Source organism: Eubalaena glacialis, chromosome 4 (genome assembly GCF_028564815.1).
Source record: "Eubalaena glacialis isolate mEubGla1 chromosome 4, mEubGla1.1.hap2.+ XY, whole genome shotgun sequence".
NCBI lineage: Eukaryota > Metazoa > Chordata > Mammalia > Artiodactyla > Balaenidae > Eubalaena > Eubalaena glacialis.
The window spans coordinates 101,061,247-101,205,425 of record NC_083719.1 but is presented as its reverse complement, the minus strand read 5'-3'; the positions used below and the strand labels follow the sequence as shown (position 1 = coordinate 101,205,425).

Sequence of the window (144,179 nt, the reverse complement as noted above, 5' to 3'; positions counted from 1 at the left end):
AAAAATTTTCTACCCTCCCATTAAGGGACACTCTGGTCTGCCACTCTGACAGTCTGAACTCCATAACAGAGGTCTTCCCTCAGCAATGTGTGGTCAAGCCCTAGCAGTTGTGGGCTTCTCTTTTCTGGCGAATGAGCTCTTCATGGGTGAATACAGAACATTTTTCTGATGAGAGATAATTACACTCTCTCCCTTCCTGATTCTCCTATAATTTGGCCCATTCATCCAAATTATATACACCTGCTTCTTCTTTTTACTCCTTCTCTTAGTGCGTTTGGGGAATTGAGTAGTTTAAGTTCTGCCGCAAGTCTATAACATGATAGCTAGAGATGTCTCTGAACTTCATACAGAGGGATAGCACTGCTGACCTGCCATCATCCATGGGATTTGCACTTGAATTTTTATCTTCAACATTTAAGTAAGAGATCTGGCAATCCATAGGCAAGCTTCCACCTGACACCTGTTTGTGATCAAGGATGGTGTGTGGACATGGCAGAGCAAATCTAACTTGACTCAGTAAAAGCCAAACACATCACCTTGGGTTCAGAATCTCATGAGATCTGATTACCTGAGAGAACCAGCCAACCCTCACCTTAGTGTCAGTCAGGGTTCTTGAGTGGTAAACAACAGAAATTGACTCTGACCACACTAAGCCACAAAGGAATGCAGTGGAAAAATGGAAGGAAAAGCTGAAGAACCAAGGTACTGGCCTAAGACACCTTAAGGGGGATCTGTGTAGCAACAACTCACAGAAACTTTCTGTACTAGCGGGAAGAGCGGGCTCCAACATTTCTGACCTTTGTGTACTTCTGCTCAAGATTGGAATTCTAGGGAGATGGTTTGATTAGCCATGCTTGAGTCTAATGACCACCGCTTGAAGTGGGGGAAGTCTCATGAATGCTCAGTCAGTCCCACCATGCAACTGGGTAGGGGAAGTTTCCAAAAGGAAAATACAGTTGTTCTGACCAGAAAACAAGTGAAATGTGTGTTGGGCAGTCAAATCAGCAGAGGTCCACAACACAACCCAAATGTGGTGGTTAATCATCAAGAGACAGAGACCAACAGTGATAGGTGAATATTGAAGTGTATCTAGACAATGGCCCAATCAATGATGAGTCCAATTAAAAGGTTAATAAAACCTGGTTCCGAATGTAGTTTTAAATCAAGCAGTTAAATATTTTTCTTTGAAATGCTTCCAGCACTGCCCAAACCCTGAGTGGCATGTGAACAACTCGTCCATTAAGCATCCCTTTCCAGTCAGAATTACCTATCTCCTACCCACATCCTCCTACACATTCTCCTCTGGCCGCTCCCATTCCCTTCTCTTTACCAAAATCTGAAACCCAAGGCTGTTTCTTTTTTTTTTTTTTAACATCTTTATTGGAGTATAATTGCTTTACAATGGTGTGTTAGTTTCTGCTTTATAACAAAGTGAATCAGTTATACATATACATATGTTCCCATATCTCTTCCCTCTTGCATCTCCCTCCCTCCCACCCTCCCTATCCCATCCCTCTAGGTGGTCACAAAGCACAGAGCTGATCTCCCTGTGCTATGCGGTTTCTTCATCAACCTCTTTCTTTAGCTTGGAAGATCAATCAAACACCAAAGGATTCTTTACTGACTTTTCAACATTTAACAAATGGTTATTTAAGTTTTTGTTTTTAATCCAAAGTCAAACCTCCTTATTAAACATATAAAGAGAAAAAAATCAGATGAAATGCATATTTGAAACTGCCTTCTGAGTGCTAAGGCAGACTTGCTCTAGCCCCCTTTACTGAAACTTCCTGAGAGACACTGTGGAAATGAAAGATGGTTCTTCACTTCCACTTAAAGCACAATTCAGGCCGGCATTTTGAAAGAGACAGGTTTATTCATCACGTCAGCGTTAGCTGGCTTTGTTCCCTGTAAAATTTTACTTTTGGTTATTAAAATATTCACTGGAAGAAATAAATTTGTAACCCATTTCTCATATTACCTACACACAGAAAAACAAAATTTGATATCTTGGGGTTTATTTGCTGAAGGCGCTTCCCACAAAAGCGAGGCGTGTGCATTGGGAAATTTGTCTGGTTAACTCCTTATGTATAAGTTAGTCACAATCATTCCTCCGCCCACCCCTCCCCCCTCCCCCCATCCCCTACTCTCGCCCCCAGTACCCTCCCCACCTCCCGACTTCCCGCCTCTGCAGGGCTGGTGACCTAATAGCATTTTTCTTCGTGCATATTTTGGCGTCGCCCCATGGCCTGGCTGGCTTTGCCTGTCTGAGTCTTTTGAAATTCCTGCATGTTCGCCCCAGATTAAGCCGAGTGTGTCTCAGGATGTGTGTTCCGTTTTGTTCTTTCCCCTTAACGCTCCCTGTGCAACGTGTCTGGGGGGAGGAGGACAAGACGGGGAGGGGAGGGAGGGGCAGAGGCGAGGAGCTGTCCGCCTTGCACGTTTCCAATCACATTACGTGAACAAATAGCGGAGGGGCGGCCGGGCCAGAACGGCTTGTGTAACTTTGCAAATGTGCCAGAAAGTTTAAAATCTCTCCTCCTTCCTTCACTCCAGACACTGCCCGTTCGCCGGGGCCGCCACGCCGCTCCCCGTCGCCTTCCAGAAGGACTGAGAAAGAGGAGAGAGGCGAGTGCCACGTCCCAGCAGCCGCCTTTACTGGAGAGGGTCTGCAGCCCACCCTTGGCACTGCTTGGTGGGGACTGAGATACACGCGAGCCCAGTCCGCCTCCCTAGTTGAAGATTTCTCCCTCCCTCGCGTGATTTGAGCCCCGTCTTTTTTTTTTTTTTTCCTCCGAGCTACGTCCTCCCGGAGCGGGGACAATCCAGCAAAGGGAGCGATGCGCTACGCCTGGACCGCACTCCTGCTCGGGCCGCTGCAGCTCTGCGCACTCGTGCGCTGCGCCCCGCCGGCCGCCGGCCACCAGCAGCCCCCGCGCGAGCAGCCGCCGGCTCCGGGCGCCTGGCGCCAGAAGATCCAATGGGAGAACAACGGGCAGGTGTTCAGCTTGCTGAGCCTGGGCGCGCAGTACCAGCCACAGCGCCGACGGGACCCGGGCGCCACCGCCCCGGGCGCCGCCAACGCCACCGCTCCGCAGCTGCGCACGCCAATCTTGCTGCTCCGCAACAACCGCACCGTGGCGGCGCGGGCGCGGACGGCCGGCTCGTCCGGAGCCGCAGCTGGCCGCCCCAGGCCCGCCGCCCGCCACTGGTTCCAAGCTGGCTACTCGATGTCTGGGGCCCCGCGCACCGGTAACCAGACGGCGCCAGGAGAGCTCCCGGCGCTCAGTAACCTGCGGCCGCCCAACCGCGTGGACGTGGACGGCATGGTGGGCGACGACCCGTACAACCCCTACAAGTACACCGACGACAACCCCTATTACAACTACTACGACACGTACGAAAGGCCCAGGCCTGGGAGCAGGTACCGGCCCGGATATGGCACCGGCTACTTCCAGTATGGTAAGCACCCACAAGTCGCCGGAAACACCCGCGCACTCTTTCCTCAACTCTGTGGCTCCCCGACGTGGCTGCCTGGGCGCGGCAGGCCTCAGTCCATGCAGATCCCATCCCTCCCCCTGCTCCTGCAGAGGCAGCCCTGGAATCTGGTGCAAACCGCGCGCCTGGCCCCTCCTGCTTTCTTTCCACACTGCTTTGCAGCCCTGGGTGTCCCCATTCTTCTGCTAGCCGCAGCCCTACAACCGCAGTCCGGCTGGGTGAAGGGTGAGGAGTAAGGGACATGGAGGGACCCGGAGCCAGGGTGAGGGCCGCTGAGTTGTCTCACTGTTTTGCCTATCGCCTGGCTGACGTTTAGGTCTTCCGGACCTGGTGCCCGACCCCTACTACATCCAGGCGTCCACGTACGTGCAAAAGACGGCCATGTACAACCTGAGATGCGCTGCGGAGGAAAACTGCTTGGCCAGGTACCCGCTGTATCTCCTCGGCCCGGTACCCGCTGTATCTCCTCGGCCCAGCTCCTCCGTCTTGGTTCGGGGGTTGCTGCTCAAGTGCCTGGCTCTGACCACTCTTGTTCCGTGCAGACAAGAGCTGGGAAGTGGAACGTGTTCTCCTGGGCATGCTGACCTGGATGGAAAGTTAAAATTGTGAAGATTTCTGTGGGTTCTGACTTTCAAACTGTGGCACAAGTCAGGGAGATGAAACAAACCCTTATCCTGGAGAGTGTGTGTGTGTGTGTGTGTGTGTGTGTGTGTGTGTGTGTGTGTGTGTGTGTGTGGAGCGTGGGGGGGGGGAGGGAAATGTCTCCTATTCTTTTTCCAAGATCCTTAAACTCTGGAGCCAACTGTTTCCAATAAGGTTTTATTAAACTACTATAACGTGGAAAAAATACTGTAATGGAAGAGCTTGTCAATACCCCTTTAAAAGATTGGGAGCCACTTTGCCAGTACGGCGCCCCTTATTGGGCGTCATAGTTTTCTTCTTTTATTTGAAGCCACAATTAACTTAGTTATTTTGGTATTACTTCAGCCAGAATAAGAGCATGAGCAAGAGCTTTGTTTTTGCATTAGTCCTAAAATAAAATCTTAGCAATTTGGGGAATGGAATTCCCTGAGTTTGCTGCTGGGAAACCAGCAGAGGGAGCAAAAGATGATTTGATAAGATGCATAAAAATATTTTTTAATGTAAAATAAGGTCATCAATAGTATTTAAATATATATACTCACACAAAATAAATAAGAAAAAAATTATTTTGTAAATTTCTTCCACTTCCTTTATAACTGTCCAGCTAAAAGAAGAGAAGAAATCCAAGCTCATCATCTTCATTCTTGAGTCTTGCACCACACACCATTGCATTCCCTATGATATTACTACAGTAATGCCGTTGTTTTAAAGATAGTTACTAAATTATTTATCTAATCTGGGAATACTCTTTTATTAGAGTTACTTCCCCACTTTACATCTTATTTAACTGTTTAAGAAAAAAATGTATGCAAAATGCCCTGGTCTCTTGGAACTGATAGCCTAGTTGGGGGAAGGGGGTAGTGACCATTATAGAATGGAAAGGTTTTGCTTGTAATTTTGTCTTTAGTTAATATTCTGTGAAAATAATAATGTTTCTTTTTTCAAAATCACAGCTCAGCATACAGGGCAGATGTCAGAGATTATGATCACAGGGTGCTGCTAAGATTTCCCCAAAGAGTGAAAAACCAAGGGACATCAGATTTCTTACCAAGCCGACCGAGATATTCCTGGGAATGGCACAGTTGTCACCAGTAAGTGAATGGGCCTCTTGGGTACTTTTGAGTTGCTTTTTCATTTTATAGGTGATTCTTGATATGACAAATTCTTACACAAAGGGAGAAAATTGCTGTTATTTACATTTAGAATTTCTCTCTATGTAATTTGACATAATCAAGGAAATCTATCTTTAAGATAATACATCAACTACTATATCCTGTTATCTTTTAAACTGGAAACTCTAAGCCCAGCTTATTAAAACTGTTGATAGGATACAGCAATTAGCTTCACTAGAATTTTATCCCAGTACACTACAGGTAAGAGTTCTAAAAAAGCCTATTACAGTCAAGATCATCTACAGTTAGTTAGCATTTCATAGCGTTTAATAAAGATCACACATTATGAAAAGGATTCAGATACCGTTCTCAAAGAAAGATGGAGATGATTTACTCCATGAACTGAGAAGGGCCTACCTCAATCTTTTAAAAGGCCTGTATCAACCCCAAGGTAGTTGCTTGTTTTATCCTAAATTTAAATATTTTCACATAAGGTAATTCTATAGTTTGACTTGGTAACTTGCCTAGGTGTTTATTGCCAGGAAATCCTGTTTTGTGCCCTTAAACTTTCTATAGTTCAAGCCATTTCTTCTTGTTCTTTCTTATGTGAGAAGATGAACAGCTCCGCAACTTCACTTTAATGAAAGGAGGAGAATAGATGTGAGCACCTAATTTGCTGATAAAATAGAATTATTTCTAAATAAAAGTTTATACTAGTTAAATAATAATGGTGGATAAAACATGCCTTTATTTCTCCTTTGCATTTTAGTAAGGATTTTAAATGTGTGAGAACACAATTTTTTAAAATTTCACAGAAACCTCCCAAGAGACAAGTGCTCTTCTTTTTTGGAATGAAGCACTGGTGGTGGCAGCCAAAGGAGATATACTAGAGAACATATGGCAAGTTTCACTTAAACAAGATAATTTACTATCTATCTCTATTTAATATTCAAAGATAAAACAGGGTGAAATAGAAAAGCAAAATACTCAAAGTAGGTCTTTTTTTCCTAGTAGCAGAGTTAAAGCCTTACAATTCTGATAGATTTTTGTCCTGGAAAAAAAATCTAGCATGAGTCTACCTTTAAGAAGATCAACTTGATCTCAATTCTGATGTGAAAACAAGTGCGGGAAGCAGTGGGGATGTCATCTAGACTCCTCATTGCTTTCTCTGTATGTTACTGACCACTGTCTCTGTGTTGTGTGGGACATTAGACATTACCACAGCATGGATGAATTCAGCCACTATGACCTGCTTGATGCCAGCACCCAGAGGAGAGTGGCTGAAGGCCACAAAGCAAGTTTCTGTCTTGAGGACACGTCCTGTGACTACGGCTACCATAGGCGATTTGCATGTACTGCACACACACAGGTAGGATGGCAACCTGGAATCAAGAACCCACAGACTTCAGAGAGAAAACAGTCTTCTATTTTCTTTCCTGCAGCTTGTCTTTTTAAAAAAACTATTTTATTTAGGGGGTCATCTAGTCCATATGGTAAATTATTGGGAAAAGGAAAGTGATGGCTTGATGATCCAAATTACTTTTAAAGTATTTCATCATCACAGAAAGTCAGTGTGCCTACCTGTTATGTTCTACAGTGAAAAGCAGTAGTTTATTATCTGAAAAAATCCTAATGGTTTCCAGTTTCTGCACTCATTCTGTATTCTTTAACTTGATTGGTAAGCAATTGTAGAAAAGATATCTCTGTTTTGTCACCTGCAAAACTATTCCTCCCTCTACCTATTAAACTAAAAATAGAATGGTGATTGGGATTAGCAAAAGGCCAGAAAATAAGTTTCTTAAAAAGTACTTTAAAAAATGTCTCTTTTAATCATATGAAGAAGAGCATAAGGACACAGTTTCTTTCTCCATGCATATATATTTAAACCTACGGTATAATTGATGTCAGATGTCCTTTGGATGGATTTTTAAGAAGAGTGCTGTCCTAAGCAGTTTGTATGTCTTATAATGGGAAAATGTGTGTCATTTAAAAGCTGTGCCAGTATTTCCATAAGAAACCCTAATTTGTAAAAGGACATTATAATTTTACTCCAGAGGAAATCTTGGCAGGGAGTAGTGAATGTACATAACTCAGGGCACAAAAGGATCAGCAGCTGGCATCTTGGGAAGCAAATTCCAGGGCTGTGGCAGGAAGCTTTCTGGTGACCTAAATGTTATCCTTGCTTCTTTGTCTCAGCTTAGAACATCATAGCAATTGGAGGGGTAAGGGTTCAATTCCTCTCGCCCTGGGACAGCACTTACTCTTTAAGCAAAAGAGATGTAACCTACCCACACATTACACATATGTGTATATAGAGGCCCCCTTTTCCCTCAGTGATCTCCAAGTCCCCCAGCACCGGCCTGTGCAGCGGACCTGGAGTTTATTTTATTCTCTTCCTTTAGAAAAAGAGGCACTCTGGACAGCTCACTGCTGAAATATTTGAATCTAAGACTATAGGTGTTTATAGCATGTGAGTCCCCCAGTTCCGTGGGGGGTGACCCTACTTCTTTTTATGTGGTAGCTTTCTTTTTTTTTTTTTAACATCTTTATTGGAGTATAATTGCTTTTCAATGGTGTGTTAGTTTCTGTTTATAACGAAGTGAATCAGCTAGGTAGCTTTCTTGTTAATTATCCTCCTTTTGTGTCCTATTTAACCATTATTCACTAGGTCTTACACTACAAATGACTAATGTATTTGTGTTTTTCACTAGACTGGTGTTTCTCGAACATGGGCTTCATTTAAAGGGAAAAAAAAAATTCTCACAAAGTCCCAGTATTGACTTAGATTAGTTGTATTATAAAGTTTTTAAATGTATCCAAAAGTAATACTAGATGTGACTTCTTTATATTTATACTTTCATGTAAGTTCTTAGATAACAAATTTACATATTAAATATATACGAAACTGGAAAGTTACATTAACCTCATTAATTTATGTAACAAACAGTTATGTTTTGCTAAAACCAAATAGTTAATCTCTACAGCCTTGCCTAAGGTTCTACATTTTTTAAAAAGTTTTAAAAGTTTGAATACAGGAAATGCCTGTTTGCTTACTGCCCTGAAAAACTCCTTTTTTGTTTGCCAGTTCCAATAATCAAAGCTTATACTTAAATTCTGCCACTTGAGTAAGGTAGAGTGGCAATTTCAGCATTCTTTAAAGCTCTTTTGTTCACTTAAAGGTAAGATAAGCATTGTAGCATTATTTAAACGAGTCTTAAATGGGTATCTAATCCAGTGAATCCCTTACAGTGCCATGAAGGTGGTGGTAGTAGTAGTAGCAGTAGTAGTAGTAGTGGCAACAATGATAGCTAACACTTACTGAATATATATTATGTGCCAGAATCAGAATTATGTGCTGGAAATCAGAAACGGAAAATTCTTCATAATATATTTACTACTCAACATAAGGTTAACGAATGATCACAAGTTGGTATGGACCAAAGTGGGAAAATGGTTCTCACTGCTGTGGCACAGGTACTTTTTGAGTTTGGCCTATCTGTACTATTGTGTGCTGTATGACAGCACAATTCTCCCCCATTCTTCCCAAATCAAACCACAGGCAAACCAGCACTGGTAGAACACGCTTTAGATGATTCTGCCATCTCTCTGGTGACCAAGGTGATCTTAAGCACCAAACAATTTTGGGTGCTGAAATTAAATCGTGGTATTGAGTTTAAATGATTCTAGCCTATACTTTTTAATTCATTTTGACTACTATTAGGCTGCAAATACAACAGTTAAAACGTCTGATGAAGAACCAGTGGAATCAAGAATATACCTATGGACTCCAATTTGAGCAAATTTCACCAGGCTATAACTTTCTGGAGAGCAAGGACCATATCTTAGTGGTGTTTTTCTCTTCTCAGCCTGTAGAAGGCACTCATTTACTTATTGAAGTGAATATCTTTGCAAGTAGAGTTGATGTGGCAATCATCCCTTTAATACAACAAAATACTCAGCGATGATGTGAAAAAGAACATAGTGTGGTGGTTACAATCAGGGACCCTGGACCCCAAATGCTTAAACTCAAAACCAGCTCAGCCATTAACTAGCTGTATATTCTTGGGTGAGCTATTTGACCTTATAGTGCCTCAGTTTCTTTATTTGTAAAATGGGTTAATACTACCTCCTGCCTCGTGTAGTTGTGAGAATTAAATTTATATATTTAACATGTTTAATTGATCCTGGCATATAATACATACTTCATAAGTGTTAACTATTCAAAAATGCAATATAGACTCTGTCCTTGCGGAGCTTACAATCTCTAGTTAGATATATTCTTATATAGTATGATTATAATATAGAGGAGAGAAGGATAAATACCATAAAATCTATACACAGAGTATCTTGGGTATTCAGAGTATAGGAAGGTAATTTCCAAGAAGAGAAATTGGAGAGAGTTCCACTGATAACAAGATATTTGAGTCAAGTTGATTATTACATGGCCTTTATTCCTAAACTGATAATATTCAAGAATTTTAGTAGAGGCCTATTTTGTCACTTAAGATTGTATTTATCACTAGTGATTTATGACAATTTTAAGAAGCGAGATGTACTACTACTTATATTAGTCCTGTATTTTTTTTAGCTGGAGGTGCTATAAGGCTGAGTAATATATACTTCTCAAAGGAGATGCAATATAAGTATAGTTTTATGTCAAACTCTTGTAAGTACTAACTTAAAATTTAATTTGCAAATAATAAGCATATTCTTTAGCACATTCTAGCCATATACCATCTTTTTAATTTTTGCATTTTATTTGTTTCAGGGGCTGAGTCCTGGCTGCTATGATACCTATAATGCAGACATAGACTGCCAGTGGATTGATATTACAGATGTAAAACCCGGAAACTATATTCTAAAGGTAGAGACCTTTGAATATGTACCCATAATTTATTTCAGTTGCAACTCATGGGCCTCTTCTCTGGATTCCAATGTTAAATAATCATGGTCCTTCAAGCAATTATACATCTTCCAGAAGTACTTCTAAACCAACCTAGCTATATTTTAAAAATTCTTATTTGAAAGAACTTCAGGGAAAAATATACAGCCTCCTTCGATAACTTCTCCAGAGTTGAGCCACGTGCCTAACTTACACCCCCTCCCTGCTTGATTTAGTTGGAGCACATTGCCTCCGTTCTAGCCCTGTGAAAATAGGAAGAAATTAACCAGTAAACACTGTTGATCAAATCTGAAACACAGATGATGCTTGTGTTGCCTAGGTCAGTGTGAACCCCAGCTACCTGGTGCCTGAGTCAGACTATACCAACAATGTCGTCCGCTGTGAGATTCGCTACACAGGACATCATGCGTATGCCTCGGGCTGCACAATTTCACCGTGAGTCCTATTTGCCTAGCTAAGTAATTCTCCTGACAATGAGCTTTAGTTCACTGATAGGCATTATACACGTTTGTTTTCACTACTACTGCAGCTTCCTTGTAAAATAGACCAAAGGTAGAAAACGGTAGAGTCTGTACTATGACATAATTAGAGCTGATCTTTTTTTGATAATGCTAGAGAATGGAGGAGGGGATGTACTCAGGTTTTTATCACCCTGAAACTTAGCTTTTAAGACAAGACACAGAACACACTGTTTACCCTCAAAGCCTGTGGCAGCTGAGTCTGTAAAATATGCAATATGCTGGGTGGATAACCTTGTGGGAGCCCAGAGAGTTGGCTTTCCTGCCTCTTCCCCATAGTCCATGAAGAAGCCCTGAAGAAATTCCTAGAGTTCTTCAAAGTACACTTTGAAAGTGACTGTCTTAAAGTATGCAGCTGAAGAGGTCAGACCACCTGTTCTGTAGAAATCAAGATTTCACATATTTGAGTTCTACAAACACAAGTAATAGGGGAATACCCTGCAAAAGGAGGGCTGTATGGAGGTGCCTTCATAATTTTCCTAGTCCTGAAACCCTTCTTTGAATGAAAGCTTAGAAGGAATCCCAGCACATAAATATTGCAGGTGTGGTGCTTTGATGAGAGGAATTAAAGGGTAGTTTTGCGTTCTTGTCTCTCTGTCCCACCCTGACCCCTTAAGCACTGCCTGCTCTAGTGATGCTGGGTTATAGATTCTAACTACATATGCCACCTGTCAGTGATACCTTCCCAACAGAAGAACACCATTAGAGTGATACTGAACACATGTCAGCTTTGCTGTGATGTGAGAGGCACCAGTCAGTGCCCATGGATCATGCAGAAAGGTGTCTAACAGAGCTACACTAGAAACTTAAAATTTATAGAAATTTCTCCCTGCTACACAAACCAGGACAGTGGTTGCTGCAGATGAACCTGTAGTTTATGGGCTTTCCAAAGTACAGATAAACCTATCTGGTTGTGCATATTTTGCCCACTACTGGGGATCCTAGCCAGGAGGAAGGTGGAGCTTAAAGTGGATTGGGCTACATTCACCTTGGAGGGGAGCCTTTTCCTTATTTCCATAGAGGAGCAAAGCCTGTGCTTTTTAAGTGTCATCATAGCATTAGAGACAGATGTAGTCTATGACAGCAAAGGTGTAGCACTGAAAGAAGATTATCAAATATATTCTGAACATGCCTAAAATACAGAAAACCTGGCTGTTTGTGGCCCATATTGTGTGGAGCTGATCACCGTATAACTGAAAATCCCCAGAAGAGAAGTAACTTAAAGTAAAATAATTTAAAATAAGTGGATTAATTTCTCTTAATTTTTATAATTCCTTAATTTATTCACTCATTATGTATTCATTGGCACTTTCATTTTTGATACAATATGAAAATTCCATGGTGGGGGTAAAATAAAATGCAGTCAAAACAGGATGACCTCTGCTACAATAAGCTAAGTGACTCTCAGGTACAACTGCTGCCCTCCCATGAGGAAAAGGTCTGGTGAGGTGATTCTGTTGTTGTATAGAAGGTGTCTTGCTTGTCATCAGTAGAATCCATTGAATTGGATATTGCTAGATATTTAGAACAAATAAAAATTATTTTGTTCCAGCATAGTTTCTTTCTCTTTTTTTAGCCACTTGTCACTGACTATAAATTGCAAGAGTGGTTGATGTAAAATTTTAATGAGCAATATTGATCAGATGAAAATATGAAAAAATGAAAGGACCCATAGGTAGTGATTTATAATAAAATAACGAGCTCATACTTCTCTACGAGTGGAAAATCATGGGAGAAGTACAGAAACCTTGACTTGCGAAAGAAACCCTCACCTTTAGAATGAGGCTCACCTCTTATATTTTGACTTTCACTTTCGCCTCCCTTGGTAGGGATCAGAGTTCAGAGGAAGGCGAAATTTTCTCTGGCTGAGATTCAGGAGTGGCTTTAGGACAGCATTTGTATTGGGCCTTGAGGGCTGAGGAGGACTGCACTGGAGAGAGTTAAGGAAGGGCATGCTGGGAGGAGTCAACATCACCTGCAACTGCATGGCAAGAAGAAATTGCAGGGCATGTTTGGAAAAGCAAGTCTTCTAGTCTGGCTAAGGCATAAGTTTCATGGGCAAAAAGAATGGAAAATGTGGGACCAGATCAAAGCGAGCACTGAAGAGCAAGCTAAAAAGTTTGAACTTCATCCTGGTGGCCATGGGGAGTCTTTGAAGTTTCTTGAGCAAGGTGTGTATCTTGCCTAAAGCCATGTGGTCAGTCCGTGGCTCTGTAAGCAAGTGTGTGTGTGATTCCCTTGGTAACGTTATTGTACTTTTTTTTTTTAACTCTTAAAGACACATCATCTCTTAGTTCACTGATCGTTTTTCATGCTAATCAAATATTTGAGAGCATTCTATTGGTGTGTAAAAACCACCCAGTAAGAAAGTGTGTGCCTTTGATGTGTCCTATCTCCATTTTCCTCACTGTAAACCCAACGTATGAACCAGGTGACTCTGTGGCCCAGTTCAATTCTAAGATACCATGATTAAGTTCTTTTTTCATAGAAATGACTATTTGGAAACTGATGGTTTATGATTTGGACTAAGTGATTCTTATTTCATTTACGTGGGGATCTATGATCACAACATAAATACAATATTAGATTTATTGGCTTTGACCCAGTCTCGGCCTGTTAATGTAACATTCTACATCCAGAACCATGCTGGGAAAGGACTAATGCAGGACAGTGCAGAGGTCATGAACCTGCTTCTTAGTGGACATGCCACACTTGCTGCATGGAGTGAACTCACCTAGCCAGGGCTGCTGTTCCTATAAATCCTGCTTTAGCCTTGATTGTTCCAGAGGATGTTTCTTTTAACTCTAAACATCAAGTTTGTAGGTATCAGGCATACAATTTCTGCTACTGACATAGTCACTTTCCTCAAATCAGTATTAAAATAATGTATTAATGGATAATTTCAGAAGGTGACTATCGCTTTGGTGGAGGGAAATTGCTATCTATCCATCTATCTGTATACACACACACACATATTTTAAAAAGGTGACTTTAAACTTCTCTACTATACTCATTCAGAGTATTATCAGGTTAATAACTTGTCTTATTTTGTTTTCTTAATCTAGGTATTAGAAAGCAAGCCAAAACTTCCAATGGATAAATCAGTACCTGGTGTTCTGAAGTGGGAAAAAATAGATTAACTTCAGTAGGATTCATGTATTTTGAAAGAGAGAACAGAAAACAACAAAGGAATTTTTGTTTGGACTGTTTTGTAACAAAGCACATAACTGGATTTTGAACATTTAAATCGGCATTATTTGGGAAATTTTTAATATTATCATTCACATTACTTTGTGAATTAACGCAGTGTTTCAAGTCTGTAATTGCACACTTGGCTCTTTCAAAGAAATCCAAATTTCTTATGCTCCTTCTGAAATTATAGTGCAAAACAAACAAAAAAAATATTTCAGTGAATGAGTCAAAATTATTTTAAACTGAGAATTTTCTAAAGTTCTGAAACTTTAGTGAACCATAATAATAACTGGCTTTATATATGTCCTAGCATAGATTACTTTAGAAATGAGGCTCCTACTGTTTAAATAGATATGGACACATTTGGTGCTGAGGAAGGAACAAACACGTTACCATTGGTGTCAAGAAATATTACTATATAGCAGAGAAATGGCAATATATGTATTCAGATAGTTACACCCTATATAAAATTTATGTTTACATTTTAAAATTAGTAGATAAACTCCTTTCTTTCTGTCAAGTGTAAAATTTCATTCTGACTTAAGTCAGCTTTTGTTTTGGAATGAATTAAGTAATTGAGCTGCCCAACTCCTGTCTGACCTTTGTTGATGCTCCCCTCTATTCTTTAGTTTTCCTATGGGCGGAGACCTTTTAATTGGCATTCTTAAAATTACTGTTCTGGGGACTGCTATACATAGGACAGCTGTGTTAATGGGAAGTTATTCTGATGATAGATGTAATACATCCAGAGATAGTATGCACTTAAGTATATTAAACTATTAGCCAAAATATGTCCTTGCTTACATGAAAATCATTCAAACAAGTCCCCCAAACCACAACTGTCTCTAAAATACTTAGAAATATTAATGAAAAACACCTTAGGATTTTCAACTTTTCTACATTTTTAAAATGATCAGCTTTAAAAAGAATAAGACTGAAAAATTTTAAATTATCCAGAATAAATGACAATGTATATGGATACAAGAACAGTATCCTAGGTCATCCAGGAATCAGTCGTACATGTTTTTTTGTGTGTGTATGAAATATAATACAAATTAGCGAAGCGCATAGCATTATATACTTGAGATGTTGGTGAATAAGGAAAACAAACACAACTTTCTGCAAAACCAAGGACTGTGTTGCATGAGACAGCTGTGATTTTATTTTAAACTGTGAAACCATGTGCCGCAACAGAATTTGGAGAATTTCTATTTTTCCGAGATTCAAAAGGTACAGAAAGAAATCAAATTACACTTCTAAGTTAGTGGTGCTTAAGCAGAAGTTTTCCTCCCTTAACCAGTATTAAAATCTCAAGCAAGGTATTTCCAGTGCCAGGACACATTAGGTAGAATTTAAAAGTGAGTTGGCATCCCTGTATTATATGTCATAGAGTTGTAATGTCAACACCAGCTACAAATAACCGTTCTGCACTCAACTAGTGCCTAGCAAGGCAAGAGGGGCTAGAGATGGACAGTAATCAAGGGCAGATAGAGTGGGCCACATGATCCTCATCTGCCAGGGCACACACTTACCAAGAGACAATACAGCTTGATAGAGACCCAGAACTTCCACTGAGCTAGTATCTGAGCTATGGAATAGCTTCTTTGATGTACCTCTTTGCCTTAAATTGCTTTTAGTTTTAAGATTGTAGAATGATCCTTTTAAATTGTAATCTTTTCTAACAGAGATATTTTAATATACTTGCTTTTTTAAAAACAAAAACTACTGTCAGTATTAATACTGAGCCAGACTGGCATCTACAGATTTAAGACTTACCAGTTCATTAAGATCCTTACCCCTATACTAAAAACTAGCTAATATCATGGCCTTTGGATACATATGAGAAGATGTATTTACTATCATTCCATGGGCCTTCCATCTATCTGTACATCTATCATCATTTAAAGGCCTAATATACACTAGGCACTCACATGCTAGGCATTGGGATAGGAAAATGATTGTCCCTAACCTCAATAAGTATTTGAAATGTCATTATTACCCATGAGGTTCAGCTTATTTCATTTTTAACATCATAAGTACATGTCTAAAAAAATTTCTGTTTTAAGCACTGTTTTTCATGACCATATTTTATTTAAAAAAAAGTTAAAAATGAATAGATATATGCATGTATGTGTTACTAATAGTTAAAACTATGTTTCCAATCCCTGAAGTGTCTGCCTTTTAAATATAACACATACTATTTCATTGATTTTAGAAAAAAAAGTTTCGATTAAGAGGCTAAAGATTCTCGCTTATTCCTTATATAAATATTCCTCCCCACCCCTAAACACTCCCAAATAACTCACAAGTATTGATTTAACACTCAATATTTTTGAACCTCAAGGAATCTCTTCTCTGAATAACCACCAAGACTCACAGATAATGATTACCTGGTAAAATTTATCCATTAATAAAATAAAAAATATAATCCAGTCTTACCAAACTCTAAATAAAAAATCTTTTAAACAGGAAGTAGAAATGATACAAAGAATGTTGAGTACTGAAAAGAGACTGGTTTTTAAACTAATAAGAACTGTGAAAAAGTCAGCTAAATGGGAAGATAACTTAGTGAGTCTTCCACATGCCATATTAGTGGCCTCATAATTATTCAGACCACAGTCTGTATTAAAGATGTCTTGACCTTTGAGGCTAGGATTCAGTCTCGCAACAGTACCATAACATACAAACACATAACTTGCCTATTTCCAGGAAATCTTTATATTTTTACATAATGACTTTATTCGCAATTGCTATCATCTAATTATTCACTAGGCATTATTTTTAATAATGAACAGTTTTTTTTTTCTCCTTGACCTCATAGGAGATAATCACACTCATAAACGTTCCCAATACTTAGATTGTAGAGGAAATGCAGTTCACTAAAATTATCATGGTACTAAGAATTTATCTTTACCAAATTTGTTAAAATATTGAATTTCTGGTCAGAAGATATCTTGTTTTAAAAATAGCTTGTTTTGATAGTAACAGTATAACTGATAAGTAAAAATTACCCTTTTCTATATTTTTTATGTTTAGAATTCATATTCGCAATCAATATATTCAATCAATAGCCATATTTCATTCCCAGCTACCAAAAGTCCTGGGCCACTTTTGAACACTTAAAGCATTTCATTTATCCTTCTAGCCAAAATGGTGCTGAATTATTTCAACTTGAATGTAAAATGTGTTGTCTTAGCTCACAGGATATAAACATTTAATATATAACTGCTTGCTACGAACTGAGTAACATGTGATTTGGTATTGTAATGTTTTTAATGAAGTTTTAGTTTCTCCCAAATTTTTCAGGAATTCTAGTTGTAAAACATTTTTAACTTTTTTGAAGAGCTCTTATTTTAAATGCCCAGACACTGGCTTTATATTCTTCTTTACACTCTCACATTCTTTTATTATATGCCTACACTATGATTGCAAGATTATGTAAAAATGCCTTGAATAAATGATTTCAAGTGTCTAGAGTGGTCATTTATTGTTACATATAAATAAATGATATGAATTTCACTTTAGATTAAGATCTTAAAGCCATGTGTATGGTTGGTGGTTTTGCTTAATTGTCTTTTGTATTAACAAATTGTTTAACAAGCTCACATGACTTGAAACTTGTCTGTGATGGATAAAAATCTAGCTGACGTTTTAAAAAGACACTATCATACATGAACAGATTCTAACTTTTGTCATCATTACCAACCACTTCCAAGGATACAGGGCAAGCATTGTAAGAATAACCGCTCTCTATTTTGATTAGCATTTCTTAGAAATATACAAGAGCATATATATACCCAGGGGACACATCCAGCTCTAGATACAAATTATTTATATGAAGAAAAACATTGCTATCATAGTAATCCTTATTTAAACGTGTACCAGATTAGCCTGGAAGCTGGTAACCTGAGAGGACGAACAGGCCCCAAACTGTGGGCATGTGTTTTGGGAGGACAATTTGAAAAATTAACCCACGAACAATTCATCTTTAAGGAGCTCTTGCAGGTAAAGTAGACGTAGGCTTATGTCTGGCAATTTTCAGATTTGACATTAGCAGGACATTAGTGACACTGGAAACCACCAATTTCCTGCTTTCCTCGCCTGCTCAAGGCAAAATATATTAGTGTAAAAGATGTTTACCTTTCATCAGTGTTGAGTGTTTCAGACACTTCATTATTATTAGCTCATTAACCAAAGATAGGGGAAGGCAGGATTTTCCTTCTGTCAGAAACTTTGACTGCCTTAAGTTACTCATTTATTAATATTTCTAATCCTTGCCACAGATATTAGTAGGGAATTAACACACAGGTTGAATAAATCACTTAAAGCATGTATTAAGGAATTCTAGTTTCACAAATACTCTACTCAAAAAGAACCCCACAGTAAAATAACTATGGGAAATGTTATCTTTATGGTGGTGATTCACAATACATATTACCATGTTAAAGATTCTGAGAAGCCCTGCAAGAAAGAAACCAGTTTGTTAGCCAGTGTTTCTCAAATTTATTTTGCCACAAGTCTTTTTTTTTTAAATTTTAAATAGCACTTGTTATCCTGTTAAGCTTTTTTTTCTTCTTGGAAAACTCTGGAATATGACATATTAAGTAATTATCAATTCATAAAAATAAGATCATTTACAAATTACTTAAAGTATGATAGTGGTAGCATTTGTGCTGTAGGACACAGGAATACTTGAAACCCACCAATTTACTGCCTGCCTTGCTTCCAAAAAACTGCATGGTTAAATAGGGTCCTTTCAAAGGAAACGATTATTTCAGCTTCTAAATCATGTTCTCTTTCAGAAGGAAACAGAGATCTTTCTTATTTGTTAAGTAACTTGAAAGCTTTATATAACCTAATTAAAATCTCTCCTCTCCTACATGTTAGTTGTTTATAACATTCAGGATGAACCAGTCATTTTCTTCATGGTTCATTCATTTTGTATAATTGAAATTATTATGTTATACATAATAGCATAGCTTAAGTAAATTTCAATTAAATCTTAGTACTCACAGTGGGCAGGGAAAAACAAAACTGGTAATGAATGACTTGGAAGGATATATGCATGTATTTACAGTTTGCTCCCAATAATTTGCTGTTTAAACTGTTGATAAGAGGCACCAACTTTGGAGATAGAAAAAATAGCCACAAACCACAAGGTGAACCATCAATACAATGACCAAGAACATGTCTTTGCCAATGTTAGAAATACAATATTTCCAGTTCCTAATTCCTTTAAATACCAAGTCAAGCCAGAGTTCATGACACAACTGTATATAACAGGGACTAAGGACAACTGCAATGATAGAAACTTTTAAGAGATAACTCCTCTTAAAAATGAATCAATAATGCTGGATGTTTATTCATATATCTTTACTGAACTAATGCATACATTTGGAGCTTGAAAAATTTGGAGCCAATATTGCCAACCAGTCTTTTGCAAACTAGTGAATTATACCATTGTCATACAGCAAACCATTAGAATCAACCATTTTCAATTATTACAATGACAGTTTTTCAGTGAGATGGTTTTAGGAAAAGAACTTTTATAACAATCTATAGTTGGGTTGATGCTGGGGCTAAGATTCATAGATATATAAACAATCTGATAGTTGTGATCACTTCACTTTTGTTTTAGGGCTCTTTGGTTTCTGGTAACAGGAATACATTTTAAACTTGATTACTCCAAAGAGGAATTTTTAGGCTTATGTAACCAAACAGAGGAGGGGCAAGTTAGGGTTTGCCTCAGGAGCAGAGATGGAACCAGGAAATCAAATACTATCAAGACCACGTTCTTGCTACCTTTTCTCTGTTTGTGTGTCAACTTCATTCTCTTAGTTTAGTTTCTCAATAAGGATGCAAACCTTATTGCCTGCAGATCTGGGTACACACCAACATAGCTTGTTGATCAGAAAGAAAATGGCATTAGCCTGTTACTCAAGTGTGAAAATTCTAAGGGAAGGCATTTCATAGGCTCAGTCTGGGTCATGTGCCAATGTCAGTTCTAGTCATTGTGGATACTATGACAGGTCCAACTGAGTCAAGTTCTTTACCCTATTAAATCACCAAAGTCAAGGAGACAGAGTCAAGTAAGAGGATGGCTGCTCCCATCCAAAGCACGTGACTGCATTTTTGGCTTCATGTGTGGGTATAAGGGGAAGGTGGGGCATGGACAATGATAACTCCAGAGGAAGGGGGTGAGTTATGATGGGTATTGCCAATGAAAAGATTACTGGGAGCCAGCAAGTCACTCAATTTATGTCCAGAAAAAGACTAATAAAATCAGTATCTATAAAATTCAACTCATAACATTTCCTTCCAAAATACTCACCCACCTAATTTCTGTTAAGAGAACCCAATATTCTCTGTATCTAAGGGCTGACTATTCACCCAGAAAGAAGTAATGCCATCTTGCTCTCCCTTTCAAGATTATTCACCTCCCCTATTGGCAAGTCTGAACAGCATGTTCACTCTCACCCTGCCTTCCATTTCACGAAGTCTTTAGTAGGGCATTTCAGGAGGGAAGCTCATCTTTACAAGTGCGAGAAGATCCCAGTTCCTTTTTATTCAACCAGTCACCTTGAAGTTGCAAAAGAAAAAAGAAAAAAAAGAAAAAAAAAATCCATCCAAAGAGGAAAAGGAAAACAAATAAGAAAAAGAGCCATTGTTTTAAGATTTTGCTCCTCCAAATGCTACCCATTCTCACTGACCCGTCTACTATCCCTCTTCCCTGTTGTTTGTCTTTGACCATCAGTGAGAGACTCGGTCTGGAAGGGATATCTTAGAGAGGGAACATTTCCTTCTTTATTTCTGTTAGTTGCATTATGCTTCTAACACATTTACAGTCCCTGTAGAGTAGGTATAATTCAATGGCAGGGAAAGTGGGGAATGAAAACCTCTTCACTAATTTAGGCAACTAGCTCTCTGGAAAGTGACCTACAAAGCCAAGATATTCTCCAAGGCCTAGGCTGACCAGAGTTGCCTCTTCATCCGCAGGGAGTTATTCTGTTACTCTTTCAGAGTTTGAGAAGGTTTATCAGGAGCTAGGCACACATAACCTTATTTCCTGCCCCCTTCTCCCCAGTTTTCTAAAAGGAATACTTTTGAGTATTAGAGACATGGAAAAAAATGACATTCTCCTCTTCTCTCTCATCATGTACAGGATTTCACAATTTAGCAACAGGGGGTCCTCTCTTAATGATCAACAAGAGGCCAATAACAGTGCTTTAACCTCAAACATTGGTCTCATTTGAATGTACTTAGAAAAAAATCTAAGAGTTAGACTTTGCCCTATCAGAGTATTTTAGATCTTCACTCAAAATCAATACTTCCATCCTGGTTCCACTGAAATCCTTTAAGTTGGTTGTCATCAATAAATAATTTTCATTTCACTGCAGTAATTACTAAGGTAACAGTTCCTTAATATCATCAGATATCTAGTTAGCATTCAAATTGGCTTGGTTATTATGTTTTAAGTCTCTTTAAAATATATATATTTCCCTTTTATCATTCTTTATCTTGCTCTTAATGTGTGTGAAAAAATAGGTATTTTTATAGAATACCTACTGTCTCATAGAATTTTCCACATTCTAGATTTTGCAGACTGTATCCTGGTGGTGTCACTTAATACATTCTTCTGTTCCTTGTATTTCCTATGAAAAGTCAAATCTAGAGGCTTGACCAGATGTAGGTTAGGTTTGATTTGGGGGAGCAAGAAGACATGATACGTGGTGGTGTGTCCTTCATAACTGCATCATATGAGGAAGCCCAGGATGTCTCTACCATCTATCTTTTGGTGATGTTAAGAATGACTAGTGGGTTCAGTGTTGTCAGTCTGATCCATCCAATATAGAAGAACCCATCAGATTTTCACCTACTCATTTTAGCAGCCATTATTGATCACTGCTAGATCCATTATCAAATTTTCAAAATAGGTGATTTTTAAATTTTTTTTAACTTTTTTTTACTTATTCCTTCTTTTAAAAAAATTTTTATTGGAGTACAGTTGCTTTACAATATTGTGTTAGTTTATACTGTACAGCAAAGTGAATGAGCTATATATATATATATATATGTATATATATATATATACATATATATATATACACATATATCCCCTCTTTTTTGGATTTCCTTCTCATTTAGGTCAAAATAAGTGATTTTCTTAAAAAAAAGAACAGTGAGTATTCCATAATGGTATATATGCTTTTTTTTTTTTAATTAATTAATTAATTAATTTATCCATGGCTGTGTTGGGTCTTCGCCCCTGTGCGAGGGCTCTCTCTAGCTGTGGCAAGTGGGGGCCACTCTTCATCGCGGTGCACGGGCCTCTCACTATCGCGGCCTCTCCTGTTGCGGAGCACAGGCTCCAGACGCGCAGGCTCACCAACTGTGGCTCACGGGCCCAGTCGCTCCGCGGCATGCGGGATTTTCCCAGACCAGGGCTCGAACCCGTGTCCCCTGCATTGGCAGGCAGATTCTCAACCACTGCGCTACCAAGGAAGCCCTGCTTTTTCATTTGAATTGAACTGTTTGTTTCTTTCATTAATGCACTTTACTAAATTAAATAACATTTAACATGAAACTTGATAACTGATCTTATTTTTTTTTTTTCTTTTAGTAATTTGAGATAGTTTTGGAACCTTATAAAAGACATTCAAGATGCTGTGCTCTTTCACAAGAAAGGCCAAAATGTTGTTTTTGGAGCTGTTTTTCTCATGTGCGTGTATATTTTTCTCCCCTTAATGTCAAAGGTAATTTTAACCTTACACAAGTGATCTGTTGACTTGAAATATCATGGGAAAACTTTGACCTAGAACAATTTCAAAGAGGATAGTTACTGGAAATACAAAAAAGCTAAGGACACTTGGCAAGGAGGTTATATTACTTGCTTCAAATCTCTACACAAGTACATAGCTTTCTCCTTCCTCAGATTTTTCAATTTTAAATTTGGTTTCTCAATTTCCTGTAAACTAAATTTCAAGAACTTTAAATGACATTCAAGGCCTACCTTTATCTCACCGTTATTCTCCACTTTATTGGTTTCATATCTACTACTTTTGTGCATTGTCTTCTCTGGCCAAACTAGACAACTGACTATTCTCCTTACCCCTCTTGTCTCTCCAGGAGTTAAGTACTTCCTGGGGTACACACAGGGACTTCACTTCTCTATTAAGGTGTTTGTTTTTTTTTATAGATTCACATATATTCATGCTCTCTTACTAGACTTGTAGTGGACAGCTACTCTTTCTTGGCTAACACCATGTCTTCCTACTATTTAAAAGAAATTAGCACCCTGATTTCCTTTTGGGGGAATACTTCTCCCACATTGCATTGTTAATCACGGTATCCTACACCAAGCAGGACACAGCTCCAGGTCCCAGCCTCGATGAATTAAAGGAGACTTTTGCCCTAAAATTTTAATTATCAGCAACGTGACTAAAAGACTGATAATGGTTATAAAGGATTAACTGGCAGCCAGATGAGTTTCTCAAGAACTAATAGCTATTATTTACTGAGTGCTTGCCAAAGAACCCTATAAACTATGTATAGACTCCTATTTGCAAACATAGCAGGGCTAGGTCTTAGTATTTATTTTGTTGTTTTCAGGGTATTTCTTACTCCCTTTTCATTCTCACTTATCCTCAATTTGTCATTTCTCTACTCCCAGTTCATATTCACTCAGGAACAAAGATTCAAAAAAAACTTACCCCTGAAGTGCCAGATGAGTTCTTTTCTTTTCTTTTTTTTTCTTTTTTATTTTTTTTATGAATTACAGAGATTTATTTAAGAGTTCCTTCTCTTTCCCCCATAAAACACACACAAAACACTTCTGAAAATCAGCAATCAGTCACTCAAAGGTTTTTCTTTTTCTGAATTTTATTTATTTTTTTATACAGCAGGTTCTGATTATCTATTTTATACATATTAGTGTATATATGTCAATCCCAATCTCCCAGTTCATCACACCACCCACCTCCCCCTGTTTTCCCCCCATGGTGCCTATACGTTTGTTCTCTACATCTGTGTCTCTATTTCTGCCTTGCAAACTGGTTCATCGGTACCATTTTTCTAGATTCCACATATATGCGCTAATATATGATATTTGTTTTTCTCTTTCTGACTTACTTCACTCTGCATGACAGTCTCTAGGTCCATCCATGTCTCTACAAATGACCCAATTTCGTTCCTTTTAATGGCTGAGTAATATTCCATTGTATATATGTATCACTTCTTCTTTATCCATTCGTTTGTTGATGGGCATTTAGGCTGCTTCCATGACCTGGCTATTGTAAATAGTGCTGCAATGAACATTGGGGTGCAAGTGTCTTTTTGAATTACGGTTTTCTCTGGGTATATGCCCAGTAGTGGGATTGCTAGGTCATATGGTAATTCTATTTTTAGTTTTTAAAGGAACCTCCATACTGTTCTCCATAGTGGCTGTATCAATTTACATTCCCACCAACAGTGCAAGAGGGTTCCCTTTTCTACACACCCTCTCCAGCATTTGTTGTTTGTAGATTTTCTAATGATGCCCATTCTAACCAGTGTGAGGTGATACCTCATTGTAGTTTTGATTTGCATTTCTCTAATAATTAGTGACATTGAGCAGCTCTTCATGTGCCTCTTGGCCATCTGTATGTCTTCCTTGGAGAAATGTCTATTTAGATATTCTGCCAATTTTTTGATTAGGTTGTTTGCTTTTTTAATATTGAGCTGCATGAGCTGTTTATATAATTTGGAGATTAATCCTTTGTCTGTTGATTCGTTTGAAAATATTTTCTCCCATTCTGAGAGTTGTCTTTTCGTCTTGTTTATAGTTTCCTTTGCTGTGCAAAAGCTTTTAAATTTCATTAGGTCCCATTTGTTTATTTTTGTTTTTATTTCCATTACTGTAGGAGGTGTGTCAAAAAAGATCTTGCTGTGATTTACATCAAAGAGTGTTCTTCCTATATTTCCCTCTAAGAGTTTAATAGTGTCTGGTCTTACATTTAGGTCTTTAATCCATTTTGAGTTTATTTTTGTGTATGGTGTTAGGGAGTGTTCTAATTTCATTCTTTTACATATAACTGTCCAGTTTTCCCAGCACTGCTTATTGAAGAGACTGTCTTCTTGATTGTATATCCTTGTCTGCTTTGTCATAGATTAGCTGACCATAGGTGCATGAGTTTATCTCTGGGTTTTCTATCCTGTTCCATTGATCTATATTTCTGTTTCTGTGCCAGTACCATATTGTCTTGTTTACTGTAGCTTTGTAGTATAGTCTAAAGTCAGGGAGTCTGATTCTTCCACCTCTATTTTTTTCCCTCAAGATTGCTTTGGCTATTTGGGGTCTTTTGTGTCTCCATACAAATTTTAAGATTTTTTGTTCTAGTTCTGTAAAAAATGCCATTGGTAATTTGATAGGGATTGCACTGAATCTGTAGATTGCTTTGGGTAGTATAGTCGTTTTCACAATATTGATTCTTCCAATCCAAGAACATAGTATATCTCTCCATCTGTTTGTGTCATCTTTGATTTCTTTCATCAGTGTCTTATAGTTTTCTGAGTACAGGTATTTTACCTCCTTAGGTAGGTTTATTCCTAGGTATTTTATTCTTTTTGTTGCAATGGTGAATGGGATTGTTTCCTTAATTTCTCTTTCTGATCTGTTGTTGTTAGTGTATAGGAATGCAAGAGATTTCTGTGCATTAATTTTGTATCCTGCAACTTTACCAACTTCATTGATTAGCTCTAGTAGTTTTCTGGTAGCATCTTTAGGATTCTCTACGTATAGTATCATGTCATCTGCAAACAGTGACAGTTTTACTTCTTCTTTTCCAATTTGTATTCCTTTTATTTCTTTTTCTTCTCTGGTTGCCGTGGCTAGGACTTCCAAAGCTATGTTGAATAATAGTGGTGAGAGTGGACATCCTTGTCTTGTTCCTGATCTTAGAGTAAATGCTTTCAGTTTTCCACCATTGAGAAGGATGTTTGCTGTGGGTTTGCCGTATATGGCCTTTATTATGTTGAGGTAGATTCCCTCTACACCCACTTTCTGGAGAGTTTTTATCATAAATGGGTGTTGAATTTTGTCAAAAGCTTTTTCTGCATCTATTGAGATGACCAGATGGTTTTTATTCTTCAATTTGCTAATATGATGTACCACATTGATTGATTTACATATATTGAAGAATTCTTACATCACTGGGATAAATCCCACTTTATTATAGTGTATGATCCTTTTAATGTTTCATTGGATTCTCTTTGCTAGTATTTTGTTGAGGATTTTTGCATCTATATTCATCAGTGATATTGGTCTGTAATTTTCTTTTTTTGTAGCATCTCTGTCTGGTTTTGGTATCAGGGTGATGGTGGCCTCATAGAATGAGTTTGGGAGTGTTCCTTCCTCTGCAATGTTTTGGAACAGTTTGAGAACGATAGGTGTTAGCTCTTCTCTAAATGTTTGATAGAATTCGCCTGTGAAGCCATCTGGTCCTGGACTTTTGTTTGTTGGAAGATTTTTAATCACAGTTTCAATTTCAGTGCCTGTGAGTGGTCTGTTCATATTTTCTATTTCTTCCTGGTTCAGTCTTGGAAGGTTATACCTGTCTAAGAATTTGTCCATTTCTTCCAGGTTGTCCATTTTATTGGCATAGAGTTGCTCGTAGTAGTCTCTTATGATGCTTTGTATTTCTGCAGTTTCCATCATAACTTCTCCTTTTTCATTTCTAATTTTATTGATTTGAGTCCTCTCCCTCTTTTTCTTGATGAATGTGGCTTAAGGTTTACCAATTTTGTTTACCTTCTTAAAGAACCAGCTTTTAGTTTTATCGATCTTTACTATTATTTTCTTTGTTTGTATTTCATTTATTTCTGCTCTGATCTGTATGATTTCTTTCCTGCTACTAACTTTGGGTTTTCTTTGTTCTTCTTTCTCTAGTTCCTTTAGCTGTAAGGTTAGATTGTTTACTTGAGATTTTTCTTGTTTCTTGAGGTAGGACTGTACTGCTATAAACTTCCCTCTTAGAAGTGCTTTTGCTACATCCCATAGGTTTTGGTTTGCTGTTTTCTTTGTTATTTGTCTCTATGTATTTTTTGATTTCCTCTTTGATTTCTTCAGTGATCTCTTGGTTATTTTGTAGCATATTGTTTAGCCTCCATGTGTTTGTGTTTTTTACAATTTTTTTTCCTGCAATTGATTTCTAATCTCACAGTGTTGTGGTCAGAAAAGATGCTTGATACAATTTCAATTTTCTTAAATTTACCGGGGCTTGATTTGTGACCCAAGATGTGATCTATCTTGGAGAATGTTCCATGTGCACTTGAGAAGAAAGTGTAATCTGCTGTTTGCAGATGGAATGTCCTATAAATATCAATTAAACCTATCTGGTCTATTGTGTCATTTAAAGCTTGTGTTTCCTTATTAATTTTCTATCTGGATGATCTATCCATTGGTGTAAGTGAGGTGTTAAAGTCCCCCACTATTACTGTGGTACTGTTGATTTCCTCTTTTCTAGCTGTTAGCAGTTGCCTTATGTATTGAGGTGCTCCTATGTTGGATGCATATATGTTTATAATCGTTATATCTTCTTCTTGAATTGATCCCTTGATCATTATGTAGTGTCCTTGTCTCTTATAGCATTCTTTATTTTAAAGTCTATTTTATCTGATATGAGTATTGCTACTCCAGCTTTCTTTTGATTTCCATTTGCATGGAATATCTTTTTCCATCCCCTCATTTTCAGTCTGTATGTGTCCCTAGGTCTGAAGTGGTTCTCTTGTAGACAGCATATATGTGGATATTGTTTTTGTATCCATTCAGCAAGCCTGTGTCTTTTGGTTGGAGCATTTAATCCAGTCACATTTAAGGTAATTATCAATATGTATGTTCGTATTACCATTTTCTTAATTGTTTTGGGTTTGTTTTTGTAGGTCCTTTTCTTCTCTTGTGTTTCCCACTTAGAGAAGTTTGTTTAGCATTTGTTGTGGAGCTGATTTGGTGGTGCTGAATTCTCTTAGCTTTTGCTTCTCTGTAAAGCTTTTGATTTCTCTGTCGAATCTGAATGAGATCCTTGCTGGGTAGAGTAATCTTGGATGTAGGTTATTCCCTTTCATCACTTTAAATATATCATGCCACTCCCTTCTGGCCTGCAGAGTTTCTGCTGAGAAATCAGCTGTTAACCTTACGGGAGTTCCCTTGTATGTTATTTGTCATTTTTCCTTTGTTGCTTTTAATAATTTTTCTTTGTCTTTAATTTTTGTCAATTTGATTACTATGTGTCTTGGCATGTTTCTCCTTGGGTTTGTCCTGCCTGGGACTCTCTGAACTTCTCTGAACTTCCTGGACTTGGGTGGCTATTTCCTTTCCCATGTTAGGGAAGTTTTTGACTATAATCTCTTCAAATATTTTCTCACATCTTTTCTTTCTCTCTTCTCCTTCTGGGACCCCTATAATGCGAATGTTGGTGCGTTTAATGTTGTCTCAGAGATCTCTTAGGCTGTCTTCGTTTCTTTTTATTCTTTTTTCTTTATTCTGTTCCATGGCAGTGAATTCCACCATTCTGTTTTCCAGGTCACTTATCCATTCTTCTGCCTCATATATTCTGCTATTGATTCCTTCTAGTGTATTTTTCATTTCAGTTATTGTATTGCTCATCTCTGTTTGTTTGTTCTTTATTTCTAGGTGTTTGTTCTTTAATTCTTCTAGGTCTTTGTTAAACATTTCTTGCATCGTCTCGATCTTTGGCTCCATTCTTTTTCCGAGGTCCTGGATCATCTTCACTATCATTATTCTGAATTCTTTTTCTAGAGGTTGCCTATTTCCACTTCATTTAGTTGTTTTTCTGGGGTTTTATCTTGTTCCTTCATCTGGTACATAGTTCTCTGCCTTTTTATTTTGTCTATCTTTCTGTGAATGTGGTTTTCGTTCCATACACTGCAGGATTGTCATTCTTCTTGCTTCTGCTGTCTGCCCTCTGGTGGATGAGGCTATCTAAGAGGCTTATGTGAGCTTCCTGATGGGAGGGACTGGTGGTGGGTAGAGCTGGGTGTTGCTCTGGTGGGCAGAGCTCAGTAAGACTTTAATCCACTTATCTGCTGATGGTTGGGGCTGAGTTCCCTCCTTGTTGGTTGTGTGGCCTGAGGCGACCCAGCACTGGAGACTACCCGGCTCTTTGGTGGGGCTAATGGTGGTCTTTGGGAGGGCTCACACCAAGGAGTACTTCCCAGAACTTCTGCTGCCAGTGTCTTTGTCCCCACAGTGAGCCAAAGACACCCCCCATCTCTGCAGGAGACCCTCCAACACTAGCAGGTAGGTCTGGTTCAGTCTCCTATGGGGTCACTGCTCCTTCCCCCTGGGTCCTGATGTGCACACTTTGTGTGTGCCCTCCAAGAGTGGAGTCTGTTTCCCCCAGTCCTGTCAAAGTCCTGCAGTCAATTCCCACTAGCCTTCAAAGTCTGATTCTCTGGGAATTCCTCCTCCTGTTGCTGGACCCCCAGGTTGGGAAGCCTGAGGTGGGGCTCAGAACCTTCACTCCAGTTGGTGGACTTCTGTGGTATAACTGTTCTCCTGTTTGTGAGTCACCCACCCAGCGATTATGGGATTTAATTTTATTGTGATTGCACCCCACCTACCATCTCATCGTGGCTTTTCCTTTGTCTTTGGATGTGGGGTATCTTTTTTGGTGAGTTCCAGTGTCTTCCTGTCAATGATTGTTCAGCAGTTAGTTGTGATTCTGGTGTTCTTGCAAGAGGGAGTGAGCGCACGTCCTTCTACTCCATCTTGAACCAATCTCCAGATCGTTCTTATAGGCGTACTTGTAGGACTGTATTCTCTGGCTTCAAAAGAACAAATAAAACTGGAACTGGAAAAAGTAAAAGAAAGGTAGAGTGGGAATTCAACCTGATGAGGAAGATGGTTAGAAAGAGGAAGGATTAGAACTTTCAGAGTTTCGGGGAGCAGAATGAAAGTTTCTCTGATTTTTTACCTACAGGTAACCTGTCATTCAACAGTCCTGAATACTTGTGGGTCCTCCTGGAGAAAGGGGTGAGGGAACTTGGATACCTTACATGAAGATGAGGAGAAAAAACAAACAAAAAACACCCTTACTGTAACTGCAATAAAATTGGAATAAAATGAATGGGAAATTCCACTATAAATGAGGCAGAGGCAGAATCAATGTTAATTTTATTTCTTCCTTTCCTGTTAGCTATACCTATTGTATTTCTTTTATTTCTAACTACACTGGCTTCAACTTTCTAAAACAATGTGAAGTGAAAATGTAATAATAGTATAATGACAGCCATCCTTGTTACGTTTCTAACTTCCAATATTTCTCCATTAAATGCAATATTGGCTATTAGTCTAAGATACCCATTTTCACATTAAGAAATTAAACTTCTATTTCTAGATTTTTTTTTTTAAATTAATTAATTAATTTATTTATTTATTTATTTTTGGCTGTGTTGGGTCCTCGTTTCTGCACGAGGGCTTTCTCTAGTTGCGGCGAGCGGGGGCCACTCTTCATCGCGGTGCGCGTGCCTCTCACTATCGCGGCCTCTCTTGTTGCGGAGCACAGGCTACAGACGCACAGGCTCAGTAGTTGTGGCTCACGGGCCCAGTCGCTCCGCGGCATGTGGGATCCTCCCAGACCAGGGCTCGAACCCGTGTCCCCTGCATTGGCAGGCGGATTCTCAACCACTGCACCACCAGGGAAGCCCCTCTATTTCTAGATTTTTTAAGTGCTTTGTTTAGAAATGGACAGATTAATGAATCTCTTGGGGTTTTAATGGGATGAAAAAAGATTTTTTATTTGTCTTACTGGAATGATGCATTTAGTCAAATTCAGTTCCTATCATTTAATTAACCATGGTAATACTGAACAACACTAAAAAATATAGAGAAGTTGGTTTGTAGTATTATTTGACATTTTCCCATTCACATTTGTAAATGATTCAGCTCCTCCCACTCCCCATAATATAATCTTTGTTAATTTTAGTACCAAGATTATCCAATCTTCCAAAAAATACGGCAGCATGATGTAGTTGTTAACAACACAGGCTATTCAGTTCACATCTTAGCTTCACCACTTACTGGCTGTGTGACCTTCAACAAGTCAAGTGACCAACAAAGATTAGGGTGATAGAACAGAATGTAAATTCTATAAACCTTCATAAGGTAGAAATGGTATAAATAACAAACAGTGAGAAGGGAAGAAAAAGCAAAGAAAAATTTGCTACTTTTTCATATTTTTATAGCTGGGTCAAAATATGTCATTGAAATCAGATAAATATATCCATCTGCCTATTCTTAGATTTATTAGTATAAAGATAAACCCTAAGAAAGATAATATCACTGACTAATAGTCAGTAATGGAGGAAAGAATGCTGAAAGGAAGAAGAACAATTTAATTTAATCATTATTCAGAATACACTGTCTAAAGCAAGTCAACAAATATGGACAATTGGCTAAATCAAATACACCACCTGTTTTTGTAGATACAGTTTAGTGAAATACAGCCACACCCATTTGTTCACATATTATCTATGGCTGCTTTTGTGCTACAACACCAGAGTCAAGTGGCCACCAGAGACTTTATGGGCTGCAAGGCCTAGAATATTTACTCTCTCACTTGTTACAGAAAGTGTTTGATGACCCATGTTCTAAAGCAATAGAGTATTAAGTATGTCTGTGTATATATACAATTACAATGATAAAGATAGCCTCTATTAAAAAAATTCAAATATTTCATATTATAAAAGAATCATTGACACACACAAATGTTGCCTAGAAAGAATGACAATGTAACTGACAGCTGACTTCTCAATAGAAACAAAGTCAGAAAACAATGAGATATTTTCATACTAATGAAGAAAATAATTATTTACCAAGATTAGTTACCCTGCTAGAATGTCAGTTGAGAATGAGACTGAAATAAAGACATTATTCTAATAGACAAAAACTAAGAGGGCTTACCACTAACCGATCTTCACTATACAATGTTGAAAAATGTGCACCTAGGAAAGCAGGAAAATGATACCAGAAAGAAGGTCAAAGACAAAAAAAAAAAAAATTGATCAACAAAGAAATTGGTAAACATGTGAGTAAATCTATATAAACATTAACTGTATAAAACAATAATGATAATGTCTAATTTGGAGATAAAGTTAAAAGGCAGAACTGAAATTTTTGACACAAATGCATGCAAGATAAAAAAGTGATCAAAGGGTTAGGAAGCTTATGTATTGTTTAGTAGGCTGGTAGAGTTACTGAGGTTAATTTTAATTTTTAAAAATATTCACTTTAAATTTTAAAGGGTAATTACCAAAAGAAATTCCAAAATAGCAGAGAAGGAAAATAGGAAAAACATCTGAAATGCAATTGGAAAAAGGTAGGAAAAGAGAAAACAAGTAGCCTAGAAATCACAATGTATCAGAATCTTTGGTATACGGCTAAAAGACCACACAAAGAAAAAACTGAATACCTTACTTAGGTAAACCACTAACTAATCTAGAAAAAAGTATAAAACATAAATACACAAAATAAAAGACTGAACTCACCCAAATTTGTAGAGGTAATTTTAAAAATCAAGAGATTACATTGTTTAGCTCTGCAAATAAAATATATATCATGGATGAAATGGTTACTTTTTTTTTTGTGTGGGTGCCACACTGTGTGGCTTGCAGATCTCAGTTCCCCAGCCAGAGATTGAAGCCGGGGCCCTGCAGTGACAGCACCGAGTCCTAACCACTGGACCGCCAGGTAATTCCTGAAAAGGTTACTTTTAAAGAAAAATATAAAATTGAGTTCAGGTGAAAATCTAAATAGATAAATTAATATAGAAAAAATAGAGAAATACACCAGGCAGAAATGGTTTTTTTAGAATTATTCCACTAAATCTTTAAAGAACAAAAGAGAAAAATCACATAATAACTTTCAAAAATGCTTAAAAGGCATGTGTTAAAACTCAACATCCATTCTTGATTTTAAAAAAATATGTTTTAATAAGAGGAATAGATCATTACTTCATAAAACATATCTTTCTAAATCTAAAAGTCAACTTCATGCTTAAGTGAAAGCACTAAAAGCATTTCCATTAATGTCAGGAATAGACAAAGAGGTCCACTTTCAGTGTTATTATTTTATGTTGTATTGGAGGTACTAGCCATTCTACTTAGGTAAGAGAAATAGAGTTACAAAAATTAGGAGCAAGTAAAATGATCATTATCTGAAGAAGGTATAATTCTGAACCTGGGAAGATGGAGGAGAAACAGTGGAGTAACTATTAAAAAAACAGTGAGAGTTTTGTAAGGTAGCTGAGAAAGTTTTAGCCTTCATATATACCAACAATAACCAGTTAGGAGGTTAAAAATTAGATATCATTTATAACATGAACAAAAATCAAATACCTTATTTGGAAAAAAAAATCAAAGTCAAAAGACAAATGACAAAATGGAAATTCTTTGCAAATCATGGTAGGCACAGGGCTTATTTCACTAACATATGAAGAACTCCTACAAACCAGTAGCAAAAAGACTAAGAACCCCAAATAAATATGGTCAAAAAATAGGTCATAGAAAATGAAAATACAAATGGCTGTGCTAATTGTTCTCATTTTAAATTAATTACAGTAAACTTCAAATGAGCTTCTAATGCTGCCTAGTAATCATACTGTTTCTTATTTCAATTATTTTCATACTTTTTCTCCAGCATTAATTCATACTTTCTCCTCTATAATCAAACATTACCTTCTCTCCCATTCTCATTCTCCACTGCTACCATCCAAGTCCAAGCCATTCTATCTCTTACCTGGATTATTCTAATAGCCTCCTAACTGGCAGCTTCAGGTATTCAACTATATGAGTCATTGATATGCTGAAAAAACTTGTATATATCCATGATTAGTTATTCAATAATAATATTTATTCAAATATTTATAGAATATGTATTTTAAAAGCAAATATTTAACTGAGCACTACCATGCACTTCTAGGAATGTCACAGAAGAAAAACCAAGCAAAGAGGAAGGAATAATCAGTTGGTTTCTAAGGGAAATCAGAGAAGCTCTCCCTAATAAGCTGACATTTGAACAGAGACCTGCAAAACTGAGGGAGGGAGCCTTGCAGATATCAAAGCGGAGAATATAAATTCAAGCACTAAAGTAAGAAAATTCTAAGCATTAGTAATGTAATTACAGAACTCACTAAAGTAAGAAAATTCTAAGCATTGATAAGGCAATTATAGCATTACAGGCCTTAAAAATTTGATAGGGCTTGCGAACCTCTCCTTTATCACAGGTGGTACCTATGATTAAAAAAAAACAAAAACAAAATCAGAACTAGTTCACACCTACTTTAGACCTAAGTTAAACTGGTTGTTGGTATATGTGAAGACTACGAACTCCCGTCCATTACAGAGAGAGCTAAGCTAAACACTGAATATTCATACCATGTTTAGTTTAAAAATAAACACAAATAATCCTCCTCCATTCATTGACCCTCTAAGTTTTGACTGTCTTTACTGAAAAACATCCTTTTAATTATATCCTGAAGACAGCATGGAGAATGACTTTCTTTCAAAACAAGTTTTCCCTTGAGGAGAAACACATGTTCAAAGTACAAATAACATTCCAGTATTCAACTTAAGGCTACTTAATTTCTGCATGATGATGTCATACTTAGACTACTGAACTTGCTCCTGTTCATATCATTTCTTCTACAGTTCTATATTTTAGGCCCATCCATGGAAGCAGACCCATCATTTTATACAACTAGAGAACAACAATAAGAACATGTTTGAAACACAAATACCTCCCAGGTTACAAAAAAATTCTAAGAGTAATCAGAATTAATATCCCAAGACAATTTTTTAAAATAAAACTTAGAAGCTGATTTTAAAATTTGTTTCTAAAGAAAAGACAAAAGACTTGCCAAGAAAATTCTGAGAAAAAAAATTATGCGTAAACAGGGCTACTGGGTATCTAAGGAAAATACAAAACTATAATAATTTAAAATGTAATATCTGATCAGAGAAACAGATAAGCAGAAAAGAGAGAGAGCCTAGGAACAATGCTGTGCTTATATGGTGACATTTCAAATCAGTAGAGAAGGGATGATCCAACTACTCAAAAATAGCATTAAAACCATATTCATTTCAGAAAAACTAGAATAGTTAGATCCCAACAACATATCATATACTTATTAGCTGCAGTAACAGATAACACTCTAAATCTGTGACATAACCAAATACTTATTTCTTACTCATGTGAAGTTCAACAGGTGGCTGGGTAGGGTTGTGGGGATCTGTTCCATGCCACCATGCAGGAACCCTGGCTGATAGAAATTTCACTATCTTCAAAATCTATCTTGCGAAGTAAGTCAGAAAGAGAAAAACAAATACAGTATGCTAACACATATATATGGAATCTAAGGGAAAAAAAAAAAAAAGAGGTCATGAAGAACCTAGTGGCAAGATGGGAATAAAGACACAGACCTACTAGAGAATGGACTTGAGGATATGGGGAGGGGGAGGGGTGAGATGTGACAGGGTGAGAGAGTGTCATGGACATATATACACTACCAAATGTAAAATAGATAACTAGTGGGAAGCAGCCGCATAGCACAGGGAGATCAGCTCGGTGCTTTGTGACCACCTAGAGGGGTGGGATAGGGAGGGTGGGAGGGAGGGAGATGCAAGAGGGAAGAGATATGGCAACATATGTATATGTGTAACTGATTCACTTTGTTGTAAAGCAGAAGCTAGCACACCATTGTAAAGCAATTATACTTCAATAAAGATGTTTAAAAAAAAAAAAAAAAAAATCTATCTTGCAAGGTTTCCCAAGATGTTAACATCTAGCTGGAAAACAAAGAAAGAAACGTGGAGATTGCCTGGAAAGTTCTGTGGGGCATGTGAAAATCATGTAATCACTTTTAGCCATATTTGGTTACCTAAGTAAAAGAAGAAATAGATTAAGTGAACACCTTTTAGCCAATTTCTAACATAGTATGTCCTTCTGGTTACCAGGTGCCCTACCACATAGAGCACATTCCCTCCTTCCCTAAGTGAGACAAGCCAAAATTCCATCCAGTTATTGCAACCAGCTCAATGTCCAGGATCTCTGAATAATGCATGGTTCTTTCCACCAGTTCCAGATATGGCCACTTGAGGTTCCAGTGACACTTGCACCAGCAACAGATGTTATAGAAATCTCTCTACTGCCAGCAGGCCCAATTTATCGTGGTGAAGCAAGGACAGGACAGTTGTAATAAAAACTGCCATCTGGTAAAGGGAACATGGGAGACACACAGAAGGCGATGGTCTATAGTAGTTATGACATCCTTCTGGCAGGTGTTTTGAGGTCCCTCTTATCTGGCAGTGGGACATTTTCCTGATTTCAGGTTTTCTATCTGGAAGGAACTACTTATTCAATGTTCTTCAAAGCTCTGGATCTACCTTTTTGGAGGTTTTTTGGTCCATTATTACATTTGATACAAATGATGGGGATCTTGCCCTCACTGGGGGCCTTTACAGTTTTTGCAACCCATCTCTTTCCTGAGCAAGTTTGGGAGCCCCAAAATACTAGTAATGATAGAACATTTGAAGGCTATTGAAATCCAGTCTTGCAATTTCTTTGGCATTACAAAAAAAAGCAGATTACTGTTTTTGAGGGAAAGGTATCTATTCAGTCACATATGCTGATAGCACCCCCAAAGTTCTTTCCTAAATATAATTCTCAAGCCTGCCTTATTTTTTCCCTCATTTGCCAACATGGCTTAAAGTCATCATGTTTAGGAGGAAATGCCACACCCTTACTTAGAACTGTGTGGAGCCAGAAGTCTTAGTGGGCATTTGTCCATAATCTCTTATTATTTGGGGCTAGAAGCCATGGTTTTCTCATCCTTTTACTTTTTTTTTTTTTTCTGCTTTCAAACTAACAAGTTTTTGCTACATCCCATTTCTTGTTTTTTGTATCACTTTGATAAATGCAGATAGTAACAATCAACATTCACTACGAACATTCCATTCTCCAGCCTCTCTCCGTACTATGATGTCAGTAAGCATGTGGTCCACCTTCCAAGTAATTGTAAATAACCATTTAAAATATTGTTTTGTTACTGCATGCAGAAATCTCCACTTTTATAGCCCTGGATATTAGTTTCCATCTTGATTGTATGGTGGACCAATGCCAAGAATTTTGGATTTTTGTTACAGTAGCATCCTTCTTCTACCAACAATTTCTGCATCAGAGTAATACCTTGTACTATCAAAAAACAAACAAACAAACAAAAGCCCAAATTCTCAGTGGTTTTACACAATAGATGCTTGTTTGATGATAACTTAAGTCCAGTTGGCTTAAGTGGAGGAAAAGGTGGATAACTATGGTTTTCACAGTGATTGACGTTCCCACATTGATGGTTCTTTCTTCATCTTAAAAACGGGGTCCTCTACTGTCTCCCTGGGAACTGACACCCAGCTGAGGGACAAAAGAAGGGTGGAGGAGAGAAGAGGATTTCATGGGCCAGACCTGGAAGTGGTTTACATAATTTTCACCCATATTCCAATAAGTAATTCTTGTCACATGACACCAACCTAACTTCAGGAGAGGCTGAGAAATGCAGATTCATTGTAACTAATTGGTTTAAGCAGTTTGCCAATTGGGGTAAATTCCAGAAAGATTAAGGCCTAAAGGTAAACATAAACCTATACAAGTACTAGAGGAAAATATAGTAGAATTATTTAGGGATGTCACGTACTCAAAAGGGTATGGGAGTTCCATGGGCCTTCACCGGGCACTCAGGAGAAAGATGGGGGACAGAGCAAAGATAAGAGAAAACTTTCCTTGATGGCGCAGACCTGAAAGAGGAGAGGTTACTGTTACAGGAAGGACACAAATACCCACCGGGATCCTTCCCTACTAAGAAAAAAGCCTTAAGACACGGTAGGGCTTCCCTGGTGGCGCAGTGGTTGAGAATCTGCCTGCCCATGCAGGGGACACGGGTTCGAGCCCTGGTCTGGGAAGATCCCACATGCCGCGGAGCGACTGGGCCCGTGAGCCACAGTTACTGAGTCTGCGCGTCTGGAGCCTGTGCTCCGCAACAAGAGAGGCCGCGATAGTGACAGGCCCGCGCACCGCGATGAAGAGTGGCCCCCGCTTGCCACAACTAGAGAAAGCCCTCACACAGAAACGAAGACCCAACACAGCCATAAATAAATAAACAAATAAATAAAAAAAAAAAAAAAAAAAAAAAGACACGGTAAGGTCATCAAACAATTAGCCAGGACACAGGTATAAAGACTCACCGTGGCTTGGAAGTGTAAAAGGGAAAACAAAAAACAAAAACAACTCTGTATTCCTGGGAAAGGTCAAGAAGCTATCCTTCACCCAGATCTCCTAACTTGGGAAGTAGCAAGAAACTCTCCCAAACAAGATTCACCACAGATGCAATGAAAGTTTAGCTGCCACAAGGAAGAGGGGCAGGATCTTTGTTCAGAAAGCCACAATACCAAGATCCAGTCATAATGTTTAAGTATGAAAACCACAGAAAAATTTTTAAAGTATGAAAACTGCAGAAAAAATATTTAAATATCAAGAGCTCAAATAATTCCTTCCATGAGTCCTTTTTTGAGGAATGTACTAGAAAATGAACTTCATCCAAACAAAACATAACTGGGAAAACTTCAGCAATTTAGCTTTAATATACTTAACTGCAAATCTAAGGCTAAAACTAAGGTGGGGATAAGGGTAGAATAATATGTTATATAATAATGTTCAATGTTATGTGTTGTATGTTCCAATGACATTAAATTAATGCAATTAAAAATTGGAAGGGAATGCAGATGGAAGAAGGAAAGTAGAATAAACCCATTAGCTGTGATTTAGGCAACAAGCGATACTTAAGGGATATCATTAAAAATGGACAATACAGATTGTGAATAAAAGAATAAGGGACTAAAGCCATTAAGTAAAGGTATAAGCACAAAGATAACTACCAGAACAGAAATACTAACCTTCCTAAGTGCCAAATTTAGGAATTTCTTTTTTAAAAAGAGAACACAGCAAACATTATGAAGAGGAACAAAATAAATATAATAATTACAGTATAAGATAATCTGACAGAATTGAAAGCAATCATAATCATCTTATCAACAAATGTGAAAAGGTTTATTATATGGAAAGATTTTCAACCTGGCTCATAAAGACCCAACAAAATGCTCTATTCAAGAGACACATCTGAAACAGAATGATTCAGAAAGACTAAAAATGAAAGGATAGTCAAAGGTATTCCAGACAAATGGAAACACAAAGAAAGCAGGGACAGCAATATTTGTATCCAAGTAGAAAACAAATAGTAGCGTAAGATTTTCTAACTATGATCCCAAATCCATATGCAAAAATGAAATAATAGGAAATAAAAAGAGAAACCAGTACATCTGATTACATATAATAAGTGGCAGACAAACAACATGATAGAAATGTAAATGACATAAATAAAATCAAAAGACAACTGACAATGGATGGACCTAGAGATTATTATACTAAGTGAAGTAAATCAGAGAGAAAAAGACAAATATCATATGATATCACTTATATGTGGAATATAAAAAAATGATACAAATGAATTTATTTACAAAACAGAAACAAACTCACAGACTTTGAAAACAAACTTATGGCTACCAAAGGAGAAAAGGGGTGAGAGAGGGATAAATTAAAAGTTTGGGATTAGCAGATACAAACTTCTATATATAAAATAGATAACCAACAAGGACCTACTGTTTAGCACAGGGAACTCTACTCGATATTCTGTAATAACCTAAATGGGAAAAGAATTTGAAAAAGAAGAGATATATGTATATGTATAGCTGAATCACTTAGCTGTACACCTGAAACTAACACAACATTGTAAATCAACTATGCTCCAATATAAAATAAAAATTAAAAAAATCAATTAGAAAAAGGCAGACAAAATAAAAATAGATTATAAGCAAATAAAAAGACAATTGACAAAACAGGAAAAACATAAATAAATCTTAAAAAATTGGGGAAAAGGACAAAAAGAAAAACCAACTCCTCACCAATGGAAAAATGGGCAAGACAGAAAATATTCACAAAAATTCATATAAAATTGTCCCCCAAAGTTTAAAAAAGTACTCAACTATGCCCATCATCAGAGAAATGTATAGGAAAACTACACTGAAGTGACATTTCTCACCTATCCAATTAGCAAAATTAAAAATGTAAAACACCATACTCTACTGGAGAGGTGTTGGAAACAGAAGTCTGTCTTACATGCTGCTGGTGAAAATACAAATTGTTACAACCCTCATGGAAAAAAAATCTGGCAATTTTTAACTACATATACATTTACCTTCTGACATAACAGTGTTACCTCTAGGAACTTACCCCAAAGGCATACCTCCAACAATATGAAAATACATACTGCTGGTTCATATTTTGTTTGAAACAGTTTGTAGCTGTAAAATATGAAAAATAACCTATAGGCTCCTACATAGATGAGTGAATAAATTGATAGATAGGTGCAATGTCATTTTTTATTTATTTATATTCTGTAGTGGCTTAAACAACAAAAATTTATTATCTAACAGTTCTGTAGTTTAGACCCATGTAGTTCTGACATGGGTCTCACTGGGCTAAAATCGGGGTGTCAGCAGGGCTGTGTTCCTCTCTAGAGGCTCTCGGGGAGGATCCTTTTCGTGGGTCGTTCAGGTTGTTGGCAGAATTCAGTTTCTTGAAGGGGTAGGCCTGAGATACCCATTTTCTTACTGGATGTAAACTGAAGGCTTCTAGAGGCCACCTGCATTGCTTGGCTTGTGATCCTTTTTCTCTATCTTCGAAGCCAGCAATAGCGGGTGCCGTCCCTCTCACACATTTTTTTTTTTTTTTTAATTGAAGCATAGTTGACTTACAACATTAATTTCAGGTGTACAACATAGTGAATTGATATTTTTATAGATTATACTCCATATAAAGTTATAAAATTGGCTATATTCCTTGTGCTGTATATTACATCCTTATAACTTTTTTATACCTAGTAGTTTGTACCTCTTAATTCCCTCCCCCCAAGCCTCTCCCTTCTGGTAACCACTAGTTTGTTCTCTGTATCTGTGTCTATTTCTGTTTTGTTATATTCATTCATTTGTTTTATTTTAAACAAGGAAGGTCTCTATTGACAGATTTGTAGTGATTTCCAGAATACATTTTTAAATGAAGAAAGCAAAGATCATAAAAGTATCTAGGAAATGTCAATTTTTATGTAAGAAAGAAGGGGAAATAAGAATATATACATGTTTGTTAATCTGTGCAAATAGAAACACAGGAAGAATACACCACGGACCAATGAGATTGACTATCTACATGGGGTGGGTGGGATTGGGGTGGAAAGGAAAGAAACAATTGGAAGGGCAGAGTTGCCACTTCTCTGAGTATACTGTTTTGTGCAGCTCTAACATATGGAACAATGTTAACGTGTCACACACATAAAAAAAAAAATAAATAAAATTACCAAGGATGGAGAAAAAAATACTTCAAATTAAATACCATCATAAATATATGAACTAAAATGCATTTCAAATGAAGTACTATATGGAAGGAAGGAGAGGGGAAAAAAAAACCACTAACCCAGGTAACTTTTTATTATTATTTTAAAAAACTGAGATACAATTCACATACAATAATGTGCATCCTTATAAAGTGCACAATTCAGTGGATTTTTGTATTCACAAAGTTGTGCAACCAAACTACAATCCAATTCCAGAACACATTCAATCCTAAAAGAAATGTCACACCCATTAGCATTCACTATTCCTCCTTCTCCCAGCCCTTAGCAATCACTAATCTACTTTTGATCTCAATGGATTTACGTATTCTAGACATTTCATATAAATGGAACCCTGTTTTGTGTTTGGCTTCTTTCTTAGCATGATGTTTTCTTTTCTTTTTTTTTTAAACTTTTGGGTTTATTTATTTATTTATTTATGGCTGTGTTGGGTCTTCGTTTCTGTGCGAGGGCTTTCTCTAGTTGCGGCAAGTGGGGGCCACTCTTCGTCGCGGTGCACGGGCCTCTCATTATTGCGGCCTCTCTTGTTGCGGAGCACAGGCTCCAGACGCGCAGGCTCAGTAATTGTGGCTCACGGGCCTAGTTGCTCCGTGGCATGTGGGATCTTCCGAGACCAGGGCTCGAACCCATGTCCCCTGCATTGGCAGGCAGATTCTCAACCACTGCGCCACCAGGGAAGCCCAGCATGATGTTTTCAAAGTTCATCCATATCACAATATGTATCAATACTTCATTCCTTTTTATGGCTGAATAATATTCCATTGCATGTACATACCACTTTTAATTATCTAGTCATCAGTGGATGGATATTTGGGTTCTTTCTTCTTTTTACCTATTACGAATAATGCTCCTATGAAATTCATATTCAGGTTTTTTTTTTTAAACAAGTTTTCAATTCTCTTGCAGGTATACAGCTATGATTGGAAATGTGGGGTCATATGAGACTCCCGTTATGCCTGTGTTGGTACATTTGATGGTATCCCCACAAATCTTTGAAATTTTCGTTATTTTTTTTCCCTCTAACTGGATAATCTCAATTGATCAATTGTTAGGTTTACCCAATCTTTCTTCTGTCTGCTCCAACATACTGTTGAACCTATCTGTTGAAAGTTTTGTTTCACAGTAATGTACTTTTCAACTCCTAAACTTCTTTATAATTTTTATCTCATTACTGATATTCTCTATTTGATGAGACATTGTTCTCAAACTTTCTCTTAGTTTTTTAGATATGGTTTCCTTTTGTTCTTTGAACACATTTAAAATAGCTTAATGTTTTTGTCAAATATATCCGAAGTTTGGACCTGTTTGGGACAGTTTCTATTGATTGCTTCCCCACCCTATATATGAGCCACAATTTATTTCTGTGTATGTCTTACAACATTCTGTTGAAAACTAGACATTTTAAATAATATAATGTTGCAACTCCAAAATCAGATATTCTCTTCTCCTCAGGGCTTGTTGTTGTTGCTATTTTTTGTTGTTGTCCAGTGACTTCTTTGAACTATTTTTGTGAAGTCTGTATTCTTTGTTGTATATGGTCACTAAAGTCTCTGCTTCGTTAGCTTAGTGGTACACTAATAACTGGACAAAGATTTCCTTAATGCTTGCAATTGATATTTCTCTCATTTTGCTGAGAGTCGGTATGTGTGTTGGGGTACACCTTCAACACTTGGCCAGGAAGTTGACAATTCCACATCAGCCTTCACTTCCTGCTTATGCAGAGCCCCCAAAGTCAACCAGAAGTGAGGGTTTAGGGCCTTCTCGGCACTTTCCTGAACATGCACATAGCCCTGTCATTCATGTGACTTTTCCTTAATTCCAGGAAATTTGTCAAAACTTATCAAATTCCCTAAAGATATTGAGTTTTCCAGATTTCCTTTTAATTTGATTAACTTCTTGTTTTCCCCAACTGCCTCAGGCAGCTGTGATGTTAACAATTGCCTCTAATTGATTTCAAAAAGTGATCTCAGGAAAAACGCTTTTCACACTGGGAAAGCTCTTCGTCAAGTTAGATAAAAACAGAATTGCCATGGGGTCTTCCAGTGAACTACCATACTGGCCAAATAATAATAATTCTCGGGGAATGTGTCTTTGAATAAGCTCCAACCCTGTTCTGGCCCCTCCAGTGTCTGCCAGGCTGCAGGCTTTCATCATGACTGTGGGTTGTTGATTTTCAAGACACGATGGATTTGGGGAGTGGGGGATGAAAATAGGGCAAGTTAGAGTGTCACAAAGATACTGTTCCTATCAAGATTCAGCCATTTTTTAATAAATAACATTCCCTGGATTGCTGTAAGCTTTTGGTTAATTCCACAGTTCTGAAAACACTGATTCTGACAATATGGACAGTTTTCTCATTGTTTTTAATGGAGAAAAAGAATTTCTGGATGTCCTTACTCAGCCATTTTTGCTGACATTATCCCAGGTAACTTGCAAACTTAGTTTTGAGACCATATGCCCTCAGGCTAAAGAAAAAAGAACGCTAAACATAAATTAAAGTTTGGTTAGTAGACTTGTATTTTGCAAAGGTATCAGTCAGCAATTCTGAAGTTAACTTCTGTGTACTCTGGGGTTGAGAAAATAAGTAAATATATTGTGGAAAATAAGAAACCACCTTCCTCACTATTACAGAAAAGGATTTACATGCCAAAAGGACAGAGGAGACAGCTTGAGGGGGCTTCCACAACCAAATTAAGGATAATTTGACCATCAAAATAAAGAACTTCTATTTCCCACCACTATGAAATAACAGGGATTAGATTTGTTCTTCTATATTAAACAACTAGAAAACTGGACAAAGTGGATGAAACAAAGGTTTCAGACAATGCACAAAAAGCAGTACAGGATATTAATACCTGAGAGAAAGAACTCAAATGAGTTGAGTGCTCTAAGTACACCAGCTCACTGTCTGAAGAATTTCCAAATTACAGTGCAGGGGGAAGGAAACCCAAAATAGCCCAATGGCCTTTCTGAAGAGACAGTTCAAAGTTTAGATAGGTTAATGTGACTAGAATTTGTGAGGTAAAAAAATAGAGAGGAAGGAGATGCACAGAAGAGGAAAAAGTGCTCTGGAGATCTGTATAACGGTCCCCTCAAGTCAACTGTATTATACTGATCTGTGCAATGTATATAAAGAATCTAACAAGGCCAGGGGGAAAATGTCACTAGAAAAGAGTTAGTGGAAAAATCCTAGGAGCTAACACAGGTCCAGGTATAGTTTGTGTTCTCACCAGACACACAGAAAAATTTCCTAACAAAGAATTAGGCAGAGTTCTTAGAACTGTAATGCCTCAGTAGTGGCGCCAAATGAGTCCTAGACCAAGATTTCACAACCTTAGTACTACTGAAATTCTGGGCATGATAATTCTTTGTTGTATATATTGTAGAATATTGAGCAGCATCTCTGGCCTATATCCACTAGACGCAACATCCTTCTCCCCAGTTGTGACACTGAAAATATCTCTAGACATTGCCAAATATACCTTGTGGGTAAAAACTGTCCCAAGTTGGGAACTGCTCCAGACAAGATCATTAAAACAACTATGAATGTTCTGTATGTTCCAGGAAGTAGAGAAAAACATGGACATGATACAAAGACAAGTGGAACATTACAGCAAAATCAGTAACAATGTACTATACGGTTAAATGTAGAAGCAAAAAGTATATAAACAATAATACAAAAGCTGGGGGGAAAAACTGAAGTGTACTGTAGTAAGGTACTTGGACCATATGTAAAGTGGTATAAATACTACCTGAGGTTAGGCTGTGATAAATTAAAGATGTATACTATAGTAAACCTCATAAGCCAATAATAGATAATATGAAGTAATAAAAAATACCTGATTAATAAAAAATAAATAGAAAAGTAGAAAAAAGAGGTCCCCATGAGATAATACTGAAATACATTTAAAAACTCAGTAAACAGGAGAAAATGGAAGACTCTTCCTTATTCTAAAAAGCCATCTAAAAAGTGTAGTAAAAAGATGAAATAAAAAAAAATCATCATTTACAATTATTATAGCAATAGTTGTTTCAGGTAAGAATTATGAATGAACGTTAAAACTAGTGCATGAAAGTTTCAGGACAGAATTAAACATAGTCTCAAAGTATCTCCTCACAAGATAATTACAAAGAGAAAAACAGTAACTTTGCAGTGGAGAAACCTTATAGATACCACTTGAAACAAGTAAGTAAAGTTAATACTACCAGTAATGGGCCAGCCATATCAACATTGTCACCTAACTCCAGATATGATGCACTAGGACAAATACAACATTCCTTCTCTAACATTCCTGCCAAAAGTGCAGAGCTTGAATTTGATAATGGGAATATTAGACAAACCCAAATAAAGGGACACTGTAAAATAGATCTGTACTTTTGAAAAATGTCAATGTCATGAAATCCTAAGACAGACTGAGGTACTGTTCTCAACCAAAGAGAGATGACAAGTGAATGTAAGGTGACAACTGTATGTAAGGCATGATGCTGCACTTTCTGTTGCTGTAAAAAGACATTGGGAAATTGTCAAAATCTGAATATTTGATAACTGGAGTGTGGTAATACAAAAGAATAGAGAATGACTTTGCTTTTAAAGAGAGAATATAAACGGGAGAGAGAAAAAGATGGAAATGATAAAAGGGTGAGAGATAGAGAGTAGGGAGAGAGGGAGAGAGGGAGAGAGGGATGAAGTGAAGAAAAGAGATGAGAGAAAGGGAGAAAGATAAAAAAAGGAAGAAGAGAAAGGGGAAAAGGAAGGAAAAAAGGAGAGGAGAGAAGGGAGGATGACAGCCAAGGATAAAGTAAATATAGGAAAATGTTAATATTTGGGAAATTTGGGTGAAGGATATTGTGTAGTAAAGGACCTGGCCTTGCCCAAAGAGAGAAAGTGCCTTTGCCTTCAGCTTCGTGGATGCACTCTATGTCATACCTGATAGGAGTGTCTTTGTTTAGGGCAGGAGCTGGATGCACTAAAAAAGACCTACCATGTAATTTAGGATGGGGACTTCGGTATTCTTAATCCATCTGCAACAATCATGCGGGCAATCAACTGATCATGTCTTCAAATCGAAGCCACAATAAAAATTCAGGACACTAAAGCTCAAGTGAGTTTCTCTGATTGGCAATACTCTGTGCATATTGATGCCACGATGGTAAAGCAACCTGAGGACAACAGAAACTTTGCTTTTAGAACCCTCATAGACTTTGCCCTAAGCATCCTCTTCCTTTGGCTGGTTATAATCTGTACCCTTTCCCTGTAATAAACTATAACTGGGAATATAATAGGTTTCAGTGAGTTCTGCAAGCAAATTTTTGAACCTGAGTGTATTTGGGGAACCCTCCCCTGCAATCTCCGAACCTGCAGTTGGTGTCAGAAGTGAGAGTGGTCTTGTATGGGCTCTTTCCTCTAACTTTGTAGGCAAACCCTAATTCCTTGAAGTTGGGGTTAGACGTCTTGAGCCGACAGACAGTGCTCTCAATCTCACAGTTCGGCTAAATCTGGGTAGGGATAGAGACATTATTTTTTAACTTTTCCTGCAGTAATTCTTCATAATTAAAATTTCAATTGAAATTAATTTCAATTTGACATAATTGGAATTATGTAAAAATAAAAATTTAAAAAAGGAGAAAAAACCAAATTTTGCATTTAATACAGCAGAAATAATTTTCTTTCTGTATGATCTCTTGAATTCTATTGCTCTAGTTATCTAAATTCTTAAGCTCTTGAAAAAGATAAAAATGACTTTCCAGAGCTTCTGAATTCCTGTTAACCAGAAGGTTTTTTCTGTCATTAACAGCACCAATGCATAGAAAACAGAGAATTTAGTTAGCGTTACTTAGTTAACCAAGAACCTTAATTTCTCAGAGCAGCAAAAAGTGAAACATTTGAAGGGATTTTTAAAATCCTGTTTTCCTTTTAAATAACAGTACTATGAAGTATAAAGCAGTCCCTTCTTCAGTGAGTTATCTCATAACCTCTGCTCAGCTATCAGTACAAATGCTCCTTCAATCACATCTCCTTCAGAATTTGTTCTTATAAATTCCAATCTATGATTCCTCAAAAACTGTTTCTGTAAGAACACATGGGAGAGAGCAAGCAAGAGAACCTGCTGTTGGTTCTCGCTGCCCCCTGCTGCAGCAGGGACCCCAATAAAGCCCTGCCTGAAAAAAAAATAAGAACACATGGTCAAGATATTACACATTCTTGATTTGACAGAAATGTTATATGCAGTAAAATATAAAACACATTTTTGGTTGTGTTGCTACATTTAAATATGAATGTTGTCCAACTAAGTGAAGCATAATTCAGAAATCCAAAATTTTCCTGGGAACCTATTTTAAAACAGTTAAAAACCAAAAAATTACAAATAATTAAAACTATAACAAGTTAATATTTACTTATATAATTTATTATCTGTATACCCATAATAAAAGTTACCATCTTAGTTTTGCTAACAAGAACAATTTTCAGCAAAAATGATCTATTTTAGATAGCTACAATTTCCTCATATTTTTCCATTATTATTTTAAATATACCTCAACATTTATTTTCAAAGTAAAGAAACATACAGCTAAACTAGTGAAATATGCTTCATGATTAGCACAAATGAGAAAATCTGGGACAGCCAACATCTCAATATTCTTTTATAGAGGGAATAGTCTTGACATATTTAAAATTAATTTAAGTATCCACTTGATTTGTGGAAGCTTAAACATAACTTGAACACACTTAAAAAAAAAAAAAAGACAAAACCAAACTCAAAGAGACTTCTTCAAATACATATTTAAATAATGGGCTGGTTAAAAAAAAAGAAGAAAGGTTAAAAAAAGAAGAACAAATTTTAGATAGAGAAGTTCACAAAAAAATAGTACTAATCAATCATCAAAGGTAATTTTTTTCCCCTGAAACACAGCAATTTTGGATTGCTGTTCTTTTCGCCTCCGGCTTGCTTCCCATGAAGGATGAAGAGGCAGCTGTGATTTCTGTTTTGTATTTTCAGATCCTCTTTGTGCACTCTTATTAAACTGATTATTGATCTGAGGTTCAATTTGCTGAAAATCTGGAGGAGAAAGCAAAATTAATGAAAACTAAGTCTATACATAAATAGCATAGAAAACAAATACATTTTATCTTCTCAAATCAGTGTTTAAGGAAGAAATTTAGTTTTACTTAAATGGAATACCTCACAGTGTAAAATCTAAGTCCTACAGGGAAGTTTGAAGTTGAAATACACAGATGAGCAGTCAATTTTGGGACACATGCTTTCTAATCGTTGTAAATAGATGTCTGTTGCATGCCTCCTAGTATATGCTGTGCTGTCTTATTTACACTAATATTAAGAAACACAGTCCAGACAACATATAAGGCAAAAAAATTTAAAAAGGAGGGGCATTTTGTATTTTTAAAGGAATATGATTCATTATCATATGATACCTGTGTGCGGAGCAATGTAGCCAGAAAATTCACATGTTTTAACTAAAATATTGAATCCAACAGTGTTGATAGGTGAGCTGTTGTAAGGGCTGTTAATTGATTCCACTCCCTTCTGTTATTGAACAAAAAGTTGTGATTGCAAGGTGTATCTGCTCAAATTTAAGACTAAGTTCTTTTTTAACCATAAAGTTATCCACCAGATATGAGGGTGGCAACTTGTATTCTAGTCCTTACAAACCTCTCTTATTATGAGAAACTTCAATTATATTATTTTGAACAAAGTACTGGGAGACATGCTGGCCTGAAAAGACTGAATCAATACATATTTATAGAATCAGAAAGAAAAAGAGAGGTAAAAAATTTAATACAGATTTATTAATCAGTCCTAGGGGTGTATAATTTCTCCACTGCAAGTTAGCCATCATTGTCAGAAGCCTTTTAAAGATCTTAAAAAGCAAATGTCATAATGTTATACAAGCAAGTGTACAGTTGGGATAACATTTCCAAAACATCACTGCATACAGATTCAAAATGTCCCATATCTTGTACAAATCACATGTGCTCTAGAAATCTATAATACTCAAAGAATGCCTCTAGTGATAGTGATGAATTTAAATGTTAAATGAAATTGTTTCATGTAAACTGAAATTTGAATAAGGCAATATTTCTAAACTGATATATATTTTACATAATTATGTAAAGCATATTTGCATGAGCAAACAAATGGATAAATTATTATAAATTTATAAACTAAAAACAAAAACATGTTTTACTTGGGTTTCCTCATCGGGAAAATGTGGGAGTGTCTTAAATTTATAGTTATTCTGTATTTGTGAATATAAGGCCACGTATTTGCCAAAGCTAGTATTTTAATACAGCCATTAAAATAACATAAAAATTTGGCACGGGCTTTGCAGTTCAGTGGTAGGTAGTAAGGAAATGGATACCTGAGGCTGAAAAGTGAGCATCCTATGTATATGTTAAGGAAAAGGTAAAACTGTTGCCAGTGAAAACTTGGGAAGTAGGCTACATGCCTATGGAATTGCAGCACAAGGGTAAGTGGCTGGAAAGAATAAAAAGATTAGTGTACTGATGGCTCTTTGGCAAAGTATTACAAAAAAAAAAGAGTTCAGGAAAGAACTGGCCAGCTCACAAGCAGAATCAAAAGGGAAGAGAGGGTTCAGATATTTGGGACCTAAAGGTTTAGAAAAGCCTTTGGACTCCTAACAGTAAGAGATAAGACTGAGAAAGATTTTAAGCAGTAAAGGCCCAAAGAGATTTAGCCCTGGAGCAGAGATAAGAGTAAAGGTATGGCCGTCTCAACCAAACCTGAGAATCTGAATGCAACAGACACTGAATGACTGGGACAGTGGCCGGAGGGCGGGGGCGGGGAACGACCCACCAACATAAATAAGGCAAGTTTGAAAAATAGCTCTAGGAAAGAATTTTTGGTGTGGTGACTAGCTCATTGATGGACTGACTGGAAATAAAGAGGTCAGAGGGAATTTTTATTGTGAAAGAAATCACAAACCTAGGCTGGAAAAAACCTGACTGTTAAGACTTTAAACCATCTTCACGATCATATATTTTTACTAATCACTTGGGGCAACTCCCAAGAAGATCATACTAACTGTCTACTTCAGCTGTGGCCATGGAACAAAGACCCTCCCAAGAACACAGTCAGAGACCATGGAGAACAGTGGATAAGAAAATTCCTCATAGATTCTTCACAATCTTTGCTCAGGTAGTAGACATGTTGCACACCTCCCATGTTTCCCTTAACTGATTGAGAGTTTTTATTGTGGTTACCTTGTTCCTGCTCTGCCACTAAATATCTGGTCTGAGTTGTGGGCAGGCAGTGTGTCTTTTTAGTGCACAGGTCACCAAATTTTGAGCAGTCACATCATGAGATCTGATGGAAAGCACTGCATCATCACTCAGGGATTCTAGGCTTTGAACTGGATACAATGACTGGATGGGACTTTGGGTTGGCTTCCTCAGGAAGGAAGCACATAGTGTGCTCTATGTGTTGAGAAATTACCAGAGAAAAAAGTGAAATTACCATTTGATGATCAAAAGGATGGTCAGCAGCAGACAGTTATGTGTTCAAGAAATTCCACTTTCTTTTTCCACCCAGCCGCATAGTTAGACTGCATTTCTTAGCTCCCTTTTGGCTAGGATGGGGTCATGTAACTAAATTCTGGCTAATGAAATGTGAGCAGAACTGATCCCTAACACTTTCAGGCCTGGCCCATGAAAACTTCTTACAAAATTCTCCATGTACTCTATTCCCTTTTGTTGGTCAAATGGAGAATACCTGGGAACAGGAGTAGAAAGGAGCCAAAGATGGAAGGAGCCTGATCCTTGAATGACTATGTGAAACACAGCCCCTGTGCTGATTCATAGTAGACTGTAATGTGAGAAATAAATTTTTATTATTTTAAATCAGTGAGAGTTTGGGATTATGTACAGAAGTCAGACCACCCAAATATATTAAATTTGATTTGTTACGAATTAATCTGAAAATCTGGTTTCACTCTCAACCCTGAAAGTAACATACTTATTACTGAATGTTTAATGGCATGGCGTTGACTAAGATGGAACTTACACAGCAATTTACTCAAAGAATATGTCGATTAGTTCAAGATAAATTAAATAGACCCGATATTTCCTGATAACTTTTGTCTAACATATTTCCTACTGGCAGGACATAGAGGGTAAAAAAAAATAATTAAAATTTAAAAATTATTCTGATAATTATAAGACGCTCTATTTCCATTTCTGTGGGTACATAATTGATTCAGGCTACTAAGCAACTAGAATTTTTCATGCTCTTTGGCAAAGCATTGCTCAACTGCATATGGAAGTCAGACAGTCATTCATACATACCTGGGGTTTTGCTTCTTGGAGCCTGTTCACTGTAATTTCTAAAAGAAGAAAAACACCATTAGGACATTTAAAAGATAAACAAATCCTCTGACTTTAAGAAGATAACATAATAAAAATGTTGATAAAACTCATTAAAAAAAACTATCATACTCCTTTACCCCCCCAGAAACGAATAAAAAAATTATGAAAACCCCATGTTTTAGCTACATCAAAGGTTTGTTAGACCCCAATATTACTACAGAAACATGTAGGAATTTTCCTCTCACCACCCGTATAGGGATTTCTGGCCATAAAATATCCTGTCTTGGTTACCTTGTACCTTTGAGAACTATCTAGACAAAGAATTTCAAAAATCTTACAGGGGGAATGAGTCCCATATAACAATCACATATAACAAAAATTAAGATTAACATTTTTTTGGGAGAGGGAAGGGATAGTGGTGCTTAATTTTCAAGTGAGGGAAAAACTGTAGCTTTTTTAGGCACAGTTGGGAGATATATGAAATAATGTAATAATTTTCAAGGCTCCAAAGATGGTTTGTGTGTCTTTTCCATACTCTGACTTTTTTGGAAAATTTCAACATCACATTTTTCTATTCTACTAAAAATTATGCCTGACCTATAAATTATAGAAAAAGTTTATGGAAGAAAATAGCTAACCATGATTTTTATTCTAAAATGTGAAGATATCCCCTACCAGATTAGAATTACAAATGAAGTTAAACTTATTGATTTATAACAAAACAGCTATGAAAAGTAGTGATTAACAGAAGGGATAAGGATGACAGCATCACCAAATACAAAGCAGTCTGGAGAAACTCACTGTTAGGGCAAGCAGTCTTATCTACTGAAACAGAAATACATAATAAAACGGTTGAGTTTTACAATAATGCCCTGGGTCAACAAGAGAAAAAAAAAAACAAAAAAACTCACCACATTTTTTTCAGACAGTTCTGTTTAAAAAGTGAGGTATGTGAGAAATTTTCAAAAGTTTTCACCAAAAGCTAACTAAAAGTTTCAAAACTTTGATAATCAAAGGAATAAACTTAAATTAGCTAGACAATTAAATTAGACAAATTATTTATCTATATTGTCTCATTTTCTGATGAGGTTGGAAAAATGTGGCATTATCATACGTGTATTTGTATATATTATCCAATATAAAGTTGGAGAGGGCCAAGTCTAAACTTTATAGGATGTATTGTACAAACTAGAATTATGTATGAGAGATAGTATCTCAATGTCAGGATGTGTGGTTATTTCATATCTTTTGAAAAATTAAGAACTAATAATTCTTTCAGGATGAAAAAATACTCTTACCTTCCAGAGCTTTTAGATCCAGATAAAGAATGGAAAAACACTGATTCAAACTTCCTTGCTTCTGTACGTGGCTTGTTTTTATCACTTCTCATATCCTGATGGGTTTCAAGTATATCTTCTTCAGGCAACAATTTTTTGGGGGGGTTTTGTTCCTTAACTGAAAAATGACAACTACTTTCCTTCTTCCGTGTCCGTTTGACTTTCCCAATGAAGAAGTCATCACCACTATCACTATCCTCAGACATGGAAGACTGTTTGTAAAACCTTTCTTCTGTGCTATCATCAAAATATTCCTTCTCTTCTTCATGTAATTCTTCTCCATCACTGTTAACACCAAGTGAGCTACTGGACTCTTTCTCTTTCTTGGTTTGACTAAATGTTTTCATTTTGGGGTCAGCAGGTATCTTCTGGGGTTCAGAGGGTACTGCAGAATCTTTTTCAGAAGGCTTTGATAGAGAATTTGGAATGTCCACTGTTTTGGGTCCATGTTCCATCTTGGCTATATTTTCTTTTGAATTATTTATTGGTTTCTTTGCCAATATTTTGGCTTCTTTCTCTTTTTGCTCACTGATAATAGTTCCTTCATGCTGTAACTTACTGGCATCGTCGTTTGAACACAAAGTGTCCTTGGAATCATTTTCTTCTGAAGCATTCTTTGATGACTTAACTTCAACAACATTTTGTCTTGCATCTTTAAAGGCTTTGACAGCAGCTGCAAGAGAAACAGCATATGGCTTGTTTCAGCATTGAAACAAATAATACAAAACATTATTGTTTTAGTACAGTATTTCTTAAATTATTTGGAAATACTTAAGAGAATGACTGGAATTTATATTACATATATATAATGGGTATGAATTTACAAAGAAATCTATTGACTTTTACAAAACCAAACATATACAAAATGCTCAGAGGTATCCATTTTAAATCTCTAAAATTAAAAGAAAATTTATTCCTTCATGTATGGATGTTAAGAATAGTAAAAACTTCACTAAATACAAATAAATAGAATAAAATGGCAACTTTAATTTCTGTAATAATAATGTATTAATACAATTGTAAATACCATAAATTGTGCTTTCAGACATAAAAATAAGTATCTTCTAATCTGTGACAGAAGCATTTAATTCCTTCAATACATTTTAAAATGTACATACATAAATAGAAATTATGTGACTAAGTGGCAACATCATAAGTAATAATATGAATTATACCAATATTTAGAAAATCAATTGTATTCAATATTATCATGAATATATATTTTAGAAATTTAGGAAATAGGAATTTAGAAAAAATACAAAATATTTTCAGACATCAGATAACTTCTATATTGTCAGGTAGCTTCCCACATTTGGAAATATTTGAAAGAGACATTTATAATATAAAAGATCCTCAAAAGGAGAAAAGCACCATAAAAGTAAATAAATGAATGGCCGTTTATTCAAATCATGTACCATAAATGGCTTAAAAGTCATTTAATTCATACCTTTTAGCACATCTATTTTTTTCTTCAGAAGAGGGTGCACTGCTAGTCTGGCAACTGCTCTTTCAGTTGCAGTAGAATCAGGCTGCAAATTGAAGTAACAAGCACATGGGAATAAAAACTACGTAACACTACTAAGAAGTGAATAAAATGCAATCCATTATAATTTTTAAAAGTTAAGAGTTAGGGAACAGGAATTTGTTAATATTCTAATTAGACAACTCACCTGTAATCCATGCTAAAGATAACACACTGACAAAAATACTACTGTTCTTAACAGTTAAAATTATCATGTAATCAATTAATAAATATTCTTTGGGTACTTAATATCTTTCCAGAATTGTGGTAGGCATCATGTGTGATATTAATAAAAAAAAAAGTAATATAGCTCCTGTATTCAGAGTTTAAAAGATCTAGTTAAGAAAACTAAAATAATATGAAAGAATCAAGTAACATATTAGTACTAAGCTGGGTGATATAATCCATGACTACTATAATGCTTGAAGTTCCATTTACTAGAGACCTAGAAATTATCAAATGCTATATATTTTTATTTTGAAAGACTAGTACCATTACTGTATTCTCACAACCTTCCACCAGTGCCTGGCTTATAGCCAACACTTTATAGATGTTTGATGATGACTGAATGGGACTATATACATATATATATACACATACATACATTAATATTTATACATTTAGAAAATTCATAATTCAGACTGCTTTAAATATCACCTGTAGGCTGAAAACTTCCAAATTTCTACCTCAAGCTCTAACTTGAGTTCCAGACTCATATATCCAACCACCTACTTGACATGTTAAAAGAGAATGCTGTGACTTTCTTCTTAAACCTACTTCTGCTATGGTCTTTCCCATCTTATTGTATGTAATTTTAATTTTTCTGGTTGCTCAGGCCTAAAACTCAAATGATTCTTCCACTACATTTCTCCTTTCTTCACAGCTCACAATAAATCCTTCAGCAAATCCTGTGGTTTCATCTGCAAAATCTATCCAGAACCAGTCACTTACACCATTTCTACTTACTACCTTTGACCAAATCACCAATACCTCTCACCTGGACCAATGTAATAAGCTCACACCTGGTCATTCTCTATTGCCTCTTGTTCTCTCACAGTCAATTTTCATAGAGCAGTCACAGCAAGCTTTTAAACATAACCAGATCATGTTATTTCCCTATCTGTTGTTTTTAAAGCTTTACTGCCTTCTGATGCTTAGGCTCTTCCTTTGCAAGCTCTTCTCTACTTGGAATACTCTACTCCCAAATACACACGGGCTGATCATCTCATTGTATTCAGGTCTCTGCTCAAATGTTATCTGAACTAAAACACTTTCCATCACTATTTACTTCACATCACTCAACACGGCACGCCAGTGCAGATATTTTCATATCTGTGAGGCAGGGACTTTTGTCTTCCACATTCCTGTAGACCTAGTGCCTAGGACAATAACTGATAATAGTTGGCATTCAATAAATATTCCATGAAGCAAGTAAAAATTTCACTAGTGTGTGAAAGTAGAGCTATCAGCTTTAAACATCTTTACTTTAAATTTACCCTTCATTGTTAACAGCCCAATAAGGCCTTTTCCTTCCCAGTAATAAACACTTATGAGTACCTAAGTAAAAGCAAGATGATAACAGTTTGAAATCTATTCTGTTTGGAGAACTTATCTAGGTAGAGTCCCTCAGAGAACAACTCCTTTAAATTAGACCTGGTGCAAATCCTGTGCCAGGACGATTTGCTGCCTAATTACCTTCTGTCCTGGGTCAAATGGTATCCTCCCCAAATTTTATATCCAACTAGAAACTGAGAATGTGATCCTACTTGGAAACAAGGTCATTGCAGATATAATTAATTAAGAGGAGAGCATACTGGTTTAGGGTGGGTCCTAAATCTAATATGACTGGTGTCTTTATAAGGAGGACACTTGGATACAGAGGCACAGGGAGACAGAAAGGGAACACCACTGAGGCAAACGCTGGAATTACCCTGCCACAAGCCAAGTTGGAAGAAGCAAGGAAGGGGTCTTCCCTAGAACCTTCTGAGGAAGTACAGCCCTACCGATGCCTTGATTTCAGATTTCTAGTCTCCTGAAACGCAAGAAAATATTATAAACTTCTGTTGTCATATAACATTTAACTTTTGGTATTTTGTTATAAATTTCTGTTGTTATATACCATCTAGTTTTTGGTACTTTGTTACAGCAGCCTTAGGGAAACTAATACACTTTGATTCTGACTCTTAGACACTGTCTCTGTTCAGCCTTCTCCAAGAAATATAGTCCATTTGGAGACTATTCATTAAGTACAGTGTTAAGCCAATCCTGTTTCTTCAACTCCTTGCTGGGTTTCCTTTTTTTTTTCCCTCTTTGGTAACGATAAGTTTGTTTTCTATGTCTGTGAGTCTGTTTGTAAATAAGTTCATTTGTATCATTTTTTTAGATTCCACATATAAGTGATATCATTTGATATTTACCCTTCTCTGTCTACTTCACTTAATATGATAATCTCTAGGTCCATCCATGTTACTGAAAATGGCATTATTTCATCCTTTTTATGGCTGAGTAATATTCCATTGTGTGTGTGTGTGTGTGTGTGTGTGTGTGTGTGTGTGTGTGTGTGTGTTTATCACATCTTCTTTACCCATTCATCTGTCAATGGACATTTAGGACGCTTCCATGTCTTGGCTATTGTAAACAGTGCTGTTATGAACACTGGGGTGCATGTATCTTTTCGGATTAGAATTTTCCCTGGATATATGCCCAGGAGTGGGATTGCAGGATCATATGATAACTGTTTTTAGTTTTTTTGTTTTGTTTTTTTACTTTGAAGAAACCTTTACTGCTTATTCAAATGATAAATAACAACTCATTACTTTTAAGTTGTCCAAGCAGTTTATTCCTCTATAAGATAATGAATGAGCAAAAAAGAGAATATTCAGAATGATATGCTCATTTCCCTAGAATGTTCAATAAGCAACATACTGTGTTCTTTCAGCTTAAAAGGTTCTAACTATATTGTATTCCACACAGCATAGTCACCTATGCTGTGTGTTTTTAGTTTTTTAAGGAAGCTCTACACGTTCTCCATAGTGGCTACAACAATTTACATTCCCACCAACAGTGTAGGAGGGTTCCTTTTTCTCCACACCTCTCCAGCATTTATTATTTGTTGACTTTTTGATGATGGCCATTCTGACTGGTGTGAGGTGATACCCCATTGTAGTTTTGATTTCCATTTCTCTAATAATTAGCAATACTGAGCATCTTTTCATGTACTTGTTGCTGACCTGCATGTCTTCTTTGGAGAAATGTCTACTTAGCTCTACTGCCCATTTTTTAATTGGGTTATTTGTTTTTTTTGATATTAAGCTGTATGACCTATTTGTATATTTTGGAAATTAACCCCTTGTTAGTTAATTAACCACACTGTTTGCAAATATTTTCTCCCAGTCAGTAGGTTGTCTTTTAATTTTGTTTATGGTTTCCTTTGCTGTGTAAAAGCTTTTAAGTTTAATCAGGTCCCATTTGTTTATTTTCATTTTTATTTCCATTACTCTAGGAGACAGATCCAAAAAATTATTACTGTGATTTACATCAAAGAGTGTTCTGCTTATGTTTTCCTCTAGGAGTTTTATAGTATCTGGTCTTACATTTAGGTCTTTAATCCATTTTGAGTTTATTTTTGTATAGAGTGTTAGAGAATGCTCTAATTTCAGTCTTTTACATGAGGCTGTCCAGTTTTCCCAACACCACTTACTGAAAGAGACTGTCTTTTCTCCATTGTATATTCCTGCCTCCTTTGTCACAGATTAATTGACCATAAGTGCATGGGTTTATTTCTGGGCTTTCTATACTGTTCCATTGATCTATATGTCTGTTTTGGTACCGGTACTATACTGTTTTGATTACTGTTGCTTTGTAGTATAGTCTGAAGTCAGGGAGCATGATTCCTCCAGCTCCATTCTTCTTTCTCAAGATTGTTTTGGCTATTCAGGGTCTCTTGTGTTTCCATACAAATTAAAAATTTATTTGTTCTAGTTCTGTGAAAAATGCCATTAGTAATTTGATAGGGATTGCACTGAATCTATAGATTGCCTTGGGTAGTACGGTCATTTTGACAATATTGATTATTCCAATCCAAAAACATGGTATATCTCTGCTTCTTCAACTCCTTGCTGGGTTTCCTGAAGTAATACAGGACTTCCTACTCATGTTATCTACCTAGGAGAAACATGAGAGAATCTGGCAAGAAAGCCTATTGCTGGTATCCTGTGTTACTCAGTGACCAGCTGCGCTGCTGAAAGTATGGGTCAAACACAGTGGCTTGAGTTTTGTAGAAAAGCTATTAACACAGAAACCTCAATGAAGAACATGATTTTTCAGGCTGAAAAGGCTCAACACAATAGATGAAAATAGAGTCACATCACAATGCTGGGGTCTACAACTTTCAGAAAGAAAAAATAAAATCACACGCACAAAATTCAAGAATCAGAATTAGAGGTCAGGACAATAAATTTGTAGGAAAATGATTTCCAAACTAGAGAAGAATAAAAATACTTTCAGACGTGGAAGTTTTTAAAAGTTTACATTCTTTGAACCTTTCTCCCTAGAAGCTACTGGTTCCACTAAAATGAGGAAGGAAACAAAGAATGAGGTAGGCATGGGATAAAAGAAACAGGAGATCCAGGCAAAAGGACTGCCCAGTATGGTAACAGGAGATTTAGATTTAGATTTACAATACCTAGTGTTATTAACTGTCTTGAGAGATTTCAATAACTGATGAGGAGTTTGGTGTTACATAGAGAGTACACAGAAAACAACAAAATAAACATAATAATTACAAACTATAAGTAGAAATATTATACAGAAAAAGAAAAGTAATAATCACTCACTACATGACTCACAGCCAAAATAACATAATCACTAAATGTTCATCTAATCTAAATCTAACCCAAGTATATTAGGAAGATAGAAGGGATAAGGAGGGTACATATACGACACAGGGGCTGAAGGAGGAAAGAGATCTAAATCCTTATAAACCACAGCAGGAAGTCACTAATGCTTCAAATGTACTAATATAAACATACTTATGTGGGGGTAAATCCTGTCAGAATCAACTGAACTTGAAAGTGGGGAAAGACCAAGAGAGAGAACTGTCATTTTCACAAAAAAATCTTGTAGAACTATTTGATTTTCAAACTGGCCCATGGGCCAACTTCTCACCTGCTGTCTGTTTTTAAAAATAAAGTTTTATGGGAATACAGCCAAATTCATTCATTCACGTACTATCTATGGCTGCACTATGTCACAATGGCATTGTTGAGTAGTTGTGACAAAGACTGTAAGGCCTAGAAAGCCTAAAATATTTACAATACTGTCCTTTACAGAAAGAGTGTAATGTTGCTCTACATTACATGCAAGTAGAATCCTCAGTGGAGGTAAACTAAGAACTGAGGAAAACAGAAAAAAAAATTTTTTTAGCAGGCTCATCATGTTTAAAAGTTGAATTTAAAACAAAAACACTGCCACGACAGACTTTTGTTGCCAAATCGAGGCAACAGGTTATAGCACTGAATGCAGTAAATGTGCTTCCTGAACGCTGACATAATAAGAGATTCCGGCTTAGTAGAAACAATTCGGTATTCAGTGCAGAAGCAGTATGTCTTAATCTTCAGGACTAATTCTAGAACATTTATATGTAAAAACAATAACAGTGAAACAAAAACAACTAGTGAAACAAAAACAACTGACAAATGTTATACACACCCCAGGAATCTTTCCTCAGGTTACAAGGGAAAAAGACATTCCAATAGCATCTGTTTTTTCCTTAACTGTTTCTTTCAGTATATTTCCCGAGTAGCTACTAAAAATTCAATTCACTTCAAAGAAAATTCCTGATATATGAACAACTGTATCTGTAAAGCAGATAAACTAGAAAGTAATTAATTTTATCATGTGAGTTAATTTCTTTAGATAAGAAGTTCTGGGAATACGAAATAGATTTTGACTAAATGTATTCACGTATAATTGTTCAAAACCATATTTACTACTGTTACCAAATCCCTGCTTTGACAACTTGCTAAAAGCTTTAATGAACCGGGTATTTTTCTTTCCAGAGCTAGCTATATCTTTCCATCTTAGTTATAAAGTTTTAGAAGAACAGTGGTAATACTTGTGTGTTGTGTCTAGTGTTGACTCAAAGTAATACTGCTTTGATAGGAATCATTTTATCTTTGAATTTACTTAGCAATGCTATTTCTCTGCCCTGGAAGATATCCCAGAGTTAACTGTGACTTAGTGATCTAATTTCAGTAAATTCTCTTAAAAGAAAAAGAGGTGGGGTGGGGGCTCCAGAATAAGATTTAAAATTGTACAATTATGTATTAGTCTAATAAATGAAGATGTTATTCTTATATGTCATCCTCTATAACTGTGGTGGACTTATTTGGGGAGAATACAGGTTAATAAGAAGTGAGATTGGTTAAAAAATAGCCATTGCGTTGCATAATCCCAGGGTTGGCATTCACACTGTAGCTGTCACAATTGGAGTTGTACAGTATATTGCTTATGCACCCATATGTACCAGCAGTGAGTTCAAAGAAGAACATGAAGGCTTGAGTCTACAAGCTATATAGGTCTATAAAATTAAGTAGTTACTAATCAGGTATGATTACATAACAATTTAATAAGCAGAATTAGGTATACCACAGCTTTAGGTTCTGTGATTATACGTAATTTGTGTTTTTAAAGAAAACAGATAACGGTATCAGCAAATAAAAGTATTATTCTCTTGAAAGTACTTTGTTGATAAAAGTAGGTACTTTAACATAAGATATAAAACATATTCTCATTCTTTATGCTTCTCAGTTTGACAGCTAGTATGTGATGACAATGTGGCTTACTTAGGAAATCTAAGAGGTGTGGGCATTTAACTTCCTGTAATCACTCCATACCAGAGAACAATTTTATATCTCTGGGCAAGTTTTGAATAGCTATAAATACAAAATCCAGTTTATACTATGAGGCAGTATCCCTGTCCTTAACAGTGGCTAGGATAGACACTACTCCATTGGTAGGAATACAATTGTTTAAAAGAACATAAGAAGAAGAATGGGTTGAAAATAAACGGCTTCTCTAATTAATGCCAATCCTTTTCAAACTCTTCCAAAAAAAACATAGAGGGGGGAACATCACTAAACTCATTTTATGAGCCAGCATTGCCCTGACATCAAAGCCATATAAGGACACTACAGGAAAAGAAAACTACAGGATAAACTATTTACCCCGGATAAATAAAGATGCAAAATTCTAGACAAAATTCTAGCAAATCAAATTCAACAGCACATTCAAAAGATAATACACCATAATCAAGTGGGATTTAACCATGGGATGCAAAGATGGTTCAATATCCACCAATTAATATACATGATGTACCACATTAATAGAATGAAGGCTGAAATATCACATGATCCTCTCAATAGATGGACAAAAAGACAAAATTCAACATCCTTTCATGATAAAAGCTCTCAACAAATTGGGTATAAAAGGAACATACCACAGTTTAACAAAGATCATGTATAACAAACACAGAGCTAACATCATTCTCAACAATGAAAAGCTGAAAGCTTTTCCTCTGAAGTCAGGAACAAGACAAGGGTGCCTACTCTCACCACTTTTATTCAACATGGTACTGGAAGTCTTAGCCAGAGCAATTAGGAAAGAAAAAGAAAGAAAAGGCATCCAAATTGGAAAGGAAGAAGTAAAATGGTCTCTGAATACAGATGACATGATCTTATACACAGCAAACCCTAAATACTCCACTAGAAAATTGTTAGAAATAATAAAACAAATTCAGTGAAGTTACAAGATACAAAACCAACATACACAAATCAGTTGCACTTCTACACAATAACAAGAAAATATCTGAAGGAAAAATAAAGAAAACAATCCTATTTACACTACCATCAAAAACAGCAAAATACAAGGAGGTAAATGATCTGTACACTGAAAACTATAAGACTTTGATTAAAGAAATTGAGGAAGACGCAAATAAATGCAAAGATACCCCATGTTCATGGAATGGAAGAATTAATACGGTTAAAATGTCTCTACTATCAAAAGCCATCTAAAGATTCAACTCAATCCCTATCAAAATTCCTCCAGAGTGCCAATTGAGGGATGAATGGATAAAGAAGGTATAGTATATATACAACAGAATATTATTCAGCCATGAGAAAGAAGAAAATCCTTCCATTTGTGACAACATGGATGGATCTGGCATTATGCTAAGTGAAATAAGTCAGATACAGAAAGACAAATCCCGCACAGTATCACTTATATGTGGAATCTACAAAAAGCCAAACTGATAGAAGCAGAGAGCAGAATGGTGGTTGTCAGGGACTGGGAGAAGTCAGTCAAAGGTACGAACTTTTAGTTACAAGATGAGTAAGTTATGGGGATCTAATATTCAGCATGGTGACTATAGATAACAATACTTTATCAAATATTTGAAAGTTGCTAAGAGTCAATCTTAAATGTTCTCACCACACACACACACACAAATTACGTAAGGTGTTGGATGTATTAACTAACTTTATTATGGTAAGCATTTCATACTATATATGTATATCAAACCATCATGTTGTTTACCTTAAACTTATACAATGTTATGTCAATTTATATCTCAATAAAGCTAGAAACAAAAAACTTTTTTACCAAAATATTTAAATATATCAGCATCTTTAGAATAAAAGAAAAAAAAAGAAAAAGAAAAAAGAAATGGTTTCTCAAGTTCTCACTTAGCTGGAATCTATTTAACAAAAATGTTGTCTTGTAGGTACGTGCCATACCCACTTTGTACCACAATGGTATTTGTGTATGAACATTTCAATATGTCCCTACTGCTTCTAATTTTTATAAAGTGGAATTTTGATAAAGCTAGCTACACAACACCACTGCTAAATATCTTAGGGAATTAACTATTCTTGTTATAATGAAATATGAACTATTCCTGTTACAATGAAATATGACAATGTCAGAGTTGTTTAAGAATATTTAAAAAAAATAATACAGTTCAGAAATACCATAAAAATCTTGCTAAGATTGTGTGAGGGATACAAAATATTTAATTTTTTTTTTTTTCGGCAAAACAAAACCACACACAGAGAGGACAGCCCTGTCATTTTCATATCTGATGCAGTAAGAATTTTGAAGGGGGACTGAAATGCATTACCAGAATGTTTGATCTGGAAGAGCTGCTTATTAGAGAAATGAGAAAAAACAAAAGCCAGAGATGGTAAGTGACCTGCCTGAAGTCATGCAGTTAGAGGCAGGCAATGATAGCTGGAATGCAAAAACGCCTAAAAATGCAAGCCTCTTCCCTTTGTAAAGGAATCTTTGCAAATAGAAGCATGGTAGACAAAAAATTCCTTTTATTTATTTGCTAGCTGTATTTAATTAATTCATATCTGTTCTTGATGGTCTGTTACTGATTTGCAAATCTGAGTAGCTCATGATTTGGGGAGTAGAAGAAATATTCTAATGGGGAAAAAACTGTGCAAATGGAAAAACTGTTAATGACATACACATTAGTTATATGCTTTATAAATACTCAGGGTTTAAATTTTCATTCTTATAAGACGAATAAAAGATGTTATACATGTACATGCATGCTTTGTTTTATTGCACTTCACAGATATTATGTTTTTTTTACAAATTGAAGGTTTGTAGCAACCCTGTGTCTATCAAGTCTATTGGCACCATTCTTCCAACAGCATTTGCTCACTTTGTGTCTCTGTATCACATTTTGGTAATTCTTGCAATATTTCAACTTTTTCATTATTATTATATTTGTTATGGCAATCTGTGACCACTGATCTTTGATGTTACTACTGTAATTGTTTGGGGCGCCAAAAACCACGCTCATATAAGAAAACAAACAACTGATGTTCTGACTGCTCCACTGAACACTGAGATGTTCCCCTGTCTCTCTCTCTCTTTGGGCCTCCCTATTCCCTGAGACAAAACAATATTGAAATTAGGCCAATTAATAACCCTACAATGGCCTGTAAGTATTCAAGTGAATGGAAGAGTCACATGTCTCTAACTTTAAATCAAAAGCTAGAAAGGACTAAGCTTAGTGGGGAAGGTATGCTGAAAGCCAAGACAGGCTGAATGCTAGGCCTCTTGCCCCAAACAGTTAGCCAAGATGTAAATGCAAAGGAAAAGTTCTTGAAGGAAACTAAAAGGGCTACTCCAGTGAACACACAAATGATTAGAAAGCAAAACAGCCTCACTGCTGATAACAGAGAAAGCTTTAGTGGTCTAGATAGAAGATTAAACCAAGCCACAACATTTCCTTAAACCAAAGCCTAATCCAGAGCAAGACCCTAACTCTCTTCAGCTCTTTGAAGGCTGAGAGAGGTGAGGAAGCTGCAGAAGGAAAGCTAGCAGAGTTTGGTTCATGAGATTTAAGGACAGAAGCTGTCTCCACAACATCAAAGGGCAAGGTAAAGCAGCAAGTGCTGATGTAGAAGCTGTAGCATATTATCCAGAAGATTTGGCTAAGATAAACAATGCAGGTGGCTACACTAAACAACAGATTTTCAACGTAGAAACACCCTTTTTGGGAAGAAGATGCCTTTTATAGCTAGAAAGGAGAAGTTAATGCCTGGCTTCAAAGGACAGGCTGACAACTCTTGTTAGAAGCTAACGCAGCTTAGCTGCGTTACCAGCAGCTGGTGACTGAAGCTAAAACCAGTGCTCATTTAACACTCCGAAAATCCTAGGGCCCTTGAGAATTATGCTAAATCTACTCTGCCCAGGCTCTCTAAATGGAACAATAAAGTCTGGAGACAGCACATCTGTTTATAACAGGGCTTACTGAATTGAATATTTTAAGCCCGTTGTTGAGACTTACTGCTCAGAGAAAAAGATTCCTTTCAAAATATTACTGCTCATTGACAATGCACCTGGTCATCAGGGCTCTGATGGAGGGGTACAACGAGATTCATGTTGTTCTCATGCCTCCTAACACAACACACATTCTGCAGCCCCATGGATCGAAGAGTCATTTCAACCTTCAAGTCTTCTTTAAGAAATACACTTCATAAGGCTATAGTTGCCATAGCTAGCGATTCCTCCTATGGAACTAGGCAAAGTAAGTTGAAAACCTTCTGGAAAGAATTCACCATTCTACATGCCATTAAAAACATTCATGATTCATGGGAAAAGGTCAAAATAGTAGCAGTAACAGGAGTCTGGAAGAAGTTGATTCTCACCCTCATGAATGACTTTGAGAGGTTCAAGACTTCAGTGAAGGAAGTAACTGCAGATGTGGTGAAACCAGCAAGAGAACTACAATTGGAAGTGAAGATGTGACTGAATTGTTGCAATCTCATGATAAAAGCTGAATATATGGGGATTGCTTCTTATGGATGAGCAAAGAAAGTGGTTTCCTGAGATGGAAACTACTCCTGGTGCAGATGCTGTGAAGATTGCTGAAATGACCACAAAGGACTTAGAATATTATATAAACTTAGTTGATAAAACAGCAGCAGTGTTTGAGAGGACTGACACCAATTTTGAAAGAAGTTCTATTGTGGGTAAAATGCTATCAAACAGCACTGCCTGCTACAGAGAAATCGTTTCTGAAAGGAAGAGGCAATCGATGCAGCACACTTCACTGTTGTCTTATTTTAAGAAATCACCACAGCCACCCAAACTTCAGCAACCGCCACCCTGATCCGTCAGCAGCCATCAACTTCAAGGCAAGACCCTCCACCAGCAAAAAGAATACAACTTGCTGAAGACTCATGACGGTTAGCACTTTTTGGCAATGAAGTATTTTTAAATTTAGGTACGTACATTTTTTTAGACATAATGCTATTGCACACTTAACAGTCTACAGTACAGTGTAAACATAACTTTTATATGCACTGAGAAACCAAAAATTTATCACTTGCTTTATTGCGGTTATTTGCTTTACTGAGGTGGTCTGAAATTGAGCCCCCGGTATCTCTGAGGTATGCCTGTAGTTCTTAAAATGTTTGATCTGGAAAAAGTCTTAGTTAAAAATACCAAATTTTATAAATTACAGCAATCATTTAAATAAATGTTTAAATTTCTCTAATAAAAATTTTTCAAATTTAACACTTTAAACCTTTCTCTAATTTTATTCTTAAGAAAGCAATTAGAAATCATTCATTTAATTTTTTAAGTTCAAATTTTAACAAGAGGTTTAAGAGGTAAAGGGAATATAGACCAAAGATTTTATCTAACAATTAGACTAACAGTATTGACTTGATTTCAAGACCACCTAGCCAGTTAGGAACAAGCTAGAATTCAAAGTCAGGTTTCTGAATTCAGTCTAGTATTCTCAACAAGTTTTCTTCTAAACTATTTGAGATAACTTTCCCTCATTTTGTGACCCAACTCCAAGCCTCCCTCAAATCTTTTTGTAAAGAAATTAAATATAAACATAAGAAAAGAGGCTTGTTAATCAAGAGGGCTCAGGTTCATACGTTTGGCAGTGTTTTGGGTCTCTGCTGCAATGTGAGATATTTACATTTTGCTTAAGGCACTGAGCTTAAGTGTAGGAACTCACAAGAGTCAGTACCACAGTCCCTGTCATGAGGGACTTGAAATTCTTTATCCTTCCTTACTTCTTTCCTGTCCATCTTCCTTCCTCACTTAGTTTCTCCCTCTTTTTTTTTTTTTTTTTTTTTAAATTTTATTTATTTAGTTATTTATTTATTTATGGCTGTGTTGGGTCTTCGTTTCTGTGCGAGGGCTTTCTCTAGTTGTGGCAGGCGGGGGCCACTCTTCATCGCGGTGCGCGGGCCTCTCACTATCACGAGTTTCTCCCTCTTTATATTTACAGATATTTATATTTACATAAATATGCCTTATTATGTGAAGGCACAGTCTTACACATAAGGACACAAACACCATCTTTTGAGGTTCATGATCTTGCACTAATTTAAAAGGTTAAAACAAATGCACAAATAACTAACCCAAGGTAGAATGTGATAAACTTCATAGGAGAGACTGAAAATGTGGAGGTTTATAAAAGAATTCAAATACAGCCATACTTCTTAAATTTAAATAAAATTATTTTGAAGCTTAAAAGGCTAAGTAATCGCGATTAACAAATAGTTTTTACACATGCATGGAACAGTCTTCACAATATTGGGGGATATGAAGGAAACCACAGCTTTCATTACTTGAAGTTGACACAGTGTTTGCCTTGGAAAATTCTCAGGAAACTGTGGTTTTCATACACCTCCAGTTTCTTCCATTTCAAATAAATTAAATTAAAAAAGGAAAACACCTCACTTTTTAATGGACACATTTTATTTTGGCATATGGGTATTTACTGTGAACACAAAGCATTTGGTGTTCAAGTTTGAAAAGAATTTTGAGAATGTACATGTAAATATAAACAAGAGTCTAAAAATGAAAAAGCTCTCTTACACACCATGTTCATTCCTTTGAAATGTTGCCTTAAAACAAACTGACGCTAAATGAACTAGTACAGGTAGAATGCTAGTAGCATACTTTTAACATTAACTGGACTTAAATTCAATTCCAGGTTTTACCTAATGATATAAACCAACACATTCATATTTGTATTTATTAAAAACATTTAGAGATATAATAAGAAACAGTCTATTCAGCTGGATCAGAAGAACTGTGGCAAACAAAGCAAAATACGGCTTAGAGTCCACATTTAAGAGAATGGGAGACTTTTCTGTATTCAATGAACTCTTAAAATCCCTACAACACCATGATTTCCAAAATGCAGTCTTACATATATGGGACTTATTCCATCCTTTTGTCCTAAACTTTCATTTTGTAGGCAGAGACCTGGGTTTAGAACTTGGATCTGACATTTCCTACTGACTACCTATGACCATAGGTATATTTTACCTTTCTAGGCCCGTTGTCTCATCTGTTAAATGAGATTATCATCATCTTCCCTGAGAAAGCTAACGTATATAAAGCATCTAACGAGTCAGGCAACTGGTAGATGTTAACAAATATTAATTTGCTTCCTCTCATCCTGTAGCTGTTTAATATAACTGTGTCCTATTTCCTTCCTTTCTTCCATAGTGCTTAGCCGATTGCTCTGCATATAACAGATGTTTTGAATTGAGAAGCCCTTGAAATTCTGGCAATAATTGTCTGGAAATGTCACAGTTCTAGTCCCCAAACTCTCTAGCTTTAAAACTCTCATACAAATATTAACTGGCTACTTAATCTTTCTAACCCCTTTCTGAATTTGGAAAATGAAGACACTACTAGTATTACTACACACACATGTACACACACACATGTGCACACATGAATGTTTTCTATATGAGATCATTGTTGTAAGATCAATTGAGGTAATAATGTATATGCATGAACTGTGCAAGCTCTAAGAAGTTACACAAATTAGTTTGTTCTGCTCTATTCTGATGGTCAGACAGCTTCAAATGTACAGAGCTCTATGTAATAGCCTTATTTCCTCTTTGGTCATCTTTCACTAACCTCCCTTCCTATGGCAAACTAATCAGTCTTCTCTCCATGACACTGCTACTTGCCTCATTTTTATTCCAGAGGTTTAATTTATTAACATATTTTGATACAGAACATGAATCCAATCAAAGAATATCACAAATGACATAAAACAGTAGCAAAATAGTTGAAATCAAATAGCTTGGGAGGAATCTGAAATCATTTTAAGCAAGACAATTTCCCTTGGCTCTAAATCCTCAAGGGTTCCATCAAGAACTCTGATGAAACAGAACTGTTTTCCTTTTCTCCTTCTCCACCTCCCTTTCCTTCCTTCTGTTTGGAGGAAGATACCAAAAGGGCAGAAATGCAATCAGGTTTCGCTTGACAATATTTCAGTTAGATCCTAAACTTTCTATGTGAATATTATAAATCTCATGACTACAAACACAGTAATATGCAAATGAATTTACTATTACAAAATAAAAATGGATAAGTGATTGTAGACACATTTCCCCGTTTTTAGGATGACATTTCACACAATGGAAGGTTTAACAAAGGGTTGTAAATGAAAGAAGATACCCTAAAAAAAACCTGATGCTACAAATATTACACATACATCAACTAATAGTAACCTTCCAAAGTGAAAAAAATCTGACTGAAAAGTTAAAAAAAAAAAAAAAAAGGATATTTTATTTTGGATATTTTCAAGTTAAAATTAAATAATATTGTCAAGTTTTAGTGTTGAAATTTAAATGGAAACATAGTATTAGCCAACTAAAAATAAATTGCTTTTTATTCTCATCACAAATTAAATATTATTGAAATACTTTTAGAATGCAGCAACCAGAAAATTCAAAAAAATTTTTCTAGTAAAAACCTTAAATTATTATTTTTTTAAACTCTCAAGAGGAAACAAATATGTTCTACCATATTTTTATAAATTACCACTATTCTATCTAACATGTCATTATTTTGTCAGAAATATAGATAGACCAAGACACAAGTTAAAAACTATAACAGAACTAAAATTTTTCCTCTCTATGAATGAATGCTATGAAATAAGAATATTTACTGTAAAATCATGTTAGTATAAAATAAGGAAGCTGTTTGTAAAATTATGCTCATGACTTTGGTGTTGCCTTCCTGACAAGGACCATGACAACAACAAATCTTCCCTCCCCTCAAACATACAAAAACTTTCATGTTCTGACCTTCTTACAATAAAATGCTTTAAAATTTAACATGGCTAAAATCAGTGAATTGCAGAGAGGTGAGTGCTAGTGTACATAAATGTAGAATTTATGAGTATTTTTTTCCTTAAGGCTGGAATAGGAAAATTGACATTTACAGTTGGAGATTCCAACACACGTTTCTTAGTCAACAATAAAACAAGTAGGTAGAAAGTTAGTAAAGATGTAAATCACCTGAACAACACCATCAATCAGTTTGACCTAAATGACATTTATAGGACACTGATCCCAATATAATATTGTTTTCAGGTGCACATGAAATATTCACCAAGATAAGCCATACTCTGGACAAATAACACAAATAATAAAGTTAAAAGAATAAAAATCATAAAGAGTATGCACATGGATCATAAAGAAAACTAACAAAAAGATACCTGGAAACCACCAATTGTTCAGAAATTAAACAACGTACTTCTAATTAAACCATAGGTTAAAGGTGAAATTTCAAGGGAAATTTAAAACATTTTAAACTCAAAGAAAATAAAATATAACATATCATATTTATAAGATGTAGCTAAAGCAGCGCTTAGAGGGATATTTATAGCATTAAATGCTTATATTAGGAAAAAAGAAAGGTCTAAATCAGTAATTTAAGCTTCCACGTTAAGAAACTAGAGAAAGAGCAAAGTAAGCACAAATGCAAGAGGAAGAAATAATATAGATTAGAGCAAATGTGAATAAAAGTGAAAAAAGAAATGTAATAGAGTTATAAAAATCAATTAATCCAAAAATCTGTTCTCTGGTGGAACTGTCACATAGCCTTTAGCAAAGTGGGTAGAAATGAAAAAGAGGAAATACTAAGGATGAAGCAAGTGACGCAAATGCAAGGAGCAGAAGATCTGGGTAAAAGTCCTAACTGTGCACCTAACAGTGGCATACCCTTAATTAGCTCACTTCATTCTTTCTGAGCTTCAGTTTCCTTACTTACAAAAAGGGGGTAAAAATAATTTTCATAGGGTAAATGCAGGGATTAAATAAAATATTCATAAAAACTATTTGGAAAGAAAAAAATTAAGAGTCTTTATTCTAATTTGTAAGATTAACAGACTAACTGCTATCTAACACACAAATGCCACATTAACTTCAACATACCTGTAAGGTCCTTGAGGGTGTGGTATCACAGCAAAGCAAAATTCATAAATTACCATAAAAATATTTTTTGGTGGCAGTAGTAGAGCTCAAATGGGGAAAAATCATTGTACACTAATAGTAATTGGCTTTTTTAAAAAATAATCACACCAGGTGATTGACTGACTGACTGATTTTTTAGTAACTGGCTTTTGGTAAGTTTTCTCTTCAAGGAAAAAAGTGAAAGGAAAAAAGTAGGTCAACAATACAAATAAGGAACTTCTCCTAAAAGAAATACAACCCCTTGCAGAAGTACCTTTTTGCAGGTTTTTTCAAAGTTGATATCATCACCAAGAGCAGATTTAGTTACTATATCAGGTTTCAACTCCTGTAAAAGAATAAAACAAACTAATTTTAGTTATGAGCTTTATTTTAAACTGTCATTATTATATGAGAAATTCCCATGTTTTGCTTTTAAGAAATCCATTATTTAAAGAAACTACTACTTATTTTAATGACATTTCAGGACATTGGCAATTCTATCAATTTATAAAGAAATGGAGAGATTTACAGAGAAACACTTAATTTTAATTCTTACTTTAAAAAAAAAACAATATATATTTATTTATTTATGGCTGCATGCGGGCTTTCTCTAGTTGTGATGAGTGGGGGCCACTCTTCATTGCAGTGTGTGGGCTTCTCGTTGCGGTGGCTTCTCTTGTTGCAGAGCACGGGCTCTAGGCATGCGGGCCTCAGCAGTTGTGGCACGTGGGCTCAGTAGTTGTGGCTTGCAGGCTCCAGAGCACAGGCTCAGTAGTTGTGGCACATGGGCTTAGTTGCTCCGCGGCCTGTGGGATCTTCCCAGACCAGGGCTTGAACCCGTGTCCCCTGCATTGGCAGGTGGACTCCTAACCACTGTGCCACCAGGGAAGTCTCTTAATTCTTGATTAAAAAAAAAAATCTAACCCACAAAACACTTTTCTATTATGGAAGGAATTAATCCAGATTTATTTTGGAAAATTAAAAAACACAGAAAAACAGAAAGAAAAATAAGTAAAATTACCAGCAATGTTTACATGGTTATAATTTTATTATACACCCTTCTACAAGCTTCTTTAAAAGAATTTAAGTTTGATATGCATTCCACTAAGGGAATGAAGGATGACTTTAGATCATATGAAAATGCAATTTTTCTACATTAATAGTTATCAAGTTATTCTAATACGCATGAAAAAAATGAACATTTTTTTTTTATTACTGTCTAGAAGAAAGCTAAATAGAAAAATCAGTTGAATTTAAAACAACACTGAGTGACAGTAAGGTGTATATGTGATGTGACAAAAACTGTGCAAACATTAAGTGAAAATGATATTTAAATTATACTTTAAACAAAAACAGGACCATAGTATTTTGTAAACTAGCTTTATTTAATAACAGGGCAAATGTCTATTTTTGGTTTTTTTGCTCTTATTTATTTAACCAAATTCTTACTACTGGACATTAATACATTTTCTGATTTTTGATCTTTTTATAAATAGGAATGTGATGACTACCCTTGTACATACTGGTTTGTGTAACTCCTTCTGAAAAATTACCACAGATTCTATATTAAAGAGCTATATTGGAGTTTTGGAAGAAGAGTAGAATGGAAAAAAAAAATCAAATATTGATAATGATGATCCAATGTCAAAAAGATCAGAAAGCACTGTTTCTGAGAGTAAAAACTCAATTTCATTTTGTGTACACTAATATAAATGTGAAAAATGTGTACGTAAAACAAATCCATATAAAAAGTACATAAATAATGGACTCCTTTTAAATTGTATATGTGTGTATATATAAAAAAATTCATTATGTGACATATTTTGGCTGAAAATGTCTTAAGTTTGATGAGCTAATTTAGGAAGTGGCCTCCCTTAAGCAGTTTCAAGTTAATAAAGCTATTTAAATTATAGTTAAAAATCCAAATTTTAAGACTTGCCCCATGTTTGTCAATGGCTGGCTACAAGCACCTTTTTTTACTCTGTAAGACAAAAATCAGCCTAAAGAGCGAATTGGTTAAATTTTATTGCTAAAATGAACTTAAGTAAGTGCAGAAGGTAATGATACTACCTAAATCTCAACCCACCCACATATTCCCTCCAAAACAATAAATTCAACAAGGAGTACAAATAAAACCAAACATGAACCGTGCCCTCAGCATTATTAGTAGATAAATACCTATAAGCAGAGAAACTAACACCAAATTCAACAGCTCTCACTGCTGCTATAAGCTTATGAATATACAGAGCCAGAGAATGAAAGACTAAGATACTAGGAGGAAAAGAAGAGAGTGGAGTGAAGGACATGCATTAATGACAGACAAAAAGCACCACAAGAAAGCAAAAAGTACTACAAAAGGTCAAAGTGTTCAACACAAGTCTCAGACTTGGTAATTCACAGCACTACAAAGAAGGAAGGGCTTGAAAGCGAGTGATTTTGAAGGTGACAGCCTCAAGAAGCACTGCTTTGAGGAGAATTAGATAAACAGGGGTTGTGCACTTCCCTTTAGTGATAACAGTGTAGGTAAAGGAAAGAAAGAGAAATTAAGGACCCTACAGAGACGAAAGAAAATACATGTAAACCAAGTCCTCCTTCTCATTATCCACTAAAAAAATGTCACTTTGCCATACTGACATAAGGTGGGCCCTGTATAAGAAACGTCTACAGTTCAGAAAAGAAAAAAAGTCAAATTCATATAAAATTAATTTAATAATAAAAAGGAAAATGTAAATCAAAATATTTTATCTGATTCTCTCCTAAAAACTAAACATCAAAAAGACAACTGTAACATAACCCTGCAAACTTCATTGGGGAGCCTCAAACAAGTAGTTGGGGCCTATACAAAAAAATTTGCAAAATGAGAAATTAAAACACTGAAGAAGAGAAATAGGTAAAACACAGAAGTGCATCAACAGTTGATAAAGCTTAGGAAATAAAATGCAAGAAAAGAAAAACCATCTCAGAAAGAGAGAACAGATTTAAAGAAAAATTCAACAAGGAACACTGAAGAAAGTCAAGAAAACTACCAAGAAAATGAAAATAAGATAAAGAAAAAGGGACAGAAAGAAAGTGGCAAAGGATGATCCCACATACATGTAATCAGAGTCTCTGAAGAAGAAAAACAATAGACAAAAGCCAGTACTTAAAACTATAGTTCTAAAACAACTTTCTGGAAAAAAACAACCAAAAAATTTAACAAAATGGTTTACTATGTACCTAGCTTAAAGAGACCTGGAACAATCAATAATGAAACTTATTCTGGTAAAACTATTAGATTTTAAAGACAAAGGAAAAAAATCTTCAGAGCTCATGGCCAAAAAGATCAATTTAGTTATAAGGGTGAAAAAACTGAGCTGGTATCAGATATCAAGAACAAAATAAAAATAAGTATGGAGCAGCATTTTCAATATAAGCAAGTGTAAGCCAAGAATTTTACAGTCAAATAGCTCTAAAGAATCAGGTCTAGAGAAAATAGTTTTGAACTTGCAAGAATTCAGGAAATACAGTATACATGTGTTTGTCTCCAGAGGAATCTTCTAGAGGAGGAGTTCAGCCAGCAAGAGATAATTTTGGTAAAAGAACTGATGGTGAGTATGTATCTGCAGAGCTAGAATTAAAAGAAATGTGGGGGCACAGGAGAAAGAATAACACATAAACTTTGTCCTCATGCTCAGAGCCTGTGAATAAGTTACCTTACATGGCCAAAGAGACTTTATTATGTATTTAAGTTAAGGATCCTAAAATGGGGATCCTGGATTACCCAGAGTGGGCCTAATGTAACCACAAGGCTCCTCCTAAGAGGGAAGCAGAAGGGTATGAGTTAGAGAAAGAGGAGAAAAAGGGAGAGATACTGAGGTACTGAGATCTAAAGATGCTGTGCTGTTGGCCTTGAAGACGGAGGAAGGGGCCATGAGTCAATGAACACAGGTGACCTCTAAAACCTGAAAGAGGTTTTAACTATCCTAATTAGACACTGAGGAATTTAATAAATCACGCAGTTCATTAGACAATGCAAAAATTGCAATAAAATATATATTGTGAAGTTATTCTTCCCTCCCTACACTTCTATTCAGAAGAGATCAGGAACTGCCTTTCAGAATAAGACTCTTTGATGTGTTATTCCAAATGGATAGACAGCACCTCAAATGTTAGTATTCCCTTCAGCAGGTAAGACGAAATTTAACCCACAGCCTTTCTCAATCCTTCTAAGAGTCTGCTATGCAGTCTACTTGACAAGTTCATGGTAAATTGACAGGACTTTCAAATCATCTCTTAATTGCTCCAAATTCTAAATTTATATACATTCTGACTCAGAATATCTAATACACGTTTAAAGGAAGAAGTCTTAAACAACTATTTTCATTATTCTTGGATTGGATTTAGTAGTTCTAATGATAGGTTATAATTTAGCCACAAAATTTAATTTACTCATATTGTAAGAATAAATTACCCTTCAAACTGATTATGAAAGCCGGTTGCTACAGCAAAATTCACTAGGGTCTAATAGATCCGTAATATAAACTGCAGGGGAGAGTGGGAATTTATTTTTTTTTTTAAGATCTGAAGTAATTCACAGTTTTCAAAGAATGCCTTGGATGATGGATGTTTTACTGGATTTGCGGCTGCGGTACCTTACCTGACAATACATCTACTCTCTTCATTATAAACAAATGGCGTCCCACAAGAGTTTGAAAAGCACATAAGATTGCAAGCTTTGTGGATAAAACTCCAAAAAGCCCTCATTTAGGTAAAACGTAGAGAACTCTAAAAGACAAATGGTATTTAGAGGCTTGGACATGAAAGAGTTGCAACAATGCCAGGTTTCTGGCTAACTACTCAGAAGAGGAAGTAGTTGGAACCAGCTTGTTGGGAACACTTCTGCTTAAGCTAGTTTGAACATGGTTAGGTAGTAAGCCTTCTGGTCAAAAGGTCTGAGGAACTACATAAAACAGTCAGGGAATAATTTATGCTTATACTAAGCTTAATCTTTCATTTTCTTGATGGGAAAATGGAATGAAGAGCCCAGAGTGTAAGTTCTTCAAGGGTGAGAATGGTCTCTTATCCACCTTTGACTATTTGATCCTAGTATAATTATATCAATACATTTGTTCAACAGAAATGGACCAGAGTGAAAAAATTTTAAATGCCTATTTCTTAGTGAGAGGTCAGTAAAGTCTCTTACCAATAGACAAGTCAAATTCAGAATTTCCAAAGAATCTTTAGTTGCCAATGTGGGTTTTTTCTTTAGAAAAGCAAAGATGAAGAGATAAAATACTAGAAAAAATAGCTAGGACTACTAGAGTGTTGCAAAACAGAAGACTTACTGCTCAAAAGTATTCTACATTACCATAATTTTTATTCATAGTGGGAGAAGGCCAAATACTACTTAAGAACTCACTGAAACGTAGATATTATATTGTGAATGGCTGGAAAACCGCATTAGCTAATAAGCCAGGCAGGTGCCATAAAAGACAAGACTGCTCTTTCTGAGAAAAGATTTCATTACCAACTGGAAAACTAAGATCCATTTCTAGACCCAGCAAAAGACATTTTTACACAGCAGCTCTGTTCCTATTCCAAAGACATTAAACATACTCAATGCAGAAAGGTAGACTTAAACACGGTTAAGAAAATACCAATAAAAATGTGAAAGAAAAGACACCAGTTCAGTGCTTATATGATAATTTTACACTATGCCATTCCTAGTATATGGGGTTAATTCTAAGTAAAATGAATAAGACAGGAACACTTGGCTTTCTTTTATATGAAACTAATTCCAATGCCTTTTTTCAGATAAAATATTTCTCTTAAATTTTAGAGTTTTCTGTACTTTAAACTGAATTCAACCATTTCAAATAATTCTGCAATTTCAAATGCAGAATAAGATGCATTATTCCATATGGTAATTTGCAAATTTTATACCAAAGTCATACGTTATGGACTTTGGAAAAATATACTTACCTAGATTTCAACTTAAAAAAGAAAATTTTAAACACTTTTAAAATTTGACAGAAAGTAAAATGACAAAAGTAAAAACACAAAACCATTCTCAATTAGAAAACCATGGCTCAAGAAAAAAACAATGGGAAAATGAAGATACCTGAGTTATGTAACAAATGCTAAATATGGAATACTGCACTAAACAACTTTAAAATGAGTGTAAGAGAGACACATTAGACAAGTAAAACGAGCTATTTTACAAAACTGCTGCAAAGATTTTTCATTAAAAAAGATGTTTAAATTTATCATCAAAGGGAAATTTAAAATAACATTAATTTGCCACCAATCAAATGTTAACTGAACTTAGTTTCTGAAACTGAGCTTAAGTAGTTTTTTCCCCTTAGATTTCCTTAAAATAACTCAAGTCTGAAAATCTTCATCTTCCCACTTGCAAGCTTATTCATCAGTGAGCAGGGCTCCGTGTTGACTTGTATAAGACATACATTCTTTTATTTTAGACATTCAATCCAGCTTTATTTCTAGCATCAGTATAACTCGTTTCTTTTATTTAAGGTTTCAAATTTATAACTATCCAATCCATCTTAAAGATGAAATAAAGCATTAACTTCTTTACAATATATATGCTATGAGTTACTAATCCATTCATAAAACATCAGAATTATAAGGGACTTCAGCTCTCACATAATTCTACACCTGTGTAGGAAAGGGTTAACTCAGCAGGCCTGGGCTGCTCAAACTCTGCACATTCCTGAGAAGGCCTATCTTCAGGACTGGCCTTTGGCCAGTTCCTAGGGAATAAGTTCTGAGCCCTTGGGCCACAGGCTTACCAATTTGATAAGGCAGTTTACCCTAACAATGTGATTTATGGTGATCAAGTCTCTGCTCTGGGGAGCTGGAGTCTAAGTAGTTAAGGTGAGTCACGTAGGTGATTCACGGCTATGTGACTGGCTCCCGATAAAACCCCTGACACCAAGGCTCAACTGAGCTTCCCTGACAGGCAACACTCTGCAAGTGTTGTCACACATCACTGCTAGGAGTGTGTCCATGCGACTATACTGGGAGAGGGCATCTACAAGCTTACGCTTGATTTCTCCTGGACTTCCCCCCATGTGCCTTTTCCTTTTGCCGATTTTAATCTGTATCCTTGAACAGAAATAAACTGTTGCTCTGAGTATAAAAGTTTTTTCTTCTCCTTAAGTCCTGTGAATCCTTCTAGTGAATCACTTAACCTTGGGGACCCTCAACCACTCAACTTTATAGAAGAGAAAATGATAACCCAATAAAATTTAAGACACTCATTCAAGGTATTATACAACAGGGCTCAAACTAGAATCCCCACATTTTGCTTTTTGCCATAACCTGTTGTCAGTGGCGATAAAGTAGAAATTCCTTCTTCATCATGTATAACTAACATTGCTCAAGTTTCCTGCATTAAAGATAGCCATTCACTAATAACCAGATCCATCAGAATATTTCAGTTCCTTTATTTCACACTGTGCCAGATGCTATTGCTTTGCTTATATTCAAAAGAGCACATTTAATTGAAATTAGTTAATCCCAAGTTTGATTATTTGGCTGTCTCCTTGTCTTTCCTCTCTCCAGAGACTTTCGTTTGAACAAATGAATATACTGACTCATAACTATATAACCAGTGTAATGTTGTCTCTGGCTGAGTGGGTAAAGTATGTTTGCAACCAAACTATTCTATATCAGGCAGTGGGGAGGCACACTGGGTAAAGACAAAAAGTAACTTGGAGGCAGTAATCAAGCTGACATTAATTCCAAGAGGCTCTAAGATTGGGCTTTTAACGCAGTAAAATATAAAACATGTTTGTAGTTTCCAAAATGTGATTTAAATTGGAACATGATATTTAGATTATGAGGGGTTAATCCCAATACCAGGGAATTACAAGGTGACAAGAAAAGTCTGGATTCTTGGAGGTTTTTCTTGTCTATTTGGAAATGAGGCAAGAAATGCACTTCTCTGAAATAAAGAAACTGAAATAACTCGTGAGAGACCTATTGACATCCAAATTCATGCTTTTCCACAGATGGGAATCTCATTATGGTTACCCTTCAGTGACAACAAAAACCTTATTTCCTAAATATTGTTCTACTGTCTCCTAAATACAGTACCAGATGGAACTTCAATAAGGTTATACTCTGTCATCATATTGCCAAGGGATTTTTCCAAATAAAATATCTTTTTCTTACTCCTTCACCTATTCCTGTGTTATCTATGGTAATTAATGGCATCTCCAGCCTCTGCTACTCAGGTTAGACAGCTCAGAGTCATCTGACACTGTGGGCCTCTTCGTCATGCTTCTGTTATGCTCCCATCCCCCTTTCCACTTTCTCTGCTGTAGTGTCTGTTGAATTTAGTTCCCTCCTTTGGATTACCATTATCCTACCCACAGGTTCAGAACTTCATTATCGATTGTGTGGATTATAATAGCGTAACTGGGTTTCCTGCTTCCAGAACCAGTTAACTCCAAGGCCCATTATGTCACCGTCTTGAATACAGAATGAAGCCAAAGAACTTAAGTCTGGTCTTTCATTACCTGGTCTCAATGCCTCTTTCTAATATTACATAATACACTTTTTCTAGGAGTCTCATATGCCATTCATTCAGTTTTACACAGAATTCCCTGAATAAATTTCCTATTCTCCCACCTCAGTATCTTTGGCTGGCCGTCTGCTTTTAAAATTTTTATCGTGAAATGCCTTTCTCTAACTGGTCACCTACCTTTCTCACTCCCCTTCTCCCCAATCAAGATCTATTCAATTCTTGGTTTCTGAATGTCACTAAAATGAAACAAGGCTTCTTAGAGAAATGGCTGATTATGGATCTGAGGCAGAAAAAGTATAATCCCTGCAAAATTTTGTTATGCCAGAAAAGGAAGAACTAATTGAGTTCTCTCAAAAAGTCATAAAAGCTGGCTTAGAAAGGATACTACTGGTCAAATTTGGGTGTCCAACAGAGTAATGACAGCAAATTATAACCACACTGACCATATCATTTGTTGTTCAAACCAGGACCCATTTGAGAGTGAAATGAGGCTCTATTAAAAATAATGCTGGAACAAGTGATGATTACCAGAACACCAGGGAAATCTAGTCATATGGTCACCCTAATTATAACACTTGACAATTCTTGCTGCCTCCAGATTCTCTTTATTTTCTCTTAAAGCCACTTCAAGCAGGCTTTTACCCCACCAATGCTATTCTTGTTAAACTGACCAATCTTCACGTTGCTAAATCTAATGAGCAGATCTCAGTGCTCCTCTTACTCGACATCTGACTCTTACCTTCCTTGGCCTATTACCAACTTTCAGTAAGTTAATTGCTCCTTTTTCCTTGATATACTTTCTTTATTTGACTTACAGGACCCATGCTATTGGCTGTTCTTTCTTAGCTTTCTTTGCTAGTTCTTCCTTAGCTTTCTTTGCTAGTTCTTCCTCTAACTAAATACCTTAACAGTAGACCACGATTCTGTCCTTGGTATTCTTCTCTTCACTATTATCTAATATTTAGTGATTTCATCCAGTTTCATGACTTTAAAGATCACATACATGTCAACAACTCCCAGAAGTCTCTTTCCAGCCAAAACCTCTCTTCTGCACTCCAGACTTATATATCAAACTACTTCATATCATCTCTCCTAACCCTTCGTACCCTGCTCTATTTTTTCCACAGTATATCATCCACTAACATAATACATAATTAACTTATTTATTATGTCATCTTCCCCAATCCCCCAGAAAAATAAATTACAAAAGACCAGGAAATTCTATTTTTCCCCCCTCAGGTGTATCATAAGTGTCTAGAAAAGAACATGTCATTTGGTAAATGTTCAAAAATACTTGTTAACAGAATAGATACTGAAGTTATTTTCACTTGTTAGACATTATAAATTGTTAAACTGAGTATCTCAGTTATCTCAGTATTGGGTATAGCATAAATCAGACCTGCAGTAAACACTGCTCCTGTTCAGGAGCTGAATGAACTACAAGAGAGTACATTTAATAACTCTTTCATCCAAGTTTATTATTTTTTAATTTTCTAAATTAAAAACAAACAAAAAACCCTGTTAATCTTTATCCTTGACCGGGTTGATATGTGAATCTAAATTGCTATCACACCTAACACATAACTTCATTTAGGTAAACTAGTAAAATAATCTAAAAACTTTGTGTCTCTTGATCCTGCTAGTATTTCCTTTACAAAACAAACACGATACATTCTTACATTGTGAAGTTATAGTCAGTCACTTTTTAAGACTCAGCTTCATGCTACGGGAAGCTTTCCTTGAATCCTCAAAGCAGTACTAAGTGGTGCTCCTCCAATACATCTATCAGTGTACTATACACTGTAGTGAAACTGTTTACATGTCCATGTCTCTCATTAGACTATAAGCTTCTCAAGGGCAAACGCCATATTAATTTCTATATATCTATAAACTAGCACAGTATTTGTCATACAAAGTACAGACCTAGTATATTTTTGTTGAGCTGAAATAAAGTACTTTGGTCATGAGGATGGTTCTGAAACAACATTATAAAAATGTGCAAACTTTTCTGGCAAAGTACAGAACTAAACAATATCAGGTAAAACTTTCATTTCTTGGATCCTACAGTACAAACTAAAATAATAAGAATGATTTCAGCACTGGTCTAAATTCACAATGCAACACGGACAATGATGATGGACTGCGTGGTATAGTACATCTCCAAAAGATCTCTGTTCACGAACTCTGTCGTTGAATAGTTTTGGCCTACCTTAAAAAAAATGGTATTGAAGGCAATGGCTATCTTGAATAATATTTCATCTGTGCTATTTATATGGAGTGAAAGACTACAGAGATTCAAAATCTTAAAAAGTTTATTAAAAGAGTACTATACTAGGAACACTGATATTGCATATTTTATTTAATCCCCACAGCAAAGAAGTCAGACAGGAATTATTTCCAGTTTTAAAATGAAGAAACAGACTCAACGACACACAATTAGTTAATGGTACAAAAACAGTTATCAACCCAACTTGTTAAAAATTTCAGGAAATAACACAAATGGCTTTATTCTTCTTTGCTGTTGTAATTATACCCTTCCTCATCTTAAAAGTTATCAACATACTGTTGATTTTAGTTCAAAAAACTCACTATTTGAAACTCAAATTCTTAAATCTGAAATTAAAAATGAACTAATAATAAAGTCTCTAGCATTAGTATTAGATGGAGTATAAGAAAAAGAAACAAAAAAATTACCAAACAACTTTGATAGAGATTTATCTTCATTTTGATTAGAAAAATTTAATGGTACTTTGCTATAACCTCTTTAAATATCTATTTATAATAGATGTGCGCATTAATATTTGAAATATGTTACTGAGAGTCTTCTATTGTGCAGAATATCAGGCATTGTTTAAAAATACAAATAACCAGAAAGAGTAGAGTTTAATTTTCAAAATAACATGCAAATGACCTGACATAACACAAAGGAGCAAGCACTGCAATAGACTGTTAAAAACTGATCACCCAAGTACTATACATATGAAGATGAAGTAGCAGGGCAACTTCTCCTCAGTGCTGTCGCTCTCAATGGTGGGAAAAATAAAACGATACCCAGAATCACTGGGGGACCTTTCTCAAATTGCACAAACATCCCATTCACTATGATATATGTCCCCAGGCATGAATCTTCGCACATTTATCCTCTGCCTCCCCCAACAAAATCACTGTTTTGGAGGATGGTGAAGGCTGTGAAAATGATTCACTCTGGTTTTGTTAAGAGCATGTACGAGGTGGTGAATTCTGCCTTGTTATCAGATAAAGCTACAGAAACTTAACAACAGGAATGCACAAAGTATGTGGATGGGATATAATATTGATTGTAACATGTAGACAGAAATGGTCAGGAAGAGAGAGGCCAACTGATAAAAAAGCTTTTAATACCCACAAGGAATTAGAACTGGTCTGGTAGACAACAGGAAAAGCTAACTTAGGTTGCTGATTATGAGGATGATATAATAAAACAAAGTAGGTTTACCATTAGGAAATTTTACCAGTGTCAGGTTTTTGCTGGCAGCCAGTTAAAAGAATTACTAAGTATCAACAAATAGTACAGTAGTCTCCCCTTATCTGCAGTTTTGCTCTCTGTGGTTTCAGTTACCCATGGTAAACGGCAGATCGAAAATAAAAAATTCCAGAAATAAACAATTCATAAGTTTTAAATTGTGCACCACCATTCTGGGTAGTGCGATGAAATCTTGTGCCATTCTGACCTGTCCTGCCTGGTACATCAATCATCCCTTTGTCCAGGTTTCTTGCCTGTTAGTCACTCAGAAGCCATCTCCTACCAAATTGACTGTTGAGGTATCACAGAGCCTCAGAGTAGTGACACTGGCAATTCGAATATGCCAAAAAGAAGCGATAACATGCTTTAAGTGAAAAGGTGGAAGTTCTCGACTTAGTAAGAAAAAAGTCCTAAGCTGAGGGTGCTAAAGAAGAAAAAGAAATTCAGGCTAGTTTTGCTGCTGCACCTCAAACTGCAAAAATCACGGATAAGTGCTCAGTTAAAATGGAAAAGGCATTAAATCTGTGGATGGAAGACATGAACACAAAACGCGTTCCAACTGACGGCCATGTGCTGCACCAGAAAGCACTGAGCCTATAGGAAGACTGCAGCCAGGGATCCACTGAAACAAGTGACACTAGCTTTACTGGAAAAGCTGCATTTGCCAATGATGAAGCCTCTGCCACATTTTTGGCAGAGTTAAAGGGGTTGATTAAACAGAGAGACCACATTCACATAACTTTTATTACAGTATATTGTTAAAATTGTTCCATTTTATTATTAATCTCTTATTGTGCCTAATTTATTAATTAAACTTTATCACAGGTATTTACGTTTAGGATAAAACATAGTACTTATAGGATTGAGTACCATCTGCCATTTTATGCGTCCACTGGGGGTCCTGGCATGCCTGCAGATAAGGGACTACTATACTGTCTCATTTTACTTCCAACTTGACTTTCATGTTTAAAGTTGAATCTTCATATTCTAAAAACTAAACGGAATTCATCTTTCAACTATAAATTATTTTCATCAAGATATGAAAATAATTACTGACACAAAAATAATTACAATATCAGTGTGCTAAAAATAACTTATATAATTCAATAGTCCAAAGATTTGCATTTCACTTAAAAATAGATATTAACTAAGCATAAACATCATCAAATAATTTGGTCAAATGAAGCTCCAAAACCACCTTGTCACGATATACTCCTATCTCTCACAATAGAAATACCTTTTAGAAAACAGAACAAAACATTTTTATCCTCCCCTCCCCTGATCTAAACTGTTCTTGGCACATAAAATGATCCACTTCTGTCATGTTCAAAGAGGCAGGCAGAGAAAATGAGACAGAGCAATTATATCAACCCAAAGATTCTACACAGAACACTTCTGCACTCTAAGGAATAAGTCAGAGTGGACAGATTCTTTCATCATTCTAGAGATTCTCTTCTAACAAAATGGCTGGCTTTGGGGATAAAAGTTAACCATTTTGAAGTAGAATCCAAACATTTGTTTAAAAAGGCATTATTTCGTGGCAAATTTATAAGGAGTAAATAAAATACTTAAAAGCACTTTATTTGGAATAAAGTGTTAAGAATAAGAATAATTAGAAGAGGTGAGATATATATAGGTATTATTTTTTATTATTTAGTATATCAAATTAAAAAAATGACAAAATTACTGCTTGGTATGAATATATTATATTCACTTTTTTATTCCTGAATTTTTTATATCTACATACCCATGCAAGTTTAGGTTTCCTTAGCCAACCACAAAGAGTTAAGGAAACAAAAAAAGAAACAAAATCTCAAATTTAATGAACAATTACATAAGCTCATAGCACATTTTCCCCCCAAGAGTGTAGCACCTAGGAAACTCATCAAAAGGCCTTAGGAAAATTGTATTAGGTGACTGAGGCAGATTTTCCCTATAATTTTAGAATTATGACTAAGATATAGGGAGGTACTCTAAAGGGTATAGGTATGTGTTAAAAGAGAGCAGTCTTTAACTGAAAGAATAAGGAACAATCTTTCAAAGTCTCAAGAAAGTCAAACTATTTGTTATTATAAGTTCTAATTCCTTCAAAGTATTTTCTCTAGAACCTTCAAGTTTTCAGTAATCTTTTTCAAGGGCATATATGATAATAAAATACATACTTATTTCTTAAATATATTTCTATGTGTTAATAATTTAAAGAACCTGCATCAAGTGATTCTAGAACGTTACATTCAAATGTTTTTAAAATATAGCGCCAAACTGAGTAAGGAACAAAAATGTTTTGAAATATAATCAGTTACCAATTCACAGTCCTAAGGGAATTGATTGTTTTGGTATTTAGCTTCCAGATGTTATTTCTAAATGTTAAATGCACACACAAAATCCTTTATGGATAACAAGACACTCTGTATCTTTAGGGAGGCCCAACTATTCTAATTATATCAAATTAAAAATAAATCCTATTTTTTTCCAAAAGAAGCAATGATGATGTATTATTTCACTATTATTTTCACTTTTCAATTAATAGTGATCATTAAAAGCACAATGCAAAAGCACATTGATCATACCTAATTATTCCTGATAAAATTGTGCACTTAATTCTTAAGAGAGGTTAGGTTAGTAGAGTGTTAAGAACATGGGTTATTGATTCAGATAGATTTGGACTGAATCCTGGCTTTGCCATGCTCTAGTAGTGTAACTCTGAGCAAGGCAATTAACGCGTAGATCCCCAGTTTCCACTTCAGTACAACGGGGCTAATTAGGAACCGTGAAGAGCTACTATGAAGATTAGAGATCATATATGTAGGCTGTAGCAAAGAACATGACATAGAGTAGGTGCTCAATAAAAACTAAAATTATTATTACGTTATTTATGAGCAGTGTTCTTATATCTGAAATTGAGCTTCCTAGTGCTATAAATAATATTTAAGTCTGGGAAGTAAAGTTGTTACATGACACAGTATCCTTGCTATCTAATTGGGATTCAATTAAATACTATCAAGGAAATCATATCAATTTGATAAATCAGTAACATTAAAATTTTTTATTAAACTTTTCCAAGAAACCTTCCCTAATTACTAGCTAGAAGCAACCTTTTGCTCTTTTAAGACTTTCAAAGACCCTATCATAACTTACCCAGTTTTTAAAACTGCGCATACCAGCTCCTTTCTCTGATAGTGTACGATTTTTGCAGAGCAGGATCAATGAATCACATGGCATATTAGCTTCCATAAAGATAACCTTAATAAATGTCTCCTTAATGAATGAAAAAATTAAGCCAGTAATTGCTTTCTAATCAGGGATCTCACCTCCAATCTTGTTTCCTTTTAATCAATCTTCCACTCTCCTCCAAATTTCTCTTTCTAGAAAACACATATGATTATTCAAAAACCTTTGATTATCCACATTTCCCAAAAGGCTTTCAGTTGTAATCACATCTTCCATCTAGCCACTATCTTCAGCTATTTGTTCTTCCTCTCAATCTATATTCCAGCCACAACATCAATTCATTAATGAAATACTTGCTGAATGTCTGTTTTATGTCAATTAGTGCACTAAGCACTGGAGACAGAAAGATAATATTCTATCCGTAAAAAAGGAGTCATATAAAGAAATTATTACGGTTCAATGTGCTAAATGAATACTATAATAGCAACAGAGTCCTAAGCAGCCCTTCGAAATCACACAATGTACTTGCAGACCTGTATGCTTTGTTCTTGTGCTCTATTTACCTAGACTACCTTTTCTAAAACAGAATCGTATTTATTCTTCAAGTTCCAACTCAGTGCCACGCATTCTGTAAGATCTTCCCTAAATTCTGTAAGTAATGAAATAAATCGATCCCTTCTCGAGGTTCCTACAAATCTTTGATTGTAACACGGTATGGTATATATCATACAGAGACTCATACACTTGTTTCCCACAGAACAGTATGTTCCCTGACAGCAGAAACCTATTAATCTACATACATAATAGGTTCTAATTTAAAATGTAGTTAACTAACCTGAGTATATGATATGAATTTATAATAGCTGTACTGTAAATTCTTAATCATTTTTTTATTTGTACATTTTTTTTTCTGGTTGCAAATTTTATGGGTCTTAGAAGATATATGATCATTAATAAACTAGGAGGCTATCTTAGATTGTGATGAACAGAAGAATAACTGTAGTTCTTGATTCACTACCACCAAAACTCATAAGTTCTACTTTAATATACTGAGTTTCAACAAAAATCAAGAATTAAAAAAGTGAGAATTTCTCTCCCTACCTCACCCATACATAAAATTAATATGCCTTGTAAAGAGTTTAGTTTTTATAGAAGGGGAGAATAAAAGAACTACACATTTTCAATGTAAATTGCTAAAAAAGCACTTTTAATGGGAGCAATCACTACCCTTGGGATTATTTTTATTTCTTAGAAGACTACATAGTTTACATAATCTAGTGGCAGGTAGAGAAAAAAATAAAATTCTTCACAGCCAAGAAAAAAACAGAACATTTACTGAGTTTTTCTCGTCACAAAATACTAATTGAGTAGCAAAACACTAACATGAGTTATTCTAACATATAGGGGAAAAAAACATAAAGAATACAGAGTTTCCATTACAACAGAAATCTAACAACATACAACATATGTTCAAGTTAAGGAGTGTAAATGTTTAAAAATAATCTGTCTCCATTTAACCCAAAATTCAGGTGATATCGCAGTTGAATAAAAAGAAAATCTCATTAAAAAAAAGTTATTTACTGTTCTTATTGTTGCTTTTCTTTGGGGCCCTTTGTCTCCCACTGTGTGTTTCCAACAAAATATGTTGTAATATTTGCCCCTTTTCTTAATCACCACATTATTCCATATTGGAATTAGGATAGTACTACTAGTTGTCCAAATTTTTTAAAATTAAAAGTTGAAAAGGGCTTTGGATACTTTCACAGTTAGTAGGAATGTCCTGCCAAGGTTGTAAGTTCAAATTTCCAAAATTACAAAACTTAAAAAAATCAAATCAAAACAAAACAGAAAGCAATAAAAAAAAAAAATTTTGGAAAAAAGGCTCATGTGATACTCCTTCCTTCCTACCCCTAAATCCTGTTTACACACTCAGTAGCCTTTGAACTAGGCTTATCTGGACTGAAGCAATTCCAAAGTCAGTTTTTTATTTTAAAATTAAATGTATATAATGACTCAGTAAATGGTAATAGCACTTCACTTTTACCAACAAGGACCTGTACCTTTTCCTTTGTTTTCAAATAGAAGCAATAAGGTTAAAAAGCAGAGAATGGATACCACTTTTATTTGCTACCACTGCTCTTATTTAAAAGACAAAAATATTTTAAGGCCACCATAGACTTGATATAACATCTTTATATCAACACAGCTTACAATGAAAATCATGACCCCTACACATTAAAGATGCAACACTGCTAAGGATTTCAGGATTATGAGCTATTCAAAACACTGGCTTAAAGCTGCAGAAACCACAGGCCAGGAAAGCAAACTAGAATTCCAATGTGATGATCTGTTTCTAAACACTGTTGCATGAGTGTGAGGAGAGCGGTATATACTGACCCCTTGCCCTTTTAAAACACCACTATGACTTCCTGTTTATCATTTCAAATGTCACAAGTTGAGTATAGAAGGATATTAAATCAGGGCATCTTGCTTTGCCTTCAGAGGCAATAAAAATTCTCCCTTAAAGAAAATTGAATTAGAAGTTAACCGCTCTTAGAGCACCGGCTAAGCTGGCTGTAAAATGGAGAGCCTATTCATTCTTCTGTTTCTGATAACTAACTTTAAAACCAACAAACTAGACATACTACCCTAAGTTGAAAATTTTTATTGAGGATCTTTAAAGTTACCTAAAGGTTTAAAGAAATTCTTTATTACTTGATTTCTATAATGCATTTGAGAAAAATAATCTAAATTAAAAGTGCAGATTTATAAAAGAGAATTACAGGTTATAGTGCTGATCTTGTAGCTATAAAAGACCATAATGTGGGTATGCTCAATGAGTATGGGGAAGCAAACAAGAAAGAGAAACATTATGCCTCTTTCATACTTGGAACAGTGTTTGCAGCTTTTAGGTTTCAGACGTAAAGGAAGAAAATATGAATGTGGAAACAATTTCAGACTTTTGAGATTTAAATATACTTTAACAGAAAGAAATAGGACAGGGAAGGGGAAGAAGGAGAGAAGGCATGCTTAGGATCACATGAGCAAGAACAAAACCGTTTCTAATTCTATCACCACAGTTCTGCAAAGTATTCTAGACCACAGAAGAACGACAACTTGAAAAATTCATCAATAATTATGATCTAATAAATGAGTTTACACTTTAAAAATAATATTGCGAGATTAACCAAGATGGCGGAGTAGAAGGACGTGCTCTCACTCCCTCTTGCGAGAGCACCAGAATCACAACTGGCTGCTGGACAATCATCGACAGGAAGACACTGGACTTCACCAAGGAGGATACCCCACGTCCAAGGACAGAGGAGAAGCCACAGTGAGACGGTAGGAGGGGCGCAATCAGAGTAAAATCAAATCCCATAACTGCTGGGTGGGTGACTCACAGACTGGCGAGCACTTATACCACAGAAGTCCACCCACTGGAGTGAAAGTTCTGAGCCCCACGTCAGGCTTCCCAACCTGGGGGTCCGGCAACGGGAGGAGGAATTCATAGAGAATCAGACTTTGAAGCCTAGTGGGAATTGATTGCAGGACTTCGACAGGACTGGGGGAAACAGAGAACCCACTCTTGGAGGGCGTACACAAAATAGTGTGTGCATCGGGACCCAGGGGAAGGAGCAGTGACCCTGGGGGAGACTGAACCAGACATAACTGCTGGTGTTGGGGGGTCTCCTGCAGAGGCGGGGGCTGGCTCTGTTTCACCGTGGGGACAAGGACACTGGCAGCGGAGGTTCTGGGAAGTACTCCTTGGCGTGAGCCCTCCCACAGTCTGCCATTAGCCCCACCAAAGAGCCCGGGTAGGCTCCAGTGTTGGGTTGCCTCAGGCAAAACAACCAACAGGGAGGGAACCCAGCCCCACCCAGCAACAGTCAAGTGGATTAAAGTTTTACAGAGCTCTGACCGCCACAGCAACAGTCAGCTCTACCCACCTCCAGAGCCTCCCATCAAGCCTCTTAGATAGCCTCAACCACCAGAGGGCAGACAGCAGAAGCAAGAAAAACTACAGTCCTGCAGCCTGTGGATGAAAAACCACATTTACAGAAAGATAGACAAGATGAAAAGGCAGAGGGCTATATACCAGATGAAGGAACAAGAAAAAACCCCAGAAAAACAACTAAATGAAGTGGAGATAGGCAACCTTCCAGAAAAAGAATTCAGAATAATGATAGTGAAGATGATCCAGGACCTTGGAATAAGAATGGAGGCAAAGATTGAGAAGATGCAAGAAATGATTAACAAAGACCTAGAAGAATTAAAGAACAAACAAACAGAGATGACCAATACAATAACTGAAATGAAAACTACACTAGAAGGAATCAATAGCAGAATAACTGAGGCAGAAGAACGGATAAGTGACCTGGAAGACAGAATGGTGGAATTCACTGCTGCGGAACAGACTAAAGAAAAAAGAATGAAAAGAAATGAAGACAGCCTAACAGACCTCTGGGACAACATTAAACGCAACAACATTCGCATTATAGGGGTCCCAGAAGGAGAAGAGAGAGAGAAAGGACCAGAGAAAATATTTGAAGAGATTATAGTCGAAAACTTCCCTAACATGGGAAAGGAAATAGCCACCCAAGTCCAGGAAGCGCAGAGAGTCCCATACAGGATAAACCCAAGGAGAAGCACGCCGAGACACATAGTAATCAAACTGGCAAAAATTAAAGACAAAGAAAAATTATTGAAAGCAGCAAGGGAAAAATGACAAATAACATACAAGGGAACTCCCATAAGGTTAACAGCTGATTTGTCAGCAGAAACTCTACAAGCCAGAAGGGAGTGGCATGATATACTTCAAGTGATGAAAGGGAAGAACCTACAACCAAGATTACTCTACCCAGCAAGGATCTCATTTAGATTTGATGGAGAAATCAAAAGCTTTACAGACAAGCAAAAGCTAAGAGAATTCAGCACCACCAAACCAGCTCTACAACAAATGTTAAAGGAACTTCTCTAAGTGGGAAACACAAGAGAAGAAAAGGACCTACAAAAACAAACCCAAAACAATTAAGAAAATGGTCATAGGAACATACATATCGATAATTACCTTAAACGTGAATGGATTAAATGCTCCAGCCAAAAGACACAGGCTTGCTGAATGGATACAAAAACAAGACCCATATATATGCTGTCTACAAGAGACCCACTTTAGACCTAGGGACACATACAGACTGAAAGTGAGGGGATGGAAAAAGATATTCCATGCAAATGGAAATCAAAAGAAAGCTGGAGTAGCTATACTCATATCAGATAAAATAGACTTTAAAATAAAGAATGTTACAAGAGACAAGGAAGGACACTACATAATGATCAAGGGATCAATCCAAGAAGAAGATATAACAATTATAAATATATATGCACCCAACATAGGAGCACCTCATTACATAAGGCAACTGCTAACAGCTAGAAAAGAGGAAATTGATAGTAACACAATAATAGTGGGGGACTTTAACACCTCACTTACACCAATGGACAGATCATCCAAAATGAAAATAAATAAGGAAACAGAAGCTTTAAATGACACAATAGACCAGATAGATTTAATTGATATTTATAGGACATTCCATCCAAAAACAGCAGATTACACGTTCTTCTCAAGTTCTTCTCAAATGTTCAAGTCCTGGAACATTCTCCAGGATAGATCACATCTTGGGTCACAAATCAAGCCTCAGTAAATTTAAGAAAATTGAAATCATATCAAGCATCTTTTCTGACCACAACGCTATGAGATTAGAAATGAATTACAGGGGAAAAAGCATAAAATACACAAACACATGGAGGCTAAACAATACGTTACTAAATAACCAAGAGATTACTGAAGAAATCAAAGAGGAAATCAAAAAATACCTAGAGACAAATGACAATGAAAACATGACAACCCAAAACCTATGGGATGCTGCAAAAGCAGTTCTAAGAGGGAAGTTTATAGCTATACAAGCCTACCTAAAGAAACAAGAAAAATCTCAAGTAAACAATCTAACCTTACACCTAAAGAAACTAGAGAAAGAAGAACAAACAAAACCCAAAGTTAGCAGAAGGAAAGAAATCATAAAGATCAGAGCAGAAATAAATGAAATAGAAACAAAGAAAACAATAGCAAAGATCAATAAAACTAAAAGCTGGTTCTTTGAGAAGAGAAACAAAATTGATAAGCCATTAGCCAGACTCATCAAGAAAAAGAGGGAGAGGACTCAAATCAATAAAATCAGAAATGAAAAAGGAGAAGTTACAACAGACACTGCAGAAATACAAAGCATCCTAAGAGACTACTACAAGCAACTTTATGCCAATAAAATGGACAACCTGGAAGAAATGGACAAATTCTTAGACAGGTATAACCTTCCAAGACTGAACCAGGAAGAAGCAGAAAATATGAACAGACCAATCACAAGTAATGAAATTGAAACTGTGATTAAAAATCTTCCAACAAACAAAAGTCCAGGACCAGATGGCTTCACAGGTGAATTCTATCAAACATTTAGAGAAGAGCTAACACCTATCGTTCTCAAACTGTTCCAAAAAATTGCAGAGGAAGGAACACTCCCAAACTCATTCTATGAGGCCACCATCACCCTGATACCAAAACCAGACAAAGACACTACAAAAAAAGAAAATTACAGACCAATATCACTGATGAATATAGATGCAAAAATCCTCAACAAAATACTAGCAAACAGAATCCAACAACACATTAAAAGGATCATACACCACCATCAAGTGGGATTTATCCCAGGGATGCAAGGATTCTTCAATATATGCAAATCAATCAATGTGATACACCATATTAACAAATTGAAGAATAAAAACCATATGATCATCTCAATAGATGCAGAAAAAGCTTTTGACAAAATTCAACACCCATTTATGATAAAAACTCTCCAGAAAGTAGGCATAGAGGGAACCTACCTCAACATAATAAAGGCCATATATGACAAACCCACAGCAAACATCATTCTCAATGGTGAAAAACTGAAAGCATTTCCTCTAAGATCAGGAACGAGACAAGGATGTCCACTCTCACCACTATTATTCAACATAGTTCTGGAAGTCCTAGCCACGGCAATCAGAGAAGAAAAAGAAATAAAAGGAATACAAATTGGAAAAGAAGAAGTAAAACTGTCACTGTTTGCAGATGACATGATACTATACATAGAGAATCCTAAAACTGCCACCAGAAAACTGCTAGAGCTAATTAATGAATATGGTAAAGTTGCAGGATACAAAATTAATGCACAGAAATCTCTTGCATTCCTATACACTAATGATGAAAAATCTGAAAGAGAAATTATGGAAACACTCCCATTTACCATTGCAACAAAAAGAATAAAATACCTAGGAATAAACCTACCTAGGGAGACAAAAGACCTGTATGCAGAAAACTATAAGACACTGATGAAAGAAATTAAAGATGATACCAACAGATGGAGAGATATACCATGTTCTTGGATTGGAAGAATCAACATTGTGAAAATGACTATACTACCCAAAGCAATCTACAGATTCAATGCAATCCCTATCAAATTACCAATGGCATTTTTTACGGAGCTAGAAAAAATCATCTTAAAATTTGTATGGAGACACAAAAGACCCCGAATAGCCAAAGCAGTCTTGAGGGAAAAAAACGGAGCTGGAGGAATCAGACTCCCTGACTTCAGACTATACTACAAAGCTACAGTAATCAAGACAATATGGTACTGGCACAAAAACAGAAACATAGATCAATGGAACAAGATAGAAAGCCCAGAGATAAACCCACGCACCTATGGTCAACTAATCTATGACAAAGGAGGCAAAGATATACGATGGAGAAAAGACAGTCTCTTCAATAAGTGGTGCTGGGAAAACTGGACAGCTACATGTAAAAGAATGAAATTAGAATACTCCCTAACACCATACACAAAAATAAACTCAAAATGGATTACAGACCTAAATGTAAGACTGGACACTATAAAACTCTTAGAGGAAAACATAGGAAGAACACTCTTTGACATAAATCACAGCAAGATCTTTTTTGATCCACCTCCTAGAGTAATGGAAATAAAAACAAAAATAAACAAATGGGACCTAATGAAACTTCAAAGCTTTTGCACAGCAAAGGAAACCATAAACAAGACGAAAAGACAACCCTCAGAATGGGAGAAAATATTTGCAAACGAATCAACGGACAAAGGATTAATCTCCAAAATATATAAACAGCTCATTCAGCTCAATATTAAAGAAACAAACACCCCAATCCAAAAATGGGCAGAAGACCTAAATAGACATTTCTCCAAAGAAGACATACAGACGGCCAAGAAGCACATGAAAAGATGCTCAACATCACTAATTATTAGAGAAATGCAAATCAAAACTACAATGAGGTATCACCTCACACCAATTAGAATGGGCATCATCAGAAAATCTACAAACAACAAATGCTGGAGAGGGTGTGGAGAAAAGGGAACCCTCTTGCACTGTTGGTGGGAATGTAAATTGATACAGCCACTATGGAGAACAGTATGGAGGTTCCTTAAAAAACTAAAAATAGAATTACCATATGACCCAGCAATCCCACTACTGGGCATATACCCAGAGAAAACCGTAATTCAAAAAGACACATGCACCCGAATGTTCACTGCAGCACTATTTACAATAGCCAGGTCATGGAAGCAACCTAAATGCCCATCAACAGACGAATGGATAAAGAAGTTGTGGTACATATATACAATGGAATATTACTCAGCCATAAAAAGGAACGAAACTGAGTCATTTGTTGAGATGTGGATGAATCTAGAGACTGTCATACAGAGTGAAGTAAGTCAGAAAGAGAAAAACAAATATTGTATATTAACGCATGTATGTGGAACCTAGAAAAATGGTACAGATGAGCCGGTTTGCAGGGCAGAAGTTGAGACACAGATGTAGAGAACAGACATATGGACACCAAGGGGGGAAAACTGCGGTGGGGTGGGGATGGTGGTGTGCTGAATTGGGCGATTGGGATTGACATGTATACACTGATGTGCATAAAACTGATGACTAATAAGAACCTGCAGTATAAACAAACAAACAAAACAACTAATACTAAACTTTCATTGGGTTATTTGTATGGAAATATGTTAATATAAATGTTTCAGACATTACATGAAATTTCTAAAAATCTTATATGTTCTGGTATAATGTTATAAGTCATAATCCTAGTTATTGCTTTAAAATGTATATCTCAGAAATAACTAATTTTCTTGTCAACTGCATTATTATGAACTTTCATCAAATCTTTAACCGTGGTCATTTTTAAGTCTTTTGTCATTTACAGACAGTTCTGGGTGTACTCTGATGCTTTTGTTAATATGTTCCTATAAAAGGGTTTCATCTTCAGGAAATTCATGGAATAGACTCTGACAAGTACAGGTTTCTGGTACCTGACTGTACTGCTGAACTGAATGAATAAGCATTTTCAGAACTCTAATGAAAAACTGATGAGCTCATAAAAGTGCTAACAAAAGATCAAGATGAAAAAAAAAAAATTAATTACATGGGACTGAGTGAACTGATGAGGATGAGTATAATTTTTGTGACTTTCTGGTTGAATTTAAAAAAAGAAAAAATCCCACAAGAACTCAGAGGCAAAGAATATACAAATCAATTTTCACTGCAAAGTAAAGGAGCTGTTGCAGTGGAGGATTACTGGACTGAATGTCAATATTATGACATAGTATGAGTGTGTTTCATGTTTGGTAATTGAAATCATTGTTGCTTTTGTTGTGGTCATCCATGTACAATGCTTGGTGTCAGTCTATTTATCTCTTGTAAAAATAAAATACAGTGTGTGTGAAAAAACAAACAAACAAACAAACAAAAAAAAACTCTCTAAGTATTACCTGTATTCTCCAGAGGAGAAAACGGATGTTAAATACATTTAATGTTAAGTTAAAAAAAAATAATAATAATAATAATATTGCTAATTTTGAAAACAAGAACAACAATATCAACATAAACACCTAGTTCATCACTCCGTTCTCTTGAAATAGTCTCTTCACTTGGTTTCCTAGATGCCATACTCTCTTGGTTCTCTTTGTCTGCCTACACTTTCTCAGTCTCTTTTACTTATTCCATCTCTCTAAGACCTAAATTTACAGTGTCAGTGTCGTGGGTGCTCAGTCCTCTTTTTCAGCTATTTACAATTACTTTTAACTTTCGGTACTTCCATTTCTGGATATAACAGACTAAGGTACTAACAGATAATATGATTAACCCTTCCTCCAAAAAAACAAAATAAAGCAAAACATGAAACCTGGACACACTACAAAAAACCCTACCTGAAGGTAAAGCAGAGTAAATGAAAGAAGACAGGCTCTGATGTAGAGTCTAAGCAAACTAGGAGTAAAGATGGGAAGCTATACAACTAAGACATCATCTCTTCAGAGTGCAACCTAAGACTAACTGCAGTCGGCATGGTTCAGGAGCAGTGGCTGAGGAACATATGGAACAGTGAAGCCTGGGTCCATTATCCACTTAGAAAGCAGGGGAAACCCAGGAGGGAAAGAACCACACAAGGAATCCCTAAGCTTAAATAACTCATCCAAGGAACAGATTCAAAGCATCTCACTAAAAGGCAAAAGATCTGAACTGAGGCTAGAGGTGCTGTCCAAGAAACACTGTTTGAAATTAAAGCCTATTCCAAAAGTTAACTGATAAAGCCACCACTCACTGGAGAAAAATAACCAAACACAGAACCTCTGCTTAATCTTCATAATGTCCAGAGCACAATTCAAAATTACCCAGCATATGGGAATTCCCTGGCAGACCAGTGGTTAGGATTCCGTGTCTCCACTGCAGGGGGCACAGGTTCGATCTCTGGTTGAGGAATAATTAAGATCCCGCATGCTGCGCAGCATGGCCAAAAACAAACAAAATTACCCAGCAGATGAAGAACCAAGAAAAAGAAATATCTTTTCTTCTCCACGAGCACAAATGGCTATTATCACTATCCTCGATGATATTAAAAAAAAAAAAAAAAATTCCTCTCAATGGATTAAAATCTTATCAGAGAAATAAAAAATCCCACCAGAGAAACAGAAACAATAAAAAACTGTTAACTGATTCAGCCAAAGAACATCAGTCACTGGGTGAAAAGACCACAGGATATTCACATAGTCTCAAAGTTATCATCTCACAGATTACTTAACAAATGCAAACAGAAAAAGGTACCTTTAAAAGGGAGGAATCTGGCAGACAACATCTAAACCAAGTGACTGGAACTCACCATTACCAGTAAAGGGACAAACATGTATGTGATACAATGTATTATTATTATACTGTAACATTACAATTTTTCTATAGGTTTGAAATATTTTCCAGAAAGTTAGAGGGAAATACAAACAAAAGGAAAAAATGCCAAAAGGCATACTATTATAAATGAGAGAGGGGAAGAATTAAAACAGCTGTCTTGGGATCTATTCACGTCCCTTACAAGGAAGAAACTCAGGGAAAAGTAGGTGATGGAGTTTAATCTACTTGTTAATATGCTGATAACTGGTTCTCCTGGTAAATATGCTAATGATTTTTGTTAGGAGGAAAGTCCTTATCTAATGAATGCTCTCAGTGGGATGTCCTGTTGTTAAGGATGCTTACAGTAAACTAACCCAGAATCTATGAATTTATGAGGTATGGCACATTGGAGAATATCATGTAAGCTACACAACCTTGGGGTACAGAATGCATAAGTTTCAAAATCTAAATGCTCGCTGCTATTAGGTAATACTTAAACTTCCTCATTTAAAGATCTCATCTACTCTGTGCCAGAAAGTACATGTCTGATGCAGAAAGGAAGGACCTATGGAATCATGGAGAGTCCTAAATCTCTCCTATGTTCACCTATGCCTTCTGATTGCATCTATCTTTGAAACTATTAGTAAAGCTGGATTCTAGGTAAGATCTCTAATATATGAGTCTGATTTGATGATATGATTCTTTGGATTGGCTTACAAATAAAAGATGAAACTATCAAAAATAATTACAATCTCAGAATAACAATAGTATTAATACTATTACTTTAGTAGAATAAGTGAGTTAAATGTTAATTTGAAACAAATAATTAACACAGTATACTTTCAGGACAAATAAGGCATCTTTTACCCTTTGGCAAATTTCTTTTTAAGCATTCATAATGGAAAAAACTTAACAAAATCATAGTATGTGAAATTACAGAGAAAAATCTCAATAAATTTTTAAAAAGCATATATAACCTGAAATACCATAAAATTCGAATTAATATATGACTATATATGACAAACACGCAACCAAGGGGTGTGTGCAGTCTAGAACATGTCTAAATATGTCCTTTAAATTAAGATTTTGCCCACTTTAGAGTTGTGAAGTTCAAATGATATGATATATAGTCAACCCTTGAACAACATGGGTTTGAAATGCATGGGTCCACATACACGAGGATTTTTTTCAAGAGTAAATACTATAGTACTAAACAATCCAAGGTTGGTTGAATCTGCAGATGCAGAACCACAGATACTGAGGTCCCACACTAAGTTATACCCAATTATTACCCAGATTTTCAACTGTACAGAGGGTCAGAGCCCCAAACCCCATGTGTTCAAGGGTCAACTGTAGTTATCATATTATTTTGATAATGTATTACTTTACTTTATTTTATATAATGCTTCTAAAGATCATAATCTACACCATTTTCCTATCTGTGATCCACTAATGACAACCACTTAGAAACAGGCTATGATGGAGCATGAGACAAGGCAATTCTAACAGCTGATAAAGCTCAAAGGATGCTTTTAATAATAGAGAGTAGAACATGTAAAAACAGAAAAAAAAAAATGCAACAAAAGGTGAAAGAGGTTTAAAATAGAGAAGTAAAAGGTAGCAGGCAGAGCAAGATCTCACAGGATATACAAATTATCATTGCATAGGAATATTCAGCATAAGGAAAATTAATGGCCTCAGAGAGGAGAAAGTAAAAAAAACAAAAAAGAGGTAACTGGGTATATTTAGCTGTGAGGAATTAAAGAATCTGAAAACTTGTTACACATCTTTGGGCCTTTTTTTCCTAGAGGGAAAGTTTCATGCTTATTATATTACTTAATCCAATCTTTAGGAGAGTAGAGACTAGATATATTTCAGAAGTTCTCATCTTAATGAAGCAGTACAGTGAAATGGCTAACAGTATCAGCTTTTTAATTAGTTACAGTTAGTTCACCACCTAACAACTATTTGACTTTGAACAAGCTGCTGAATTTCTCTAAGCCTCAGTTTCCTATTCTGTAAGACAGGGGTAATAATATCTATTTCATGAGATAGTGAATATAAAACATACAGTATAGTGCCTGGCACATAGTAAATAATAAAAGCTAGTTATATTACCTTTATTGTTGAGAAAAAGATTTCTTGTACATTTTGATTAATTTCACTGTATGCTTTAATTTTACCATCTCCTTCTCTAGCTAAATAACTTAGGGATCTGTAAAAGTCAATAAGCTACTTTAATATCCAAAGAAAAAGGAACTGTTTCAAAAGCCAGTGTATATACTAGTATCAAAGTTAAAAGTGTGAATACTATTAGAAAAGGTAGCAAAGATTTCTTTCGTATTTATACATTACAGTCTATAAAACTGGAATTTATCATTTTATAGTATCATAAAGATCAGGCCATTTTCTTCCCCTTGGCCAGAAAAAACAAACTCCCATTTCTAAAAATATATCAGGTTTTCTTCTTAAGGAAGTCCTCTTGCAACAAAATACCCTATTATCATATAAAGCAAGTATAGGACAGTATGTCAAGAACAAGACTAAATATGTAATGGTATATGAGCCAAGGAAAAAATTCATTTGGAAAAATGAGTAAGAAGAGGTTTTTCTCCAAATTTAATTGAGACTGTGAGCTTTCTGTTTTGTGACTATTTCTTTGATACTCCCATGTACACGATAAACACTCCCTTAAGAAATTACAAATGACCTTTCAATTTAAAAAAATGCTTTATGTATTTGCTTCTTTTAGAAAAGTAGACCAATTTTGTAAAAGAACCATGGATGAAGAACGAAATTTGACATGTAAGGAGAGCAAACATATAGACTTACTCTTTTTCTGGTTTTTATACTTAGATTTAATCCAGTTTTTAAATACCATTACAAAAGGAGTTGAAGGCAGAGTATCCAAACTAAACCACGCTAACCACCGACATTAACTCAAGGAATATATATACTATTAATTTTATGAATTCAAGGACTATAGCAGGCTAGGAATTTTAGCTTTCTATGAGGCAACAATTCCATAGTGGTCTTTTATAAACACAAGGAAAAACAGAAACAAAACAAACAAAAACTATGATCATGACATAGTAATCTTGTAAACCTATGAACTTTAATTATCACTGAGTCTGATTTTCTATTGCTGATGAGGTTTACGAATTACAGAAAATAAGTTTCACATACAGATAAAATAGGACAACTTTTTCTAATTAACTAAATTAAATTCATTATTGAGAGTTATGGGAGGGAAGTATTTTAAAGATTAATGAATACCTTTTGTTACCAAACTCCTGATATACTGTACACAGGCTTATTATATATAAGCCATCCTTTCCATGGTAAAATAAAATCAGCAATTATATAGTAGCTCAAAGCCTCCGAATAATTTAGGACTACAAAAATGACTATTCAGAAGAAATTACAGGGAAAAATTTAGGTAAGGAATGTAATTTAGTAAGGAGCTTGGTTAAGAGAAAGTGAAAGACAACGGCATAAACCATAACTTCCTACCTTAGTGTTATCCTCAAAAACAAAAATCTCTAAAGATTTTATTTCTCACAGGAATTTTATGGAAAAAAAAAGAAAAAGTCTAAATGATGTGTAATACAAAGTGATACAAATAATAATTAAGAGTCAAATACAGAGTGTTTTGAATCAATGACTGGGCAACAAGGGTATTAAAACTTATGACATATCAAATGGATTCCATGAATTTTACAGTCCTGTGGAAATAAAACAAATTTAAAAACCCCCCACAAAAACCATACCTCACACCAAAGAATCATGTCCTACATCAGTTTCTATTCAGATTAACTATGATAACTTTGTCTTATAGGACACTTTATCATCCTTCAAAAGGAAAAAATTGTGAGAAACTTTGATAATCTAACTCAATTAAAATATTGTTAGAGATTTCTCTTGCTCTTTTATCTATCTCAAAACTTAGAAGTTCTACCAAAATGTAATAGTCAAACATACATGCAAAATGACCCTGCAATTAAGGTAATTGCTGGTACCAAATGTTGTTTTTCAGTTCTGCAATAAAACAGTCTCCCAGACATTTAATAGTATGTCATTTGGTAAATGAAAGTTTCCACAAAGTAAGAACAGAGAGAAGACCTAAAAATTATGCTAGTGAAGAGTCTGGCTGAAGAAAAACAAAAATACGGATCATTTTGGTCCAATACTAATTCTATTTCAAGTTACTACAGAGCTGAATAAAATGCTGACACCACCACACAAAAATTTATTGAGTTGGCAATAGGCAAAGCATGATGTCAGTCACCAATATCACCATCCACATTACCAAACAGCATGAACTTAACTTAGACTTGATCTTAACTTAGACTTCATGCCTAAAGTTACAGTAAAAATAAAAATCTTAGGTATGAAGCATTATTAAACATAGATGAGTTTAGTTTGGCATAGTTTTGACTCAAATTAGTCTAGTACTTTAACAACTTCCGTAAAAAACATAGAATAATGCAAACAAACATATTACAATTTTCTAAACGTGCTACATTCTTCACCAAACAGACCCACACAAATAAGTCTTGGTAAACTCACAATTATATTCAAATAAGTAACACCAAACACACACAGAATGCAGGCTGACAGGAGACATGGAAACACACATATATACACATCCACACAATTTCTTACCTTCATGGCATGAATTTCTTCGAGCAATCGTTGTGCTCGTCTTTGGTTTTTCAACAGTGCATCTTTGGTACCCCTGCAAAAGACACATTACAATATGTAGCCAGAAAAACCATTTATTTTAGACTAGTATCATAATGAAAAGTTTCTCCATTTCTTTTAGAAGAGCTTAATAAATCTCTAAGTAACAAACATTCTGTTATCCTGCACTGCCCTCTCCCCCATCCAACACATACCCCAATTCCACCAACAAACCCAAGCTTCTGGCAAACATAAGCACTGTCCAGGTATTATATTAATGACTATTACCACTGATAGACAGTTTGCCTTCTAATTCCTTAATGGGAAAGCCAAATAATACTTTCTAATCAATCAATAGCACATTGTATTTCATGTAAGTTTTATAAGCTACAGTTAAGTTTCATAAGCTACAAGGTTGGATATAATTTTATTAAATGACAACTGTTCTCTGGAATTAAATAAATACATAAAGATGTTAAATACACGATTATATCAGAGAGAAGGGCTATCTTATGAAACATTCACAAAAGAAAAAACAAGAAATTAATCAGAAACAAGACACATTTGAAGACTTTGTAAGTATTCATGCTTAAAGCATAAGAACTATAAACATACTTTTTCTCTAATACTAGTGATACCAAAAATACAAAACACTATTTTTTCAAAAAAATTAAATGGAACACAATGTTTTGATAAACATTTCCAAAAGGTACTAAAGATTTCAAATTAATTATCAATTCAAGGAATAAGGTGATATGAAATCTTTATAACTGATTCAAGGTATCACTTGATTTGTTAAACTATATCAACATCTTAAAAAAATAACTTCTAATAACATAAAATACATAAGTAACCCCAAAGGATTTTCACTTTGAAAAAGCCACAAGAAGAGTTTTAAAAAAACAGAATTTATCATATATCTTAATTGAATATGGTCCAAACTATGTAAGGACATGCTGACAGAGCACATTTTATCTCACTCAGATCCTATCTACATATAAAACAAAGTGCTGTATGAGTAAGACATTTAATTACTCCTCTAGGTCCTACCCTCAAATTTTGTAAATACTGAATAAAGACAACTTTTGACATTTTATTAGTCATAGGACCATTACTTTAAATGACTAACTTTTTTGACTTCAGTCTGCCAACACTCCTGACAAGTTTTCGGATAACCAAAACTCGGATTCTCTTCACTTCTTTTCTCATCTTCACAACCTTCAAGGAATAAAGCCAAAATTAGAGAGGTTCTTAATTCAAGAAGAGACATACCTTATTTTGAGTATTAATATTATAGAATAAGTCTACCACTTTAATCAAAGCTTTATTTAACTATATTCATAGTTTGATGAAATCAAACTTCTTCCCTAAACAGTGAAGGAATAAGAAATCAACATTCTAGGGGGCTTCCCTCGTGGCGCAGTGGTTGAGAATCTGCCTGCCAATGCAGGGGACACGGGTTCGAGCCCTGGTCTGGGAAGATCCCACATGCCGCGGAACAGCTGGGCCCGTGAGCCACAATTACTGAGCCTGCGCATCTGGAGCCTGTGCTCCGCAACAAGAGAGGCCGCGATAGTGAGAGGCCCGCGCACCGCAATGAAGAGTGGCCCCCGCTTGCCACAACTAGAGAAAGCCCTTGCACAGAAACGAAGACCCAACACAGCCATAAATTAACTAATTAATTAATTAATTAAAAAAAAAAAAAAACCTAGCTGTTTATCCTCAAGCAACCGCTCTCTTTAAAAAAAAAAAAAAAGAAATCAACATTCTAAATATGCGTCTGAGGACTTAGGAGAAACAACTTATTAAAAAAAAAAAAAAAACAAAACACAGCATTCCCAGTGGCTAGTATTTTAAATTACACTTATATCTTGTTGGGCTTGGAACATAATAAACTGTGAGCTCCCTGACATCAGAGACCACCACATTTATCTTTGAATCCTTGTGGTTTAAAACAAAGCTTCACCAATAATCGTAGGAATTTAATTTACTGAATGGGCATTTGTATTAACAAAAGCAAATGCATGAAAGTGATTTTATTTTACTTGTTTTTAGCACACCCCTTTCATTTATATTCAGTAATAAATTATTTCAAGCATAACTCAAAAAACACAAGGGCACACACGCAGGTGCACACACACACACACACACACTTTAAATCGCCCCATTACAGAACAATGCTGAGGTCTAAGAACAAAGAAATAGAATTATTGGCCAAGAGAGAGAAATATTCCAATGATAAAGAACTACATGTTATAATAGTACTTAGTGCAATGGGATGCTACTGAGTTTATGTTTTATCTATCATTGTTAAGAGGCATACATCTTATAATTCGTCCTGTAATGTCCTTCACCCCTCCTCCACTTCAGGAATTACATGAAATTCAGTTCAGAGATAATCGCTCCGGTGAAACCTTCAATGACTTCTTCAGTTAGATAACCATTCCATCCTTGGAGTTCCCACTATACCTGCAGATAGCACTGTCACTAACTGCTCATGAGGCTGTCTTTTTCTATTGTCTATAATCTCCTGAAGGGCAGGGGCCTTGCAATATTTACATGTCTTCTGTGCCTCGCAAGAGTGCTTGGCACACATAATCCTCAAATTCTTCTTGCCAAAATAACAGTATCAACATCATTCTGTTTTTACAAGGCTCTTGCATTTAGCTGTTACCTCTTACCCTTCATTAATATCTTTCACCCCCTTATCATTGACAATATTGGCAACCAACTTACAATTTCTCTCCACCCTAAGTTTTGCCATTATTCTGGGTGATGTAGGTGTCTACTTGAATAACCCACCCCAATATTATATCCTCACTTCTTGACTTCCTCCTTTCTAATGGCCTAATCTATTCTATCATAGCCTCCCACTTCCATGGTCACACTGTAGTTCTAGTCATTGCTCATAACTATTCCATTTCTAACACCATCAATTCAAATACTCTGCACTGAGATCACAACTTCTTTCAGCTTGCTTGTTCAACCCCACCCACCATAATGGTCTTCGACTTTACTGGAACCACTAGTTCACTGACCCCTATACATTCTCTCAAATGATTAGTCCTCTTCTTTTTAATTTTCCTTCTCTTATCCAGTTTAGGTACATAATCAACACTTGCCAATACCTTAAACTCATCCCTCTGGTTAGCAATCCCTCTAGTGAATCCTGGATAAAAACAACATTCTGAGTTCTTTTATCACAGTACCCCAAGAGCCAGGAAATATTTGAGGCATTCTATCTACTAGATATTCATCATAACTAACCTCAAATGGGTCCTTACACTTCCTAGCAATCCTATTATACATATGTATTTTGGTCAATTCACTTTATAATGACTATTTTAAATCTGTGCCTGCTTTCCTAAAACATCTAACCTTTCTCTTCTCTCTTTTTCAATTTCATGGAGAAAATAAACATCAGATGGGAAACATCGTCTTTCTACTACCATGAATGTAAATTTACTTGCATCACCCATCCTCCTCTATTAATAAAGTTACAATATTAGAAATATCCCTGAACTTTTCTGAGGTTAATCTTTTAACTGTATTTTGGATCCCATCCTCTTCTGCCTTCCTATAACCCTTACTACAAACTATCCATTTACTCTAGCATTGTCAATCTCTTAAATGGATGTTTTCCACTAATCTTTAATCATGTTTGAGTCATTTTCATTAAAGAAAAGACAAACAAAACATCTCACTACAAAGTTCACTAGAAGCACCCTCTCTCTTCAACTGCCCCAGAGTCAAGCTTTTAGAGATGTTCAAACTCACCATCTCCTTATCTGCATGCCACATAATTCCAGTTTAATTTCCATTCTCATCAGTCTACTAAAAGCTGTCACAATGATTTCTAGAAGTCACCAATGATGTCTAAAATTCCCTGAATCCAACAAGAATTTTTCAGACTTCATTTTGCTTGAAATCTCAGCAGCATTTGATACTGTTGAACACTTTCTCCTTCTTGAAATACTCTCCCTTTGGTTTCCGTAACAGAATACTATCCTGGTTTTCCTGCTTTCTCTCTAGCTACTTCACTTTGGTCTTCTGTGAAGGCACATCCACCTCTAATCAGTCTTCAACTGATTAGGCCAGCTCTTCTTTTCAAGATATACTTTTTAGCCCTAAGTGATCTTATGTGTATACAGTTTTAATTTGCTACCTAAACAAAGATGACTCGAAAATTCCTACCTTCACATGAGATCTCCACTTTAGCTCCAGACCTAAATGTGTAACTGCCTACTTGACATTTCAAGTATGCTTAATATCACCTCCAACTCACACCTGAACCCATGTTCTTCACTCCCAACTGGATCCCTTTTTTGGTGTTTCATATTTAAGGGAATAGAACAATCCTTTCAGTTATAAACCTAGGCTCATTATAGGTAGCTTTCTTTTCTAAATCCCTCACTATGAATCTATTATCAAGTCCTGATAATTTTATCTCCTAATTACCTCTCAAATTGTACCATTTTTCTTCTACCTTGACTTCTTGGCTCTCTTGGCTGAGTTACTGGCAACTGTTTTCTCAATATCCATCCCTGCCCTTCTCCAATCAGTTACCCACAACTCAATCAGAAAACATTTTTTAACACTTAGATCTGATGTAACACCTTTACTTAACTCTCTTCACTGGTTTCCAATTGCTCTTAGAATGGCCACATGGGCCATCTTTTACTCCATCCTCCCCATGCTTACAACTACCACCAAATCTTTACACCTGCTGCTTTCTCTGATAGGACTGCTTTCTCTCCATGTTAGCTTAACATCTTATCTTTCTGATTTTGGCCCAACTGTCATTTCTCAGTAAAGTGTCTCCTGGCCTCCCTCAGGGGTCAAAAATGCTTCTAGAATTATCATGACACTTATTTTAAGTTTAATATTTTACTTATAATCTGATTATGCTTAATGTGTCTTTCTCCCACTAGGTTATAAATTCCACGAAGGTCAAATATCTGGTTTTATTCAACATTGCATCTTAACACCCAGCATGGTAGATGGCATACAATAAGCATGTTCAATAAATATTTGTTAAGTAAATGACCAGAAAGGAAGCAATACTCACTTGTTCATTCACTGTTTCAAAAGAATAATATAATAACAGAATGTAGAGTAATCAGATTTCCACTAGATATGTTAACCTCTCTGAAATTTGTTTCAAAGTTAGATCTATTTAGAAAAAAATCATACTTGCATAAACAAAAGCCATTTAGAGCAGGTTTAAGTGGAAAAATGAATTGCTACATTTCATAAGCAGCATAATAGGGGGTTATGATACATTTTTTGAAAGTTAAGTCATTCATAAAATAAATAGCAAGTAATAAATTATGCATTAAAATATAGTAACAAATATTTCTAATTGCTGTTCCCTGTAGGTGCATGAGATGATTATATACTATTTGCTAACTGCTCTTAACCAAACTTAATTAATAAATTGCAGTGGGCAGAACTGGTCCTCAGTTACATTTCAATCTTGGGAAAGCTAGGCTCCAATTTTAAAATTCCAATTTAAGAAGTACTATGTTTGTCATTACTGCATAAGGGAATTCTGAAAAGCAAAGGGAATGCTTCATGTACTTAGTTTCATGCCAATGCTAAAAAATGCTTTTCTAGCTTATTAACTTTTCCAGTATTTGTTAAGTTTAATATACTAAAAAAAATAAGTATATTCACTTCATGTAAAAATGGAACTATTACTTTCATTTTCCTCACACTGCCTGCCCCAAACACCTAGCTTTCTCCAAGCATTTAAATTTATTTTTGTAAAACTGACAAACAGCTACCAGTAGCCTTTTAGTTAGGATTTAAAAGGTTGTCAATTCATTTGTCACCCAGGAATTATGAAGCTGGTTGACAGATAACCCAGATGTCAACAAATAGGCCTAAAACACTCAGTATTGTCAGAAGGCCAATGTACTGCTTAAGGGCAACATGCTTTGGTGAATTCTTCAACCAAAAGCAAATAGAACTGTCATTGTTAGAAATGTGAAAAGAGTATAATATTGTTCAGGAGGAAAAGAAGAGAAATAAAGTAAGCAAGGACAAAACAGGCAGAATAATGAAAAGTGTTGAAAGAGAAGAGACAAAATGAAAAAGAAGAGGAAGGGAAGAGTTTGAAGTCAAAATGAAAAAGAAGTGGAAGGGAAGAGTTTGAAGTCAAAAATTGAAGGACAAAACTCTGTAGGTCATCATTACCAAGACTGATAAGCCCAAGCTGAGTGCTTCCAAGCTGCAAAAAAATGCATTTAATAATCTATAAGAGCACAAGAAAAAGAGGTAAGACACACACATCCACACAAAATACACGCACTGAAAATGAGGTGTCGCCTAGAACCTAGGCATAGAGATGCCCTCAGTTAACCTGGTGAAATCTGAACACAGTAATGTAACCTGGATCAACTCTTAGGTAGACAGTACAAAAATACAATCATAAATAAATAAAAAGCTAATATACCTGACTGGGAAAAGGCCACGTGAACATATGGGCAAGAGTCAACTTAAACACACAAAGAACCACAAAGAGCAAAAGCTGGCAGTGTCCGAATCAAGAAGATTCCAAAGAAAGGTTCCCCAGCTCAAAGACCTGGGAACTCCAATTTGTACTGGAATAACTCAATTATGGGGACAGATGTATCACAGCCCAACACTGAATCATGCACCTGAAACCCTTTTTGTGGTTCTGTATTTCAAGTAGCTGATGTGGATCAGTAGACAGGAAAAGAATGTCTTACAATGTGAGCATTAGTATCCGCATTAGATATATTTCTCAATAAACTAGCTTTGTTATTTGTACGGTCTCTTATAAGTTTATGGTTGATATGAATTTGCTTTTGAGAGAATACTTTTTGGGAATACTTTTGGGGTGACAACAATAGCAAGTTTCCGATCTACAAAGCTGAGAGCAAACTTTGGTTCACAGACAAAAGTAAACATAAATGTTACCTTGAAATGACTCGCAGTTGGCTATCTGCTAGCCAGTCAATTAGCCAACCTTTTTTGGTAATGGACTAACTTTGCTACACATATGAATTAACTTATAACAAAAACCCATGGTTATTAGAAAACAATTATTCTAAGAGCTAGTTGCTCTAGAGAAGCCTGTAGTGCTAAGAAAAATCTGAGTATATCTCTTTTTCTTAGAATATATTAAAACTTCTGCTTATTCATTACCCACCTGTCAGACTGGCAAATACAAAAATATATGACAACACATTCTGTTTGTGAGACTGTGAGGAAACAGGCACTCTCATACATTGCTGGTAGGAATGCAAATTGGTATACTCCTTCTGGAGGAAACTCTGGTAACACCTAACAAAAATTCTACTTCTAGGAATCTGTCCAGAAGACATACCTCCAGCTACAGCAAAAGGCTACGCACAAGACTATTCAATGCCGCATTTTTACAAAATGTTGCATAAGAGATAAAATATTGTATATAAATAAAGCATAAGCAATGTACCATTTTAGATCAATGCAGAAAATCTGCATGTATTATGGATAAACCCTGAAAATACTGTTTGGTGAAAAAAGTAACTTTTAGAATGATACGTATGATACTGCATTTATACAGTATGATACCACACATGCAAAATGTAAAAATACACAACACAATACTATACCCTGGGTATGAATATGGGTATATGTTATGAAAATTATAAAAAATACATATGAGAACACACACTGAATGAGTAATACTTCTAAGGTGGAAAAGAAGATGGGTGGAATTAAGCATTACAATATGGCAAAATATTGACATTTGCTAAATATAGAAAATAGATTATAAGGACATTTGTTACATCATTTTCCATATGTTTGAACTATTGTATAGTTAACAATATTAATTACAGCTTTATACAGAGGACTTCTAATTTGGCCATTTGGATGATAATTTACTCCTGAATTATACTTTTTATTTCTGATGAGCAACAATTTTAAAATTCTAGAGTGCTTGGTGATTATCTACAACTTGAGCATATGCTGCCACCTAGCAAAACTTCCCAGAATTGTTTAACAACCAAACAGAAAATGGTTCTCTTCTTAAGGATGGACCCTAGTTTACTATTTCAGTAAAGAATTATTAAAAATATCACATATTTAATTATGAAACTGGAGCTTTGAAACTTCAGAAGCACATACAAACACAATTCTTGACATTCTTATCTTTTACAAATAAGTAAAAGCAAATCATTTTGTTCTCTGGCATTTTAGTTTCTACCTTTACTATCTTGCAGGACATGGAAAGCAATTTTCTAATGAGCTTCTTAATAATTTGCTATCAAGAATAAAATAATGTAAGTTTCATACAGTAGCCTTTGGCCCTACTGTGGAATTAGAGTACCAGATCAGAATGTTTCACCTCCTAATTCTGATTTTATATATCACTGCTGCCTAAAGAAACAAATGACTGGAGGAAACCCAGCTCTAGTTTTGCAAATTCTTTACTCATTAAACGCTTACTGTTGTTTTCAATTGTACATCCCTTCTCTGGTTCTAATGGAAAGGGAGAAAAAAGTCTTCATTTAGCAGATTTCTCCCCCTCATCTGAACATTAGGTGACTCAAGTTGAGTTAGCCATACTTTTGTATGCCCAGCAAGTATATGGTACTTATTATACACAAGGTACTATGTTAAAGATTAGGGAAGCTGCTATAATAAATCAATTAAATATTCTCTCTTCAAAGTCCACATGAGTGCTTGTGAAGATAAAATATGCAATAAATAATCATAAGATAAAGTAAAAAGTAATACTTTATTTTAAAAAAAAGTAAAGGTAGAATTTTACATTATTTCAGAAGAATACATGTATTTTAAGAACCTAGAGCCAGGAAGTGTTTTATAAACGTCAGCCTTTAGCCCTGGAAAATTATTGAAAAAAATAGAATTAGAGCTGAAGACACTGAAAGTTAGCATAATATAATAGTTGTGTCTGCAAGCTGGCTTTTATTTTCACAAAAGACATTTTGGGAAATTAAATATATTGTAAATTAGCTGGCCACATAACTTTTTAAAAGAAAAGACTATAATTAAAAATTATGGAAAAAGGATTCCAATCAAATTAATCACAGATATGAGTACCAATATTCCAAAGATAATACCAGAGATTTACAAATTTTTGCAAATGTGATAAAACCTATGAAATATTTCCCCCTCCCCCAGAGACAGCCTAAATACAACAAATTACACATAATTTCAGGCAGTTATACGATCCCTGAAATTCATTCCTGAATCTCAGTTAAGGAGACCTAATTTAAGTTATTAAGGATCATAAAAATGATGCCTCAAGTTACTCATTTAACAGACAGGCACTGAGGATATGATGGTGAGCGAAAATTTAGTCAGGTTGAGGGCATAAGAAATCTCTCTCTCACATTCACATGCCCCACACATTAAGCAATTCTTACACATGCTAAAAAGAAGTAAATAGTGCTACAAAAGCTTACAAAAGGAGTAAATGAAAGTCAAGAAGCATTTCCCTGAGAAAGTGACTAAGTAGAAGTATAAAATGTACTGAGAGGAAAAGGACCTGTGGGTAAAAGGAACAGCAAGTGCAAAAGATCTGTAGAAGGCTATGCTAGATAGTGGAGGAAAGCCAGTGTGGCTGAAGTACACAGCCTGAGGGCGGTGAGGGTACTGGTATAACAGTGGAGACTGGCTTTGTGTAGATTGGTCTTGACCAAAAGCAACAGGAAGCCACCAAATCAGTTCTAAGCAAGGAAACACATGATTAGATTTGTTTTGAAGAGAGCACTCCAGCTATACTAGAGAGATGAGATGAGAAAACAAGTCAAAGTAGTTGGGAGGCTAGGATAGCAGTTCTGCTGGGAGATATAACTTGGACTAAGATAGGGGTGATGATGGAAAAGTAATGGAAAGATATGAAAGATAACAGTGAATTTAAACTCTTTTTCATATATATTTCTTCCATGAAGAAGTTTTAATTCATTTCTTTTACCAATTTTCTATGAGATGACTTTTCTCAAGTTCCACGAGCTATTTTATAGCAATGACATTAGCCATTTATCTGTCATATTTGCTGTATTTTTTTTTCTAATTGGTTGTCCCGTTTTTCCCCTTCTGTTTTTCAAATTTTATGTAAACAAATGTTTTCCCCTTAGTAGTGTTTCTCCCATTAATTTTAAATTGTAACACTTTTCTTCCACCATCTCCACTTTCTTCTGTCTTTTCCTATCTTCATATTAGAACATGTAAGGTTTACTTCAGTGTGGGATGTATAAACTTCCTAATTGGATAAGTTCATTCAATCATCCAGCAAACAGTTACAGGCCACATATGTTGCAGGTGACAGACATACACACCAAAAGAGAGAAAAAGGTAAACAAGTGTTTTCAGAGTAGAAAGCATCCTGGTTGCATAAAGAATAGACACCTAGCCCAGACTGAGGTGAATTAGTGAAGACTTCCTAAAGGTCAAATTTTAACTGTTTTGAAGAGGCCTGGAAACTAAGTGGAAAAAGAAAGAGCCTTAAGTGAAGAGTGGGGTAAATGACTGTCACCACTCCTTTCACAGTAATTTCGAAATTGAACAGGAAGTTTACTAGTATTTCCAGTGAATTTCCAAGGACACCACTCCGATTAAGATCTTTTATACCTCCTAGGGAATCTAATGGAAAAAAAAACACACCAAATGCTTTCTGTAACTAGCACAAGCTTAACATATGTTTATCAATATAAACACCTTCAAGAGTTCTCCTCTTCAATATACCCTGTTCTCCACTGTCAAGTGAAATCCAGACTTACTAACCTGGTAGTAAGGCAATAATACATTTCAGCTTTATTTCCTACTTTATCTCACAAGTTCTCATCAGTAGAGAGTTATCTACTCCTATACAATCCAAGGGGCTTCCCACTCCCATTCTTTCCTCGCTTATACTGGTCCCTCTGGTTAGAACACCTTCTTTCTCCATCATTGAATTCCTGAATGCAATCCTGTGTGGGACCCTTAAAGACCAAGAACAAGTATCACTCATTTCACCTTGCCCTCTTTGGAAACTTTTCTGCACTACGTAACTTTTTTCTGTGATGAGCATTATCCTGTATCATTGATGGATGTTCCTTTCCTACCTGAGTACAGGTTGCTTACAGAACTGTGTAATATGAACAGTGGCTTGCTCACAGCAGACTCATATATCCACTGAATAAAAACGGCGAATAATTTCCTTTGCTGTAGCTGTGAGGTCCTCATTTGATCCCCGCTTTTCCAGCTTACTTTAAGTCTTTGATGACTATGACTTCCTTGAATAGACGCAGAAACTAGAAAGGGGATAATGACAGAAATGGTAACCTGGTGACACGTAATGGTGGAGGTGATGAGGGCAAACGTCTGATGAGACTGGATTTAAGAGAGAAGGAGAGATGAAAACTTGTGGACAGCAAGTATTAAAGTTTTGCGGTAAATGGAAGCAGAGAAATAGGACAGTAGCTGAAAGAAGAAATGAGGTACTGAGCGAGCGTACATCCTTATAAATGATACGGTCTCATTCAAGATGAACAATTTCTTAGGAAAAGTTACAGCTCTCAATCTCTCCCTTTCATTTTCTGCAGTCAACAAAAGGCAGGAAATATATACTGAGAGTTTACTGTCAGGCACTGTGCAAACACTACATACTCCAGTTAATTTAATTCTCACTCCAGCCTTGTTGGGGAAGGTACTATCATGAGCTTCGTTTTACAGATGGACACTGAATAAAGAGATTAAATGATCTTCCCAAAGTACCACAAATAAAAACTCACGAGGACTGAGGGCCAGAGACGCTTCACCTAGAAACCAGGGGGTGGGAGGGTGGGGGTGGGGAGTTACGGTTGTCAGTCTCTGAGTTCCGGAAAACTCGCCTGACTCCCGCCTCGCCCAGGCCCTTCAAAAAGACGCAGCAGAGCTGTTCTGAGGGCCCTAAAGGGCAGTCCCACAGGTTTCTAGAACTCGGTGCTCACCTCGTTATTGAGGTTCAAAGTCCCCGGCTGGGCCATGGTAGCTCTAAGAAGATCCCCTGCTGCCCGCACGTGAACTGCATCGGCCAGAACGCTAGTGCGTTGCCACGCCCCTCCAACGGCGGCCTCGTTTGCCCAAAATTCATCCGCCGACTGCTTCAGCCAAAGCGCGAGTAAAAGGTACACCTACTCTGAGGTGAAGGACGGAAGTGACGGAGAACAACTTCCTGCGTGGAGTGCGCCCCGTCTGATTTGCGCGTTCCTATGGAAACCAGGCAGGGGCCGGTGGCAAAGAGGGCGCTCCAGAAGCCGTTGCCTTGTTTAGAAGTTTTTCAAGATGCTGATTTTCTTATATTCGTTCGCAGAGTGGGTCCAGCTGTGTAAGGACCTTGTTTTTCGTGTCTCAATGGGAGTGAAAGCCTTTATGAAATGATCACTTGAGCGACCAATTTTGCTCCGAATTTTTATCTAGCGTTTGTGAAGATTTTTGCGCTTCTAACAAACACATCTGTTAGATTCAGCTTTTTTACCAGCCTCACTTTATAGCTCAAGCATGGACATATTTTTCTGCACACTGTAAGAAGGTCTAATGAACTTATAAAGCAAAACCAGGATGCACATTTCATGCTGCCTGTGAGATTGGCTGTTTTGAAGTATTAGGCTGCGTGTAGAGGACACATGAGGGACTGAGTCGGAGTTAAATAACATATTAATAGTTAACACCTGGTAGTATAAAGCTTTAAAATGGGTCAAGTGCTGGGACAAACCCTTTGCGTGGATTATCTCCAAAATAGTCATAGCCAATGAGATAGGAAATATTATTCTTATTTTACAGGTTTGGAAACGAACTTTCGAGGAGCCAAGTGTCTTGTCAAGAGTTGCCCAGCTGGAGCCGACCACTGCTACAGGATTCCAGGGCTGGTTACATAATTTAAGGGGCCCAGTGCAAAATGAAAATGTCGGACCCCCCCCCATTCAAAAAGTAGGAAAAAGTTTCTTCTTTTCTTCCGTGGTGTCTTTTGACCTGTCATGTGCTTTCTGTTTGGTATTTAATGTGATGCTCCCTCAAGCACAGGGATGCCATGGGGTTAGTGCACATCTTCACAGGTGCCTGGGACCCATGCTTGAGGACTCAGGGAGGAGTGCCTGTACTGGACCAAGATGGCAGTAGTTGCTGGGCAGAGACAGGGAAGTAGGAAGCCAGAGAACCCAAATGGAAGTATGTGGCAGGGAAGACCACACTTGACCTGAGACTAAGCCCTTGACATATGTTTCATTGTCCCACTGGATTTCACTTACAAAACTCAAATTCACAGATAAACTTATTAAGTATTTCAAGACTGTGTTGAAAGAAAATTTAAGCCAGGCCCACTTCTGAGCTTCTGTCCAGGAAGACAGTCCTGTGCAGGGCCAATGCTCTTGACTCCTGATTCTGTACGCAGTTTACAATAACTCAGTCTTGTGTTTGGATTGGTATTCTTCAGTGTGTGATTTGGGCACAATCGGATTAATGTGTGACTTCCTGTTTGACTAGCCTTGCATAAAGGTAGTTTTTGCATTCATAAATCATACGCTGAATTTTAATTGTCTCCTTATTCAGCTACTTCTCCTCATTAAAACTGATCTCCTGGAGTGCAGGGGTTTTTCACCCCAAGTGGCTAGTAGGCACTTCATACATAAATACTCAGGAAAGGTTGTTTTAAAGATAAATGTAGAGCTTTATGGAAAATGTGTCTTCTAATTTAGGAGAGAGGTGTTAGTATGATTCCATAATGCTTCAAAAAATGTATTAATATGAAGTTTGTCTGTAGCTCTTAAAGTCTCTGTAGTGTTTTCTCTTGACCACTCCTCTTGTTCTCCAACATCTCATTTCTCTAGCCACCACAGTCTCTTCAGGCTCAGCATTTGTTTTCTACCTTCTCTTAGCAGAAGCTCTCTCCTTTGCTTATGATGCTCCCTCTGCCAGATCGGTTTTCTCAAGTGCTACTTTTCAAGACAGGTTCACATTCTATACATGCTTTTTTTTTTTTTTTTTTTTAAATATGCTTCCTAGGTGTAGAGTAACAGACCGACTTGGGCTCGCCCCCTGGTAAACCTGTAACTACTACTTCTTTCTTTCTTGCTTGCTTGCTTGCTTGCTTGCTTGCTGTGTTGGGTCTTCGTTTCTGTGCGAGGGCTTTCTCTAGCTGTGGCAGGCGGGGGCCACTCTTCATCGCGGTGCGCGGGCCTCTCACCATCGCGGCCTCTCTTGTTGCGGAGCACAGGCTCCAGACGCGCAGGCTCAGTAGTTGTGGCTCACGGGCGCAGTTGCTCCACGGCAGGTGGGATCCTCCCAGACCAGGGCTCGAACCCGTGTGCCCTGCACTAGCAGGCAGACTCTCAACCACTGCGCCACCAGGGAAGCCCTATACATGGTTTTTTAAGAATTATTTTCATAGCCCCCAACAGAAGTTAATTTTTCTCATCCGCAGTTCATTCTTATATTATTTACAATATTCTACTTTAACTTGAAATTTCTTATGTACTGTCTACTCTTTTACATGATAAGCTCTCAGCAACCTTAGATATTCATTTTTAAAGTGACTCATAGTTTTTCATTGTACCTGATATATCACTTCAATATCAATCCATCTCTGTCTTTTGATGTTACAACCTCAAAAATCATTTTGATTCTTTACAGAGGTGATTCTACTAACTAACCTGCTTTCATTAAGCTATACAAATGTCCTCTAGTAATAATAATGCATTTGTGTTCATCAGGCTACAAGTTTCTCTAGAAAGCAACACCTGCCCCTTTTATTCCTGAAGGGCTGGTCCTGGATCATTTAAATGCTGTCAGAGATATGAAACTACAAAACTATTATCATTAAAAGCAACTGGTATAAGATCTTTTTCCTCTTTATTACAGTGTTACATTTAGTGGAAGTAAGGATTCACAAGCATATACAATGCGGACTCAAGTTTTCCAAATTCAAACTTCTTAAGACTTTCTCAAATCCCACTGTATTTGTCTACTCAGGCTACAACAAAATACCACAGAATGGGTGGCTTAAACAACAGGAATTTATTTTCATACAGTTCTGGAGGCTAGAAGTCCAAGATCAAGGTGCTATCATGGCTGTTTCTCCTGAGAGTTCTCTTCCTGGCTTGCAGAAACAGCCTTCTTGCTGTGTCCTCACATGGCCTTTCCAATGTGCATACCCGGAAGAGCCTTCTCTGATGTCTTTCCCTCTTCTTATAAGGATGCCAATCCTATTGTATTAGGGCTCCACCCTTATGACCTCGTTTCACCTTAATTGACTCCCTAAAGACTTTATCTCCAAACATCATTATATTGGGGATTAGAGTTTCAATATACGGAGACACAATTCAGTCTATAACACCCACGTTCTTTGAAAAAAGGAAATTACCTCAAAAGTAATATTCTCCTTATCTAACATGCCTGATGACTGACATATCTATCATTTTGCACTTTCAAAAATTATAATCATACATTTCTAGATTACAGCTAAACTCATGGATGTTTAGCATTCAGAATAGAATTGAGGAATAAACCCATGCATATATGGACAACTGATTTTCAACAAAGTTGTAAAGATAATTCAGTGGAGGAAAGGTAGCCTTTTCAAAAATTGTGCTGAAACAGTTGGATACTCATATAAAAAATTAACCTTGACCCACATCTCACACCAAATACAAAAAAAAAAAAATACGTAAAATGTATTATACACCTAAATGTAAAGCACAAAACTGTAAAACTTCTAGAATAAAAGATAGGACAAAGATGTTGTGACTTAGGGTTAGGCAAATATTTCTTGGATATCAGAACAAATGCAGAATCCATATAAAAATGCACTGATAAACTGGACTGAATCAACATTAAAACTTCTCTTCAAAATGCACTGTTAAGATAGTAAAAAGATAAGCTCTACAATGGAGAGGAAAATTTTGCAACTAACATATTTTATAAAGGACTTTTATCTAGAATATGTAAAGAACTCTTCAAACTCAATAAGGATAAAAAGAACCCAATAAAATAAGTGGCCAAAAGATCCGGACAGAAAATACATTTTAAAAGATATGTGGGACTTCCCTGGTGGTGCAGTGGTTAAGAATCTGCCTGCCAATGCAGGGGACAAGGGTTCGAGCCCTGGTCCGGGAAGATCCCACATACCGTGGAGCAACTAAGTCTGTGCACCACAACTGCTGAGCCTGCACTCTAGAGCCTGTGAGCCACAGCTACTGAGCCTGCATGCCACAACTACTGAAGCCTGCAAGCCTAGAGCCTGTGCTCCACAACAAGAGAAGCCGCTGCAATGAGAAGCCTGCGCACCACAACAAAGAGTAGCCCCTGCTCACCGCAACTAGAGATAGCCTGCATGCAGCAATGAAGACCCAATGCAGCCAAATATAAATAAATAAATAAATTGTTTAAAATGGCTAAAATGGTATATTTAAAAAAAAAGATATGTAGATAGCAAATAAGCACATGAAAGTATGTTCAACATCATCAGGGAAAAGCAAGTTAAAACCACAATATGATACAATTACACACCTATTAGAATAGTTAAAAAGTGATCATAACAAGTGCTAGTGAGGATGTGGAACAACTGAAACTCTCAAGCATCATTTGTGGGAATATAGAATGGTAGGATCACCTGGTAACTGAGTCCACTGCAGCATTATTCACAGTATCCAAGACATGGAAGCAATCTAAATGTTCATCTGTGGATGACTGGATAAAGAAAATGTGTTATACACAAACAATAGATTGTTATTCAACTTTTAAAAAGAAGGAAATTCTGCCATTTGTAACTACATGAATGAACCTGAAGGACATTATGCTAAGTGAAATAAGCCAGACACATACAGACAAATACTACATGATACCACTTATATCAGGAATCAAAAGCTGTCAGACTCATAGAAGCAAAGAATAGAATGGTGGTTGTCAGAGGCCCGAGGGAGGGGAAAATGGGAAAGTATTAGTCAAAAGGCACAAAGTTTTAGTTATACAAAATAAGTATGTGCTATGGATTTACTGTACAGCATAGTTCTCATAGTTAACAATACTTTATTGTATACTTAAAAATTTGCTAAGAGGACAAATCTTAAAAGCATTTAAGTGTTTTTATCATCACACAAATAATGATAGAGGGGGCAGGAAGAAACTTTTGGAGGTGATGGATATGCTAATGGCACAGATTGTGGTGATGGTTTCACGGTGTATGCTTATCTCCAAAGTCATCAAGTTGAAAATATTAATTATTTACAGCTTTTTGTATGTCAATTATACCACAATAAAATGTTTTTTTAAAAAAAACGCTATGGGGTTTAAAAAAACAGAAATGTTACACCTTTCTCTTACTTGAATAAGTGCTAAAGAGAAATTATTATTGGCAAACCTGTCATTTTTTTCAACATGTAATTTACAATCTTTAGTACTTGAGCTGTTATTAGTAATTCACCTCACAACAGATTCCAACACAACTGTTTCAATCCCAGCTAAGAACCGCTGCATTAAGTTTCTCGGTTATTCTGGCTCTGCATTTTCTTTTTTTTTTTTTTTATTATATATATACTTTTTTGAATTTTTGAATTTTATTTTATTTATTTTTTTATACAGCAGGTTCTTATTAGTTATCCATTTTATACATGTTAGTGTATATATGTCAATCCCAATCTCCCAATTCATCACTCCCCACCCCCACCCCCCCACACCGCTGCCCAGCCTGTTTTCCTCCTTGGTGTCCATACATTGGCTCTGCATTTTCAATCCTCTATCCCCTGGATGGCAGTGTTGTTCTCCACATTTCACATTACAGTTGAAACTTGGCATCTTAAAGAAATCAATCTGAATGAATAGCTTACGATAGCATTTTTGAATTAGAAGGAAAATAGATGGATCTATCAGACTTTATATATTTTTTTTTATTCAAACAGAAAGTCACAAAAATTATAATCATCCTCATCAGTTCACTCAGTCCCATGTAATTAATTTTTTTTTCATCTTGATCTTTTGTTAGTACTTTTATGAATTCATCAGTTTTCCATTAGAGTTCTGAAAATGCTTATTCATTCAGTTCAGCAGTACAGTCAGTTACCAGAAACCTGTACTTGTCAGAGTCTTTTCCATGAATTCCTTGAACATGAAACCCTTTTATAGGAACATTTTTGCAAAAGCATCAGAGTATACCCAGAACTGTCTGTAAATGACAAAAGACTTGAAAATGACCATGGTTAAAGATTTGATGAAAGTTCATAATAATGCAATTGACAAGGAAATTTAGTTATTTCTGAGATATACATTTTAAAGTAATAACTAGAATTATGACTTATAACATTATACCAGAACATATAAGATTTTTAGGAATTTCATGTAATGTCTGAAACATTTATATTAACATATTTCCATACGAATAACCCGAAGAAAGTTTAGTTTTTTTTTTGATTTTTGAATTTTATCTTTTTATTTTTTTTATACAGCAGGTTATTAGTCATCAATTTTATACACATCAGTGTACAGACTTTATATTTTTAATGTCTAAGATTAACTCCTCAGGTTTCAATTTTTGACTTGAAGTGAATTCTAAACAATGATAAACCCTCTAATTGAGCTACTAATGGATTTATGTAAGATTCAATGTTTTATATATATAACATACCGAAGAGTGTAACTAGTTACTGTATAGGAGACAAGTAGTTGGCAAGTTACTAGGCTAATACGTTTCCTAAATCAATCTTCTAACAGATTATTTTTTGCCTGAATTTCATGTCAATGTTATGGAGTGTTTTGGTTAGATTTGTTACTTTATATCTCTAGGAAATTTAAAGAAAAGTTTCTATTGTAGGAATTTTAGATCTTAAAAAATTTTGAAATAGCTAGTTAATATTACATAGTCAAGTTTTATAAAATCTGAAGGGATGGAGCTGACACTTAGCAATTTAGCATTTTGGCGTAGAGCTTTGGCTCTGGCATCAGACGGATATCAAATTCTAATTCTATCTTTTAATAACTATGTGCCCTTGGGCAAATTATATTAACTCTCTGTGACAAGGCTTCTTTTTTTTATAAAAATGAGAATGGTAATCACCCTGATAGGGTTGTTGTGATGATTAAATGAAAACACAATGTAGAGTTCTTGAATATTTACCTCTCAATAATTTAATCTGCTATTATTTTCCATCATCTAATTTGATCTTGACAGTAACTTTGGGAGATAGGCATGGTACATGTGAAGGATGCATGTCTTATGAATAACAAATATGCCTGAGGTCACAGAGGTAATAAGAGGGCAATCCAAGTATCTTGACATAAAATCACTGGTAGCAGTTTTACAACAACTCTATGACATGAATGTGTAATTTACATTAATAATTTATGACCACTATTCTTTCCCATTCACCTAATCATTTATTGATTGTTCAGCAGTTAATGAGCTAAGGCACTTTATAAACTATAAATCTTAACATAAATATGATTTTTTTTTTTAATAATTTGCCAATTAGCCCAAGATAGGCTCAAGATTATGCAACAAAGCCTATAATATTTTAAAGCTAAGTTCAGAAAACATTATTAAAGCCTAATTCGGATTCATTTTCAATAAAGTGATTGGCTTTGATTCACTTAAATCAACATTTTTGACCATCTGTTTTGCAAAGCATGGTGCTAGGTTCAGTAGGAGATTTTGAAAAAGGATTAAGACATTGTCCTTGTCCACGTTCACCATAGACTTACAGAGTAATAACTTTAATAATTCTAACACGAAGGCCAACTCAATATATTAAGTGCCAGAGAAAGAATATTACAGGGAAGTGAGAGCAATTTGATTAGAAGGCTTCCTAGAGGAGGTGGGTTTTGAGTTCTATTTTGAAAGAAGGGTGGGACTTCAATAGGCAGCTGTAGAATAGGGAGAAAATTCCCCAGCAGAGGAAATTAGTTAAATAATAGCAAGGTAATAAAAGGCACTCTATTTCATAAATAATGTAAAGCATCTAAAAGATTTTTTATATACTCTTAAAGTTTCCAAAAACATTGTTAGACAGACGTAGAAATTAAAACCTTTTAAATTTCTTAAATATATCTCCCCTACACATATCTCTGAAAAAGAAAGCTCTCTTAAGTTATTGAAATTTTTAAAAAGTGAAGCAAAATCTTTTAAGGCAAAAACCAAACTTCATGAATCATAATAGACTGGAAGAGGTGGGTTTTAAAATACCTGGGAATTTGCAGATTTGTAAATGAGTAATATTTAAAGGGAATTTTGCTGCAGTTATATTTAAACATAAAGATGGAAATTCGAGATAGAATGAAGTGAATGGTGTAAAAGCCAATTCAGAGAAAACGTTTTTAATTGAACATACCATCAAGAGCAAGGAATTTATGGCAAATATTTCTGGTTGCATGTCCATCAAGATCAAGAGAGAGAGAAAATATGTAGCTTGGGAGTTAAATTTAGCAGGTCATATAGCTTCTCCTTGAAGGAATTCAATGCCTTTTCTCTGGCAAGGATTAAAGTTAAAGAAAGAAATTCCATTATTTTCCCCAACTCATACTCAAGGTTCTTGAAAGTGCTGTCTCTGCTTCTTCACTTTTTAGCTGTTGCATAGTTTTGGAATCCCCTTTTAAAACCCCACTGAAGCTCTGCTGGTCAGAGTCACCAGTAACCTCCCAGGTACTCAACTGACCTTGGGGTACAAGATATCACCTCTTTTCTTTGCCAACATTGACTCACCTGAATGTGTTGGCTGAGCCAGTGACTCCTTTCCTCTTTCGTCTCCCCACATGTAAGCTAGAAATCTTGCCACATAGATTTACCTATGTAGTGGCACTTCATACCAGACTTTTTTATACCTGACCCTAGCCATATGAACACTATTGATTCAACAAAGAATTACCCAGCCCAAATGTCACTAGTGCTGAGACTGAGAGCTGCTAATCTATGTTCATGTCTGTAACAATCCATTTTATAGTGCGGTGAAGTACCAAGGGCCAGGCTGTGGGAGAGGTCAGGTCTGGGTACAAGAACTGAGGGAGGGTGCAGGGATTGGTCTGTATAGAATTTTTTTTTGATGTGGACCATTTTTAAAGTCTTTACTGAATTTGGTACAATATTGCTTCTGGTTTATGTTTTTTTGTTTTTTTGGCCATGAGGCATGTGGGATCTTAGCTCCTTGACCAGGGATCAAACCCACATCCCCTGCATTGGAAGGTGAAATCTTAACCACTGGACCGCCAGGGAAGTCCCTGTGTAGAATTTTAAACCAGTTATAATCCTGACTAAAAGTCAATCTGGTTTTATTATCACCATGCATTAGAAATTCTAAAAAAAAATTCAGTGATAAAAATTCTCCCTGAACAAATATTTTATCAGTCTAAGTATAAATAACTAGTTCAGTTTCACTGTTAAGTTTTAAAATTATATATGTAGGCTTCAAAATTAGTAAAGTTTTATTAACTTTAATAAACATTGTATTCTATATGAAAGTAAGTTTGGACAACTGCCAGTTATGCAGTAGGCCCCTGACACATGTAGACCTAGGGACACCTATTCAGTAATAAGTTTGTAATTGTTTGGAATCAACTGAGCTCACTTTTTGACACAGTTCATTTGCAATCTCTGTGATAGGACAAATTCCTGCATTTAACAGTGATTCAAAATAAACAATGATAGTTGTGTGTGATTTTTTTTTTTTTGAGTTATCTTGCTTTTTCTAGTGTGAGGTTTTAGGTGAGGTTAATCTGACCAAAAAAAAAAAAAAAAACAATTTCAAACAGCTGGAATTATGCTGGAGCACTGTACAGTGAAACACCAAGCTTTAAAATCATTTCTTAAAGAGAGGCGCACAGAAAATGTGGGAAAGGATATTAACTATTTAACAACAATGACCAACAAAGTAAGAAAATGGACATTCATATAGGAAAAAAGAGTCAAATTTCAGAGAAGAATGCCAGAAGAAACAACAGAAGATGCTAGTATTACATTGCCATTAAAAATAGCAACATGTGAATGCCTTAATTGTTTCCATGAAGAATGGACACTTGTTCTAAAGCAATGGATCAAATAATGTCCATGTTTGTTATCATTCGGCCATTTTCTTTCACTTTTGCAAAAGAAGAAAAAATTTGTAGTTATAACCAGTGTTATAGAAATTTATGATGCATTTTATGGTGAAAATATTGTAGTGGAAGTATTTTTGACTGAAGAGCCGTTCGAAACCACCAGCATACATTCTGAAGAAACAAAGACATGAATAGTATAACAATCTTTGGAATTTATTGTGAATCAGATTATTATAAAGTTTAATTTTTTTTTCACTAGTTGCATATATGTTACTTCGTGTGAAAGAAACATAAATGTTAAAATTAGTTAAAAGTGCTCTTCAATTCTAAGTGAAGAGAAGTTGACAAATCTGGCTATACTATCTTGTAAATATGAATATGTGAAGAAGATCAATTTTTGATGAAATTTTTGACAAATATGCAGAAGTTTGGGCTTGAAAACAAAAACAATTATGTTATTATTGAATGCTGTGACAGACCAATATGTAGGAATAAATTTTACCCTTTTAACACATTATTGACTGGGGGATTTTTGCAGAAACTAATGCCCGTAATGCGTCTCTGGTCAAAAATGTGTTAAAATATAATTAAAAATCATTAGTACGTTTTCTTTTATATTTTTATATTCCAGCATTTAATTAATCCTTTTAGTTTTAAAATTTTTTACTACATGATTTTATATGCAAAATTCAATAAAAAATAATTTCACTGTGTGCTTTCTCTTCTGGCCATTATTTGTTGTTTCTTTTTACAACTTATTCTGAAAATATTTTTTTTGTATAGAGAATGGTAATATTAAAAATGATTTTTTATGGATGTACAATAGGTTATGCCATTGATGTTCTAATATCTGAGAGGTACTTGAAGTTGATATGTCTGAAACTATTGATAAATTCACTACTTACCCTTCATGAAGTCATGTTTAAAAAGCAAACAAATAAGAACTCCTGATTCCAGTAAAGGGCATTATCATTCACACCATCATCCTTGACTTCTTCCTTCATTCAGTCCTCACTCCCACATAAATAGTCAATAATAACATTGTTTAGCTTCTCCTTCTTTCATCTCTCTCCTGAATCTCTTCATTTCTATCCACACAGCTGCTGATTTCAGTTAGTCCCTACGCTTTTCTCTCGTGGATTATGTAGTAGTTTCCCAAGTTGTCTCCCTGCCTTCACATTTACCACTGTCTATCCATTCCTCACATTGCCAGGGATGTTTTCTAGATAACTAATCACATCATTCCCTCCATAAAACTTTCACTGGGTTTTCACTGCTTTTAGGATAAAAACCAAACTTCTTGGTTTGGTATATCAGACTCTTTATGATTTGGTCCATGATGACATCTACAGGTATATTCCCTGCTAAAACTTTATAGTTATAAAATGTACCCCCAAATTTGCATTTCTTTTAACATTTTCTGTTGGATATGTCATTGTAGATATGGATTCTTGGCCCAAAACACTTAACATTTCACTCCTCACGCTTGCCCAGGGGTCCATTTATCTACTTCTATATTTATCAGTCTGGATTACTTAACTCTGATGCCATTTTCCCACCAGAAACTGGTGTAATCTCAGGTTAGGTTTAGTCATATTTCTCAGTGTGTATACATTTTCATCATTGGTCAGGACAAGATTCCTTTCTTATTTTAGTTATGTATATCCTCTATCCACTCCTATTTCCACCCTCCACCCTGGTAAGTAACTATTCTAGTGTATTTAATATGTATCTTTTTTGAGGGGGCAGGTGTCTTTACAAAATGTGTATTACCTAATTCTGTTTTAAAATCTTCACATTCCACCATACAGATCAAACAGTCAGAAGCTCAAAAACATAGATAATAGTATGATGTTTGGACTTCCCTGGTGGTGCAGTAGTTAAGACTCTGCTTGCCAGTGCAGGGGACACAGCTTCAGTCCCTGGTCCAGGAAGATCCCACGTGCTGTGGAGCAGCTAAGCCCTTGCACCACAACTACTGAGCCTGCGCTCTAGAGCCCGTGAGCCACAACTACTGAGCCCATATGCCACAACAGCTGAAGCCCGCATGCCTAGAGCCCATGCTCCGCAACAAGAGAAGCCATAACAGTGAGAAGCCCGTGCACCGCAACGAAGATTAGCCCCCGCTTTCTGCAACCAGAGAACGCCCGTGCACAGCAATGAAGACCCAACATAGACAAAAATAAATTAATTAATTAATTTAAAAAAAAGTATGATGTAGTAAAAAAAAATTAGGAAGGGATGAGTTTTGAGTATCTGTTACCTTTGTTTCTAATGCAGTTTAATTATAAATTTAGATAACTTTTAATAATGGTTTTTAAAAATTTATTTATTTATTTATTTTTGGCTGTGTTGGGTCTTCATTGCTGCACATGGGCTTTCTCTAGTTGCGGTGCATGAGCTTCTCACTGCAGTGGCTTCTGTTGTTGCAGAGCACCGGCTCTAGGTGCATGGGCTCGGTAGTCGTGGCTTGCGAGCTCTAGAGCGCACGGGCTTAGTTGCTATGTGGCATGTGGGATCTTCCTGGAACAGGGATTGAACCCACGTCCCCTTCATTGACTGGCAGATTCTTAATCACTGCACCAGCAGGGAAGTTCCAATAATGGTTATGTTTTGCAACAGATTATATTCTTGTTTTTTTTTCCTCTTTTGGTGTATGATTACTCTTTGAGGAATCTCATCTACCCCTAATGTTTCCCCTTTCTTTTGAAACATTTCCCAAGTAATGTTCTATGCAATATCTCACGGCATTAGGTCTAGCTAGAAAAATAGTTCTATATTAAAATACATTTAGAATTTTCTGTGTGATTCATGATGTAAAGTAACATTCATAATGTAAAGTAAATCCTAGATAATTCTGAAGTAATGAACCTTCTCAACCATGTTTAAACTAATCCTTTCCAATATCATTGGAGTATAGATCACATCATGGTGCATTTATCAAATCTACTGAAACTGTGTATACTAGTTTGGGAAATATTGGCATAAAAGTTGACAACTTTCCAATATATGTATCCAGTCCCTCCTGTTATCTGAACTCCAAGACCGAATTTCCAACTGTCTCTTATATACCCAGAGATACTTCAACATTATATAGTCCAATATTAGGCCTGTTGCTGTATCAATGACCTGAAGCCAAAGACCACCAACATACACTTATAGTTAAACAAGTTGAATTTATTACTGGTTACAGTGAGGGAAAATGCACAACATAGCAAAATGCTGGGTGTCTCACAAAAGGGATGTTAGAAAGAACTTACTGTAAGATTTTAGTTTAGTTTGAGTAATTTTGGAGAGGATCTAAGGAAGCAGAGACTAGCTCTAGATTGGGTGCTATCAGAAACAGAGAGCAAATCTATTATTGAATATCTCAATAAATTTTATGTGTAGGAGGGCTGGCTAGAGTGAGAATAAAGCTGTAATTGGTAAAGAAGTAACAGTCATTTATTTTAGCTGAGGGAGGGGAATATTTGGTATTTTGTGAATTTGCCAATTCATCTTTTTGTCTTATTTAGTCATGGTTACAGAGTGATTGTGTTTGATATTCATGTTTGGTGAGGTTGTTTATGTCCAAGAGCAGAACAACATGGCTTAACTTTTAGCATCAAAAGGACTTGTAATAACATTGAGAATAGGTGTGTATTAGAACAGGTCTCCAATATCAAGAGCTGTTTTGTCCTTCCTTAGATCCATTACAGTACTTGTTCTTTGTTTTCTATTATTTACTGGCATAACCTTAGTCATCTAAATAAGAAGCATATGGTTAACATTCATCTCTCATCTCTCATACTCCTGACATTTTAGAGGATTATTAATCACCAATTTTACTCCTAACTCTCCATGAAATGCCTTTCAAAATTATTCCTGCCCCTCTTATCTCAATATCTAGATTCAGGCCCTTATTATCTCTTACCTGAAGAGTTGCAATTGCTAGCAAACAGATCTTCCTGATTCTAGTTTTATAGCTAATCATGTTATCCTCTCACTATTATCAAAGGTTTCTTCCCGAAACATAAATAAGATCACGTCCTTCCTCCATTTTACAACCTTAAATGGCTCACTTTATCTATACATTTTCTTATGCATGGTATAAGTACCTATGCTGCTATTTAATGCCGTTGACAATTTGGTACATCTTAACTTTAGATCTCACTTCACATCTAGTCCTAACTGTCATCATATATGATCTGTGCCCTAAAATTCATTCAGTAAATATTTATTGAAATTCTTTATTACTAATTCAATAATAACTGTGACAGGGATTAAGAGTTTCTTCTATTCTTTTCCTCATCTGATATTGTAAAAGAATCGTTGATTTTTTTAAAGCTGGGACAACTAAAAATATATTCAGCCACCCAGAGTATAGATTCTGTGTTAGCCTCCTTAACAGATAAGCTAGCCACCTTATCAATTTCTGACCAAAGGGTTATAAATGAAAGTGGTTGGTAGTTTATGTTAAAGTGAATGTGCCTCTTGCTGTGCCTCCTTACTACTGGCTGGAATGTTGACATAATGGTAGGAGCTCCAGCAATATTTAAGAACATACAGATGAAGGCTACGTAAAATAATGATGAAGTCAAAATTTGGAAGGAGTTTGGGTCCGTGATTACTTCACTGAACTGTCATACCAAGACTGGGCTATTCCTTGGGTGAAAAGAAATATAAGACAAAACTTGTGTGCTTGAGCCACTTAAATTTGGATGTTTTGTAACATTGGGGTGAACTTAATTTTCTCTGATATAATAATAATGGTAACCGTATTTTTAAAAATTTCATTTGATTTAGCTACCCATTTGTCACTTTCCTTCCCATACAATTATCTATCTATCCAAAAGAACTCAATGCAGTGTGGTGGGATAATATTATAAAACATCAAAATTACATAATATAAAAATAAGAATATCTGCCTCCTTTCCCCGTCTCCCATAATACTTTCATCTGAACCCTGAAAGCTTCTTCCCTTCCCAGTCAAAAGGACAAAAATTACTCAGAGAAAAGCATAAAGGCTACAGAAAGTATTAAGAAAACAAACAAACAAACAGAAGAATTAAAAAAAACAGCCACTGGCCAAAGCAGCATTTAGAAATCTTAGAATACACACACCCCATGTTAATTTTCTTGCTTAGATAAACTGAATAGAGTGCATGGGCAGAAGAAGGAAAAAGTTGAGAGAACCATGGGGTAAAAGAGAATGTGCTGGAGAAACTAAGAACCTCTGCCGAAGTTTCAGAAAACTGTATTTCTTGATTACCAAAAGCTAACTTTTGCCTATGGAATATTAGGTTTCAATTAAAACTTGGCTGTGCCAGTGTCACATCTCCATCCAATACATCCTTTAAAGGCAGCCCTCTTTCTGACGGCTCAGGACGATTGAAAGCCTCTACAAATGTATATGAGAGACCTGGACCCTGAGGTTTGATTTTTAATGTGAAAAGAAACCTTGCCTCTATGCAGGAAAATAAGATGGAAGCAGAACAAAGGTTAATATACAAAATGGATGCCACAAGGTCCTATATGTTTTTTAGGGATGAGCCATGAGTTAAAATCTAAAATTATAGTGCTAATATACAGGGAGAAATACAGTAATTTTGATGCTTTAAAAGTCCATAACATAACATATTTCTTGTTGTTTAGAAGGATAATTAACACTGATACTAAGATCACAGAGAACCAACCTCAACTATATCCTCCTCCCGGAAGCCATCACGTCAATGAAGACATTGTGAAAATTTTTATAGTCAACACTGTCATTTTTCCTGTTGTTTACTATTTATCTGTCCTTAAAAGAATGCTTATATTTTGTGTTCTACAACTGGAGGGCATCCAAAGTTTTGATTCACCGAAGTGTTGTTTCAAAATATTGAAGATCAAGTTAAAAAAAAAAAAGTGGGGGGCAGGGTGGTTCATCTCCCAACCTTGAGAGACTAACAGGATCTGGGATTACTTTCTGCTGTAAACAACTAGAAAACTGTATGAAATGTATGGAAATGTATGGAATTGGGCAATAGGCAGCACAGGCCTGTTATCACTGAAAGAAAGCAAACAAATGAATATAGACCTATTTAAGATGTTCTTCTATGATGGAATATTACTCAGCCATAAAAAGGAAAGAAACTGGGTCATTTGTAGAGACGTGGGTGAATCTAGAGAGTGTCATACGGAGTGAAGTAAGTCAGAAAAACAAAAGTCAGAGAAAAACAAATATCGTATATTAACGCATATATGTGGAACCTAGAAAAATGGTACAGATGAACCAGTTTGCAGGGCAGAAATTGAGACACAGATGTAGAAAACAAACGTATGGACACCAAGGGGGGAAAGTGGGGTGGTGGTGGTGGTGGTGGTGTGATGAATTGGGAGATTGGGATTGACATGTATATACTAATATGTATAAAATGGATAACTAATAGGAACCTGCTGTATAAAAAAAAAATAAAATAAAATTCAGAAATTCAAAAAAAAAAAGATATTCTTCTATGCTCTCAGTCAGTATTAATTGTACTTCTAAACAGCAGGATATATTTTATGTTATGAATATTTTTAGTTTTAAAATTATTTTATTATGTTTTTTTAAGTACTAAAACCACCTCTAAATACCATAGTATCATTTAATCTGTCCCCTAACCCCTATATTTTTTGTGATTTACTACTTAGATCTGGAGACTAAATAGGATTTTGATTTTTTTAAAAAATAAAGACACTTCATTTGTAATAATGTGTACCTCCATGAGAAGGCATGGATATTTGACTCCTGTGACATAATGTAGCTATTGTCATCATTGTTTAGCTCAATTCATTTCTTAATTGCTCCAAAATGGTGATATTTTAATTCCATCGTTTGTTTATTTAGGAGTTTTCTTACTTCTATAAAGAGAAACTTTTTCCTTTTCAATTATTTGATTATCTTAGGGTACAGTCATGGAGAATCCAAGGGTTATTTTCACTGAGTCATTTACACAAGGCTTGAACAGAAAGGTATGGAAGGAAGAAATTCTTAAAATGCTAAAGTGCCCAGTCTTTAATTTATTCTGGGGTGACCTAATTTGTTTCAGATTTTGGGGAGATGGTTGATTATGTTTGATTATATGCTGATTGAAATCCTATATATATCTTTATGAGAATAGAACTCAGTTTTAAATGGAGTTGCTCTTTGGATGATAAAAAAGACTGTTTATCTTTTTGCTATTTGGATGATTAAAAAAAACTGTTAATTCTAATAGTACTTAAATTAAGCAATCATGAATAATAATCTCTTGTCAGAAATGCTAGATGGAAGGATAACAATTGCTTGACAACATCATCAGCCTGCCATGTTACAAACTACCTTCTTTACTTTCAACGTTGAGATTCAGCAGCACTAATGCAGTGCTAAAAATGAAAGAAGCTACTAGAATTTTTAAAGTTGCCTTGGTTTTGTTACATCTTTTGTAACTAAAAGAGGATTATATCTTATTTAGCATATGCCCTTAATACATAAGAAATACTAATAATTAAATAAATACCCCCTCCCCAACTGCAAATTCAATAGAGGCCAAAAGAGCAATAGTATAAATAGTGTTCTTTCAGTGGAGACAGGTCAGCAAGTTTGAACAGGTAGAACAAAACTAGATAATTAAGAATCATGCAAAGGTTTTAAAATAAATTTATTTTATGTGAGAATGCTAAATGTGTCTGCTGCTAGTAGCAGGTCAAATCTAAGTACTGACAGAAGTAGTTTAAAACATGTCAATTTTGATTAGAATTATGACAATTTTCTAGCCTTAAATGATTTTATGTCCATCCAGCATAGAATACTGTATCTAAACAGAAATGGGAAAAACGGACTCATGAACTTGGCAGAATGATGAATCATTCATCTGTAATATTTTTGTGTCAAAAAAGAAGCCCAAAGCTATAGTTATAGATTTTGATTTTACCTTGTAATTAAGATTTTTGCAAGATAGCTTCCATAACAAAGTAAAGAAATGACATTTCCCTTTAGGATAAATGTGACTTTTTTTTTCAGTTCTCAAGAAGTGAACTTTAAATTTTCATTTTTCATATTTAAAACAAGAAAACCTCATAATATTAATATTTTTAAATGTAGGAATCACTTGCAGTGTTGTATGATTTTATATTCTTAATGAAAAGTTACCTCTACGTGGATCCACTGATCAGAGAAATTTTATACCCTAAATGTATTGGAACATGATACCAAAAATAAAAACGCATTTATGAAATGGTTCTTAATTTTTTATTTGAGCAACGGTTTCCTATGGTCAGACATATTTAGTATATTTACTAGGGCTTAAGCCCATTCTTCATTGGCTTTGCATTGAGGTTTTCAGGATAGCACCCTTCCGATGCCATAGCCAAAAAAATTGGGTCATCACTGCTTGTAGAGTAAAGGAGCCATGTGAGTACCTAGGTTAATGCAAGCAAAGGTATTGGAATAACATTAAGTTTTGTTCAGTTCAACTCTGCAGCTATTCTAAGAAAGTGAAGACTTTGCTTCCAGTTTTGTTGACTCCATAATATATCAGGGTGCATAATAGTAATAGGCTCATAATTACAATGTTATGGCTCTTAAAATTATTAATCAAAAATATTGAGATAATACATCAGAACTACTCTTTTCTAGCTATTTGCATATTTTAACTTATTATTGAATACTACATTTTTTTTCAAGTGAGTGTCTTATAATGTATTAATCTTGTATATCTCTCTTGATTTCCATGCTTCCCTCCTGGTAATTTGCATTCTTTGATTGTAATGTTTGGACAGGCAGGGAATGATCAGATTTTAGTTCAATATTTAAAAGCTACTTAGCAATCCACACACATTCCCTGATTCTAAAATCCAAATTTTCACCATACAAGTTTACATTTGTATTCAGCCTCATGTTACAAAAGCAATCCATTATATTTCCCTTATTCCAAGCCGTCTCAACTTCCATTAAATCCTCAACTTTCATTACTTCCTGAATAGTGACTGGCTCCAGGATCATCCCAGAAACCTGAAACTGTCGTGAATTTTTCTATTTATCTTGCTTTTTGCATCAGTTGCTGCAGCCTGTTGGTCCTTTTTCTTAAACACATTTCATTTCTCTCCATGCTTCTCCATCCCTACTGCCACATTTCTAGCTCAGGCATTAATCATCTGTCACCTGCCCTTGAAACAATCCTCTTAGCTGGCCTTTCTGTTTCTGTAATAATGCCATCCAATCCAAAGCTCTATCCTGCATCCAGAGTAATCTTTGAAACAAGGATGTGTTATCATATCACTTCCCTCTGTACAATTTTTCAGTGGTTCCCCACTGCTTACAGAATAAATTTTAAACCCTTTCCACATAGCATATAACATCTTGCCTTTCTCTGCAGCTTTAACTTTTAGGACTCCCACCTTTGCACTTGTAATATACCACAAATGCTCAACTACTTGTAATCCCTGCAACATCTGAGACTCACAAAACTCTGAGTCTTTGCTCAGGCTGTTCCCACTGCTTGGAAATCCCTTCCTCACCTGTCTGCCTAATAAATATCTACTCTTTCTACATGCTTTTCGGCAATATACCTACAACTCGTTCTCCCCTTCCATCATTCAGAACTTTATCAGCTCAGTTAGTCTTTGAGACCACCAAGACTATTCCCACCGCAACTTTGATTTTTGTGTATTCCAGTCCCCACTGGAAGCCCCAGACTCTCATAACCACTACACTATTTTTCATGTATGTTTTTCAAGTAGTGGTTATTTTTCTTCTCCTATGGCCCTTGTGACTCTGAGCCTGAAATTGAAATAAATGGCCTTTTTGTTTCTCTCTGTTGTATTCAGAATACTGTCTTTCCCTCTTTCCAAAAAACCTCCAGCATTGAAGCTTCTGCCATCAGACTGTGTCACTCATTATTATTTCTGTTAGCTACACACAGGCCAGTATCTCCCATTTCTTGAATACTTAAGTACTGGTTCACTGTCACACTCCAGTACAACAAACACAAAATTTGATGATTTCAGTATCCACATAGATTCAAACAGATGGACCTTCCACTTCCTTGTCCTGGTTTCTCAATTCTTTGACTTTCCTTTATTAACCATATTTTTCATCTTAAAACAGGCAACTCTCATGTTCTTACTCTAAACTAGTCATAACCAACAATTGTACTTCTTCCTCCATCATTTCATGTTTAAGTATACTGCTTTCTTTTCCTTTCCAGCGTTTTATTATAAAAAGTTTTCAAACATACAGAAAAGTTGAAAGAATTTTTACAGTAAATATCTGTATACCCACCACCTAGATTCTATCATTAACATTTTACTGTATTTGCTTTACAACATTATCTATCTATCTGTCTATCTATCTATCCATCCCTCTCTCCATCATTATTTCATCTTATTTTAAGTGCATTTCAAAGTAAATTGCAGACATGAGTAAAACTTCTTTAGTACCTTAGAATAAATATCATTAACTATAGTTTAATATTTGTTTACAATAATAGTGATTCACACACACACACATTACACAGGATGTAATTATTTGCATCCTGCTCCTGCTTTACCACTGAACTGTGATCTCCCTGAGGGCATGCACAATGATCCACTTATATTTGTATCCTTAGGGGCTAGCACAGGAAAATTTTGTAGGTGGTAAATAAATGCTAGTTGAATGAATGAAAGTCTCTCCTCACAGTCATACCAATCTAGTCAGTTAAGATAATAGGATAAATCCCACTGGATCACTCAAATCCAGAATTAGGTTATCTTGACAAATCAGGCAGGGAACATTGCCAGGATATCAGGACACTTAAGACTGAGTTCATAGACAAGTTGGGCTCTTTCTTGAACCGCTTTTCTTACATTTCATTACATCCTGAAGAAGTGACAAAATTGAAATTTATTGCATGAACAAAAGGCATAATGCTTAATTGCTTTCTTCAGAAAGCCATGCTTATCACTGTAGTCACATTTACTTCCTATTATGGCTAAGTAGAGACTAATATTTTTATGATTAGATTAGTATGTCTAGAATAATTATGGTTATAGCCTCTTAATATAGAATTACTTTCAGACTGCTTTTTACCTTTGAGCTTGGTTAAGCAAGACTATATCATGTACAGCAGAAAGACACCATTAACGAATAAAATGTTCACATCAAATCTTCTTAGGTTACATGGATCAGGGATTTAATAAACAGGTTGCAGTCTGACTTGGCTTTATACATCTTGTTGATTTTCCATGGTTGCCTATAGTGTAAGTTATACTGATGTCATCATGTTAATCAGAAAATTAAGACTGTGTAATATACCATACTTTCAACAATGTAATTGGATGATTTATCCCTCCTGTTAAGGGAATCAGTAAGCATACTTACAGAACAGATGCAAAGAAAGAGAAATGTGTGAGATGCTCTGACAGGATGACACCATCCACAATACTAAACAAGAAGCATGTGTCATAAATGTGAACATTATATAATAGAATAACACCTTTCAAAACACAAGTGTGATCGTAAAACCATCTGCTTCATAATCAGCTTCTCAAGTACATCTGGTATTGCTATATTGCTCACTAAATTGTTCCTAAATGCATTTTAAAAACATAAAATGAATACAGATAGTCTGTGGGATAAGAGACTAAATGTCCAGATGGCTTCCTTTAGTACCTTTACTAATTTCATCATTGTATTTCTTAATTAAGCTCTCTCAGTAAGCGTGTAACTGTTACCATTAAAAGCACACATTGATTAAATGAGTGTTTGAAAGACTCAGGTAAGTGGTGGTTTCAATTTAGCTGTGTAAGTTGAGTACAATTTTATTTCTACTCAATTACTTCTTTCTATTAAAATAAAAGAAAATACAACATCACTACAGTCCTTATTTCAATCATAGTATCATATACAGTATGACTGTATTGTTAGAAGTAGCCAAGCTTAAAATGATAAATTAATGTAGAGCAGAAAAGGGGTTCTGGCTTTAAACATTTTTAAAAAGACAGTTAAAAACTTAGTCTAAACTCAGAAGACACCCTTAGCTTTTATTATTGACATCAGATAATTTGTTATTATATCTTTTTAAGAGTAACGTTTGAGTTGGAAATAATTGTTTCCTGGTTGATCAGTATTTCACAGGCAAAGTTCTTCTTTATACTAGCTGAAGAAAAACTGCAAAGAATCTATGCATGTTAGGAGGTTATTTTAATAATCATGTGGACTACTCTTTTTATCATATCTTTTCTGTGAGAGGTTGAACTGTTTCCTTGATTAGGATTCTAGGATTTACTTTTGCATGTGTGTCTCTCTCCCGTCAATATTGTTGTTTTCAGTACAATCCTTTTTTTTCTCCTGTCCTGGGAAGAAAGGCAGAAGTGTTTCTATTAGAATGTTTTAACCATTTTTAAAATAAACATTTAAAAATATTTAATTTTTTATCTGGTGTCAAAGATGGTCATATAGGAAGACCCTCAACTCACTTCTTCCTATGGACACACCTAATCTACACCTACATATAAAGCAATTCCTCATAAAGAATAAATGAAGGCTGATTGAACAGCTTCTGAACAAATGATAGAGGGACCACATAGAGACAGATAGAAGAGATGGAAACAAGGAATTAATGGGAACCCCCACTCCTGATGTAGTGACCTGTAGTAAGAGGAGGTAATAGTAAGGGGCCTGCATGCAGACTTGCCTGTTCTGGGGTACAGTGAAAAAAACAGTGGTTTAAAGGGGACCAAACTACACATGAAGGAAATCCATTAACTGACCCTAGAGAGTCTGCCATATGGGCCAGGAACTATTGGAACTCTCTCCAGGGTCTGAGGCACCAAGAGTGCCATTTTTTGCACTCCCCATCCACCTTGATAGTGCAGCTAGGAACATGGTCCATGCCCTCTAGCCAGCCTGCTAGAACTGCCCCATCACATCCCAGGCCCCCTGCTTACACCAGCTCCAGCCACATCCCCACAACCCAAGGCAACGCCAGCCCAAGTCTGCTCCAACCCCAGTCATCCAGAGGTGGCCTTGGTGCAGAGCACCCTGGGACACCCTCAGCCTGTGCCTGCTCCAGCTACAGCCATCCCATCAGGGTGGCCTTGGAGCACAAGGCTGCAGGACCTCCTGGCACACACCTGCTCCAGCTCAAGCTGTCCCACTGTGTTGGCTCTTGTGCAGCATGCCCTGGGACACCCTTGGCCCACACTTGCTCCAGCCCCAGCTGGCCTGCCGAAGCCTCTTGGTACATGCAGTCTACACATGGGATGCTCTTACTCTAAGCCCTGTCTTTAAGACCAAGTGAGGTACCTGTTTTGCTTAATTCATAGAAACAAACACAGAAAGTCAAACAAAATAGACATAAGAATACATTCAAAACAAAAGACCAAGATACGATCACAGAAAAATCACTGATGAAATGGAGATAAGTAATTTATCTGATTGAGAGTTCAAGGTAATGATCATAAAGAAGCTTATCGAACACAGGAGATGAATGGAGGAACACAGTGAGAATGTCAACAAAGCATTAGAAAATATGAGAAAGAACTAATCAGAGATGAAGACTATAACTGAAATGAAAAATACACGAGAAGGAATCAACAGCAGATTAGATGATAAGAACAGATAAGCGATGTAGAAGACAGAATGATGGAAATCACCCAATCATAACAGCAAAAAGAAAAAAGAATTAAAAAAAATGAGGATAGTTTAAGGGAGCTCTGGGATAACATGAAGCATATCAACATTTGCATTATAGGGGTCCCAGAAGAAGAGAGAGAGAGAAAGGGGCAGAAAAATTATCTGAATAAATAATGGCTGAAAACTTCCCTAATCTGGGGAAGGAAACAGATATCTAGGTGTAGGAAGAACAGAAAGTCCCAAACAAGATGAACCCAAAGAGATCCACATCAAGATATACCATAATTAAAATGGCAAATGTTAAGAGTATCAGAGTGGGAAGAAGGGTGCTAGGTGCCAAGAAATTCAGTCAGCCTCTAGAAACTGGGAAGATGGAATGTTCTGGAGGAGATTAAGATGGCAGAGTAGGAGGATGTGAAACTCACCTCCCTCCAGGAACACATGAAAAGTACATCTATATGTGGAACAATTCTCACTGAAAACTAACAGGAGACTCGCAGAAAGACTCCTGTACAACCAAGGCTGTAAGAAAGATCCATGTGGATTTGGGTAGGAAGAGAAGAGAAGCAATCAGGTAGGGACCTTTGCCCCTGTGAGGGGACACAGAGGAAAAAGGAGATTACACAGGTGGAGATCCTCCCTGGGGAGTGGGTGGTTCAAGGCACATATTGGGTGTCCAAGCTCTGGGGCCCAACACAGGGAATACAAGCCCCCTTCGTTGTTTGGAAGGCTGATGAGACTAACAGGAGGGCTGTGGGAAGCCTGAACTCTGCTCATAAGGAGCACACATACGTTTTCTTGCTCCCAAAACAGGGCAGAGAGGTTGGATTGAAAACTGCACCAGTGGCTGGAAAATTACCTATGATTTCCCTGGTGTGTGCCGCAGCCTGAGCCAAGTGAATGGTCCAGCCTGAAGCTTCACAAAACAACTCCACACTGGGGCAAGGGCTTGGCTGTGAGACACAGAGGCAGCTCAGAGCCAAAGCTGCATCTCAGCAGGGTGGGGCAGCCATTACTGGCACTTACACAAACAGTGCATCAGAAGTAGTCCAGATCTAGACCCAGGCTGGACTGCTGCAGCCTGTGCCTGGACACGCACCAAATGACCACACCACACACTTTTGCTCCAGCGCTGTTCTCCTTCTGGGTGAGGGTGCAGGTGCTAGGAGGGGGGAGAGCACACACCTAAAGAGAATGGAGCCAGCTTGGACATGACCCTCAGGGCTTCTACTCATGCAAGTTGGGACCTGCCTCTGCCCCTGATAAGGTGGTGACAGCCATGGATCTGATGGGTAACCCCAGCTCATAGCTGGCTCCAGTGCTAGTCCCTCCATTTCCAGCCCCACCTCTCACCAAGTGATAGCTGGCAGCACACCCAGAGGAAAGATGTGACTTGTGTTCACATCAATTCCAGTTCTCCCACCAAAGCACTGGGCATATGCAGACTATACAGGGATGCTCCCACATGAGGAAACCCATTCAAGACCGCCAGAGATAACTGTTTCACTTAATTTCATAGATACAGAAAAAGTTAAGCAAAATGACAAGACAAAGGAATTTCTTTCAATAGAAGGAACAAGAGAAAACCCCTGAAAAAACAACTAATGAAACAGAAAGAAATAATTTACCAGATAAAGAATTCAAAGCATTAGTAATAAGAATGCTAACTGAATTAGGAAAAAATAAATGAAAATAGTGAAAATTTTAATAAGGAACTAGAAAATATTAAAAAAGCAGTCAAAACTGAAGAGTACAATTACTGAAATGAAAACACACTAGGAGGAATTAATAGCAGACTAGGTAATACGTAAGAACACATAAGTGATCTGGAAGATAGAATAATGGAAATCACCCAATCAGAACAGAAAAAAGAAAAAAAATTAATAAAAAGAGTTTAAGGGATCTCCAGGATAACTTCAAGCATACCAACATTCCCATTATAAGGGTACGAGAAGAAGAAGAGGGAGAGGAGAGGGTTGAAAATGTATTTGATAAAATTATTACTGAAATCTTCCCAAACCTGAAGAAGGAAACAGATATCCAGGTACAAGAAGCAGAGGGTCCCAGACAAGATGAACACAGACCCACATCAAGATATATCATAATTAGACAAAAGTTAAGGGTAAAGAGAATTCTAAAGGCAGCAAGAAAAAAACAAAGAATCATATGCAAGGGACTCCCTATAAGGCTACCAGCTAATTTCTCTGCAGAAACTTTGCAGGTCAGAAGGGAATGGTATAATATATTCAAACTGCTGAAAGAGAAAAACCTGCAACATAGGATACTCTACCCAGGATTATACTTAGAATCGAAGGAGAGATAAGGAACTTCTTAGACAAGTAAAAACTAAAAGAGTTCATCAATAATAAACCTAAAAGAAATGATAATGGGTCTTCTCGAAGTGGAAAAAAAGAAGGCAATAAAAAGAGGTAAGAAACTAGAGGAAAGGAAAAATCCCACTAGTAAATGTAAATATATAGTAAATGCTAAGGATAAACCACTTAAATAAGCTAGTATGAAGATTAAAAGACAAAAAATTGTAAAAGCAACGATAACTACAATAAACAGTTAAGGAATAAACATGAAGATTTAAAATATGACATCAAAAACCAAAATGTGGGGGAGAGGAATGAAAATGTAGAACTTTTAGAATGAATTTGAACTTAAAGGAAAACCTACTTAAAACAAGTAGATATAGTTATAGTTCAACATTTAAGAACCCCATGTTAACCACAAATCACAAACCTATCATACAATAGATGGGCAAAAACTAGAGAGAAAGGAATGCAAGCATAGGACTAGAGAAAATTATCAAACCACAAGGGAAGAAACAAAAATGAGATGAAAAGAACAGAAAAGAACTTTAAAAACAGCTGGAAAATAAGTACTAAAATGGCAATAAGTACATACTTATCAATAATTACTTTAAATGTCAATAGACTAAATCATTTAATCAAAAAACATAGGGTGACTGATTGGATAAAAACAAAACAAAAACAAAAACAGAACTCATCTATATGCTGCTTAAAAGAGACTCACTTTAGAAAGAAACACACACAGACTGAAAGTAAAGAGATGGAGAAAGATAGTAATGTGAATGGAAACGACAAGAAAGGGAAGATAGCAATACTCATATCCGACAAAACTATAAAAAAGACAAAGAAGGGCATTAAATAGTGATAAAGGGATCAATAAAAGAAGAGAATATAACACTCATTAACATATATGCACTCAATAAAGGAACACCTAAGTATATAAAGCAAATACTATCAGACATAAAGGGGAAAATTGACAGTAATACAATAATGGTAAGGGACTTTAACACCCCTCTTATATCAATGGACAGATCATCCAGACAGAAAATCAAAAAGTTAACAGTGGTCTAAAATAAAACAATAGATCAATTGGACTTAATAGATATCTACAGGACATTTCATCCAAAATAAAAAATAAAAAAGCAGAATACACATTTTTTGAAGTGTACATGGAACATTGTCCACAATAGCTCACATGTTAGGCCACAAATCAAGTCTCAGTAAATTTAAGAAGATGAAGATCATATCAAGCATCTTTTCTAATCACAACAGTATGAAACTAGAAATCTATTACAAGTAGAAAACTGGAGAAAAATCACAAATATGTGGAGACTGAACAACATGCTACTAAATAGCCAATGGGTCAATGAAGAAATCAAAAAAGAAATCAAAAACTACTTTGAGACAAATGAAAATGGACACAAAACTTTCCAAAATTTATGGGATGTAGCAAAAGCAGTTCTAAGAGAGAAGTTCATAGCAATACAGGCCTACTTCAAAAAATAAGAAAAATCTCAAATAAACTAACTTTACACCTACAGAAACTAGAAAAAGATTTTTAAAAAGCCTATAATTAGTAGAAGGAAGGACATAATAAAGATTGGAGTGGAATTAAATAAGATAGAGACAAAAAATAATCAATGAAACTAAGAGATAGTTCTTTGAAAAGATAAAGAAAATTTATAGACCTTTAGCCAGATTCATTAAGAAAAATAGAGAAAGGGCTCAAATAAAGAAAATCAGAAATGAAAGAAGAGAAGTTACAACCAATACCACAGAAATAAAAAAATTCTATTACTATGACCAATTATGCACCAACAAATTGGACAACCTAGAAGAAAAGGATAAATTTGTAGGAACATACAATCTTCCAAGACTGAATCGGGAAGAAATAGAAAACATAAACAGACCAATAACTAGTAATGAAACTGAATCAGTAATCAAAAAACTTTCAACCAACAAAAGCCCAGGATCAGAGGGTTTCACAGGCCAATTCTGGCAGAATTCAACATCCATGTATGAAAAAAACTCTCATATGTGGGTATAGAGGGATGATATCTCAACATAATAAAGGCCATTTATGATCATCCAACAGCTAATCTCATACCCAATGGTGAAAAGCTGAAATTATTTCCTCCAAGATCAGGAACAAGACAAGAATATCCACTCTCACCACTTCTATTCAAAATAATATTGGAAGTCCTAGCCACAGAAATCAGAGAAGAAAGAGAAATAAAAGGAATCCAAATTGAGAAGAAAATAGTAAAATTGTTGCTCTTTGCAGATGACATGATATTATACATAGAAAATCCTAAAGATGCCACCAAAAAACTACTGAAGCTCATCAAATAATTTGGTAAATTTGCAGGATACAAAATTAATACACAGAAATCTGTTGCTTTTCTATACACTAATAATGAACAATCAGAATGAGAAATTAAGAGAACAATCCCATTTACAATTGCATCAAAAAGAATTAAAAACCTAGTAATAAATCTAGCTAAGTAGGTAAAAGACCTGTACTCAGAAAACTATAAAACACAGATGAAAGAAATTGAAGGTGACACAAACAGATGGAAATATATACTGAGTTCATGGATTGGAAGAGTTAAAGTGTAAAATTACTATACTACAAAAGGCAATCTACAGATTCAATACAATCCCTAACAAAATACCAATATCATTTTCCATAGAACTGGAATAAATAATTCTAAAATTTGTACGGAAACACAAAGAATGTCAAATAGTCAAAACAATTTTGAGAAAGAACAGAGCTGGAGGTATCATGCTCTGTAACCTCAGACTATACTACCAAACTACAGTAAGCATAACAGCATGGTACTGGCACAAAAACAGACTCATAGATCAATGGAACAGAATGGAGAGCCCAGAAATAAACCCACACACTTATGATCAATTGATCTATGACAAAGGAAACAAGAATATACAATGAAGAAAAGACAGTCTCTTCAATAAATGGGAGCTGGGAAAACTGGACAGCCTCATGTAAAAGGATGAGTTTAGAACATTTGCTCATACCTTATACAAAAATAAACTCAAAATTGATTAAAGACCTAAATGTAAAACCTGAAACCATAAAATTCCTAGAAGCGAACATAGGCAAAACACTCTGACATAAATTGTAGCAACATATTTTTTTGGTTGTGCTTCCTAAAGCAAAAGAAACAAACACAAGAATAAACTAATGTGCTGCTGGATTCTGTTTGCTAGTATTTTGTTGAGGATTTTTGCATCTGTGTTCATCAGTGATACTGGCCTGTAGTTTTCTTTTTTCATGACATCTTTGTCTGGTTTTGGTATCAGGGTGATGGTGGCCTCGTAGAATGAGTTTGGGAGTGTTCCTCCCTCTGCTATATTTTGGAAGAGTTTGAGAAGGATAGGTGTTAACTCTTCTCTAAATGTTTGATAGAATTCACCTGTGAAGCCATCTGGTCCTGGACTTTTGTTTGTTGGAAGATTTTTCATCACAGTTTCAGTTTCAGTGCTTTTGATTGGTCTGTTCATATTTTCTATTTCTTCCTGCTTCAGTCTCGAAAGGTTGTACTTTTCTAAGAATTTGTCCATTTCTTCCATGTTGTCCATTTCATTGGCATAGAGTTGCTTGTAGTAAACTCTCATGATCCTTTGTATTTCTGCAGTGTCAGTTGTTACTT

At 35.9% G+C, this 144,179-nt stretch overlaps 2 protein-coding genes across 3 annotated transcripts; one reads left to right on the top strand and one right to left on the bottom strand.

Moving 5' to 3' along the window:
• Positions 1–2,289: 2,289 nt before the first annotated feature.
• LOX (lysyl oxidase) lies at positions 2,290–17,300 on the top strand. 2 transcript variants are annotated; one of them, XM_061189545.1, is made up of 8 exons: positions 2,290–2,323; positions 2,554–3,459; positions 3,812–3,920; positions 5,091–5,228; positions 6,462–6,618; positions 10,018–10,113; positions 10,472–10,587; positions 13,736–17,300. In XM_061189545.1, the coding sequence occupies exons 2-8, from the start codon at positions 2,838–2,840 to the stop codon at positions 13,740–13,742; spliced, it is 1,245 nt and encodes a 414-aa protein (XP_061045528.1). In that variant the 5' UTR covers positions 2,290–2,323; positions 2,554–2,837; the 3' UTR covers positions 13,743–17,300. The 2 variants fall into 2 exon arrangements, with proteins under 2 accessions (XP_061045528.1, XP_061045529.1); XM_061189546.1 differs by lacking the exons at positions 2,290–2,323; positions 13,736–17,300 and having other exon boundaries at positions 2,444–3,459; positions 10,472–10,591.
• A 30,568-nt stretch (positions 17,301–47,868) lies between these two features.
• Positions 47,869–114,678, bottom strand: SRFBP1 (serum response factor binding protein 1). The gene is made up of 8 exons (XM_061188081.1): positions 114,531–114,678; positions 103,709–103,797; positions 102,562–102,634; positions 71,697–71,768; positions 54,546–54,627; positions 53,060–53,771; positions 51,741–51,778; positions 47,869–48,477 (listed from the first exon to the last, which is right to left on the bottom strand). The coding sequence occupies exons 1-8, from the start codon at positions 114,564–114,566 to the stop codon at positions 48,293–48,295; spliced, it is 1,287 nt and encodes a 428-aa protein (XP_061044064.1). The 5' UTR covers positions 114,567–114,678; the 3' UTR covers positions 47,869–48,292.
• Positions 114,679–144,179: the final 29,501 nt, after the last annotated feature.

What these genes read in the sequence shown, in the direction of transcription:
- LOX (XM_061189545.1), top strand. Translation starts at nt 2,838, where the DNA reads ATGCGCTACGCCTGGACCGCACTCCTGCTCGGGCCGCTGCAGCTCTGC. An exon ending in GAATGGCACAGTTGTCACCA is followed by an intron (nt 5,229 to 6,461) that starts GTAAGTGAATGG and finishes GTGGGACATTAG; the next exon opens with ACATTACCACAGCATGGATG. An exon ending in CATGTACTGCACACACACAG is followed by an intron (nt 6,619 to 10,017) that starts GTAGGATGGCAA and finishes TATTTGTTTCAG; the next exon opens with GGGCTGAGTCCTGGCTGCTA.
- SRFBP1 (XM_061188081.1), bottom strand. Translation starts at nt 114,566, where the DNA reads ATGGCCCAGCCGGGGACTTTGAACCTCAATAACGAG. An exon ending in CTTTGAACCTCAATAACGAG is followed by an intron (nt 103,798 to 114,530) that starts GTGAGCACCGAG and finishes TATTCCTTGAAG; the next exon opens with GTTGTGAAGATGAGAAAAGA. An exon ending in AAGAAATTCATGCCATGAAG is followed by an intron (nt 71,769 to 102,561) that starts GTAAGAAATTGT and finishes ATTCTTTTACAG; the next exon opens with GAGTTGAAACCTGATATAGT.